The sequence below is a fragment of the Alligator mississippiensis genome, chromosome 3 (assembly GCF_030867095.1).
Source record: "Alligator mississippiensis isolate rAllMis1 chromosome 3, rAllMis1, whole genome shotgun sequence".
In the NCBI taxonomy this organism is placed as follows: Eukaryota; Metazoa; Chordata; order Crocodylia; family Alligatoridae; genus Alligator; species Alligator mississippiensis.
The window spans coordinates 73329627-73473805 of record NC_081826.1 but is presented as its reverse complement, the minus strand read 5'-3'; the positions used below and the strand labels follow the sequence as shown (position 1 = coordinate 73473805).

At 42.6% G+C, this 144179-nt stretch overlaps 1 protein-coding gene across 1 annotated transcript; it reads right to left on the bottom strand.

Annotated features, from left to right (window-relative positions):
- Positions 1-56783: 56783 nt before the first annotated feature.
- On the bottom strand, positions 56784-143977 carry ATP6V1H (ATPase H+ transporting V1 subunit H). Its single transcript, XM_006259937.3, has 14 exons — positions 143876-143977; positions 141888-142010; positions 132169-132271; positions 131090-131179; positions 127446-127559; positions 125257-125361; positions 122593-122646; positions 114561-114658; positions 112748-112940; positions 107809-107987; positions 106854-106979; positions 100755-100856; positions 89854-89967; positions 56784-57155 (listed from the first exon to the last, which is right to left on the bottom strand). The coding sequence occupies exons 2-14, from the start codon at positions 141989-141991 to the stop codon at positions 57095-57097; spliced, it is 1443 nt and encodes a 480-aa protein (XP_006259999.1). The 5' UTR covers positions 141992-142010; positions 143876-143977; the 3' UTR covers positions 56784-57094.
- Between the last annotated feature and the right edge of the window lie 202 nt (positions 143978-144179).

The window sequence follows — 144179 nt, the reverse complement described above, 5'->3', positions numbered from 1 at the left end:
GTTCGAGTAGCCAAGGTCTGGAACGGGCTCCCAAGGGAGGTGGTGCTCTCCCCTACCCTGGGGGTCTTCAAGAGGAGGTGCCAACATTTCCTGCCTCACAACCCTCTGTTGATTTCTAGTTCAACATTACTTGCATTTGAATTTTTAACTGAACTATGCTTTGTCCTTTGTTTGTTGCAAGATTGTTTTCAAGGTACAACAGGGAGAACATTTTAGTTTCTGTAAAATTTATAATCATCACTTCTTTTTCCTTTAGCAAAATTTTGACAGAAAATGCTGGGAGTCTCGTAAATACTCTAATCTTTCTGCCTACTCACCTCTCCGTCTAAAATCCTGAAGTCTGACAGCATAATCACACCTCAGCTGAATGAGATGTTGCTCTTCTCTGGGAAAATCCTTTCACACACAATTTATCCTGTTACATAACTATTTATCAACTCTTCTCAATGAGGGGCTTTAAATCTCTCTCTTAGGTTCAACTTTATTTCAACAAGAGAAAATCTCCAAATTTTAAGTAAGATTCCTTTTTAGCTGTCTATGAGAGGTAACCTCACATTACTCTCAGCTATGGTCCTTCCTGGGATCTCTTTGAATAATGCTACAGTGTTGCAAGTTGGTACCCTTGGAATGTGTTGTCAGTATAACGCAGTCATATTAACCAACTATATGATGGATGACAGGATTGAGTGCACAGTTAACAAATTAGCATATGACACAAAGTTGAATGAAGTTGAAGATACTCTGGAGAGTAGGATTAGGATTCAGAATGACCTTGTGCACCCATCTGATCTCATATAGGTGCTCTCTAGCAACCTTAGAGCGCACACCCTATTTCCGCCCACGGGGTGTGTCCCTGGGACCTGTGCATTGGGTCGCATTCATCTCCGAGGGAGGCCCTGACACTTGCCTGCCATGACTTGATCTTCTTTTCTTCAGTGGTGGGGCTCCTCCTCATGGATTCTTATACTGGATGCTGCCCTTAGCAGGTATTCTTGGGGCTCCACCTCCCCTACCCCCCAGCCATGCATCAGCCCTCAGGACAGCTGGATGATGGGTTGCTGGCCTGCCCCTTTGATGTTTTCACCTGCTCTCTTATCTCCTTGCCTGTCTCTTGGCTCCCCTTTACCCTGGATGATCGCAGGATGTGGGACCGTCCTTGTCACTGCGTCCACTCTCTCTCTGAGACATAGCAGTCTACTATGCTGCCTCAGCTCTCTCTCTTGATCTGGGTTCACTTGGAGGCTCCTTCCCTGGTCTGGGCTCTATGTGCCCTCTGAAACAACAAATAAAAGAAAAGAGAAGAAAGGAATAGTTGGGGTATGGGGCCTCAGCCCAACCCACTCGTGGATCCAGGGTCTGTGATCCCTTGATGCTGTCCTCCTTGGCCCAGCTGCCCTGCCGAGCCGGGTGGATACTTCTTTTATAATAGAGTGGGGAACCCTCCTGTGGGTCCCTGTCTGGACCCCTGCCAAGCTGCCAACACTGCCAATGTGCAGCCAGAGGAGGAGCTTCACCTTCTGGCTCCAGTGTTGTAGCCCCACTTCCATTTCCCCGCCGCTGGCTTTTAAATCAGCCGGGTGGTGGTTTTTGATGATGTCATCTGCTGGAGCTGTTCCCAGCTGACAATAAAAGTGGCTGATGAACCATGCCAGCAGTCCTTCTCAGCACAGCTCTGCCTCTCCTATAAAACGTAAGTGTGCCCTCTTTTCAGGGCTTTTCATTTCTTTCTTCGGGTGGGTCAGTCCTGCCTCGGGTCCGGCTGTGGGAGGGTGCTCCAGGACCTCCACTTGTCTACCCCCAGGACACCTTGATGAACTAAAAATATGGTCTGAAATTAATTAAATGAAAATTCACCAGAGATGAGTGCAAAATTCTGGAGTTGGGGGAAAAAAATCCAATGCACAAACTAAATTGGGGAACAAGCGTGTAGGCTGCAGTACTGCAGAAAAGACTGTGAGGTTACAGTGAATTGTAAACTGAATATGAGCCTACAGTGTACGCTTGCCAAAAGAAAAGCCAATAGCATACCTGACCACATAAATGGAACCATCACTTGCAAATCAAGGGACTTGATTCCTCCATTGTATTCAGCACTGGTGAGGTCTCTCCTGGAATACAGTTTTCCAGTGCTAGGCACCAAACTTCAAGACAGACAGACAGACAAACTGGAAAAAGTAAAGTGGAGAGTAACAAAAATTAGAGGTCCAGGAACCAAGATTGATGAGGGGAGGCTGAAAGAACTGGAATGGTTTAATTTGGAGAAGACTGAAATGGGGATTTGATAACAACCTTCAAGTATCTGCAGGGTGGTTATGAAGAAGATGGTGACAGACTATTCTTTGTGACCACAGGGAACAGGATAGGAAGTAAGCCTTTAACTGCAACAAGAGAAATTTAGGTTGGATATAAGGAAGAAATTTCTAAATACAAGGGTGGTTAAGCATTAGAACAGATGATCTGGAGAGGTTGTGGAACCTACATCCTTGGAAGTTTGTGTGAGCACATTAGGTGAATACTTGTCCAGAATGTTTAGGCAAGTATTATCCTGCCTTTAGCAGGGAATTGAACTAGCTGACATTTTGAGGTCCCTTCCAGCCCATTTTTCTAAGATTCTATAAAGGTACAAAGGTACCAACATGAAATTCAAGCTATGTAAAGAACATAACAGAACTGCTTGTATACAGAGTTTTAAAGTAAATGGACTACAAGAACAGGAAACAGCCCCCTTCATTCCTTAACTGTCTTCTGAAGTTAATAGAGCAAATTAGGCTCAGTTATAATAGTAAATTATGCAGTGCAAACGTTTCCACTGAGAAGTAAATGTAAACCATGACCTTCTCTGAACTATATAAAAAAGACTGTCCTCATTTTGTTTCCTAATATCTTTTTTTTTTCCTTAATCCACTCTCATTAATGAATATAATATTCAAGAATACTTGTCTTTTCCAAGACATTTGTGTTAGTTTCAGTCTAAACTAGCTGTCACTCAGTTAAGGATAGGACAACTCAGACACTAAGAAAAGAGATACAGAACCAAATCTTGTTCACTTCACACCTAAATGGACCTAAGGTAGAAAGGTGCATTGCTTGTGGAAATAAGGAACTGTTCCTATGAATACGCATCGCAGAGCAAATACGGATTTGAATTCAAACCTTCCTTTGTTCTGGAGAATGAACTGCTGAAATATTCAGTCCTTTATTTTGTTCCCCCATTCTGAACTTCTTTCATTATGAATTTAATTGCTTCCTTGCTTTCCATATGTGTCTTGTACACCTCCTGAGCAACTGCCAATATAAGCATTTTTATTCCCTCAAATATTTTGAATCCTTCACCAATACCCAGGAGAAAAGTTACTTAACCAAGCAGTTAAACAATAGAAGACCTTATTCTCTTTTGCCCTGTACTGCCTGTGGTCATGTAAACACTTGTTCAAAAACTAGTGTAAAACAGATGTGCTATGGAATCAATAACTACACAAGGCAGCAGGTGATTGAAAGTCAGATTCTTTAAATCTATGCCCCCAAATTTCACTTCTTCAGTCAGCTGTTTAGAACACTAATGATTTTATCATAACAACATTTTGGCTTTGTGGGTTTTGGGGTTTTTGTTTGTTTGTTTTTGATTTAATGGAAAATAGATGTTTTCATCCTAGTGAAGAGATGGTCAAGAATGGTAATCAAATTAAACTAAATTTCAGTGGAAAAGTATGCAAGTATATAAAAATGACATTAGCTTTTATTGACAGCTTCCATCACAGAATTATAAATAAAATACCAGGGATGATAATCAGGATATCAAGTTTTAAAACAATAGAAAGTACATTAGAAACAATAGAAAGTATATCAATGTGTGTGTATATATATCTCATATTTGTATTTATATAATTGAGTATATAATTTATAATTTATTACTTACATATATACATACACACACAGAATACATTAAAATATTTTGTAAATTTTTCTGATTTTCAATTCAGTGATTTCAAGTGAAATGTTATAACTTCATCAAAAATTGAAAAATGTTTCCTAAACGTTCATACATTTAAAATTATTCTTTTTGATTTATATTGCTCTCTCTTTACCAAGTTTTCCCTTCAATTTTTTGTTCATCACATCACTAAAATATAGGGGTCACACAACTGTATTTTCTATAAACATATTTATTTAGAAAATAATTTGTAAATAGCTTGTGATGTTAGCAAACCATTCAAATCTGTTAAATTAATACATCATTTCTGTATTTCCAGATAACAAAACATGCTAATGAATTAACAACTTCATAGCTGCAAAAACAAATGGTAGGTTTCATAGAAACCATTGAGAAAACCTAATTACTTTGTTCTTTGAATTACTGAAACATTCCACATCTACTAACATATACATATCAATGTTCTTTTGTTACAAGGTGCTTACATCACTGAAGTTTTAATTAAAATATTGGATATTTCCCAGATGATGATAATCTGTCAAGTTAATGAGTTCTAACACAATTATTTCTGACACCACAGAGACCTATTTGGTTTGATTTCTTCTACTAAATTTAGATTTAAACCAGAGGAAAGAATGCGACTTCCTGAAAGAAACAACGTTACTATCTTTCTGGAAAGGCATTTTTTGGATATATATTTACATAACTCATCTCAGAAGCAATATTAAGAAATTGCTGCAAAAAGTATAAAAGAAGCTGTGTTTCATTTCCAGAAGTTACAGTCAATGTACCAACAGTTTTCAGATATAACGTGTACATCTCTATACCTAAACTCTTTTTTTTTTTGTTAATTTTTTTTTGTTAATTTTGGGGGGTTGAGGTTTTTTTTTGTTTATTTTGGGGGGTTGTTTTTATTGTTTATTTTAATTTTTATAATTTTTATGCATCAGTATTGGACTACTCCCCCACTCATGTTTAACGCCCATGAGGTTAGACTTCAGAAATTCAAAACTTTATTTACAAACTTTGTAAAAAGGTTATTTATAAACTTTGTAAAAAATCTTTTCCCAAATATGCTCCTAAATGCTTCTGGGCCAATGTGTAGAGACTGCAGAAGTCCCATGGTACTTCCCTTGTACAGATACTGCTTAGAACTGCTATACAAGATCTAGGAAGAATATGCCACACCCCCATTTCAAGTTTTAATGGACAAGTTGACCTAGGCCTGGGATTGGCTGTGGAAGTCCCTGCAAACCATGTTGCTTTAGGCATTTGGGGCATTCATGGATTAGGAAGTGACTCAAGCAGGGCAACTGAAACTTAGAAAAGGCTTTTCAGGGAGGCGGAGGGTCCAAAATACACCATATCACTGACAGCTCAGAATCCTGGATGTGCCAAGGGTGGTTAAACCCCCTTCACCTAGGGTGTGGTTGTAAGTAGTGTTTCCTCTGGAGGTGTAGGAACAAATACATATTAGTTTCAGGACACTTTGATTACTCTTTCCCACCCTTCCCAATGACATGCACAAACCACTCTAATAAGGCAATACTATGACAATCTACAGCAATGGTTCTTGACCTCTTAACACTTGAGGCCTTCATGACTTTTGGGAATTGAGTGGTGCCCCATTAAAAAAATTAATTCATTATAGTGCTTACCTGCTTGAAGAGGGCCTGGGAAGGAAAAGGAGTAGCCACTGCCAGCAGAGAAGAGCCAGTGCTGGAATAAGTGGGGGGAAAGAAGAGGTGTGGCTGGAAGAGCATATACTTACCTCCTTATGGGACCCTCCACTTCTTCCCCTCATCTCCTCTTTCCAAATAGCAGCCTTCAAAGGCTCTCACAGCACCCTGGCTAAGAACCACTCATTTAGAGCAATCAGTCCTGCAAACATACCCATGAACATTTTTAACACATTGAAATCAATAGAACTATTTATTTGATTTCACTTCAGTGTTGTAGGATTAGAGGCCAAAGCTCTACCAGTCGTTTCAATAAAGAAACCAGCAAATTAGCGGCACAAATTTGTGCTGCTACTATTTTTTGCCATTACAAACATACACCCCTGCATGTGAGAATGTGTCCAAAGAGTTTAAGCATAGAGACATACAAACAACCGCCAGGTAGCATCTAGGTATACTTGAAGCTGTGTCGGTGCAGGTGATTAGATTAGATGACTTCCAGCCCTCCATTTCTATATTTCTATAACATAGGGCAAATATTGCATTTACTTGAATCCAAGACAAGGATTTTTCCCCATTCAACATGGGGGAAAAAGAATTTATATCTTAGGTTCAAGAACCAGGCCAAGACAAGCAGCTGCTATGGCTCCAGCTCTGGCTCTGGCCCTGACCCAGGAAAGATCTTAGGAGAATCTGCATGGTGCAGGGTGCAGAGCACAGGGGAGATTGCACAGCATGAAAGGGGGAAATTCAAAATGATCTTGGATTTGGGAAAATATAGTCATTATTGCATGAGAAGGGGAAAACAGAAAGTCTCTAATTCCAACAAGGAAACACCCAATTTCCATTTTTCATGCATACAAAAATCTGCTTTTTTCATAGCCTGATTTTGAAAGAGCACTAACAACCCTTTACTTTAATGGGAATGAATGGTGCACTGCTTATCACCTTTTAGCATCAAGAGCTCAATTAGTTCCTTGATTCTCAAAGGAGTGAATCATGGTAGCTGGATGCTCTGCAGTTGTGCCACAGAGAAACTTTGCTTCTAGTCTCACTGTCTCCTGGTCTCAAATTAGTAATAAGGGGAATACAAAACCAATGACAGAGAGAAGGTTAGATGCCTTTGAGGATCCAGGTCTGCTTCCCTAACTCTTAATGAGTCTGATGGTTCAGTAATGGCAAGCAGCTAGGTATCACTTATGTTAGAAGTGGAGGAGACTCAGTACCTCTCAGGAACAAACGCTGCTGTACATTGTCCTCTAAACCAGGAGCAGTGTACTCTAGTGCATACCCTGCTGACAATAACTGATCATGCATTACTGTCTGTTGATGATGTCTCTATAAGAAATAAAGTAAATGTGTTACAGAACCAACCTCAGTCTATATGAAATTCTGCAGGTCTTGCCAGCAGTATTTTCATGGAGATTCACATAAATTATAAATCCTCTTCATTCATCCACTAGCTTTTTAATTGTTTTAAGTACAGGAAAATCTTTTATTTAAATGCAAGTCCAAATCAATCACCATGAAGGAAACAAAGTCAGCTTTATCTTTGCTTTATCTGTTTTATCTTGGCAAATGTAGCCATAAGGGAATGGAGGAGAAAAAAAGTACAACAAACAAAGCAATAACAGACACAGGATGGATGGATTTGCCTTAAGATTAATGAACTAAGAGCAACAAACATCAGCTTTAAGACCAAATAATCCTCCTCTGTTTCTGCTGTGAAACCTTGCATGTCAGTGAATGGAAGCTTTATGGACAACTGCATTTCTGCTTGCAGAGTAGTAATTTCAAGCATGTGTTCTCGGGTAAGATTTTTGTTTCCTCATCTAACACAGCTAAAAGTTCTGTGCTGTTCTTAATAGACGTCTCCCAGGGCAAAAAATAGACACATTTTACATTTGTAACCCTCTCTCATAGTACGTACAGCTTGTGGTGGCAGTATTATCATGACAATTGCATCTTTGTTGACAAACTCGCACAGAATGAATTTTTATGTTGGTATTTAACACTCTAAGTTTTTAGTACAGGAGTGTATATAGTGTGAATCAAATCCTTCCTCAAGTTACATTTATGGAGTTAACTGATTTAAGATTTCAGAAATATTTACATATTTCTAACGATACTCTGAAATTTAGGCGGAAAAAAAAAATATTAAAAAGCTAGAAGTGAAGGGCAGACCTTAGACTTAAAGAGTAAATTAACTGCTCCAGCATCACTTGATGTAAATGAAGACAGAAATTGAACTATTATGTTCAGCATAGCAAATATGGTATACATCCAAAAAATACTTGACTTCTTATCTCTCTTGGTGCTTAAAAATGCCTATTGCTTTGATATCAGAAAATTTACTGCAGCATTTATCCCAGGCTACAAAAATGTGCTGCAGAATCTCAGCCTTTTTTCTCTCTCACAAACACACATACACTTCTCTAGCCTATATAAAATTGTAAATAAAACCTTGTAAAGGAGAACTGATAACTACAATTGGCTTTACTCAGGATTAGATCAGTTCTTAATAAATGTGAAATGTGTTTTTAATTCTGTTTTAATTTTTTTTTTTTAAGACTTCCATAAAAATATAAATTTCTATTTCTAAATTTCAGTCACAGGTTTATTTCTATCCAGGAAGTTTCTGGCAAAAGAAAACCACAGTTCAAAACTTACGTGCTCTGCATTTTAATTCAGCGATTATGACCTTTGGAAAAAAAAACAAAACATTCAAGCTGGTTTTCCTTTTAATAACATTTCAACAGCAAATATATTTTAATGCACAAAGGACCATCTTCAAAGTTCAAAAATCATGTTTGTTTAAGTGGGGGAAGGGGATTTAAGTTATAATAATAAGAAAAAAAACTGCATTTGATTCTCAGTGGTTTCAAGTATTTAATCCTGCTCTTGAATTTAGCACTTAAAGGTTCTGGTCCCACAGAGTGCTGAGCATCACCAGAGCCGATTCAGCATCTTGGTGAACTACAACTCGTGCCAAAGCCTGCTGAAATCAAAGGTATTTTTTTCCAAAAAAATTACTACAATTTCAATCAGACTGCTAACATCCACACTGGCAAATATTTTCTTCGCATCTTAAAAAAGATCTTTCCTAAGTTTTTAATACACATGAGTTTCATAACCCTCCTGGATATATCACCAATTAATGCAAGATAATCTGATTGCTATACCCCCAGCCATTTCATTGATACAAGCAATTTACAGCAGAGTGCTGTATTTTTCAATGGCTCAGTGCCAACTCTCCTTTCAATAGCATGGAAGAGAAGACCATCAGTGACTCGTGATTAGATCCAATATGATTATAAATACTCATTTGTGGATCAACTCCTGGTTTATGTGCATTGTTAGTCCTGCACTGAAAGTCACCTAGCCACAACACTGTGGAGAGGCTAACTGGTACTGTTGCATTGCACAGCAGTGCTATCCCACCTTCATAGATTCAACTACACTGCTTCTGATTCAGGACACAGCCTGTGCAGAGCTGCATGTTGTATTTGAAAGTACAACTGCCTGGCCTGGTAAGTTTGCCATGCCCAAGTTGTCCAATGACCTTGCTGATTGGATAACGAAAAATTTTAAACCAAACAATGATGGATAAATAGATAAGAATAGATGAGTATAACCAGTGCAAATTGTCAGACAAATAATCATTTGGGTTTATATTCTTCAAGCTTTTGGAGTTTGTAAGCATTGCCATTCAACGTTTAAGTATTCAGGTAAGACAGGACATGACTTTATAAACAAATCTTTGTCAATTTGTTAAACATTTTGCTATTTTCTTGTGCCTGAATGATTTTCTGGTGTCCTAATACCATGTCTATTCAGACTTAGAATTACTAGCTATCATCTACTGTTATGACATGCAGATCTGATCATTTAGCCAGCTCTCTATGCATAAATCCTTACTCCCACACAGAGCTTCATTCAAGTCAAAGCTCCCAGTTAAAGCCTTTGGTGCTCAGCTTCAGAGAAAGAAAGAACATCTGTGATCACACTTCTGCTTGTAAGATGTTTACCCTTTCTCCAACCTCAATTTATGGATCTAGGACACTGGAGGCATGTTTGCAACAGTAACCACATTGTCACCTTGAGCTGTTGTAGAATATGACAGCTGATCGCTAAACTGTATATATGAGCTCATGACATATGTACTTTGGCTTCTGTACTGGCTTACTATTGCTTTCTAACTGATGCTTTCAGTGTAAGCTTAACTCTTACACTGGAACTCAGGATCTATCCACACAAGAAGCAACTTCCCCTCATGTCACTGCAGAAAGTCTCTAGAGGTGCTTGAACCGAGGCCTCCTAAACTGAGAGAGAGGTGTTGGTCTAATGATCTGTATGGGTTCATGACAACAGCAACCAGTGAGTGAGAAAGACATGATACTTTTTATAAACAAATCATGGAGAACTACTTCAAACTAGAATGCTCAGCTTTCCTGGTTCCCAGAGGCCTGTCTCCCACAAACACGCTATCCATAGATTCATAGATGTTAGGGTCGGAAGGGACCTCAATAGATCATCGAGTCCGACCCCCTGCATAAGCAGGAAAGAGTGCTGGGTCTAGATGACCCCAGCTAGATATTCATCTAACCTCCTCTTGAAGACCCCCAGGGTAGGGGAGAGCACCACCTCCCTTGGGAGCCCGTTCCAGACCTTGGCTACTCGAACTGTGAAGAAGTTCTTCCTAATGTCCAGTCTAAATCTGCTCTCTGCTACCTTGTGGCCATTGTTTCTTGTAACCCCCGGGGGCGCCTTGGTGAATAAATACTCACCAATTCCCTTCTGTGCCCCCGTGATGAACTTATAGGCAGCCACAAGGTCGCCTCTCAACCTTCTCTTGCGGATGCTGAAAAGGTCCAGTTTCTCTAGTCTCTCCTCGTAGGGCTTGGTCTGCAGGCCCTTGACCATACGAGTGGCCCTTCTCTGGACCCTCTCCAGGTTATCCGCATCCTTCATGAAGCGTGGCGCCCAGAATTGCACGCAGTACTCCAACTGCGGTCTGACCAGCACCCTATAGAGGGGAAGTATCACCTCCCTGGACCTATTTGTCATGCATCTGCTGACGCACGATAAAGTGCCATTGGCTTTTCTGATGGCTTCGTCACACTGCCGGCTCATGTTCATCTTGGAGTCCACTAGGACTCCAAGATCCCTTTCCACCTCTGTGCCACCCAGCAGGTCATTCCCTAGGCTGTAGGTGTGCTGGACATTTTTCCTCCCTAGGTGCAGCACTTTGCATTTCTCCTTGTTGAACTGCATCCTGTTGTTTTCTGCCCACTTGTCCAACCTATCCAGGTCTGCCTGCAGCTGTTCCCTGCCCTCCGGCGTGTCCACTTCTCCCCATAGCTTTGTGTCATCTGCAAACTTGGACAGAGTACATTTCACTCCCTCGTCCAAGTCGCTGATGAAGACATTAAAGAGTATCAGTCCAAGGACCGAGCCCTGCGGGACCCCACTGCCCACACCCTTCCAGGTCGAGACCAACCCATCCACCACGACTCTTTGGGTGCGACCCTCTAGCCAATTCGCCACCCACCGGACTGTGCAGTCATCCACATCACAGCCTCTTAGCTTGTTCACCAGTATGGGGTGGGATACCGTATCGAAGGCCTTCCTGAAGTCTAAGTATACGACATCCACCCCTCCTCCTGTGTCCAGGCGTTTCGTAACCTGGTCATAGAAAGAGACTAGATTGGTCAGGCACGATCTGCCCGCCACAAACCCGTGCTGGTTTCCCCTCAGCATAATTTGCCCTGCCGAGCTCTCAAAAATGTGAGCCTTGATAATTTTTTCAAAGACTTTACCAAGGATGGAGGTGAGACTGATTGGCCTATAGTTGCCCGGGTCCTCCTTCCTCCCCTTTTTGAAAATGGGGACCACGTTAGCCCTTTTCCAGTCCTCCGGGACTTGGCCCGTGCGCCACGAGCGTTCGAATATTCCTGCCAGTGGCTCTGCAATGATGTCGGCCAGTGCCTTCAGCACCCTCGGATGGAGCCCATCCAGGCCTGCCCATGACGGATTGTCTCTAAATCCTAATCTTTAGGACGTGTGGGGGCAGATTGAGGCCCCAACGGTGAGGGAGGGAGGGAATGGGACTGGGGCTGGAGCAGGGGCAGGCACTGCATAGCTGGGATGGAGTACAAGATGGAGCCATGAGTGGCTCATTCGGGTGGGGGCACCGATGGAGGGGGCAGCTCTCACTGCTGCATGCACCCCAGGAGGGCATGGGGGGCATGTGTCCCCATTGAGTGCATGGGGCGAGGGTGGACTGGGGCCAGGGCAGCACTGGGCTCTTCCTGGCAGGGGCTGGGCCAGGCTGTGCTCAGTGCAGGCAGCGGCAGCAGTGGAAGGACAGCTATGGGGGGCGGGGGGGGGGCGCGGGAGCCATGCCAAAATTCACTGTAGCCCCCTTCCCAGCACCACAGCCTGGCCCAGCCTCCCACCAGGAAGAACCCGGTGCAGCCCCAGCCCACAGTGGCAGCCTGCCATTGCCCTACATGCAGATCCAGGGGCACATGCCTCCCTGCCCTCCCAGCATGCATGAAGCAGCAGGAGCCACACTCCCTCCATGCACCACCTGGATGAGCCACTCACAGCTCCATCCCGTGTCCCACCCCAGCTTTGCAGCGCCTGCCCCTGCCCCACTCCCTCCCTCACCACTAGGGCCTCGATCCGTACCCCTGCTGCCGCCTCTTCTCTCACAACAGACTTGCCAGCTGGATGTGGCTGCTCTTCATGCTGCTGGGCTGTTCCTGGCCACCTGCATCCTGTGCTGTGGCTGCATGTATGCACAGGGCATATATCAGTGACATTATCAGCCACATCAACCAAAAAAAGCCAATTACCGATACTGTCAATTTTCCATATATCAGTGCCAACCTGATACGGGACCAATATATCGGCGCACCTCTAGTAGAAATAAATGTCTGCATGCAGCCTTAAAGTGATTTTAAATGTGATAGAAGACCACTTTATACTGCCAGCAGGATGGAGAGGCTTCAATGTAAATAATCATCAAAATCTACAATCTCAGTGTGAAATCACTGCTATACTGAAGCCAACGAGAGTTTGGAGATTCAAACTGCTGTGTTTTCTAGGCTCAGATACAAATAGTTGGCATGCCTACTTTGAAGTAAAACACAGTCAAGGCATTTCACCAAGGCTGATTCTCAGTAACAAATGCAGCTGGGTTTTTATTATCCTACGAACAAATATTTCATAACTAGAAAAAATCTGTAGAATGTTTGCTTGTATTGTCATGAATTAGAGCAGTGACTAAAAAGCCTTTGTGCACTTGCTAGCAGAAATAGCAACAGGTCAAGGGTAAAACTGAAAAGCCATTCTTTTGAAAAGCTGACTTGTAAAACCACAGGATGCAAAAACTGAAGCTTTCAACTTTCTTCTCCATGTCACATTCTATTTGTATTAACTGCAGGCAATGGCTCTGCACCTCAAAAATGCATCAATCCTGGAGACAGTGGTATATGGAGCCAAAGCAAATAGCTACATGGGACTGCTCAGGCACTTGCTATTTTATGCAGGATTTATTTCAAAGGGTGCTGTTTCTCTGGTTGTGGAGCACTGCCAAATTCTGAGGTAGAACAAATGTTATGGTAGAACCCAAATAGTTTGCAAGTTTAGGATCCCTACATCTGTGAAAAGATGAGGGTTCTGGCAGTTTTGGGTTCTTTGGAGAAGGTGGCCCTTCAAAGCAAAAGCAACAAAAATAGCTGAGAAATTTGTCTTTAATTTGACAACCCACTGAAAATTAAGCAATTTGCAAACCAAGCTGATAGAAAGCACCCAGGATCATTCTATTGGAAAGGTTAGGGCAGCACATAATCATGCTCCCCAGTTCTAATGCAGATATGTTCAGACTTAAAAATAAGCAACATGTGCAAGACTATCGGCTACCATTCTTCATCTGTTTCTGAATTAATATCAGTTTCACCATGTATTCTATTACATAATCATGAGTTTGGACACCTTTCTGAGGAAGTCTTTTCCTCTAAGGGAAAGCTAGAAAATGAATACCCTCCCTCCCCTCATTCTCTTTCTAGCTAAATGTTTGTAACCAATATAACTTCTGACACTTGACACATTTGTAGGTAACAATTTGAACAAGCCATTGAAGTTTTTCAAAATCCTTTAAATTATGTTTCTTATTATGCATCATGTTAATCCCTTCCCAGAGAGATTGCTAGTAGCAGGAAGAGCATAAGGAGTAGTGCCAAGGTACCATCATAAACACTAACCAATAGCAATTATTCATAGTATACTCACAGCAGCTATAAGCATTAACCTGGGGAAATAAGATTTTGCCGACTACAACGGTAATTTTTTCTCCTTAACCTAGGCCTCATGTGAGTACCTCTTGCTTAAAACATTCTTTACCTTGTTACCTCAGAAGTTAGTTTTCAATGAAATGGCTAAATATTCAAAAGATTTATTCCAAGTAAAAGAATGTCCATATTTCCAAGTCCACTGCATCTGTACATCACAAACTAGAATAAAACTTATGGCACATGAAGATGTGTTTATAAATATGTTTATACAGACTATGCCATAGGTACAGCACATGAAGCAGATCCTCCACTGATATAAAACACAATAGCCACCTTACGTGACAACTGAGGGGGCCACAGGCTAAGAAAAGTCTGCCACCACGGCCACAGAATTGATCCAGCAGTGCAACAGCAACCTGAAGTCACCACTGCTCCCAAGTGTGACAGCTACCCAAGGCACCCAACCACATTGCTACATCTCTAATCTATTTGCAAAATAGAGATTTGGTACAGTAGCTCAAATACATTGTTTTATTTATCCCAAACCATTATGTATTCTGCTTCACAGTTATGAACTTTCAGTGGTCTGTAGCTGTACCCAGCTGTACATGTACCCAGCTGTGTGTGCCATTTGAATAGTAAACCTCCACAAAATAGCCAGTACAAAAATTACATATGGTCACTTTAAGATATGATACTATTTACCTGTTAATCATTTTCTGCTTTATTTATTCCACTTAAAAGCAAGACAAACAAGGAAAATCCCTCCCTCTATTCTATTGAACAGACACAAATCTGAAATAATTGTCTTGATATTTTCATTTCTTTGCATCTTTAATCTCACTTGTCTATATGTTTTTGCTGAGACTCTTAAATCAATCCATAAACATACATTTCATAGAAAAAATAAATTCTTGTTAAAATGATTTTGTGTTATGATAAATAAGCAGATAATTGCTCATTAAATATTTTAGGTATCAATATTCTACTACAATGGACACATCTCTAGACCTGATCTCGTGAAGAGACATGTTACATGTTCTACTTACACTCCAATCGCAGACTGTCTTCCAAGTGGAGAGAAATCAGCATTACAGGATCTGGGTCCATTTTAAAATGTCACTTACTTATGCATATGCACATACAGTCCTGGAATAGAGGACAATACAAACAGCATGCAGGCAATCCCTTCTTTTGAGAATCACAACCCACACAAGGGCCTTTTCCTAGGAATCCATCCCATTTCCAGAACTGCTTACGATATATGGTATAAATCAGAACTAAAACCTCCCCTCTTCCACAGATTCTCTCAAAGGCCTTTCAGAAAGAAGAGCTAACAAACATCTTGTTACATATTCCAGCTGTTCTGAGAAAACTGACCTGTGACGCTGCAAACCTTTGTTAATTATATCATTCCCAAGACAGTTAAATCTCTAGCAGGAATTTAAGTTCTCTTGGACCTGTTGCAAGATCCATTGTGACAAACAGTAATCTTGGAGTAGCAGAAGCATAGGATATTCATTTTAAAAACAGGAGTGCACTAAAAAGATACACTCCCTTTTTATTATGACTAAACAAACTAAGGAGTCTGTTTTTGTGGACAGAAGACACCACAAGAGCCTTTTCCTTATCTACATGAATCAGTATCTTGAAACATGATTGAAAGACTCACTCTACTCAATCTGAGGGAGAATTTAGTTTATTTGGTCTCTTTCTCTTTTTACTTGTGTATGAGGGCAATGGATCAATTAATCCTTGTGGTCTCAATACCAGGTTATCATCCCACAATCACCTTGCCTATCTCAAGAATCTCTGAAAAAATTATGAAGTCTGTCATGGGAGTTCTCCTATGAAAAACTAAAAACAAGTCACGTTCACAATAAGGCCTTAGTATAGGAACATCATTCCCTATATTTCTTTGCTTGTGAATAGCTGCACTGACTCCTGCACTCTCAAGTGCTTGAATTACCAGTCCCTTCACTGAAGCAATGTTTGATATACTTTTCAACTTGCTCTTCTTGGATTTATTTGATGCATTCGCAAAGGAAAAGGGTGAGCTTGCTGGGTGAATGACAGAAAGCTTTCAAATTTGTGCTTGGTTGTCAGGCCATGAACTATTGACTAAAAGTTCAGTGTGCTTTTATCACTTTTACTCTTTCCCTCAAACCAATCTCTACCGGGTTTTCCTTTCAGTTGGATTTACAGCTCATCACAAAGTGACTGATTGTTCTTTTCAGCCTGATGATGCAGGTAATATTTCTCAATCAGAATAAAGTCAACAGAAATAAGTTTTCCAATAAGAAGAAAAGTAATTGCATACCTTATTATCCAGTCTAATAAAGAATTACCCTTACTTTATTATTTAATTCCCCATGATTAACTTTAGTCTTTATTTCCAGTGTTATTGTTAGAATGTAGGCTAGTAACCAAAGTATGGTCAAGATAGACATCAATCTCATGAGACAATAAATTTGCGCCAAGTAAAGCATCAGTTCATTGAACATCTGCGAGTGTGGCTGTAGACTAAGTGACAGTCCCTTCCACACTTATCACATGAGAAGTTCACATCTAACAGTACTGAACATGGTGCATGGTTCTTCCTGAAGTTTCTTCTTCCCTTTGCATGTAGAGCAATTCTTTCCTCAAAAGTCTTCATTCCACACTTAATAAACTGCTATCAAACATTTTGATCCTCAGCAACTTTCTCCCAGTTGTTTGATTCATTCCTTCATTCATTGCCTTCATCTCTCTCTCTCTCTCACACACACAAACATCTTTGAAGGACAACCATGTGGTCTTCTTCCTGTAAAGATAAGAGATTCTTGAGCATATGACCATCATCCATCTCCTGCATATGATCAAGCCATTGAAACTGACACTATCCAAGAAGAAAATGGATGCCCCAAATGTTGGCACATCCCAGTACCTCAGCATAGGCAATTTTGTCCCACTAAGAAATTCCTAGAATGCAGCAATGGCAATGTAAGTGAAAGCTATTGAGGCAGTTTTCTTGAATAGAGTACATGGTCCAGAATTCACTGCCATACTGATGACGCAAGCACGATATACTTTGACCTCGTTTTAACAGTCATTTGTTGTTACTCAACACTCAATGGGTCAGCACGCTCATGATACCTGATGCTTTGCCAATACAGGTTATTAGGTCAGCATCAAGTGACAAGTTGTTGGTAACAATGCAGCCAAAGTATGTAAATTTACTTACAACATCCAGTAAGTTTTCACCTATTGTGATCAGCGGTAGGGGCAAGGACATAGACCTGCTTGACTCGGTTTCAGATCTCAAAAGCCTCAGCCATGGATCGATCGTAATTGACTGATCCCCGCATTGCAACAATGCAAGAGCAGATTATGCTGAGTTTTGGTGGATAGCCAATCTTTTCCAATAATTTGAAGAGGTCTTTTTTACTGATCAAGTAAAAGGCCTTAGTCCATTCAGTGAAGGTGATATCTTCATTGGCATGCATCTTTGAGAACTTTCCCATGCCAGAAGAATGTGTAGTATTTCTCTCTTAAGGAGCCATCCGAGGTCAAGTATGTTACTTGTAGTGCTGCAATGTCAATGTTCAGTCTATTTAATTCCATATCTATCATTACTGCTGTCTTACAAGGATCAGAGATATTCACAAGATCATCAGTTAGGTCAGTACACCCGGTCCTAACATTCCATGTTGAAATGTGAAGTATTGGTTTTCTCTTTTCCTTTTTGTCTGGTGCAGTGATGCTTTTTGAATTTGCTCTTAGCTCCAAGCACCTGCTAGGGCAGACAGAGCATGGCAGATCAGTACCTTACTGGCTGGGTAAGGTATTCCATCCAGGAAGAGCACACACCAACTGCAGAGACTTTCTCAGCCTGACGAAGGGTTTTTGAACCCGAAAGCTTGCTTAAAAATTGTTTGTCAACTATTTAGTTGGTCTAATAAAAGATATCAGATTCATCCAAAGAACCTTGTCTGCCTATGTCCTTAGACCAACACAGCTACAACCTACACCCCGGGCAGTACATAAGGAGTCACTGGGTTGCCCATGCATCGTTCTCCCCTTTTCAGAATTGCTAGTTTAATCAAAAGGAATGGTTGGTGCCAGCATGTTTGGAACCATGCCTGCAGGAAGTGCCAGAGCAAAGGAGATTATCTATTTGTCTATCTACTGGGGCTTCACTCCTGAATCGGCTGCTGACCAAGGTTAAAGACCCCAGTCTATCCTATAATGGAGTAGACCTCAGTGCCACAAGCTTTTCATAGATTCATACATGTTTTCCTCTGCCAGGCATAAGACTTGTGACAAAATAAACCAAAATAGTGGTATTTTCAGATATATGAATCTATTAGAGTTTAATGGATGAGTTAAAAGTTGAGGCCTTTATTCAACACATGCCTGAAAACATTACCAGGTTTTTCTAGACTTTGCACTCTGGCTGAATGAAAGCCACTGCATCATCATTACTTCATCTGTGAAGTCTATCCACAAAGCACCTCCTTAATAAACTGCTGGCACTGTGCATAAAATAAGGATAAAAATGGGGGTGGGGGTAGGAAATGGATCTTAAATAAAAGAATAATATTAGGCATTCTAGAGGGAAGGATTTTTGGAGGTGATATCTTTTATTGGACCTAGTCCATAGTTGAAATAGACATAGACAAACTTTCAAATGCAAAGCATCTTTGTTTCTGTGTATGAAACAAAAAGTAGAGAAGAAGGTATGTGAACAGACTAATGTCTGTGGATTGCTGTGCCTCGAAAATGGTGCACATATAGCATTGTCCAATGAACCTCAGCCAGATCTGACAGCTACTCGCAATCTTTTCTACAAAGTAATTTTATGTCAATGCTCCATACATTAAATATTTAAACAGCATACAGTAGTTAAAATACAGTTATTAGTCAATATTGCTTTTGTCATTTAAGCCAGCTGCTTTCCATTACAATAAGGAAATACATCCTGAAAACACAAGAAAAAAAGAAATTACTCTACCTAAAAGAAAAAACAAACATTTTGAAAGAAACAAAATTGATGAAGTCTATTCCCATGGTAACTGACAGTCACACACACAATGCAGCTGCCACATAAGAATAAAGCAAGTCACTTGCTGAAGAATGTAATCACTGAAAATAGCATAGGGATTCTGAGTCAATGCGACAGAGATTCAGCCTGGACTGCAGAACTTATCCAATATTCTTGCACTGCAGCCTCTGGCCACAAAATGGTGCCTATGTTCTTCCTCCATTTTGAGCTGCCATTAACCAATACCTATTCCCCTTTTTCAGGTTTCCCTTGCTTTATACTGTACATGCATTCCTGGAAAATGGCGCATTACTGGAATTCGCATGAAGGGAATCCACTTTACAATGTAACGAATAGAGATACGTTCCAATACCTTGACTGTACTGACCCCCAGACCCATTTCTACCACTTTTACAAGACAATTTTAGTGTACACCAACAGCAGACAGTACACACAAGCACAGGGCACTATCATAATGGGGATAGCAACTAGAGAAACTTGCATCACAGACAATGAGCAAGGAGCACAGATTGACACAGAAGACTATATTTTAGTGTGCGTCACTCCCACAATGCACTGCACAAAGCAGTTGACTGTGGGCTTCCACCACATCAATCGCATAAGAGTGAATTTACCTTGCATATAACAAATTTTTGGTATAAAAAAGGATCATTACATAAGAGTGAATTTGCACATACAGGACCCTCATAAAGCGAGGGAAATCTGTACAGCTCAGGGATTAGCCATAGAGCTGCAGTGTCTGAAACAAGTAGCAAACAAAGAGCTTCATCTTGGAAGATTCTTCTTTTTTTTTTTTTTAATCCTGCTCTTGTGATCATCCTCATTTGCAAACAGCAAGAGCCCACTAGGTTAACACTAGAAGCCAATATTTCTCTGGAGTATAGGAAAGGACAGTTCCTGAAAGCAACCTCTTGGGCTCCATTTTAGTAGAAATCTAAAATTACATTTGTGTGCCCAACTTAGGCTCTCACTTTATGCCTCCAATTCATCCTTTAGCCAGTTTGCTTTACTTTGCAGTAAGTTCAACTGCACAAAACAATTAAAGATATAAAAATAGGTTATTGCTGAGTACAAGACCAACCAATGCTTACCAAGTTATTTCCAAAAAAAAATAAGCATTTGATATAAAATTGAGGGAAGAATTCAGAGTCAGAATGCAAGAATCAGCTCTAGTTGAGCCTATCCTAAAATATGTGCATTATCTAGCAAATAACATGAAGCATAGGTCACAAATGTTCCAAGGAATCACTGGCGCACACGACAGCATTTAACAACTATAAGACAAGAAAGCAGTTGCTCAAATGTAATACACACATTTTAAAGCTGATCCCAGCTTTTCATAAAAATTAACAGTCAGGCTGGAGGCATCTCTATGTTGCCCTACAGCAGCATAGCCATGTGCTATGTCACTGTATGGCATGCTGCAGAGACATAACAATCACGTGGGTCAACATGTAATCAGCAGCTATGTTGCCATAGAAGCATGCTCCCCTATTTTTGTGCACCACTATAGCAATGTAGTGGCAAAATCTAACCATGCACATGGTGCAGGACAGGTGGTTACTTCCTAAAGGAAGTACTAAAGCACGGCACAATAGCAATGCTGCCATACGGTGATGTGTAGATATGCTTGCTGCGTCCAAAACTACTCTTCATACTAAACATATATAACAAACTTCTCATATTTAGGAGCAGCCAGAAAACTCCATCTTCTTTCCATTTCATTTGCAGGTTGATTTCTATTTACATAACCATTTTCTGACTATCCTGATCTGGGGTGAAGTTCCCCCAGACAGGTAGAAAGAGGTGCTATAAAAAGGTAGCAGACACCAACTATTTCTTCCACAAAATGACTTGAAAAAGAAGAAGCCAGAATTCCTCTCAATGCCATTTCACTGACAACTCCCACAGGTCACACAACAACCCTTTCACTAAGCCTGAGGGGACACCAGGATTAAAGACAAGCAAAATAATCACCATTCTTGCGATTTATTACTAAAACAAAACAGAACCTGCAAATCAATGGTTACTTTAGTTGCAATCTCATTATGTCCTTTGGGAGAGCTTTCAAAACTCATCTCTAAATAAGAGAGGATCTAAGCATCTTATTCTCTCCTATCAGTAGGGATACATGTCTTGTGAATCATAAACAATGAACAGTTTACAGGTGAGCAATGTATTTTCATTGAAAAATTAGAGACTACTGCCTCATTTCTCATGGATTACCTAATCAGTTTACGTAAGGATAGAGGTAAATCATCTTAATGAGCCCTTGAAAATTCAAGAAAACTTCATCTCAATTATTTCAGTAAATCACTCAAGTGTTAGTCTTGAGAAAACCATTAATTTACTTATTAAGACTCTTAAATGCAAATGAAACGTTAAAGCCTGCTGTTCAGGATTGCATGGTGCAAATAGATTTCATAGATGTTAAGGCTGGAAGGGACCTCAAAGATCACCAATTCTAACCCCCTGCCCCTGGGGCAGGAAGTCAGCTAGGGTCAAAGGATCCCAGCAAGAAAAACATCCAAACGTTTCTTGAATGAGTCCAGAGTACATGCCTGTACCACTTCTGGAGGAAGTCTATTCCAGGTCTTGGGGGCTTGGACCGCAAGACATTTTTTCTTGTATCCGGTCTAAAATGGTCTTGTAGGAGTTCGTGACCATTGGTCCTTGTTTTTCCTTGGGGCGCTCTGGTGAACAGATGTTCTACCAGGTCCTGATGTACACCCCTTATGTACTTATAAGCAGCCACCAACTCCCCCCTGAGCCTGCACTTTTCCAGACTGAAGAGTCCCATGGCCCTCAGCTTCTCTTCATAAGACCTATTCTCCTGCCCTCTGATCATATGTGTGGCTCTCCTCTAGAGTCTCTCAAGCTTCTTGACATGCTTCTTGAATTGCAGAGGCCAGAATTGGATGCAGTACTCGAGCTGCGGCCTCACCAAGGCCAAGTACAGCAGGGGAACGAAATCCTGAGATTTACTTGAGAAGCATCTACAGATGCAAGCCAGAGTTTGGTTTGCCTTACCAGCTGCAACATCGCATTGGTGGCTCATGTTCATCTTGTGTTAAATCATGACCCCCAAGTCTCTTTCAACAGTGGTGCTAGCAAGCATAGGGCTGCCAAGCCTATAGGTATGCTGCGGGTTCCCTTCCCCCCCCCCCAAGGTGTAATACCTTACATTTATTGGTATTGAACATCATCAGGTTTGTATCCACCCACTTACTAAGTTTATTCAAGTCAGCCTGGATCACTAGCCTGCCCACAGGTGTGGACGCTATGCCGCAAAATTTAGTGTCATCAGCGAACTTGGCCAGTGCTCTTCTGACACCAATGTACACATTGTTGATAAAGATGTTAAAGAGAACTGGTCCAAGGACAGAGCCTTGGGGGATGCCACAGGTCATGGCACGCCATAATGATTTGCTACCATCTATCACTACTCTCTGGGTCCGACCTCTAAGTCAGTTTCCCAGCCATTGGACTGTGGTGTAGCCAAGGCCACAGTTGGCCAATTTTTCCACAAGGAGGTCAAGGGACACCAAATCAAAGGCTTTTTTAAAGTCCAGGTATAGGACGTCAATCTCTTCTCCCTTGTCCAGGTGATATGTCATCTGGTCATAGAAGGAGATGAGATTGGTCAGGCAAAACCTAACTGTGACAACCCATGCTGGCTATCCCTCAGGATGCTGCCCTCAGCCAGCTTATCCAGAAGGGTCTCCTTGATAATTTTCTCCAAAATTTTACCGTTTTGGGAGGGGGGGAAGGGGGGGAGAGGGGTCAAGCTGATTGGCCTATAATTCCCAGGATCTACTTTTTGCCCTTTCTTGAAGGTGGGTACTACATTGTCCTTCCTCCAGTCTTCAGGTACTTCACCTGAGTGCCATGAATTTTTTAATATTTTTGCCAATGGTTGGGCTATGCCACCTGCCAGCTCCTTGAGTATCCTAGGGTATAATCTGTCAGGACCAGCTGACTTGAACGTGTTCAGCCTCTCAAGGTGATCCTTTACTAGATCAACACCAATATTGGGTATAAATACACCCTCACCCTGGCCATCCTGCATCTTACTAGGCAGGGTAGCCATTTCCTGGGTGTCAGTTATCAGCTGTCCTGCTTGGTTCAGCAGGGGTCCAATGTTACCCCCGCTTTTTTCCAACTCCCTACACATCTGAAAAGGACTTTTTGTTATCTTTGATATGTGAAGCCAGATGGAGCTTAGTTCCAGCCTTGGCTTTCCTGATCCGATCCCTGCAGGTATGGATCAGTGCTGAGAACTCCTCCTTCATGGTAATTCCAGCTTTCCATCCTTTATAAGTCTCTCTTTTGAGGTGTAGGAGGTCCTGAAGTTCCCTGCTGAGCTAAGGGGGCTGCTGTGCCCTTTTGCTACCGTTCCTCCAAGATGGGATGGCCATCCCTTATGCTGTCAGGAGCACTCCCTTGAGGAGCAACCACTCCTCTTGGACTCATTTTCCTGTCGAGTCATGGTCCCTTAGAGCCTCAACAACAAGCCTCCTAAACTTGTCAAAGTCAGCTTTCCTGAAGTTGAGGACTTCAGTATTACTGACTGACTTGACAGCTTTGCAGTGGATAGTAAAGGTGATCAGCTCGTGGTCACTATCACCCAGCTTTCCATTGATTCTTAGGTCACCAACTAGGTCATCCCCTTTGGCCAGTACCAGGTCCAGAAATGCTTTACCTCTTGTCAACCCATAGACTTCTCGAGTCAGGTAGAGCTCATCCACGCACACGAGGAAGCTTTGTGACTGATCGGATTTGGCTGAGTGCTTTTCCCATTAGATGTCTGGGTAGTTAAAGTCTCCCATGACAACCATGCACTGAGAACATGCAGCCTCAGCCAGTTCCCTGGCAAATTCCTGGTCCAGCTCTTATTTCCAATTAGGAGATCTGTAGTAGACTCCTGCCATGATGTCCCCTGTGCCACTTTCCACATGTATTTTAACCCAGAGGGACTCCAGTTGTCCTTCCTGGGTGTCAATGTCAATATCAATTTGCAGGGACATGTAGCTGTCCTTGACATAGAGAACTACACCCCCACCCCTTTTGTCTACACAATCTTGCCTGTACAGGGTATAGTTATCTATACCTGTTGCGCAGTCATAGGTGCAGTCCCTCACCAGGTCTTTGTTATCCCTATGAGGTTGTAACCATTTTTGTTTAACAGGAGGAATAAACAGTTCCTTCCGTTTATTCCCCAAGCTCCTGGCATTCATGTACATGCAGGCAAGTGTCCCATTAGAGGCTTTTGCCTTCCCCACAGATCGATCCAGGGCTAAAGTAGGGGTGGGTTCTCTTAAGTGCCTTAGCCTGCTGGATTTACAAAGGTTGCCCAGTGTGCTTGCAGTGTCAGTAATCCCCCCCACCCCCAAGCGGGCTTAGTTTAAAACCTGGTCGAGCAGGCCAGCCAGTCTGACTGAGAAGAGCCCCCTCCCCAGCAGAGTGAGGTAGAGGCCACCAAAGAGCGGACTATGATCACGGAAGCTGAAGTCTTCATGACACCAGCACTGCAGTCTTTGGTTGACTACCTCGACGCGTCTCTCCCTCCTCAGCCCATGACCCACAACCAGGAGGAGCGAGGAAAAGACCACCTGCACCCTCAACCCCCTAATCCCCGCTCCCAGATCCCTGTAGTCTCTCATGACCTGGCTGGGACTGCTCCGAGCCATGTCATTTGTACCCACATAGATAAGGAACATAGGGTAGTGGTCAGAGGGCTGGATAATCTTTGGTATCCTCTCTGCTATGTCCCAGATGCGGGCCCCCAGGAAGTATCAGACCTCCTGGGCTAGGGGGCTGGGGCAGCAGAATGCCCCCTCAGTCCCCCTCAGGCAGGAGTCTCCCATGATGACCATTGTGCATTTCATTTTATGGAGAGTAGAGGTGGGTGATCCTCCCTTGCCTGCAGGGGCTGGCATCTCTGCAGGTTCAACCGGGGGTGCAAGAAGTTCGCACCTGTTGCAAAGCCCCAGAGGGGAAGGGACCTTGGTGCAGCGGGACTTGGGGCCCTTGACCACCTTGGTCCAACCCCATGGCTGGATAGTATGGGAGATCCCCAAGTCCTCCCTTGCCTGGGAGGTGACCTTGGTCTATCCTCCACCTCCAGGGGGTGAAGGGCCTGGCAGTAGGAGTCTATCTCCCACTCACCATCTGTGATGGCATGCAGTCTCTGGACTGCGGCCTGGAGCTCCTCTATCTGGTGCCCCAGAGACTCCAAGGTGGAGCAAACCTCGCAAGGGGAGGTGGCCAGGCTTCCAGTCCCATGAGTCTGGAAACATGCCAGGCAGCCCCCGCAGCTGAGAGCCAGAGACTCCGTCTGGGTGGAGGCCTCTGAGGTGCCAGAGCAGGAGGCCTCAGACTTTGAGGGGACCCTTGGGGTGTGGCATGTGCCCATCCGCATCATGCTGCTGGTAGGCCAGCTACTGATGGGACTGCCTACCCTAGGGAGCTCACTGGCAGGGCTGCAGGCCCTCCTGCTCACCTTCCTACACAAACTCCTGCGCTAACTCATGCGCCAGGCCCAGAAGCACGCCTGTTTGTGCGGCCTGTTTGCAAGATTCCAGTTGCGCAGCTCCCTGGGGTGCTGGGTGAAGTAGGAGCTGGGGCAGGGCGAGACCCTCCTCGGCTCCAGTCAGCTGCCCCGCAGCCAGACTATGTCCCTCCCACCACGGGCCTCACTTACCTCTGGCTGTGCTGGGGGTTGGTGGGGTGCGCCGCAGTTGCTGGGGGGCCTGAGGGTGCGGAAGCACAATGGGCTTGCACCCGTGCATCTCACGCCACTCCTGGGGCCAAACTATTTAAAAAGAAAAAGCTGCTAATATGTCAAAATATATTAAATAATAATGTATTTAAAAATAAGTAATTTTTGTAAGTATTTTGTAAATACCACTATGTAACTGGTTCGGGTCCTGGGAGCAGTTATGCTCCAGCTCTGTGGGTACTTTCCCTTTTCTCTCACCTGCCATGTCATGATGTAACTAGTTAATCTGAAAAAAGGGAAGCTGCCCTAGAGTCCCAGAGTGAGCTCTTAACTGTCCATCGGCCAGCAGGTCCCTCCTGGACCATGCTGGTCCCAGTCCTGCCCCTCAAACACTTGGTGGGCCTGGCCTGCCCATGTCTTCCAGGGCACCTGTTGCCTTGAGGGCTATTTGTGTCCTCCTTCTGTCCCTACAGCCTTGCCCATGCCTCTCAGATATTACCAGTTATCACTTCAGGCCTCCTCAGGCCCCCAAGCCCTTGTTGGTGCTTCTGCCTTACCAGCTTTAGCCCCTTTTATCAGTCTGGGCCCCAGCCCTTGTCTTGCCCCTCTCAGGCAGTGGGCCCCTAGCCCCAGTCTCACCCCTCTTGGACTGTGGGCCCCTGGCCCTGGTCTCACTTTCTTGGTTCTGGCCCCTTGGCTCTGATTTTGCCTCCCTGGGCCCTTGGCCCCACAGGCTTTGTCCTTCTATGCTTTCTGCCTGCCTGATCTTGAACCCCAAACTCTAGCAGGGCCCCAAAACTGCATGTGTCCCTTGGGCACCAATGAGCACATAGTGAGCCCCTCAGGCACACACTATGACTTAAACAGCAAGCGCCCCTCAGGCTAAACCTTAGTACACCCTCAGGGTCCCATCTGTGCCCTCCTCACCACCCCTTATAGCTACTTCCTGTCCACTGGTATAAAGCTTAGCCCACTGGCTATAAATAAAATGCCCACACTGGGTCCTACTCCCTGCAAGCTGTAAGCCTTTTTACTTGCAGTCCCCAGGGCAGCTCAAGCATCAGGCAGTTTCTCTCCTGCAGCCATCCTGCTCAGGAGCTCTCCTTGCTGCTGTCTACAGGGCCAGACTGACTGCTCCGGCTTACGCCCTGGGTTTATATGCCTCTCAAGCTCTAGCCCTTCCAGTGAGGTACCTTGGCACAGCTGCCTCTCTTTCATTCTAAAGGACAACTTACAGCAGTGCCTTTGTGATTTCAGCAAGGCTCTGCTCTATCATCCTATTGCTAGGTAGTACCTTGAAGTAAATGAAAGATAATCTATGGAGCTTTAATGATCTGTCACTGAGGGTAATCTGCCACAGGTTAGCTTTTACTGATTTAGGTGCAAGATTGCATGCATGTAAGCAGTTATTTCAGAACAGCTATTACACTATAAATTTATCTCCTCATGTATCTTGTGGTAACTGGTTCTCATATCATCATTCTTAAATCTAATCTTTTGACAACGCTTTAGCAAATTCCATCTCAACGATGATGTGGAAAAGTCATGCCACAGAAGTGGTTCTGGGCTAGAACGTTCCTGCTTCTTGATGCAGTGCTGAAGTTTCTTTCTTCTTCTTGGCTGTCTTGTTGCTAAAGTGCTTGCTTCTGGAGACAAAATGATAGAATAAGCAGAAATGTGAGCTAAGGGTGTAAAAACGTATAAGACTGAGCTGGTCTAATACTGCATATAGGTTTAGGATTATAAATGTAAAAATGAAACATATGTAAGCAAGAAAAGTTATAGATGACAGTAATTTACATCCTTCTCCTTCCATAGGAAGTGAAAATGGAAAGAGCCACTTTAGTCGAACCTTGGTTAGATTCAAATATCTGCTGTCATCATTTCTCATTAGTTTAGCACTTCTGTGCTAGTCTTAGTAGCATCCTGGGTTCATGAAGATATCATCTGCTAATGCAAAAGGCAAAACAGTGGGAATACTTCAATGTTATAGTCTAATTACTTGCGTTTGTGGCAGGAAATTCTTAGAACATCTATAAAATAAGAGTTTGAAGTCTCAAAACTCAGTCTAGTTTTTGAGCTATCTTCTTAGTACCATCAATGTTTATAGGAATTGAAATTCTGAATCAAATTAGTTCAAACAATCATATTTCTTTAAAGTTGTCAACTAAAATAAAATAATTCTTATACAAACCCTTAAGACATAAATGGCCAAAGTTGATATTATCTTTTCACTTTTAAACTATCCTTAGAGATGTGGTTCTTAAATTTGAACTTGCTATGGAGTTCAAGTATTGCCAGATAACTGACTTCCTGGTTAATATAAATTTTTTCCTGTTCAAATGGATGTGTATATTAAAAACAATTATAGTATCAACTAACTTAATGTTTGTATATAAGACATTTCACTGTTCACAAGTATTGGGAACTTGTTCTAGGATGACCTGCAAAAGAAAAGGCTGTTCAAGTGGCTGAGTGACACACAATTGTTTTTTAAAATTATTAAAATGTATAGATCATAGATACATGGAGTGACAAAGATCACAAAACCTGCTTGTAGATATTGCATGATCCCAACTACAAGTTCAATTGGAACCAAAAGGAACGTTAAATCAGTGAGAACCATGCAATTTATTTTTCAAGTTACTAAAATGTATAATCTGGTAATATGAAGACTAACAGGCCAATTGTTGCTTTAATCCTAATTCAGAGATGCAACGCCAATGATTTTAGTTGCACAGGCTTCCTTGCCAGCCTTTATGGCACACAATAATTAAAATAAATAAACTAATCAACTAAATACAATAATGTTACTATTAAAAGAAAGGAAAGGGGAAAATGTAAAATAAACAACTAAACACTAGTCTCTTAGGTTACATTTTTTAAATTTTTATTTATTTATTTATTTATTTAACATCCATCTGTGGAATTTTTCCAGATAGAGATTCCACATTTTAGGATGACCCCATTTCTTGGGGTGCTCTCTATATAAAGGAAGAGCAAAGAGTATTATTTCTTAAATCCGTATTGAAGTCCTGTTTCAATGTATTATTATTAACTTTAATTAGACTTCTAGCTAATTATTATACAAAACATGAATCCCAACTAGCTAACAAGTATATAGATTTTTCAAAGCATAATATATATATATAAAAAAAAGGATACAGGATATTAAACCAAATTGAAGTTATGAATTTATAATACAGCATGTCTATAAACACATTTGGAATTAAAAACTAGTCATATATAAGAACATATTCATAACTTTGGTGCCTGTTATAGATGGACAAAAAGCAAAACTTCCTATGGAGTAGGAAATTCTGGGATAATGTTGTACCTACTTTGGTCCAGGAAATATGTATGAAATAGAATGAACTCTCAGAGAAAAGATATAAAGAACAGATACAAATACACACAGGAGAACACTTTTCACAGAACCACCATTCCCTTTTGACTTCATAGTCCTTGTAATTAAGGGAAATCTATGAAACCTTTTCATCTAAAACAGGGCCTGGAAACAAAAATTCAAAATCTTAGTGGACGTGACAAACTAAACAGGACATTAGGCAGACAAGGTTCTTTGAGTAATTCTGATATCTTGTATTACAGCAACTTAAATAGTTGGAAAAATTCTTCTTTGCAAGCTTTCGGGTACAGATACCCTTTGTAAGGCTGAGGAAGAGTCTGTAGTTGGTGTGTTATCTTCTCGGATGGACTAGTAAAGCAGCCAGAGGCCATGCAAGAAAGCCCGTCTGTTAAAATGTAAATTGAGGTAGTCAATGAGGTGAGAGAAAGGTGAGGGAGAAGGGGCAGGAAAAGGGGAATGAATGGATCATTACAATGAATCTACCTGTTACCTCAGCTAATGATCACTGCACACCATAGGTAATAAAGGAACTTTTTCCCCTTTTGGATGTTCTTGCTCTTCCATATAATTAGGTTTTCTATTCTACTACACTTCTTTTGTTTTAAAGCCACTCTTGGCTTCTACTTTACAGCTCTCCTCCCATTCCTTTAGATAGACAAACTGGATTAGAGAAGCATAATTTTTCATGTGGAAGAGCTCACTTTATCAGATAATGTTTAAACAGATTTTTCATTTACATGTGGAGTTATACCCATGCTACTATTTTAGCTCAAGTTGTTTGCACTTTTTTTTTAGAGCTGGTAAAGGGAAATTTGCATCTTGATGCTGGTCTAATCTCTTCTCTTCTCAAAAAAAAACAAAAAACTTTCCCTCTCAAAGATTTCCTAAAAAATTAGAAAATTAGCTTGCATATTTTACATAATAAGCAACCACAAGCACAATCTTATCACTTTTCATTTTCTAAGCATCATGTATATAAAATTATAAGCATCTCTAAAATCAGTAAAAGTTCAGGCAAATTTATAACAACTCCAGAATTATCAAAATAAAGAAAAAACATTTTTCTTTTGATATTGAGATCTATCCCCTGCAGCTTTAATTTAACATATGGCCATTCATCATTGTGTCTGGCTTCTCGAGCCTCAGCTGTGGATTTGTTAGAGTGAGGCAGTGCTGGTAAATAATTTTGCCTTGGGCATACTCACCTCTCTTTCATTTTTGCTTTCTACAAAAATTAGAACAATCAACATTTGCTCACACTGGGCTTGCAAATGTGTTGAGGCCATTGAGTATTTGCAGATAAAATATTTTTAAGGTGACAGCACTTCAGACAACTGGGACCGAGTACTCTACCCAGCACCTAGCAAGGCAGGCCCCCCCGCAGACTGTTGTAATATACATAACACGACCAAAGAAGATTCAACTTCAAATCAAATCAAATCAAATCAGCACTCCTTTCTTTTCTTGTGTCCTTGTGACAAGGTATTTAGCAGATTTTGTAGATTTCATTGGCATCAGACAGGCCCTGCAACAAGTGTTTCTTCTATGGCCTTGAACTTGTGACCTCTTGGACTGTCAACCATGTGCCCACACCAGTCCAGCCCCCTTCAAATCAGCATTGAAAGAACACATCTAGCAGCAACTTATTATTTCTAGAAATTACAATTTTGACAGCCTATGAGACAAGCAAAGATTAAAAGTTTCCGAAGTTCCCTAAACCTGTTTTTTTACTTCCTCTTGCTAAAAGACATCTTTCCCATTTCCTGCCTCCTCCCCCTTCCACAGGCATGCTCTCCCTGAAGACTTCCTCCGGCTTCCCCTCCCGCCAAATTATTATTTAAAATAAAAAAGTTATACTGTTTGTATTTCCTGATTGAAGGGAAAAGTGCCATGGGACACACAGGTCACCATACCTCAAACCAGCTATTTATCTTTAATTGTTCACACAAAGTATTTAGGAAAACTGGGATGAGCTAGCACTTTCATGTCTGAACTGAAAATCCTACAAAAAGTTTCAAGGCCTGAGTATTTCATAGGATAGTTTTTCACACTACTCTATTGGATAGCAGCTACTTCACATTATATTGACAATCAGATGCTCCTAAACTTAAAAAAAAAAAAAAAAAAAAAAATGTAACCTCATACAGACCATATCTGACTGAAAATAAAGGGCTACAAAATTGTTCACGTTGTCTTTGGAGTTTGCCAAATGGTGCACACAAATCAAGTCCAGAGTACAGGAAATTATCCCCAATTCCTGCAGACACAGACAATGGGTAAGATATTTCTGGATGGCTCAACAAATTACAGAATTGATAAAAAAGTTTCATTCTGTTGGTTGGCAAAAAATATTAATAATTATATCCAACATTAAATTAAATAATCTTCCCAGAGGCCTAATGGTCTTTCAGGCTGAACATACCAGTCACCTTCATCAGTAACACAGCTGGTGTTCTCTTGCTGCAGCCTGAAATTAAATTATGCTGGCTTGTGTTTGGAAATATTGGCTATTACAAATCAAATACAGTTAGCACACACCAAAGAATGGTTTTGCTAACACTAGATCAGATGAACAAGACAGGAGAGTGGGTGGATCCCAAACAGTTGCCTGCAATAAAAATCAACATTCTAATCCTTGAAACAACATTTCCATTCAAAATGAGAAAATGTGGCAAAGAAATTAAGACTGACTCATGGAGTATTAATTAATAATAAAAATGTGGAATAGCATGTCCGTAAACCACTGCTTCCTAATACCACAAGGGAAGAATCAGACTTTGATTGATGCACTGAGTTCCAAGTATTCCTTCATATTCTTTCCCCTTGGACACTGGTCAAAATAATTTACTATGGCAAGGTAAGGGGGTTGTTAGGAATCAGAATATTCAACAGTTTGTTGTGTCAGGAGACTATAGCAGTTATAGCAGAAAAGAAAATATCCAGGGGAGAATAACAAAAATAAGTTACTTTTTGATAGCAATGAAAAAAAAAAAGAAAAGAAAGGAAGAAACTGCTAACTGGGGAAAAGGTTTAAAACAACAGTAAAGATGGAATTTACTTGCCATATTAACTTCAATTGGCTTACCCTAATAGAGAACTGGAGAAATGCAGTGGTGAATCAGACCCAAGAAACTCAGAATGCTCACGTGCAAAGCAAGGGTTAACATAAGGTTTGTTTGTTTAAGTACATTAGGATACAAAGAAAAAGGAGTCCAAATCAAGATTAAAAAAGCAAAACAAAAAAAAAACCCACAAAAAAACCCACACAGACTCAATTCACATTAGGTGTACACTTCCAAACCAGAAGGTGGTCCACCTGCAGGAAATACAAACCAGGGCAGCAGAATGAAGCACAAGTTATTACTCAAATAGGAGAAGACCAAAATAGCCGAATAGGAGATGATGCATTTCCATTCCCTCTTTCTCAGCTAATGCATTTCCTGGGCGTGTTTACATGTGCAATTAAAGCGTAGCAATAAACTCTGACACATCCCCTGCACACTTCCCTCCAAAGAATAATTTAACTAGCTTACCAATTCAAGGTATCAATCCCATAAACCTCTCTAGAAAGATAGGATTATGTAGGGGCTAAGGTAATTGGTATTTAAAGAGAACATTTCTCAGTTAAGGCTCCAATTATGCGCAGTTTCTGTCAATGATTTGGAAAGAAACAAGTCTCTGTCTTCTACTACTTCCTTGTATCTTGGGGAATTAATGGGGGGGATCAATGGAAGCCCTAATTTGAAGGAACTGCTTTGCATTTCTAACTATGAGGTACTTGTGATAGTTCCAATGATAGGTGCTGGCAAATTATTTGTAAGTCTCATTCTGTCCTTGAACTTTGAAATATCCTGGATTTTCACCATTTTAATATTCTGAATTTTCACAATGTCAGCTCCTAGTGGGGTAATCTGGAGAAAGGAATCTCTCCTCCAAGAAGAATTTAGCAAAACAAAGGCTAAGTGGGGATAATTGTTCTGTATAAATGGAGGTGAGGGGTGAATACCAGAAATCTAGAAGGCAGTGCTGGCACAAGAACAAATCAGTATATGTTGACTATAACTAAACTGAAACTGGAAACTGAAAGGTTTCTAACACTCAGGGGAATGAAGTCCTGGGATAAAAAGAGTAGCAAGGGTGGAAATAGGGGAACATACCCAGGTTTTAGATGGAGTGTGATAAGCATGATGCCAATGAAAGGACTTGCTGACCCACAAGGTCCTTTCTAGGTGTATACTCTTCTTTATGATCCTGATGGTACAAGAGTTTGAACATTCCTGTTGAGAGCCCTGGGCCGTTACAGTGGACTAAGTGGGACCACACCTTAATTTCCTATTGGAAATTACCTTAGAGCACTTCCCTTGATCAAATCCTTCTTCTGTATGAATTTTTATTTAGTTAGCTTTAATAAATTCTAGTGTTCCACTTCAGCAATTTGATGCACAAAGTGTATGAAACCTTCCTTTTACATGAAGCCCCAGTTTAGTCAGCAGGTTCTGGCCACAGAGGTCATATTACTAGGTATGTGCTGAAGGGGAATAAAAAACCCCATAATTTTTCATGGAGTCCCTTTGTGTAATCCTGCTTCACCCCAACATCATGGCCAATGAGGTTACCAAGTGACACAATTATCTACACATTGCCTCTAACAGAAGGCTGAGCATTTTTAAGAAAATAAACAATGGATAAAATACATAGGCAAAACAAGGTTCTTTGGGTGAATCTGATAACTTTTATTAAACCAACTTAAATAGTTGGAAAACAATTTTAAAGCAAGCTTTCGGGTTCAAAAACCCTTCAACAAGCTGAGGAAGTTTTAGCAGTTGGTGTGTGCTCTTCCTGGATGGAAAGAAAGGTAAAGAAGCCAGAATGCTGGGCTGGGCTGCATACAAGACAGGTAGTCAGTGAAGATGTAGATTGAGGAGTCAATGGGTGAGAGGCAGGCCGGGTGGGGGAGGAAGAGAAGTGGGATGAATAGTGGAGAAGTATCTGGGGAGTCAGATGTCAGGCAGGTTGTAATATGTCATAAATCCAATGTTTGTATTTAGTCCATGATTTTTAGTATCCAGGAGCTTGATGAAGTGGAGTTCATAGGCTCATCTCTGGGAAGTGTTTTGTAAGTTTCCTTTGAGGATCAGGACAGAGATTGGAGAGAGAGTGGTTTTCTTGTGAGAAATGTAACCCCACCAGTAATTGGGTATTCCTGTCTTTGACAGATTTCCTGTGTGCCCTTCCCCCCCCCCCCCCACCCAGCCTGTCTCTTACCCATTGACTCCTCAATCTACATCTTCACTGACTGTCTGTCTTGTATGCATCCCAGCCCAGCCTCTGGCTTTTTTACTTTTCTTTCCATGTGGGAAGAGCACATGCCAACTTACTGAAACTTCCTCAGTCTGATGAAGGGTTTTTGAACCCGAAAGCTTGCTTAAAAATTGTTCTCCAACTATTTAAGTTGGTCTAATAAAAGATATCCGATTCACCCAAAGAACCTTGTCTGCCTATGTCCTTAGACGAACTCGGCTACAACTTACAACCCCTGTAACATAGATAAAATACATGTTATTTTTTCATCCTTTGCATCTGAAAAGGAGAACATCATACCTTTGGTGATCTCTAGAGGAGTTGCTCTTTTCTGCAGAGGGTACCGCTGATGATTCTGTAAGAAAAGGATACAAGTCCTGTTTCTGCAATAGTTTGGAATTAGAAAAAAACAAAACTTTCCACTTTTGGCTTAACTGTGCTCTTACTGATTTCACAAGAGTTTTCTCTTTGTCTTCATGGCCAATGAGAGCTTTTGAAAATTCCCCACTCTCAGAGCTGTAGGCAGGTTAACAATATAGGCATATTGTTTGGGGTACAAAAATAATCATACTGACAGTTTAATTAGGAGTCAAACATGCCAATGCCTGAGCTCCATTTGGCACTAAATGTATGAATGTTATGCTTATGTGAGGTGATGGACTGAACTGAAATCCAAACATTTAAATTAGAAGCAGCTGTAGCAACAATATAAGCTTTCTTTTGTTGCCATGTCACTGGGCCACAATCTCCATCTGAATGGCGCAAATCTCTGGAGCTGAGAAAGCTGTTAATTTTCCATAAGCATTCAGCCATGAGATGCCCTCCTAACACTGCAAGCAAAGGTGTCAAACATCAAAATATGTTTTATTTAGACAGATCTCCCTGTACACACTAATGCTTGTACTGGCACAACCAATGCAAAGAAACAGCTTGCTTTTCTTGCAGACCTGGCTCACACTTAAGCCTGGAGATAGAAAGTCACAGGTCTGTCAACAACTCCCTGAATTTCCCAATCTTCAAAGTACTTGTATTAGATTTTGCTTCTTCTACTGCCCACTACCTTAAGAATTTGGGATAGCTTAGATGAGCTAAGATGAGAAGAATTTTTTTCCTGAATTTTTTTTAACTACTTGATGAAACATGAAAGCAGTCAAGAAATAAGTTTATATGATGAGAAATATTTGTCAACAAAATAAAAGTTTCCAGTCCTGGTAAGGTGGTATGGATCCACCCAGCTGTGAGCTATGATAGGATCCACCATAAATTATTCTGGGCATGCGCTGTAACTTCACTCAGAACCGTCTGGATTCTGAGGCTTGTCAATGCTCAATATGTTTTCTAGAGCTACAGCTGGAAGAGAGAAAAAAAATTGATAGAAGCAACCAATTACTGCTATACAAACTATAAAAGCAGGGACATGGGAGGAAAACATAAGTCCACTCCCTTTCTCTTTTCATGCTCCCCCACCAAATTTCGGCAGGAGTAGGTGGAACAAGCAGATGTTTCGCCATCATCGCAGGAAAGAGTATTTAAGCTTTAACAAGGACCGTACTCAACATTCAATAGATTAGCGAGGCAACTGCTACAAGATAAAGGTTGATTATGTGTCTTGAGATTTTTAGGTAAAAAAGTAAAAAGAAGCATAGGATGATAGGAAAGTAGGACAGAAGGGGGATCATGAAGTCATCCAGTTCAGTCCTCTGCTCAATGTACAATTATCCCTGACTAAACCATCCCAGCCAAATGCTTCTAACCTGCTTTCAAAAACTTCAAGAATGGAGATTCCACAATTTCTCTAGGTATCTTATTCCAATACTTGACCACCCTCATAATCAGGAAGTTCCTTTTAATCTCTATCCTAAATTACCTTTGCTGCAACTTAAGTACATTACTCCTACTCCTGTCCTCTACGGTCATAGAGAAAAATTCATCTCCATCCTCTTTGTAATCTCCATTTAAGTATTTGAAGATTTACCAAATCCAATCCCTGTCAATCTTCTCTTCCCCAAATTAAATAACCCCACTTCTTTCAGGTTTTCCTCATTAATCATGCTTTCCAGGCCTATCACTTTTACCCCTTTCTGGACTGTTTCCAGTCTGTCCATATCTTTGTTCATGTGAGCAGCACAAAAGAGGACACAGACAGTACTCCAGATGAGTCCTCACAAGTGCCAAACAGAGCAGAATTATCATTTCCCTTGATTTGCAATTGATACTTCAGTAAATTCAACAGCATTTGGGGAGTTTTTTGTATGTTTGTTTTTTGCAACAAGACTGTATTGTTGGCTCATATTCAGTTAATGGTTTACTATAACCCTCAGGTCTCTCTCTGAAGTCCTGCAACCTAACCAGTCATTCCCCATGTGCATGCAATTATTCCATCCCAAGTGCAGGACTTCGTACTTCTTGAATTTAATCCGACTGATTGAGGACCATTTCTCTAGTCTATCCACTTCCAGGTCATTCTGGATCATAGCCCCAGCCACCATCATTTCTGCAACTCCATCCAACTTGATGTCATCTGCAAATTAGCTAAGCCTGCAGATCATCATGATAATCTATTTATGTATAAAAAACAAGTTCTACATTTTTCCCCCATAACTTAATAATTGCCCAGCTACTCCACTCCAGTATGATCAATTTACCTTGTCTTTATTATATGCCTATTGAAAACTTATTTGAAAGTTACACTATTTGTAAAATCTCTCCAGTGGAGATATTTGTAGCATCAGAGGGTCTCTTATGAAGCATGGTGTAAAAACAAAATAAATTATAGATCCGCCCCAATGATTTTACAGTCTAAACATAAATTAGCGGTAACTGGTATGGATAGAACTAGGAGGAAAGGGGTATGATATAGAAGGAACAAGGCTGCATATGGGCTAAATTAAATTCAGTCCTTCCTTCTATCTATCCTTCCTTGACTAAGCAATACAAGCCCAGACACTAATGAACCCCTGCCAAAGCATTTGCCTGATACTGTTAAAATAATTCTGACTTTGAAAGTAATTTATGCAGAAATGGTTTACACATTGATATATTTGAATATCTGAATAAATGGGAATGGACTGGAACAACAAAATTATATATGAAAAATGTTTTCATTTATAAACTGATTCTAAATTGGGATTATATTACAAATATTGCCTCAGTTCTTCCTTGGTGAGTAAGAAATCCAATGGGAACAGATCAAATTCTAGATATTGTACTGATGATAATGCAGGAGCTTTAGGTTTGTGATGCATGGCTATTCTGAATGCTAAATATTTCTATACCAGGCACCAGTGGAAGAATTCATGAAGATGAGCACATGGTGATAGACATGTGCAAGAAAGGCAAGGTTCTTTGGGTAGATATGATATCTTTTATTAGATCAAATTGTGCCTGACAGCTTGCAAAGAGCTTTTTTCCAACTACTCAGGTGATCTAATAAAAGATATCACATCTACCCAAATAACCTTGTCTGCCTATATCCTTAGACCAACACTGCTACAACCAAAAACCCTGTACAAGAAAGCACTTTTAAAAATCATCGTTTTCCAACATCTGTTTCTCAATCTGTCTACAAAAAATCTATCTGTTATCCAATACAGCCAGATATGACGGTTGAATTTTAAAATATTTTATTTGCCCTGGCTTATGGCTTAAGAACATTCATACTATAGATTGTCAGCTTTAACCAATATTAAATCATGATTTATCAAGTCTGCCTACAATGCTTCAGCAATGCAAGAGCCAAGATTTAAACTAGTGCACTACATTAGACAGTAATCTCACTGCCAATATGAAAAATATGTACCTTCAACTACAATTGCTACAGAAAGCACTGGCATAAATGAGAAAGTTTTCCATCTTGCCTAAGCATAGCAGGGCATAATTCCAGTATCTTGTTGTGTCCTAATTAGCAGTTATTTTAATTATGGCCCACAAAAACAGTGAGTTTTAGCATATATTTCTGTGCAGAAGTGAACAAAATCTTGCAAAAAAATTCAGGTTTTCCATAGTGAAAAAAAGATATTGCCAATATTAATAGGCTTTGTACACAAACCAATTATTTCAATGTTCTCACATATGGTAGATGGTCCAGCTGTCTCAGCATGGTTCAGTAATAGTTGATTTTGCATTTAAAGGATTTAAATCACTTTGGGTGTGTCTACCACTTCTACATTGCTACCAACAAGCATAAACCCTATACCTGCTCTTCTTCCATAGGCACCAAACTCAGAAAAGCCATGATGTGGCCTCCCCAAGGGTGTTCCCTACTACTGTTGTCTTGTTTTCTGTCTCTAGAACACTTAAAGTCTCAACAAGGAGTCTTCACTTCATTTCCAGAGTTGTTGGGTTTGGACTGGGATCACATTTCTTAGTGGTGCCATCAAGAATGCCATAGAAGCCACACAGACACTCACCTAGTGTACAACATTACAGTGCATCTTCCCCAAGTGCACAATATTTTGATTTAATATTTACTTGACCTTAGTTTTTGCCCAGTAGTGATGATGTGGGTAAAGAGCTAAAAGGGAAGACAACACATAGCATTGAAACTACTTTGGAGGACCAGAGAGAGGTTACTAGTGGAATGCCATAAGCATTATCTTTGTGAATCATTTATTCAATTATTTTTGTTAAAAGATCTTGGCCCAAAAGGAAGAAGTGTATCATGAACAAGGTCTATCAGCACAGAGTTAGAAGCATCATTTATTTAAAGGAGGCTCACTTTATCAAAGAAAAAATTGGATGGCTTACAACCGGAGTAACAATAATGGAATGAAATTCAAAAAAATACAAAATCCAATGCCATCTACTTCAGAAAGATCACTTCTGTTCAGCTGGAAATGAACAAGGAGGAGAAGGATCTGGATAGATTCGTTTTTAACAGGTTGACCAAGATACGCACCATGACAAGGCAAGATTAAATAGGATGGCTACGACAAGGCAAGACATTTTGTGAATGATATCTTTTATTGGACCAACTGCATGTTGGGTTAGACATAAACAAGCTTTCAAGTATCACGGTACCCTTCTCAGGCCTCCAAGTAAGAAGCAGAGAGCAAAGCTAAGTAGCAGATGTAACAAAAGCTTGTGTAAAACTCCACATTGCTCCAAGGGCCTTATGGCTATGGGCAAAGAAGACATGGGGGCATCTGAACCCCAAGCCTCCGGGCTTGGGCCTGCAAGTAGGATGCCCGCAAAAGGTTTTTGGAAACATCTGAAGCCCCAGGTGTGGGTGGAGGATGTTTGCTGGTAGTAGGGCCACTTATGGTTCTGGTCACTTGGATTTAGAATTAGTTTTGACCAATTTGGCCTTGGATATAGTTTAAATTTAAAAAACAGCATATAAGAGGAATAATCAGATAGTCAAAGAATAGGAAAGGTACATAAAAACCTGATAATGGAAGAATAAGGTTGTTCAAGATTGCATTCCATACAGGAATTTAACAACTACCACGCTTTAAACAAATTCTCTCTGGAATATTTTTACACTAACATCAGTTTTTTAGATACCACAATCTACATCTGGGAGGGCACCCTACAAACTGCTGAATACAGAAAAGCTATGGACCACCACCCTTATTTCCACAAAACCAGCAATCATCCCAAGCACACCAGAAGAGTGGAGATCTACAATCAGGCCTTCAAATACCTCCTCAGACCAGGTGCACTGAATACTTGCAACACCCATCTTGCCAGAATGAAAACTGCCTTTACCCAACAAGTTTTGCATTTCTTTACCCGACAAGGACACTCCAGCAAAGAAATAGATTATATCTTTGAAAGTTACCCAGATGCCCTGCCCCAGCCTACTACTATACAAGAGAAGAACCTCACTTAATAGACACCCTTAGTTGTCACCTACCAGTAAGTAAACCAGTAAGAAGGACCAAACATCTACAGTATATACTTTAAAAGAACCAGACCTTGAGAGAAATATTTCTAGTCCCCCTCTTGGCTCCTGGCCTTCAAAAAGCCCCCCCTCCAACTTTATCCAGCTCCTCATCAAAAGTAAACTTCCTGATGATCAAAAGGTACCTAGTGGAACCCAACTCTGTCTCAACAGTAAATGCCAGACCTGTCAACACATCTTCACTACCCACAACAAGCAACATTCCTCACAACAAAATCATCGGAATCCATGGATTACACGTCTATCCCAAAATGTGGTGTACCAGTGCACCAAATACCCTTACAGCAACTATGTGGGTGAAACCAGACAAAAACTCTGTACTAGAATGATCACCAAGAAAATATAAAGGACAGAGACTCTAGAACACAAGTAGAACATTTTTTTCCACAAGCAAAATCACTCCCTATATGACCTCACAGTGCTCATGCTCAGAGGAAATCTGCCAAACACCTTTGAAGGATAAGCATGGGAACAGAAATGCATTTGCTTATTGGACACTAAGTACCAGGGACTTAATATAGACAACAAATTTATGGTCTATTATAATCCACCTGACACTCACTAATTTCTGCCCTTTACAGATGATAAAGACCCTCATGAACAATCTTGTTCTTCCTTTATCAGGGTTTTACTGTCTTTTGGCTACCTGATCATTTCTCTTTTATGCTGTTTATGTACTTATGGAGTTTTATACTAGCTTTTCTTACATCTGCTCCTTATTTCTGCTATGTCTGCTTCTCTCCCAGAGGCCTAAGGAAGTGTCGTGATACTTGAAAGCTTGTCTGTCTAATCCCAACCATGTCATTGGTCCAATTAAAAAAAAAAATAACCCACAAGAATTTTTGCTTCTGATGCATTTCCTGGATCATCACAGGAACAACAGATCTTCAATGCTACCATGTCTGGACAGGTATTTCTAATGGGGAAAAATGAAATATCCATGTCATTGTAATTATTGAACCCTGGTAAAGCCTCCCCTGGCAGACTTTGCACAATTGTAGTTACCTGCATTCAATGAAAGATTAATTCAAACAGTGCATTGAAGGGCTACAAGAAACATGACAGAAATGAGTACTTATATAAAGAAACTAAGAGAAATGCATGTTTAACCTTTAAAAAAAAAAGGAAGAAGAGGGTACTACTGTTCTCTATATAAATAAATAGGTAAATGCTAGGAGGTGGGGGGGGGCAGGGGCGAGAAAGGAAGTCAGGGGCGGGGGGAAAAATTATTTATGATAAAGAACATTATTAACAAAAGAAAAAATGAGTTATTAACCAGCCAGAAATAGTAGGTTCTGAAAAAGCCTTCTAATAGGAGTAGTATGGACAAACTCTCAGTATTTCAAGGATGGAACTTGATCAGTTTTTTAAAGGGATTCTATGACATGTTGCCCATAATAAGATGACACTGGATTGGGTGACCCAGATGGTACTTTCCAATCCTAGTTTCCTTAGTAACAGAGATTATATATTAGGTAAAACTGACTTTAAAAGATAGATTAGATTTTCATATGCATATATTTTTATCATGCTACAGGGCTGTTCAGAAAAATCAAGTGTGAATCATATTTGATGTTTAGGGTTTTACCCTTGACTCTGAATTTCCTGTTTGTTTTCTTTTGTTGTTGTTAGGTTTTTTTAAGTATATAAAGAATAATCATATTAGTGGATTATAATAAGACATTTATTCACACTCTGCAAGTTAAACAATTGTCTGTTTGGCAACGTGATGATAACTTATACAACTATATATTTCTATTCATTACTAGAAAAAAAATTTCAAAAGAAAAGAACATCTTATATTTATTCTTAGAATGATGAATATCTGACTGTGCTTTGAGTGTCATGTGAGGACTATAAGATCTGATCAAAAGCCAAACTAGATCTGGTCATAGAGATGCTTTGATTTTGTTTTCCAAAAAAGAAAAAAAAAGAAAAAAAACCCCCAAAAAACCTCTTGTCTAGCAATGGCACTTCTTGGAAATGAACTGGATTATAAAATATTTCTGCTTCATCATAATCACTAAAATATTTTTCTGTTCACCCACAAGGTTGGCAGAATAAAAAAGTGAAGCTTATGTTCTAATATGAGTAAATACAGATTTCATCATATTTAATTTTGTTTTATCTTGGCAAACATAGATTAAATTACAAAGTGGGGGCAGGAAGGATGTGAACTTTGTTTGTATGAAGGTACACTTGTCGTCCTCATTCACAATGAAATATAGATTCAACCTAAAACAGAAAAAATAACCCTGATTTTCATGACAACTCCAGAGGAAGTTAAGTATCAAAATTAATTCATTACATGAAGTGACTGACACACAGTTAGGATTTCAATTACTTCCTTCTTCACAGGACAGAAACATAAATGTCTTAATTCATAAGGAGTTATCAAAGCCTTAAAATGTTCATGTTACTTTTATCCCAGGAACACATCTCCTTAAAGCACAATGTTTGCAAGGATTGAAAAAACAAGTCCATGAACATTTTACAGCAAGTTTCCATACAACATGCTTACCTTTACCTACACGGAAAGAAAAGTACTAAGCACACAAACTCATCAGATGTCAGGATCGACTCTTCAGGGCCTCTCTCATGAAACAGTTACCTCAAACAGTATTTGAAATCAATAATCATCTGTTTTTGCAGGGTCTTCTACCCTAAGACAGCGTAGATGCTAGAAAACAGAATGGTCCCTAGACTGTCTTTCGCAGCACCAGGCTTTAGTGATATAGATTCATAGATTCATAGATGTTAGGGTCGGAAGGGACCTCAGTAGATCATCAAGTCCGACCCCCTGCATAAGCAGGAAAGAGTGCTGGGTCTAGATGACCCCAGCTAGATACTCGTCTAACCTCCTCTTGAAGACCCCCAGGGTAGGGGAGAGCACCACCTCCCTTGGGAGCCCGTTCCAGACCTTGGCCACTCGAACTGTGAAGAAGTTCTTCCTAATGTGAGAAGTTCTTCCTAATGTAAGAAGTTCTTCCTAATATAGAGAGCCTTATTTGGCATATTGACAATCTGAAATGCTAGAGTGATTTCAATGAACACTTTAATATGAAAGTGTTTAATGCTCCTGTTAAAGCTCAGCATTGACCTGGCTTAAAAAGTAAAAGCCATGATTTCTACAAACAAACCCTTTTCCTTCATTTTTATACTTTAGATTTTTAAATTAATCAACCTCTACAAAATTGTGAGGCTGTGTCCCACAAGTTAATTACATGCAGTGTGAAAAAGAACACCTTGCTCCTAATAATTGTATTGTATGGCTCCTACCTAACTTACTACTGTGCGAAAAAGCAAAGGATATTTACTTTGTTCATACCATTCATTATTTTGTAGAACAGTCCTTCCCTCTCTGTCCTCCCCCACTCCCCAAACATACTTTTCCCTAGAAGCTGAAAAGTCCTAAGCTAGTCTTCCCTTTTGCAGAAGCTTATCCAGCCCCTGTTGATCATTGTAGCCCTTCCTACCCCTGCTATATATTTTTGGAGGTGAAAAGAACCAAAACTACACCAGTATTCAATGTGTGGTGATAGCTTAGAAATGGTGTTTAAAGATTTGTTTTTGGGATTGGCTTTATATATCTGCATTAGAATGGTTCAGGATGGGCAGCAGGGGTTAACTGATTTCTAAAAAGCCTAGGTCTCACATATACAGTTTCATACAGCCCTCGAAGTAGAAAGGCTGTCTAAAACAACAAGGTCAATAGATGCGCACACAGCCTGGGAAAGTGGGGGCATGTACCCCACTGTTCCATAACAAGAGATGAGGTTGCACCAGCTCGCAAAGCCAAAGAGGGGGGCCTAAAATTCTTGTTTTGGGAAGGGTGGACACAATGGGCTTGAAATGTGTTGACGACACAGGACGTAGACAGTGTGATGAACACAGACAGACCAATCAGTGATAGCCATGGATGAAGAGCCATCAGAGGTCATCAGGAGGGAAGGAGAATACAAAGGTCTAAGGACTTTGGAGCAGCAAAGGGTCCTCCACCTGAGTCCGAGTCCTCCCCATCCTTCTCCCTGAGAGGGATCCCCATCCCCTGGGAGTGGTCCCTGAGGCCACCATGGACAGAGGGCACATCACCAGCCTATCTCATCCACCCCACTGGAAGGGGAGTGTGGACTTCGGCATCCCACTTCCAGGCTGTACTGACATGCTGACATCTGACACCTAACAGAGAGAGCCTTAGAGTGAAGCCTGTGTCCTGTATAGGTGTATTAAAGGACAGGTCAGCTGGTCCTGAGCCCAGGGGCTACTACCAATTTGAGGCCCCCAGGATCCTCAATCAGCAGGGAAGCAAAAGCCGGGTTTTAAACTTGGCGCTGTTTGTCTCCCAACAGGTAGACAAAAATGGTGCCAAGTTTAAAATCCCGGCTTTCACATTTCCTTCCCTGCAGCTGGGAGCAAGGCCCCTCCATCAATAGGGATGTGGGGGCAGGGCTGGGACCAGGTTGGGCTGGCTGGTAGTGCCACAGGCACCATGCCTGGGGAAGGGCTGGGCCAGGAGTACTGCACTGCACCTCTGTAGGTAGGCGGTGGCACTGCAGGGGCAGGGCCTTGTGGGCTACAGGCCCCCAAAATTCACCTTAGCTCCCCGATAGCCACCCCTCCCAGCACGGCCACCTGCCCACAGAGGCACAGCACAGTGCGGTGCTCCCAGACTGACCCAGCCCAGCACTATGCACATGTGAGGCTGCACAGCCAGGCAGCAGCTCCCTGCAGGTCAGTGTAATAGAGGTCGGCCAGTGAGTGAGACTAAGCTGCAGGAGACTTGTGGTGCGAGGGGGTGGGGGGGTGCAAAGTGTGCTGCTGGGTGTGCATGTCTGTCTGTGTGCATGCGCCTGCAGCCATGCTTGAAGATAGGCTGCAGATACAGGTGGGTCTAGACAGACTAGCAAGTTGAGCTGATCAAAATTAAATGAAGTTCAACATCGAGAAATGTTAAGTGCTCCAGCTGGGGACAAAAAATCCTCTACATGCCTACATGATTAGCAATGCCAAACTGACCAGCACCACAAATGGAAGGGACCTGGAGGTAATAATAGACCACAGTATGAATACGAACCAGCAGTGTGACACTATAGCCAACAGGGCAAATAATACCCTGGCATGCATCAATTGATGCATCTCCAGCAAAACTAAGGAAGTGATTCTTCCACACTACCCGGCATTGGTGAGACTGCAGCTGGAGTACTGGATCCAGTACTGGGCACTGCACTTCAGCAAGGACATGGTAAAGCTTGAGAGTCCAGAGAAGGGCCACCTGTATGATCAGAGACTTGCATGGCAAGTCATATGAGGAAAGGCTGAGGGACCTGGGACTCTTCAGCCCAAAAAAGAAAAGGCTGAGAGGGGACTCGATAGCAGTTTACCGCTACATCAGGGGCATACAAAGGGCTCGATGATCAACTGTTCACCAGGGAACCTTTGGGGAAAACCAGGCATAACTGCCACAAAGTCTTGGAAGACCATTTCAGACTCAAAATTAGGAAAAACCTGTTCACAGCTAGGGTGTCTAGATTGTGAAATAGGCTTCCTCCAAAGGTGGTGCAATCATAGTATCATAGTACTTAGGGTTGGAAGGTACCTAAGCAGATTGTCAGGTCTGACCCCCTGCCGGTGCAGGAACCGGTGCCGGGATCATATCACCCCAGTCAAATCTCTGTCCCGCCTCCTCTTGAAGACCCCCAAGGTAGGAGAGAGTACCACCTCACTTGGGAGCCCATTCCAGAGCCTGGCAGCCCTAACTGTAAAGTAATGTCTACTGATGTCCAGCCTGAACTTTCGCTCTAACAATTTGTGGCTGTTATTCCTAGTAACCCTGGGTGGTGCCTGGAGGAACAGAGCTTCAGACAGCGGTCAGGGGGAAGCTGGAATTGTGCCCGGGCTCCTGGAACTGCTGCCCAGCTTGAGCCTCCAGGTTGTCCCACTGCCAGTTGTCCATCTCCGCAGGCCCACGTGCTCCGCCCGGTTGGCCGGGCTGAACAGGTTCAGGCCCTTTAGCCTCTCTTCGTACGGCCTAGCCTGCTGCCCCTTGACCATGCAAGTGGCCCTCCTTTGGACCCTCTCAAGGCTAGCCACATCCGTCTTGAAGTGCGGCACCCAGAACTGGATGCAGTACTCCAACTGCAGCCTGACCAATGCTGCAGAGAGGAGAAGGATCACCTCCCTGGGCCTGCCTGTGATGCATCTGTAGATGCACAAAGTACAGTTAGCCTTACTAACTGCTTCCTCACATTGGCAGCTCATGTTCATCCTGGAGTCAACAATGACTCCAAGATGCCTTTCTGCCACTGTGTTGACAAGAAGGGTGTTCCCCAGCTTATAGGTGTGTTGCTGGTTCCTTCTCCCTAGATGCAGCACCTTGCACTTATCTATGTTGAATTCCATCCTATTCTCATCCGCCCACCTCTGTAACCTGTCTAGATGTTGCTGGATCCTGTCCCTCCCCTCCAGCGTGTCCACCTCACCCCACAACTTGGTGTCGTCAGCGAATTTGGACACCGTGCATTCCACACCCGCATCCAGATTGCTGATAAAGATGTTGAACAGTAAAGGCCCCAGGATCATGTCAGTAGGTCATAGTGGGGCCTCTGGCACAGCTGTATGAGCCATGGGCCCTGGCAGTCCACCTTGTACTCACCATTATTGTAGAGCGAAATGTCCTTCTTTCTCCCCTGGTGAAGTCTCCGACCTGGCTTCTGCGCAAACACCGGCGAGTACAGAGGGTGTGTACTCCTACCCATGAACTGGCCTGCGAACTGCCTAGAAAATGCTCCTGTTGGCAGTCCCTATTCGCTGGCTCCCTGGTCACCTATTCTAGAAATCTTCAAGAGGAGAGTGGATGGTCAATTTGCTGGGGTCACCTGACTCCCAGTTGTCTTCCCTGCCTGATGCAGGGGGCTGGACCCGATGATCTCCTGAGATCCCATCCAGCCTCGCAATCTATACATTTCAGCGTATGTCTATGTGTGTGTCCATCTGTGTGTGTGTATGCATGTATGCACGCATGTATGAGCCTCCGTGTACCCATGTGTGCAAGTATCCATGTGCATTTGTGCACACATCCATGTGTTTATGCGTGCATATGTACATCTGTGTCTGTATGCGTTTGTTTCTGTGCATGCATCTGTGTATATGTGCATGCATATTCATGGCAGGGAGAGTGCGCCTGTGTGTCTATGTGCAGAGAGTGAGAGTAGAGTGTGGGCCTGTCTGTGTGCACACCTGTGTGTGTGTACCAGTGTTTGTGTGCATGTTTGGCCATAGTAGGGGAGAGGGATGCAGAGTAGGGAAAAGTAGTGGGCATATGTCCCCCTGCCTCCAGCCCAGCAGGGTCCACCCAGCCTCCCCTGTCAGCACCAGAAGGGGAAGGGGCCCCTCCCACCCCTGCAGCCCAGCTCCTGTTGGGAGAGGGCGCCTCCAATTTTGTGTTGTTTTCTCAGGTCCCCAGTACACCTTAATCAACCTCTGGCATCCTGGCCAGACATTTCTGGACTCTTATGACAGCCCTAGTATTGGTAGCTATAGAACTGCCTGTATTGTTTCTCCTCTGTTATCACTGTGTATGAATAAATTTGCCTATTATTCTATTATTGAATGGAAAGGTCATGGTCAATCTGAGGGTGGGTCCCCCACCCCTGGAACCAGGCATCGGGGTCCTAAATCCAGAGCTAACATGTGGGTGTACCACTGATTTATAGTGACATAATGAAAATTTTCAGTTTTGTATTCAGCTCCTGTTAATTCCTAATACCATATTTGCGTGTTTGATTGATGCTAAACACTGGACTGATGTTTTTAGAGAACTACTGACAGTAACTCCAAGATCTTTTCCTGAACAGTAATAGCTAAGGTAGAGCCTATCATGTATATGCATCTTGGGTTAGTTGGGAGGGAGGGTGGTAAGCAGTATATCCTGGGATGCTGGAGGACTGCAAATTGCTCATTTTTTTATCCCATGGAACAGACTGAAGTTACCCCAACTCAAGCTAGGTAGAATGGCCCAGGAGTTAACCCTTGCCTGAAATAGTATAATTTTGAGATGCCCAGAAGGCTTTTATGCCCTAGAATGCATCAAGAAGCTTTAACATGCAGGCATTCACATTTTAAGCACCCTTAGTATGTTCTAAGTGTAACATGTAACTTCAGCCTTAATGAACATGTAAATATATTTACCATTTTACTGAACATGGTTGAAGGTTTGGCCCAACTATTTAGCTGTAAATAAATATATATGGAATAGATATACAAATTTATACACTACAGCAAAATAAAATATCAGCCTGAGAGAGCAGCCTCAGTCAACAAGTTCAACAGATTAATAACAATTTTAAGCTCTATTTTTCAATCTGAAATTGAAAATGACCGTTTTGGAGCTACCATTGATTTTCCCACCTGGATTTGAAGGACCACAAGCTTTAGAATTTGCAGCATTGTTAGATTTTCTCACTGAAAAAAGAATCAGAGAGGGCAGTAAATCTGGAGTTTTTTGTATGATAGAAAATCGTCAAATAATAGAAAATTACAGTTGGAAGGGACCTCAGGAGTCCCTGTCACTTCCTTAGCTTCCTTGAAAGAATGTTGCGAGAGACCATGTCAAAAGCCTTGCTAAAGTCAAAGTATACCACATCCACTGCTCTTCCTGTATCCACAGAAGCAGTCACCTCATCATAGAAGGCAATCAGGTTGGTCAGGCATGACTTGACCTTGGTAAATCCATACTGACCGTTCTTAGAATCAAGGGGTGTTTGTACATGTGCTCCAGGAGGGGCCGGGGAGGGCGCTTTAATTAGAGTGGTTTCAAGAGCCGCTCTAAAGTGTCCAGAGCATCTCATGTATCAGCACCCCCATGCTTAAAAATGGCAGCAGGGGTGCTTTATCTAAAGTGGGTTGAACAATATGGGCACTATATTTGCCCTTTTCAAATCACCTGGGATCTCTTCCAATTGCTGAGTTTTCAAAGATAATGGCCAGTGGGTCTGCCATCACTTCTGCCAACTCCCTCAGCACCCTTGGGTGCATCACATCTGGCCCCATGGGCTTGTATGAATCCAGCTTTTCTAAATAGTCCCCAACCTGTGCTTTTGCCACTGTTAGCTGTTCACCTCCTTCCCAAACTGTTCCAAGAGGTACAGCAGCCTCGGAGCTGACCTTGCCTGTGAAAGCTAAGATAAAAAAAGGCATTGAGTACTTCAGCCTTGTACACATCATTTTTTACTAGGTTGCCTTCCCCACAATGGTAAGGAATCCACATTTGCCTCAATCTTCCTCTTGTTGCTGATATACTTCTAGAAACCTCTCTTATTACCCTTCACATCCCTTGCTTGCTGCAACTCCAACTGCGCTTTGGCCTTCCTGATTTCATCCCTGCATGCCCAAGCAATTCTCTTATACTCCTCCCTAGTTGTTTGTCCAAGTTGCCACTTCTTATAAGATTCCTTTTTGTGCTTTAGCTCACTGAAGGGTTTCCTGCCAAGCCAAGCTGGTCTTCTGTCATACTTGCTAGTCTTCCTGCACATCAGGATGGTTTGTTCTTGTGCCCTCAGTAAGGTTTCTTTAAAATACAACCAGCTGTCCTGAACTCCTTTCCATAGGATAGCTGGTTGTATTTTGAATTGAGAGGTTCTTTTTATTGCTCCTGTAGCTCTTCAAACCCTTTATTGGATTCTGAACTGGACAAGTGTAACCAATCTATTTAATATAGGTCATGGTTGTCACCAAAATTACTTCAATATCCTAAAGATCTACATAGTTACTCTGTAAATCAAGGGATAATGCACATACTATTTTTCCAGTCATTTTAACAATTTATCTAGAAAAGGAAACTATTTTCAATATGCTACACAAGATGTTGGCCTCTAAAAGTTGAGCCTAAAAACTATAAATTTGCTTTTAAAGATGTCCATATTGTTCCAACTGTAGTGACCACTAGGTTCAATAAACATACTGTCTATGCTAATCTTGGCAGCCATGGCATTTTTATTCCACCAAAGCCCTGTTAGCAAATAAATCCACCTAATGCTTCCTGTGCTGTTGCAATCAACCTATCAACCTCTCATAAGCTCTTTACTTTGTTCCTTTGTAAGCAGGTTATTGTGTTGTAACAAACAGGAACCACTTCTGAACTGATAAATCCAGGCTGTGATTGCACTTACATAAATTAAAACTTGGACAGGGGAGTATTCATTAGCTGTCCCATCCTATCCCTGCATGCGCATATGCAGCCCTCTCCCCCCGCCCTAAATTTATGATTACTAAGGTAAATACATTTCTGCTTTGTCATCCTCCTTTAGACTTTTAGCACTTGGGCTGGGGGGAGGGAGGAAAGGAGAAAGATTTTCAAACAAAACAGCAAAAAAAGGGATATGAGCTATGCAATCTTATGCTAAAAGAGAAGTGGTCAGCTGCAGCATGTGCACCATGGGAAGCCTGTGTGGAGCACTCAACAGCTCAGGGAGAGAACAGGCAGCACAGCAGTAGATAGAGCAGGAAACAAAGCAAAGAAACAAATTAGGCAGGGGAAGGGGATTGGAGTGGCATTCAAGGAGAGTACAGGGTTAATTTGTGGCCTGCTTGCCAAAAAATGTGCCCTGCCCCCTGTTGTTTAAGACATTGTTAGCTCAGCTTCCATTTTGAGCTACAGACAAAGAAGAGGCCTAGCTTACCTTGTCCTAACCAGCCCAGATCCTCGTGGGAGCCTGAGGAGGTCTCTGTCCACTTCTCTCAGCTGGACTTTCTTTGCTCAAGCTCACATGCTTCAAGCCTGCTCACTCCAATGTTTTCTCTTGGGATACTGGCCAAATTGCCCCCAAACCATAACTGAGAGCCAGGAGGCAAACCCTGATCACTCAGTCCTACTCTGCTCCCTCCTGTATTTTAAGACAGGTGTAAAAAATCTGTTATATAAACTTGAAATCTACTGAAGTTTAAAACATCCTTGAAAAAATGGAGACTTTTGAATTGGAAAACAATAAATCACTGCAGGAATAGCCATTGCTTTTGTCTTGTATATTTGTTTCAGTTTAATGTTGCTCTAAATTTTCAGTATGTCAGTTCTAAATAGACAATACAGATTAACTTCCTAAAAACCATAAACAGGATAAGCTCGATATTTTAAAACTGAGCAGAAGTCAGATAACAGCATCTCCTGTGATGTGGCTTCTTGTTGATCAGTTCTTGGACTGAGACCAGTATCACATTTCTCAGACAATATTGGCTTTTCAGTCCTGAACCAGCTCCTTCCTAGTCCTTTATCCCTATTCTTTTTAAGCCAGGTTTGCAGTGACACATTTGCAGTTTTGATGATCTGTTAAAACAGATTGATGCTACCAGAAGAACATGACACGGTAATATTGAAGCTTGTGAAACATTTATGTTGCTGTATTGGAAAAGTAAAATAAGGTTTACAGCTCATTCTGCAGCTAAAGTATCTTGCTTTATTGCACCTGGAACTTAAAATCCACTGATAAAGAGTGTATACCACCTGTACATTAGCAAGTTTTTTCTTAAGTCTGAAAATGGCTGCTTTCATTCTGTAATTATAGACTTTTAAAATTCACTAATGACCTTATAAAATGCCACATCAAATATAATCTGTTCAGTATGATATGCTTCAAACCACTTTCCAGGTCCCTAATTTGAGGTCCCACTTTACTTTATTAGATCCCTATTTGTTTATAATAAAATGTCATGGGGGGGGGGGAGCAGTCATGGATCACAGCTCCTTTAGACCAAGAATTATATTTGAAGAGGAGAAAAAAACCCCACACATGGAGAAGTGTTTCCTACCTTAGCTATCTTACAAGTATACTTCGTTAGATCTATTCATATACTTAAAAGTTACATGCTTCAGTGTTTGGCTAGATCAGAATTTCTGTTGCCAATAATGTACATATTGCAATATGTGCAAGTGTTTTGTGTCTTAGCTTTGTCTGTTCTTAAATTCCTTCTCTACTCCCTTTAAGTCTAACAGATATAAACTCTCATCACACATTCCACTTGAAGTCAAAGCTCCCTCAAATGTGTTCCCATATACTTTTCAGACATGAGTAGAGACACAGAAGTTCAGTGAAGATGCTTTAAGCAATTGAATTATGAAAGTGTTCTGAAATGAAAACTTCATGAAGACTGCTGATAAAGGCATACAAGATTGCATTACCTTTATTAGAAGAAAATTAAATCCCATTTTTCCTTGAAACAGTTTAAATGGAAAAAAAAACTTTAAAAAAAATTACAGAAATGTTGTAAGAGATGTTTGGTGATACAGTAGTTCAAATTCCTTCTGTTAAGCCATGCTTCACAAGTGTATTAGTCATGCCATCAATGTCAGTTAATTTTCTAACAATATTTAAGCCCTTACATTTTCAGAGTGCAAAAAAGGAAGCTGCTGACATATGCTACCATTCACAAAGCTCAACTTTGCCCACACTGCTGTCACACAGCATTGAGGTGCTCAATCTGCTGACATTTCATCTATTGGTCTCCCACTTACTGAGGTTTGAATAAATTTAGATATGAGCTGCAAATACAGATGGATGAATACAAAAATACTTGAAAAGTATTAGTAAAGCTTTGTAAAAAATTTCTGATAAAAGTTTTGTCAAAAATACTGATATGTGGAACCTGAAATGTTTCATGATATCTCAGATTTGATTATCTTGCACCTACCTCAATTTCAAGGTCAAGAGTGGAAGGATAGGTCCACTATGTTGATTGTCACAAAACAAGGGATCTAGGGGCTTCCTGAATCCAAAAAGATCCAAAAGAGTTGACCTCAGGACTTAAGTTTAGCCCCTTCCATGTAAAACCTTCCACATGCCCTGCAGTGACACCCGGAGCTTGAAAGCCCCAAGTATCCCAGCACAGTAATGGAGCTCTTTGGAGGTTTATACATGTGCTCGGGGAGGGGTGGGGGGGGGCGGCGGAGGAAGAGCCAATGTATAGGCACCCTCTAAGTCTAGGTTTCACTTCACAACAGACGGTCTAGCAGTCCAGGTTTCCAGGCTCCCCAGGCCCCCAAGCTGAAGGCTCCCTGTTGTAGAGGGGAGCCCCTGATATTCTTGGGATGGTTTTCCAGAGTCTACAGCAGGGGTGGGCAATTATTTCGGGTGGTGGGCCGTGTACTGAGTTTTGGCAAGCCATCGAGGGCTGCATGACAGGCAGCCAGAGGCAGATAACTATTTTTCTAAATTTTTTAGGGGCCCCGCATGCCGGATAGGATGGCTTGAGGGGGCCACATTTTGCCCACCCCTGGTCTACAGCCTAGAATAAAAATCACTATGCAGGCAACCCCAAGACAGTCATAGGATTTCCAGACTCTCAGTCTAGATTATCTACACCATAAAAGATATAGTGCAGATAGACACATTAGTTTCACCACTCCTAGAAGTTTTATTCATAGGGGACAGGAGATTGGAGGGGAGGTAATAAATGAATTCCAAGTATTTCAGTAAACACCAAGCAAAAAGATGAATAACTACACAGAATAATAGCAGCATGAACAATTTAGAGACTAGAACTTGTTTACATTTCACCAAAAATGAAGTCACAGAAATTTAAGACAAAGGATAACCCTCAAAAGACCATGAGGATCCGTATTCAAAAGAAGTGCTGCACTGCAAACTACTTGGTAAGTCTTAGCTGTAAAATAAACTGTGGTGGTTTGTGCAGTTGACAGCCACCTCATCTCCTCCCCTGACTTAAATTCAAGCCTGATGCTGTTTCCTTATCAAGCCAAATTGAAGTATATTTTTTCTATTAAGAGAGCATGAGGCAGCACTAACCAAATTTGTCTTCATTCCTTGGCATTTGAGGAAAACCTGTCACAATTCCTTTCCCCAATGTGCACAGCTGTGATCACAAGACCAACCATTACATTAGATTGGCATACACTTTCAGAAGGATTTTTCACATTCCACTTGCTGTTGAGACCTCTCCTCCCCTACAGAGAAACAGATCCCTACATCTACAGAAAGACAATGCAACTCTGTGCAAGTGTAAGCATCTGGCCAGATGTTGATGCCTTAATATCCAGGGAAAAGATAGTAGTGCAGCAATTACCAATAGAATCAGACCTGGGAGGAATATTTTAGACTTCTCAGACTGAGAAAATATACAGTGGCTTCCTGGTCTCTCCAAGAAAACTGCAGCACTAGTCAAAACTTTAACACGCCATGAAAACCCAAAACAGGTTATGCGCACCAGCAGATACTGGATTTCAAAAAAGGGGGAGAAGGAAATAGGGATTGATGCCGGACACTGGTCCAAGATAAGATATTACTGACAAGGTTAACCCTACCAAGGCTTTGCAGCCATTTTCTTTTTATATAAGCTAAAGATCGAGTCCTTAATTTGGCAGTGGGCATAGAGCCAAGGAAAAATTAACCTGCTTCTCACATCGCACCAGCCTGGTCACAGCTCTGCGCTGCCACACTACTGGGATGGAATCAAAAAGGGTGAGTGAGATCAGACTTCCATACAGTCTTAGATCTGCCCCTGGTTACATGTAGCTAATCTATAGCATAAAACCTGGGCAGTTCCTGGAGTTAACTCCCAGGTTCCTGTATGGAGGCCATGAACATTTTTATACCAATTCTGACATTTATTTCCACCCATGCTGAGCTTAATGTTGATATTTTAAATGCAACTAAGGCTTCTGAGCCAAATAATTTACTAAACTTTGCAAGTCAAATGTAGTATGTTATAGAATAGCATAAGAATTCTGCTATTAAGAGGCACTCTTCCTTGAAGTGACAGGGAAGCATTATTCCCATCTAACATGGAGAACAAGAGAAAAAACACTCCATGAAGTTCATTCCAGGGCAGTCAGGGTGGTGTTACATGTTACCTTTAAACCAGTGGTCACCAACCAGTGGATCTTGATCTACCAGTAGATCTTGGAACCTCTTGAGGTAGATCTTGGAGCCTCCTGAAGTCAATCTGAGGCTGGGGTGGGGGACTGAGTGCCTGCATCCATGCAAACGCATGCCCCACCCAAGCAGGGCAGTTCGTGAGGGAGGGAAGGGGTGGGGGCTAGATTCAAGGCCCCCGTGGTGAGGGGCAGTGCCGCAGAGGCAAGAGCAGGTGTAAGTTGATTGGGGCCCCAGCCGGGTGGCACTTACCTGCTGGGGAGGCATGCCCCCAATAAGTTTTTCCTCCCTCTGCCTTGATCTACCCCCCCTTCCCTCCCCACAAACTTACCTGATGGGCAAGGAAGAGGAGTGGCAGCAGCACACAACAAATCTTGGGTTGTTTTTAGATGCCAAAGGTGATCTACTTAAAAAGGTTGGAGACCACTGCTTTAAACCATTCTAAAAAAAAGTCACTTAAACAGGAGCACCTACATATTAAAAGGGTATAACTGTGCTAAGCATCTTAAAGGTATACTACTTCAGGTGGGGCTATCTTTCAACTGTTTTACATAACTCAAGATGGTTCTGCTAGCCTGTTCCACCCCTAAAGCAAACAATTTGCAGTCATGCAGCATTCCAGAATGCATGGCTCCCAGCCTCTCCATCCCAACAAATTTTCCACCCTCCTAAGCTCTACTGCCCAGTACCAAGCCAACATCCCCACTGCACCCAGCCCACATAACACCACACTGCTGATTCCAAGGACCCCAGGAGACCTGATTCAGGCCCCTAGGCTAGGGGCCAAGCACAAGGCCTTCCCATCAGTGGGCTAAGCTTTTGCTACACATCTGGGCAGCTCCCCCCTGGCCAGGTGAATGGGGAAGGTGGGGGGAGGGGGAGAGGGAGAAGAGGGGGCATTCCTGGGGAGCGTGGAAAAGAAGAGCTTCCTAGCAGCAAGCATGGCAAAAGCATAGAGCCAAGGCAGGCATACTTCTTCAGGCTCCATGCTATGGTCATGCAGTTAACTCCTGGCATCTTCACACTGGGAGTGGAGCTGCTGGGAGGCATGAGCATGGAGCCCAGGGTGGCATACTTCTCTAGACTTCATGCTTTTGCTGTGCTTAACCCCCAGGACTCTACTTCAAGAGGAAGGATAGACTCCTGGCCCCTGGGCAAGCCCCTGCTCACCAGGCCATCTAGCAGCAAGTCAGATGTGAAGATTAGAGATGTCAAAACCTTAACCTGTGACTGCTGTGACACTATTCTAACTTTGTCTAATGCTTTAAACATAAAACTGATGAAACTAATAGTAGTTTGGTCTTGCTAGATCATATAATACTGTAACAATGTGTGGAAAATCTTACTGCTGTATTTCTTGTGTGGCAATTTAAGAGCAGTTTCTGAATTGCATCTAAAAACAAAGTCCTGTACTATTAAAAGTAATAATAATATAAATTAGTGATTATTTGCAAACTTAATACCGTTTGATGCTGCAGGAAGTATTCTGAAGCTAATAAGAAATATTCTCCAAACTACCAAATGTCTTATAGCATGCAGCCTCAGATGACAGTTTTATGAATTGCTCTGCAGAGGAATACAGGGATTTACTCCTGTTTTACAGTGCTAGCCTTTTTGCAAGTGACTCAAGGAAATACAGAAAGAACCAAGATACAGTTTGTTCTGGAATGAATATCCTTTAATAAGCTTCTTGTGTTGAGAACAATAAATACATAAAGGCAAGACATATTTGCTGTATTTCTTCACATACATTCATAATATAGCAGGATGCCAACTGGTAGATTTTTCAGGAATAATTTAACAACTAATTAATTATCTAGGTTACAGCATTGGAGGGGAAACTGGAAAGTGTACACATTAGCAAGAAACAAACATTGTGACCGAAAACGTTTTCTTGGCATCAATTTAATGACACACATTCCAGGTGGACCCATGAAGAAGGAACTGCAGTGTACAGGCCAAAGTGCTTAGCTTCGTGCAGTAACTGTTGGAGGTTGTTCTGACTGTAACTGCTTCCCGAGATACTCCCTGCAAGAGACATAATAAACAAAAATCAGATTGTGAAAGGTTTCCCCATGGGGGGAAGCCTTAAGCATGGTAAAAAAGAAGCAGCAATGCCTTTATATTTGAGTCCTTTCAGATAAAGGGCCACAGCTATTGATTTTCACATGCTCAACTTTAGATACTCTGAAATGACCCCGAACTTCAAAAATATCCTGATTACCTGCTCTCTGAAAACAAACACTCTCTTCTAAAACATCCAAAAAGTCACCAACGTATCTGAAAAATTCTCTGAATCTTCATGAATCCATGACTACAATAAATTCTGCTTGTTGATGGTCACAAATATGGTTGAGGCATTTGAGAGATTTTGTGCCTCTCAGTGCATAACTCCTAGTAATGTGCAGACAGATGGTATAACACTTTTTAGCTGGCAAAGCCTCGTTTATTTAACACTGATCCAGAGCTGTTCTTGTCCAAATCACAAGCTCTCTCAATCCACTTAGATCTGACACATACTAAGATTATTTGTGTGTACAATAAATGTTAAAAATTGCCTAGAGAAAGATTTGCTTTAGTAGCATTTAGTTTTGCAGCAGTCCAGCCTAAACTTGGAGGAAAGTTAGGCGTGGTTTTTGTATTCCTAAAATGAAATAGCTTTGAGGATTCCATCCTTCCCACAAATGCTGCAATGTACTTTTCAGATTCACTTGCAAAGTAACAACTAAAGCTTCATTGACATGCATTGGAAAGAAGCAATCCAAATGTGTGACACCACATAGATTTATGAAGTGACACCAAAGGTCTAATCAAAAAGGTGCTGAGTACTATATTGCACTGGATTCAATGGGAGGTTCAGGGAGCTCAGCCCGTGATAGAAGCTGTATACAAATGATCTGGAAAAATTCTCCCAGGTTCGTTCTCCTGGTGGAGAAACTTACCCGCAGCCACCTGTACAGATATTAAAACACTGAGGCCCTGAAGAGTGGAGAGCTCGCAGTTGTGAAACTACACAACCGAGGAGGGGGCCTGTACACACACCTCAGCATGCTCTGCAGACTTCCTTAATCTGCCTGGTGACAGATGGCAACAGTTCAGAAGTCAGCCCTGACTGGCTGACCGAGACCACTCATTGTCAAGGCTGTGTTTTCCCACAGGACGATGTGAAGACTGTGGAGGGGGTGCACGCTGATCCCTACTGAAGCAGTCCAGCAAGCAACACGCTGTCTCTACAGGGGCAGGGAATGCCGAGAACTAAGTTCTCTTCTAAGAGAAGCCACAGCATATACAGACAGATGTTGTTCCAGAGTTTCTCCTGGAAGTGATTTAACCTTGATTGTTCCCAGGTTATTTTGGTCCTGAAGGGGCCATTTTTTCTCTGAGAAAAAGCCTGAACATCTGTACTCTTGTGGTATCTCTTGGGAGAGCAGCAACTTTCCCAGGAGAAACTGAATGTCTGTACAGAGCCAAAAACCAGACCTGAAGAAAGGGAGGTGGGGAAAATGGATTTCTAAAAACCAGCCTTTTTGCTATAGAAAATGTTCCAGTTCCATTCCTTTAGTTCCTTATTTGAAGCTGGATGAAAGTGTTATGAAGCAAAGGAAAAGTTTTCTACCATATGGAATATTTACCACCGTTTTCATTTTCATATTTGCATTTTGATGACATAAGCACAAAAATCTATAGTAGTTGAACAAAAGCCTCTAAAAATCGCAGCAAAGCTGCTTCAAGAGACACTATAAACAAAGCTGGTCTGACAGCATTCAGATAGCAATCTTGCCAACCATATTTCAAAACATTACCTACAGTCCGTTTTTATTACGCGTCTCTCATGTCTAGCATTACAAATGCTTCCAAAAAACCCCCCCAAAAATGGTTCTCAAAATTCTTAAGAACTAAGTAAGAGACTTCTCTTTTGGCTGGACATTCTGGCTAACCCAAAGCATGAAAAAAAAACAAAAAAACAAAAAACTTTCCATAGCTATCCTACAGTCCAGATGTCCTAGCAAGGGCACAGTCTCCAGAAGGAATACCAAAGATCATCTACCAAATCCTATGCAATGAGAACAATTCAATTCCAATTTGACACCTTACTATAAAAGACAATAGGTAAATTTGCTTTAAATTTTTTACAGTATATAAAGCTCAGTACCAATGCCATTTTCCACTCAACTGAATATTTCCTCCAAACTAGTCTTAAAAATCAAATAGGTCAGGGACCTGGGGTCAGAGAATATATAGTTTTCTGCCTTGAACAAGCTAGAGTACAAAATATTAGAGCACAAGGGTTTTTAACTGCTATAAAGAGTGCTTAAGGCAGTTTGCATTAAGGAAAATTAACTAGACCCCTGGCAACTAGACCCAGGGGCATGGACCAAGGTGGTCAAGGGCCCTAAGGCCCACCGCACCAAGGCCCCTGCCCCACCAGAGCCAAGCAACAGGTACGCACGCACCTCTTGCTGCTCCGGCAGAGCCTGCTGAGTTGCCGGCTCCCACAGGCAACATGGGCCCAACTGCAACTACCGCCCCTGCTCTCCAAGACAAAACATAAGGTGTTTGTTGTGGGAGACTCACTCCTGAGGGGGACTGAGAGGGCAATCTGCCACCCTGACCCCTTAGCCCGGGAAGTCTGCTGCTTCCCGGGGGCCCGCATCCGGGACATTGCAGAGAGGATCCCAAAGCTCCTCAAACCCACAGACCACTATCCCATGCTCCTTATTCACGTGGGAACCAATGACACAGCTCGGAGCGCTCCCAGCTGGGTCATGAGGCGCTACAGGGATTTGGGAGCAGGGCTAAAGGGTCTGGGGGCACAGGTGGTGTTCTCGTCGATCCTCCCAGTCTCAGGCTATGAGATGAGGAGGGAGAGGAGGAACCACGTGGTCAACCAAAGACTGCAGTGCTGGTATCATCAGGAAGGCTTTGGCTTTCATGACCACAGCCCGCTCTTTGGCGAGAAAGACAGCGAGCTGCTGGGAAGAGATGGCCTCCACCTCTCTCTCCTACGGAGGAGGCTCTTCTCAGCCAGACTGGCTGACCTGCTCCACCGGGCTTTAAACTAAGCCTGCTGGGGGTCGGGGGGACTACCGCCACTGCTGGCCCGCTGAGCAATCCTTGCAAATCCAGTGGGTCAAGGCACTTAAGGGAGCCCGCCCCTGCCCCAGCCCTGGTAAAATCTGTGGGCAAGGAAGGAGCCCCCCAGGGGACACTTGCCTGCCTGTACACAAATGCCAGGAGCTTGGGGAATAAGCAGGAGGAGCTCATCCTCCTGCTCAGTGCAAATAATTATGATGTCATAGGGACAACGGAGACCTGGTGGGACTCCACCCATGACTGGACCATGGAGATAGATGGCTATACCCTGTACAGGAGGGATCGTGTAGATACAAGGAGCGGGGGTGTAGCTCTCTATGTTAAGAAAAGCTACACGTCCCTGCAAGCCGATCTTGGCGACCAGGGTGGACGACTGGAGACCCTCTGGGTTAAAATCCGTGCGGAACACGGTACAGGGGACACAATGGTGGGAGTCTACTACAGACCTCCCACCCAAAGTCCTGAGCTTGACCAGGAGTTTGCCCGGGAACTGGCTGAGGCAGCACGCTCCAGGACCATGGTTGTCATGGGTGGACTTCAATTACCCGGACATCTCGTGGGAGGATCACTCAGCAAAATCTGAGCGGTCGCAAAGCTTCCTCTCGTGAGTGGATGATCTCTACCTGATTCAAGAAGTCTACGGGCCAACGAAAGGCAAAGCGCTGCTTGACCTGGTACTGGCTACTGGGGATGACCTAGTCAGCGACCTAGTGATCGATGGGAAGCTGGGTGACAACGACCACGAGCTGATCACCTTCACCATCTGCCGAAAAGCTGGCAAGTCAGTCAGCAACACGGAAGTCCTTGACTTCAGGAAAGCCAACTTTGACAAGCTCAGGAGGCTTGTCAGTGAGGCCCTAAGGGACCATGACCACATGGACAGGGGAGTTCAAGAAGAGTGGTTGCTCAAGGGAGCGATCCTCAATGCACAAACTAAGTCTATTCCATCTTGGAGGAAAGGCAGCAAGAGGGCACAGCAGCCCCCCTGGCTCTCCAGGGACCTAGCAGACTTCCTGAGGCTAAAAAGAAGAAAGGCCTACAAAGGATGGGAGTCACCTCCAAAGAGGATTATTCTGCACTGGTCTGGTCCTGTAGGGAGCATACCAGGAAAGCCAAGACTACAACTGAACTCCAACTAGCTTTGAGCATCAAGGACAATAAAAAGTCCTTTTTCAGATATGTGGGGAGCTGGAGGAAAAGCAGGGGCAATATTGGACCCCTGCTGAACCAGATGGGGCAACTGACAACTGACGCCCAGGAAAAAGCAAACCTATTAAATAGGTACTTTGCATCGGTCTTTCATCAGTCCCATGGGACGCCCATGCCCGCTATGGGACAGGGAAGTCCGGGTGAGGGTGATCCCCTACCCTCGTGAAGGAACATCTTGAGAAGCTGGATACCTTCAAGTCAGCCGGCCCTGACAATCTTCACCCCAGGGTACTCAAGGAGCTGGCGAGCATCATAGCCCAGCATCTAGCACGGATCTTTGAAAACTCTTGGTGCTCTGGTGTAGTGCCCGAAGACTGGAAGAAGGACAATGTGGTGCCTATCTTCAAGAAAGGGAGGAAAGTGGATCCGGCAAACTATAGGCCCATTAGCCTGACTTCTATCCTGGGGAAGATCTTAGAAAAGTTTATTAAAGAGGCCATCCTTAATGGACTGGCCAACGCCAACATCTTAAGGGATAGCCAGCATGGGTTTGTTGCGGGTAGGTCTTGCTTGACCAATCTCATTTCCTTTTACAACCAGGTGACCTATCACCTGGACAAGGGAGAAGAGATTGATGTCATATATCTTGACTTCAAAAAAGCCTTCGATCTGGTATCCCATGATCACCTCTTGGTGAAAATGGCCAATTGTTGCCTTGGGTCCACCACGATCCACTGGCTGGAAAATTGGCTCCGTGGGCAGACCCAGAGGGTAGTAATTGATGGAAGTCACTCATCATGGTGTCCTGTGACCAGTGGGGTCCCCCAAGGCTCTGTCCTTGGACCCATACTGTTCAACATCTTCATTAATGATGTGGACACTGGAGTCAGAAGCGGACTGGCCAAGTTCGCCGATGACACCAAACTTTGGGGCAAAGCATCCACACCAGAAGACAGGCGGGTGATCCAGGCTGACCTGGACAGGCTCAGCAAGTGGGCGGATGAGAATCTGATGGTGTTCAACGCCAATAAATGCAAGGTTCTCCACCTTGGGAAGAAAAACCCGCAGCATCCTTATAGGCTCGGCAGTGCTATGTTGGCTAGCACTGAGGAAGAAAGAGACTTGGGGGTCATCATTGACCACAAGATGAACATGAGCCTGCAATGCGATGCTGCAGCTAGTAAAGTGACCAAAACGCTGGCTTGCATCCATAGATGCTTCTCAAGCAAATCCCAGGACGTCATTCTCCCCTTGTACTCGGCCTTGATGAGGTCGCAGCTGGAGTACTGCGTCCAGTTTTGGGCTCCACAATTCAAAAAGGATGTGGAGAAGCTTGAGAGAGTCCAGAGAAGAGCCACGCGCATGATCAGAGGTCAGGGAAGCAGACCCTACGATGACAGGCTGAGAGCCCTGGGGCTCTTTAGCCTGGAAAAGCGCAGGCTCAGGGGTGATCTGATGGCCACCTATAAGTTTATCAGGGGTGACCACCAGTATCTGGGGGAACGTTTGTTCACCAGAGCGCCCCAAGGGATGACGACTAGGTCAAACGGTCATAAACTACTACAAGACCGTTTCAGGCTGGACATAAGGAAGAATTCCTTTACTTTCCGAGCCCCCAAGGTCTGGAACAGCCTGCCGCCGGAGGTGGTTCAAGCGCCTACATTGAACACCTTCAAGAGTAAACTGGATGCTTATCTTGCTGGGATCCTATGACCCCAGCTGACTTCCTGCCCTTTGGGCAGGGGGCTGGACTCGATGATCTTCCGAGGTCCCTTCCAGCCCTAATGTCTATGAAATCTATGCAACTGCAAGAGTTGGATATCAAATGCTTCTGGGGATTACAACTACTGCAGTGTATGGGCTACGCTGAGTAGACATCTTCCCCCTTCTGAGAAAAGAAGCTTCAATGATAACCAAACTTGGAATTAGCCAAAGTCCTATAATACTTCTGAGTTGTGCTGCAGAGAATGAGTAGTGAATACTGAAGTTTTCAAGTGCTTTCTTTAAAAACAAACAACCCCCCCCCCCCCGCCCATCTAAAATAGAGTCTTCCTTAGATCACTGATGCGTGCATGCAAGCAACGGTTCTGGGGAATGGGAAGTGTATTTGTTCCCAGGCAAGAGAAGAGATGGCTCATGTTTGCTGTGGCAATACTGTTCCCATTGCTTCAAAGGTAAGTTTTATTTAATAAGAATTACTCCCACTTTTAGAAATCACAGTAAATGATTAAATATTAAAAATCAACAAAAATCTGTCTTCTTTTAGTTTTGATATCTGATTTTTCTTAAAAAAAACCCAAAACCCTCAAAGCAGTGACAGTCAAGACCTCCATCCACCTGCCTTGCACCATCTTAGGCACATGGTCACGTCTCAGCAACCAGAGATCCAGAGCAGCGCCTTTCCATTTAAACATCTCATAAGGCAGCATCTTGTTCAAATTATATTAAGTAGCTTTGTTCCTTAGATGTCACAGGGAACTCTTCCCCACCCCCCCTCTGACAATCAAGGGGTTTGTTGTCATCTTTCTTCTTCGTCTTCAGTCAGCAAGGACCAATTAAGACAAGCAACTGCCCCTGGAGAACAGAACCGCTGATGCTTCTCTGATCTACCCTCAAGATGGCGTTTTGCAGACTGGAAGGAGCAGTACCCAAGGTTAACAGTAATGCTGGGTTGAACTCCTTAAAAATTGGTGTGGTTAAAAATCCACTCTTGATATGAAAGTTCCACATGATGGCCTTCATTGTTACCAAGAGGAGAGATTAGATTAATAGGTTATTCTTCAAAGTATTATGTATTTAGTCAGTTTTCCTCCCACACTTTCCTAGGTTAGGGAAGTCACTTTTTAGACATCTCCTTGTTCTCGCTCTGTTAATTATAAAGTGTATACTAAAGGACAACGTGATTTGAGTAAACTTTTTATATGATGACACTTTGTGTTAGGAGAATAGCACTGTAAAATAGCACTGTAAAACTTATGACCATTTTCACATATACAGCCAGAGGTTATGGTTGTTTCACTAACTTCTACTTTTTGTTAGAGATAAAATTAGACTAAGAGGTCCTTTGCTTCAAGAGCAAACTGTCTCAGATTATTTAGTGCCACTCTTTCAAATAAACATTTAAAGTGCTGTTTGTTCTACATAATAAGTGCTATACTGATGAAGAAATTATTCAACATGCTGCACTGCTAAAGTTTTTTTTTTTTGGGGGGGGGGAGGAGAAATAAATAACAGTCTAAAGTAATCAAAGATGGGAAAATCATTTTACAAAACATTCTATTTGAATGCCCCGCCCAGGCCCCTACTTGGCCCAGCCCCCCAGGGAGAGAGAGAGAGAGAGAGAGAGAGAGAGAGAGAGAGAGAGAAGGGGGGGTACTCACCAGCCCCCCTCCAGTAAGGCAGGGTCCCCCAAATCCTGGGCAGGGCCCCCGTATTTGCCTTAAGAGCAGCTTCCTCGACAGCAGGCCCACTGCGCATGCGCGTAGTTTAAAAGGGCCCGCCGACCGGGAAAAAGCCCAGTTAGACGCGGGAGCGGCGAGAGACGCGCGGGTGAAAGCTCGCTGCGCCCCCGCTCCCCCGAAGCCCCCCAGAAACCCTCCAGCAGCCGCGGAGCCCCCCGCTGACCCCCAGCGCAGCCGGGGTAAGCGGGGCCCGTGGAGAGAAGGGGCTAACCCCTTAGTGTGTGTGTGGGAGGCGGCAGCTGAGTGGAGCCGGGCCGGGTCAAGCCCCGCCCAGGCCCCTACTTCGCCCAGCCCCCCAGGGAGCCACACGACCGGAGCCGCGCGAACAGGATGCACAAACAGGAGCGCTTCTCTGCCGGCGCATGAGTTAGCGCGGAGTTCGCACGGGAGGGCGTGCGGGAGGGCGCCAGACCCTGCCTGCGCACCCCCCAGGGTAGACAGTCCCAGCTGTGGCCAGCCTCCCAGAGGCATGACACGGATGGGCACGCGCCGCACCCCGAGGGTCCCCTCGGGCTCCGCGGCCCCCCCCTCTGGCACCTCAGAGACGGCCACCCAGACGGAGCCCCTGGTTCCGGGCTCCACGCAGACGGAGCCCCTGGCTCTTGGCTGCGGGGGCTGCCTGTCCCTTTTTCAGGCTCTGGAACCTGGGAGCATGGCGACCTCCCCTTGCGGGGTCTGCTCCCTTTTGGGGTCTCTGGCACGCCAGCTGGAGGAGCTCCAGGCCACAGTCCACAGACTGCGTGCCATCAGGGACTGCGAGCAGGAGACAGACTCCTACTGCCAGGCCCTTCTCCCCCGGGAGGCAGAGGGTAGATCACAGTCTCCCTCCAGGCCAGAGGAGGACTCTGGGACCTCCTGCTGTGTCCAGCCAGGGGCATGGACCAAGGTGGTCAAGGGCCCTAAGGCCCGACGCACCAAGGCCCCACCCCCGCCACAACTGAGCAACAGGTATGCACCTCTTGCTGCCCCAGCAGAGCCTGCTGAGTTGCCGGCCCCCCACAGGCAACATGGGCCCAACTGCAACTCCCGCCCCTGCTCTCCCCAAGACAAAACGTAAGGTGTTTGTTGTGGGAGACTCCCTCCTGAGGGGGACGGAGGGGCCAATCTGCCACCCTGACCCCTTAGCCCGGCAAGTCTGCTGCTTCCCAGGGGCCCGCATCCGGGACATTGCGGAGAGGATCCCCAAGCTCCTCAAACCCACAGACCGCTATCCCATGCTCCTTATTCATGTGGGCACCAATGACACGGCTCGGAGCACTCCCAGCCAGGTCATGAGGCGCTACAGGGATTTGGGAGTGGGGCTTAAGGGTCTGGGGGCACAGGTGGTGTTCTCGTCGATCCTCCCAGTCTCAGGCTATGGGCTGAGAAGGGACAGGAGGATCTATGTGGTCAACCAAAGACTGCGGCGCTGGTGTCGTCAGGAAGGCTTTGGCTTTCATGACCACAGCCCGCTCTTTGGCGAGAGAGGCAGCGAGCTGCTGGAAAGAGATGGTCTCCACCTCTCTCCCCTAGGGAGGAGGCTCTTCTCAGCCAGACTGGCTGACCTGCTCCACCGGGCTTTAAACTAAGCCCGCTGGGGGACGGGGGCACGACCGCCACTGCTGGCCCGCTGAGCAAATCTTGCAAAGCCAGCGGATCATGGCACTCAAGGGAGCCCGCCCCAGCCCCAGCCCTGGTAAAATCTGTGGGCAAGGAAGGAGCCCCCCAGGGGACACTTGCCTGCCTGTACACAAATGCCAGGAGCTTGGGGAATAAGCAGGAGGAGCTCATCCTCCTGCTCAGTGCAAACAATTACGATGTCATAGGGATCACGGAGACCTGGTGGGACTCCACCCATGACTGGACCACGGGGATAGATGGCTATACCCTGTACAGGAGGGATCGTGTAGAGAAAAGGGGCGGGGGTGTAGCTCTCTATGTTAAGGAAAGCTACGCGTCCCTGCAACGGCTGGAGACCCTCTGGGTTAAAATCCGTGGGGAACACGGCACAGGGGACACAATGGTGGGAGTCTATTACAGACCTCCCACCCAAAGTCCTGAGCTAGACCAGGAGTTTGCCCAGGAACTGGCTGAGGCAGCTTGCTCCAGGACCATGGTTGTCATGGGTGACTTCAATTACCCAGACATCTCGTGGGAGGATCACTCAGCAAAATCTGAGCGGTCGCAGAGCTTCCTCTCGTGCGTGGATGACCTCTACCTGACTCAAGAAGTCTATGGGCCAACAAGAGGCAAAGCGCTGCTCGACCTGGTGCTGGCTACTGGGGAGGACCTAGTCGGCGACCTAGTGATCGATGGGAAGCTGGGTGACAGCGACCACGAGCTGATCATCTTCACCATCCGCCGAAAAGCTGGCAAGTCGGTCAGCAACACGCAAGTCCTTGACTTCAGGAAAGCCGACTTTGACAAGCTCAGGAGGCTTGTCAGTGAGGCCCTAAGGGACTGTGACCGCAGGGAGAGGGAAGTTCAAGAAGAGTGGTTGCTCCTCAAGGGAGCGATCCTCAATGCACAAACTAAGTCTATTCCATCTCGGAGGAAAGGCAGCAAGAGGGCACAGCAGCCCCCCTGGCTCTCCAGGGACCTAGCAGACCTCCTGAGGCTAAAAAGAAAGGCCTACAAAGGATGGAGGATGGGAGTCACCTCCAAGGAGGATTATTCTGCACTGGTCTGGTCCTGTAGGGAGCAGACCAGGAAAGCCAAGGCTGCAACTGAACTCCAGCTAGCTTTGAGCATCAAGGACAATAAAAAGTCCTTTTTCAGATACGTGGGGAGCCGGAGGAAAAGCAGGGGCAACGTTGGACCCCTGCTGAACCAGATGGGGCAACTGACAACTGACGCCCAGGAAAAAGCCAACCTATTAAATAGGTACTTTGCGTCGGTCTTTCATCAGCCCCATGGGACGCCCGTGCCTGCTACAGGGCCGGGAAGTCCGGGTGAGGGTGATCCCCTGCCCTCCATTAATGCTGACTTTGTGAAGGAACATCTTGAGAAGCTGGATACCTTCAAGTCAGCCGGCCCTGACAATCTTCACCCCAGGGTACTCAAGGAGCTGGCGAGCATCATAGCCCAGCCTCTAGCGCGGATCTTTGAAAACTCTTGGCGCTCTGGTGTAGTGCCCGAAGACTGGAAGAAGGCCAACGTGGTGCCTATCTTCAAGAAAGGGAGGAAAGTGGATCCGGCTAACTATAGGCCCATCAGCCTGACTTCTATCCCGGGGAAGATCTTAGAAAAGTTTATTAAGGAGGCCATCCTTAATGGACTGGCCAACGCCAACATCTTAAGGGATAGCCAGCACGGGTTTGTTGCGGGTAGGTCTTGCTTGACCAATCTCATTTCCTTCTACGACCAGGTGACCTATCACCTGGACAAGGGAGATGAGATTGATGTCATATATCTTGACTTCAAAAAAGCCTTCGATCTGGTGTCCCATTATCGTCTCTTGGAGAAACTGGCCAATTGTCGCCTTGGGTCCCCCACGATCCACTGGCTGGAAAATTGGCTCCGGGGTCGGACCCAGAGGGTAGTAATTGATGGAAGTCACTCATTGTGGTGTCCTGTGACCAGTGGGGTCCCCCAGGGCTCTGTCCTTGGACCCATACTGTTCAACATCTTCATTAACAATGTGGACACTGGAGTCAGAAGCGGACTGGCCAAGTTCGCCGATGACACCAAACTTTGGGGCAAAGCATCCACGCCAGAAGACAGGCGGGTGATCCAGGCTGACCTGGACAGGCTCAGCAAGTGGGCGGATGAGAATCTGATGGTGTTCAACACCGATAAATGCAAGGTTCTCCACCTTGGGAAGAAAAACCCGCAGCATCCTTATAGGCTCGGCAGTGCTATGTTGGCTAGCACTATGGAAGAAAGAGACTTGGGGGTCATCATTGACCACAAGATGAACATGAGCCTGCAATGCGATGCTGCGGCTAGTAAAGCGACCAAAACGCTGGCTTGCATCCATAGATGCTTCTCAAGCAAATCCCGGGACGTCATTCTCCCCCTGTACTCGGCCTTAGTGAGGCCGCAGCTGGAGTACTGAATCCAGTTTTGGGCTCCACAATTCAAAAAGGATGTGGAGAAGCTTGAGAGAGTCCAGAGAAGAGCCACGCGCATGATCAGGGGTCAGGGAAGCAGACCCTACGATGACAGGCTGAGAGCCCTGGGGCTCTTTACCCTGGAAAAGCGCAGGCTCAGGGGTGATCTGATGGCCACCTACAAGTTTATCAGGGGTGATCACCAGTATCTAGGGGAACGTTTGTTCACCAGAGCGCCCCAAGGGATGACGAGGACGAATGGTCACAAACTACTACAAGATCGTTTCAGGCTGGACATAAGGAAGAATTTCTTTACTGTCCGAGCCCCCAAGGTCTGGAACAGCCTGCCGTCGGAGGTTGTTCAAGCGCCTTCATTGAACACCTTCAAGATGAAACTGGATGCTTATCTTGCTGGGATCCTATAACCCCAGCTGACGTCCTGCCCTTTGGGCGGGGGGCTGGACTCGATGATCTTCCGAGGTTCCTTCCAGCACTAATGTCTATGAAATCTATGAAATGTACAATAGAGGCTGCAATTAGATAATAACATATGTTCATAGATTCATAGATGCTAGGGTCAGAAGGGACCTCAATAGATCATCGAGTCCAACCCCCTGCATAGGCAGGAGAGAGTGCTGGGTCTAGATGACCCCAGCTAGATGCATATCCGACCTCCTCTTGAAGACTCCCAGGGTAGGGGAGAGCACCACCTCCCCCTTGGGAGCCCATTCCAGACCTTGGCTACTCAAACTGTGAAGAAGTTCTTCCTAATGTCCAATCTAAATCTGCTCTCTGCTGCTTGTGGCCATTATTTTTTGTAATCCCCGGGGGCGTCTTGGTGAATAAAACCTTATCAATTCCCTTCTGTGCCCCCGTGATGAACTTATAGGCAGCCACAAGGTCGCCTCTCAACCTTCTCTTGCGGAGGCTGAAAAGGTCCAGGTTCTCTAGTCTCTTCTCATAGGGCTTGGCCTGCAAGCCCTTAACCATACGAGTGGCCCTTCTCTGGACCCTCTCCAGGTTATCCACATCCCTCTTGAAGTGCGGTGCCCAGAATTGCATGCAGTACTCCAACTGCAGTCTGACCAATGCCCGATAGAGGGGAAGTATCACCTCTTTGGATCTATTCGTCATGCATCTGCTGATGCACGATAAAGTGCCATTAGCTTTTCTGATGGCTTCGTCACACTGCCGACTCATGTTCATCTTGGAGTCCACTAGGTCATTTCCTAGGCAGTAGGTATGCTGGACATTTTTCCTCCCTAGGTGCAGCACTTTGCGTTTCTCCTTGTTGAACTGCGTTCTGTTGTTTTCTGCCCACTTGTCCAGCCTATCCAGGTCTGCTTGCAGCTGTTCCCTGCCCTCCGGCGTGTCCACATCTCCCCACAGTTTTGTGTCATCCTCAGACTTGGACAGAGTACACTTCACTCCCTCGTCCAAGTCGCTGATGAAGACATTGAAGAGCATCGGTCCAAGGACCGAGCCCTGCGGGACCCCACTGCCCACACCCTTCCAGGTCGAAACTGACCCATCCACCACAACTGGCTAGATTGGCTTGGCTAGAGGATTGGCTAGAGGGTGCGACCCTATAGCCAATTCGCCACCCACCAGACTGTGTAGTCATCCAAGTCACAGCCTCTTAACTTGTTCACCAGTATGGGGTGGGATACCGTATCAAAGGCCTTCCTGAAGTCTAAGTATATGACATCCACCCCTCCTCCTGTGTCCAGGTGTTTTGTAACCTGGTCATAAAAAGAGACTAGATTGGTCAGGCATGATCTGCCTGCTACGAACCCATGCTGGTTTCCCCTCAGCATAATTTGTCCTGCCGGGCTCTCGCAAATGTGAGCCTTGATAATTTTTTCAAAGACTTTGCCAAGGATGGAGGTGAGACTGACTGGCCTATAATTGCCCGGGTCCTCCTTCCTCCCCTTCTTGAAAATGGGGACCACATTGGCCCTTTTCCAGTCCTCCGGGACTTGGCCCATGCGCCACGAGCGTTCAAATATTCCCGCCAGTGGCTGTGCAATGATGTCAGCCAGTGCCCTTCAGTACCCACGGACGGAGCTCATCCTGGCCTGCCGACTTAAAGGCATCCAGTTCCTCCAAGTGACTCTGCACCATCTCAGGGTCTACGTATGGAAGTCTGGCATCCTGCTGCTGCCTCTCTACAATCCCAGTGAGAGACTTGTCTTGCCCCTCTCTTAGGAACACTGAGGCAAAGAACTCGTTGAGGAGTTCAGCCTTGTCCCCCCTGTCCGTCACCAATTGCTTCTGCCCATTTAGTAGGGGTCCTATTCCTCCCTGGGCCTTCCTTTTACTCCCTATATCTCTAAAAAACAATTTCTTGTTATCCTTTACTTGGGATGCCATCCTCAGCTCCATGGTAGCTTTGGCCCATCTAACTGCCTCCCTACAAGCACAAGCAGAGGAGGTATACTCCTATTTGGTCATCTCTCCCTGTTTCCACTTTTTGTGCGCCCCCCTTTTGGCCCTTAGGCTGCCCTGGATTTCTCTGGTCAGCCAAAGAAGCCTCCTGGCCCCTTTCCCTCTTTTTCCTCACATCGGGATCGTCTCCCTTTGTGCCCAAAGGATCCTTTCCTTAAGGCACAGCCACCCTTCCTGGGCTCCCATCACTTCAAAACTCTTACTCTGCAGTGCGTCCTTGACTAATTGCCTGAGTTCACTGAAATCAGCTTTCCTAAAGTCTAGCACTTTCACCCTACTAGTTACCTTACCCACTCGACGTTTTATGAAGAATTCTATTATTAGGTGATCACTGTCCCCCAGATGGCTACCGATCTGTAGGTCCCCTACCATGTCATCCCCTGTTGCCAATACCAGATCCAGTAAGGCATTCCCCCTAGTGGGACAGTGTACCTCCTGTGTCAGGTGGAGGTCCTGTATGCAGGATAGGAACCTGTGTGAACGGTGGGACTTTGCTGTCTGCGTCTCCCAGCCGATGTCTGGGTAGTTTAGGTCCCCCATGACTACCGCCTCCTTAGCTTTTATGGTCTCTGAGAGCTGCCTCAGGAGCCCCGAATCTCTTTCTTCCCCTTGGTGTGGGGGTCTGTAGCAGACCCCTACCACCAAATCCCTTTCTCCTTGCCCCCCATGTAACCTAACCCACAATCCTTCTACTTCCCCATCCTTCAATTCCATCTTGATGAGGGTCAATGTATATTGACCATTGACATAGAGCGCAACCCCTCCCCCTTTCTTCCCCATCCTGTCCTTTCTGTACAGCCTATAACCCTATGTTATTATCATGGGAGCTAGAAACTCCTGAACTGTTATACCAGCCTTGACCTTAGGCTAATATATTGTCCCCCTTTTAAACACACACACAGACCCCACCCAAGATACCAGAAAAAATTCTCCCTTATAGGGATGTAAGCATTAGTCAATACTTGGCACAAGAGAAGTTTTTGGCCAAAGAGACCAGGAGGCTACCAATATGGGAAGAAGAAAAACTCAATCTGTAATGCTGATCATCAGAAGATGACACAGGTGAAAGCATCTTTAAAAATCATTATCTTTCATGTTGTATACAGAAAAGTAGTGTCAAGCAAAAAGCTTACATCGACTTTATGTACAGAATTGGCTTGGGGGCATAGAGGTGGGAGTTGGGGAAGGAAACACTAAATGAGAAAAGGTGGCAGTCTGCACTGTTGGCAACTCAACAGATTTCCAGACAAACTAACTTCTTTCCTCTTCACTAGAGTTAGGCATCACTCCATACGCTAGTACCATCACGTCAGAGACTTGTGCTAGTGGGATTAGTAGGTTCCGGTCATTTGAAATAGTCACAGAATGATTTCATCAAGTCTTCCAAGTAGTTCTCATGTGCTGCTGTGGTTATGAGAAAAATCACATGAGTCCCATCCTGGAACAGTAGATTCAGTTCCTTCTTCCCATATTTGTGGGGGAGTGTGCTCCAATAAAGTCTCTAGAGAGCCAGGTGAACAAGCTCCAGGTGGAAGCAAGCAGGCTGGGCAGCATCACGGCTGTTGAACAGGAGATAGACAAGTTGAACAGCAAGGCTTTGCAGCAAAAGAATAAAGGACAAGATGATGGAGCGGGAGGACCTGAATGGAGCTGAGTAGAAGGTGGCTGCTTCAGACTCTAGGCCACGTGCTGCAAAGGAAACTTCTATAGTTCAGCTGTGCAACAGGACCCTTGCACCACTGGTGGAGGCAGGACTGGAGTCACTTGCTCCAGAGGAGGAAAGGAGGCATGCTCTTGTCCAGAAAAGGAAACATAGGGTGATGGTAGTGGGCGACTCACTCCTGAAGATGGAGGGTGCCATTTGCCAGCTGGATCCCTTTGCACTGGTCTGCTGCGTTCTAGGAGCCCATATCCAGAATGTGACAAAGAAGATCACCAAACTCATCTGGCCCTCCAACCACTACCCCATGCTGCTCACCCATGTAGGCACGAATAACATGGCCAGGAACAACCCTGGAAAGGTCATGAGTGACTATTGGGCTCTTGGGGCTGGGCTCAAGAGGTTTGGGGTGCAGGTGGTTCCCTTCCATCCTCCCAGTCAGGGGTCAGTGCCACTGGGGGGACAGCTGAATTGAGGAGGCCAACTGGAGTCTCTGGAGATGGTGCCATAGCAAGGGTTTTGGATTTTATGATCATGAAACACTGTTCCAGGATAGAGACTTGTTGGGAAGAGATGGTATCCACCACATGCCAAGGGGGAAGAAACCACTTTCTTCCACAATGGCTGACTTGCTGCAGAGGGCTTTAAACTAGGTACACTGGGGGAGGGGTTTGCAGTTGGGAATGCAAGCTGGGGGACAGCCAAGAAGGAAGGATGTAGAGAGGGCAGCCAGGGAGGTGTTGAGGGATGAAATTATGTCAAGGCAGCAGGGAATTGGGGGTTACCAACGTGGGACTTAAGCATCTATACACAAACACTACAAATATGGGGAATAAACAGGAAGAACTGGCACGCCTACTAGCAAATAGGGAATACGATCTCATCGGAATAATGGAGACCTGGTGGGACACCACGCACAACTGGGCTGTATGCACAAAGGGCTACAGGCTGCATAGAAGGTGTCACAACCCAAGGGTGTGATTTCGTGTGTCGCACACTTCGGCACTGCTAAATTATTTCCCACCACGAGGAGCTTTCTTTGCAAGGTGCATTTCTCAGTTCCAAAGAGAAAACCCCGGTGCAAAGGAGTTCCCGCCACCCGCATGCAAATTTGTTCCCCACTATTGGCCAGTTCTAAATTATTCCCACGTGGCGGCTAGTGATTGGCTTGCTAGCCGTATAAGAGGCTTGAGTGGTTTCCACCCAAGTTGGAGAACTCCAAGGAGAACCCCGCAAGGGAGGACTCCACAACCATCTGGAGGAGAAGGACTTCACGTCTCGTGAAGATCTCTAAGCGCTGCTGAGCCTATCGGACCCAGCGTGTACCTTAAGAAGGCTATAGGGGTCTGATCAACCTCTGGCCTCTCCCTGTCGCCGAACAATCCCTCGACGAACCCTTCCCTGCGCGCAAGTTCCACAAAGCCTAGCAAACTTCGTGTGAGTGTATCCAGAGCTCTTCTCTGAGTTGTTTTCTTCGGTTGACACGACGGGCTCGCGTTTTTAGAGCCTTCAGCCGGATTGGGCTAGAGTTCGCGAGTTTAGAACTCTTGTCTGCTTTTCTTCTTTCCCGTCTGTAACTGCAACTCAAGCAAGTTTTCCTGCCTGTACCACAACCATCTACGTTGTAAGTAAAATAATCTTTAATCAACCGCTACGCGTCCATGCCTAATTCTAGTCCGCCGTCCTGCATTCCCCGACCCACGTGCCAGGGCTGCTGGCCACAGCCCGCCGCGCGCCCCCAAGGGCCTCGGACCGCTCCCGGCCCACACAGAAGGGATCAAGTAAAGAAGAAGAGAGGAGGAATAGATCTTCATGTAAAGGAGCAGTATGCCTCCTCAGACACCCAAATGGGTTCAAGAGAAAGGTGACTCAAGATCCTGTGGGTCAAAATAGTGGGGGGGAAATGAGGAGAAGGGGACTTGATGGTAGGTGTCTACTACAGACTGCCACACCAGGAGGAGGAGCTGGATCTGGAATTTTCCAGACAACTGATGGAGGCTGCATGTTCAAGGGACATGGTCATCACGGGTGACCTCAGTTACCCTGACATCTGGGAGGACCATTTGGCCAGATCTCACTGGTCACGTAGGTTTCTGACCTGCATGGAAGTACTTTATTTAGTATAGAAGGTGAATGGGCTGACCGGGGGAAGGTATGGTTGGATCTGGTTCTAGCCAAAGGGGATGACCTGGTGGGAGACCTGAGGATTGAGCGTAATCTGGGAGATAGTGAATTCTGTCATCTCATGATCACTATCTGTTGTAGGGCAGGGAAGTCAGCCAGTAGGGCAGAGGTGCTCGGCTTCAGGAAGGTTGAATTCAATGAGCTTAGGAAATAATGGGAGAAAGCCTATGGGAAGAGGGACTGGAGGGGAAGGGAGTTCAGGAAGGGTGGTCATTCCTCAAAAGAGCAATCCTCAGAGCACAGAAAAGGTCCATTCCTGTAAGCAGGAAAGGTGGTAAAGAGGCCAGGAAGCCCTCTTGGCTTACCAAAGGAATCAAGGGGTGGTTAAAAAGAAAAAGGAGGCTTATGGACAGTGGAAATGAGGGGTAGTCACCAGAAGGAATACACAAGTATATCCTGTATTTGTAGACAGAAGATAAGGAAGGCAAAAGTAGCAACCAAAATCAAGGACAATAAGAAATCCTTCTTTAGGTATATAAGGAACAGGAAGAAAACCCAGGGAAGTGTGGAGCCCTTGCAGAATGGGACAGTATAGCTGGTAACAAACAGTTACGAGAGTCCATTTGTGAGAAACTGGTAGAAAACATGATGGTGAAGAATAGCCAACACGGTTTCATTGTGGGCAGGTCGTATCTGACCAACCTCGTCTCCTTCTATGTTCAAGTAACAAACCACTTAGATGTGGGAGATGTGGTTGATGTCATATACTTGGATTTTAAAAAGGCCTTTGATATGGTCTCCCATGACACCCTTATACAAAAAAAAAAAAAAACTTGAGGGGGATTGAGGGCTGGCAGAGTCCACGGTTAGGTGGGTTGGGTAGTGGCTAAGGGGTCAAACCCAGAGAGCATTAGTGGATGGGTCTATATCATCTTGGCGGGAGGTAGCCAGTGGTGACCCACAGGGTTCAGTTCTTGGTCCCGTGCTGTTCAACATCTTTAGCAACTATTTAGACTAGGATGTGGAAAGCATGCTGGCCATGCTTGCAGACAATACTAAGTTATGGGGAAAAGCAGTCAAGCTAGAGAATAGGATGCAGATCTGTAGCAGAAAGCCCCCTTTTCCTCTTGCCTGCATTTGCTCTTCCCTATTTCGATATGTTTCTCTTCTTCTACCTTTTCTTCCTTCCTCTTTCTTTCAATATAAGGTAAGGAATTGTGTTTTAAAGTTTGTATGTGTGTATTTTGTATCTCCCCTTGTATTTTGGTATTTTTATCTATTTGTGTGCCATGGCATTACTCTTGTAGCTTATATTTTATGCTCCTCACCTTTTAACTAAATGTGTTTAGTTTCAGAAGTTATACACTATAACAATGTTAACAAGGGCAGGAATCAAACTGCCACTTCCCTGTATCAGGCGGGCCCCTGAAAGAGCGAGTGAATCAGTGATTGAATGTGTAACAGTAGCAGGCAGCAATTAACACCTAGGAAAACCGCAGATCAACCAATGGAAGAAATCAATAGGAGACAATGTAGCAACCGGGAATTCTCTAAACTTCACTGTTCAAGGGCTAGAAGCTCTGGTCTGAGTTAATCAACGCCGGGGACCAACTTTTGGGCCGAATATCTCCAGATCGACTGCTCCCAGAGCCCTATTCAAAATTCATCAACAGACTCCCAAACCTGCACGTACATGCGGACGACCCCTGGGGCTGACCGATGCCATCCAGTAGCCACCGACAGGGAAGGCCCACGAGGGTCAACGACCCCTGGATTGGGCAAACCTGAAAACTGGGGAATCACCAAAGTCTGCCAAGGACAGATAAAAAGCAGCGAAAAGTGACCCTCAGCAGCGCCCTCTTGATCTCCAACTTGACCAGCACCCAACCTGTCCAGCGAGAAGGACCAGCCGGCGACCCCCTTCTGGAGGATAACACCACACTGAAAGAAGCCTCGACTGGCCATCGACGGCAAACTCCAGCACCTGTGGGATAGATATACCCGACTCTTGTAGCTCACTACTGTGTGCACGCGTGTGTGGGGAGGAGATGTCCTGGCCAGCACCATGGCTAAAAGGGACCTTGGGGGGTTGATCACAGGATGAACATGAGCCACTAGTGTGATGCTATAGTCAACAGAGCTAACAGCATACTGGGATGCATCATGAGCAGGGCTAAGGAAGTGATACTTCCTCTCTACTTGGTAAGACCCCAGCTGGAGTACTGTTTCCAGTTCTGAGCGCCACACTTCAAAAAAAGACATGGAGAATCTTGAAAGGGACCAAAGAAGGGCCACAAAAATGATTATGGGCCTTGGAGAATGAACCTTATGAGGAAAGAGTAAGGGATCTGAGACCGTTCAGCCTGGGGAACAGAAGACCAAGGAGAGACTTGGTGGCTGTCTATAAGTATGTAACGGATGAATATCAGGAGGTGGGAGGGAAAAAAAAAAAAAAAAATGTTCACTAGGGCACCCCAGGGGAGGACAAGAAGCAATGGCCATGAACTGTTAGAGAATGTTTTCAGGTTGGGTCCAAGGAATAACTTCTTCATGGTAAGGGTGACCAGAATCTGGAGGAGACTTCAAGGAGGTAGTGCAGTCTCCAACCTTGCAAGTCTTCAAGAAGAAACTGGAGAGACACCTTAGTGGGATCATTTGATTTCAGTAGTATTCCTGTCCAGAGCAGGAAGGTTGGACTTGATGATCTTTCAAGGTCCCTTCCAGCCCTTAATTTCTATGGTTCTGTGGTCTAAGCACTCAATACAGAAAATATTTTAAACTTATTGTTAATAACTGTTTCTTCTGGACTAGGACTAGATGCTATATAAATAGAGAAAATGGCCCTGGCCTCAGAAAACATATTCTTAAATTATAAAAAACAGGAGGATGCATATAATCAGATGGAGGAAGAGAAGACAACATACTAAATTTCTAACTGGCTGTATTCATTAGAAATAAACAGTGGGTTTTTTGTCACACTATGAACTGAGTGCTCCTGAAACATCTCAATACAAAAGTCACCATGATTTTAATGGAAAAAAACAAACAATTGTCAACATCATCACAAACTGACCAGAAAGGTTCATGGGGAATCATAAATGCTATCTTGTGTTTAGTTTCACTGATATGGTGTGTATGGTCTCAGAAAAAAGTTAATGTTATGCTGTATCCATTTACATTGCTGTTATAACTGTACAGATTATGTCACACTGTCTATGCATCTCTTCATGATTTTGATTAACCATAGTTAAACAAGGAACTGAGAGATGCATATTTAAAGATAACTTCCACTCCCAGACACAGGCAAAAGGAGACATTAATGGGTTGGGCACCCAAGGTATTGTCTACCTATAATGGGGAAAACAGACTGCACCATACCAAAAGCATCTGAGCTAAGCGACTCATGATCCAGAAAAATGCCAGGTGTTCTAAGAAGAATAGTTTTCTGAAAAATCTGGCAACTCATGAGGAATTGGGACAACGCTGGTGAGGGAGCCAGCTTGAAGATATTATAAAGGCTGTTTGTTAAGTGGTTAGGGTCTCTGAATCCCAGGTTTTGGAAGTCTCAAGTCCCCAGTGCTCAGGGCTGGTAGAATCAGAAGCAAGACTGATCTCTTAAAAAAAAAAAAAAATCACTGGCAGGATTCTCAGGGGGCTAAGATGTAGCCAGATGTGAAGGTAATGAACTTTACTTCTTTTTGTTCTTTCTGCAAATCTATGGTCAGGTTTTTTTTATCCAATTCTTTTCTCTTATATAATAAACCCTTTTGCTGTTTGACCCTGTATGATTTTGCTTATGGTGAACAGTGATTTCTGGATGCATCGTGTTCTAGCCTAGCCCATTCTACAGAAAAGGGGACTAACATTTCTCACAACCCATAGAGGAGACCATCTAGGGATGGCAGAGATTCCCCTGCTACATCTGTGAGGCCTGGTACAACGGCAGAGGAGCTGAGGCTTACAGAGATACAGAGTTATCCTTGGACAAACCCTGGTCTATTTCTTGGGACATGCAGTAGGACAGCGGCGAGAAGCCTCATGGATCTGGAGGCACCCCACAGACAGGTTTGTCACACAAAACACCTTCAGATACTCCTTTTACATTAAATTATCCTCATCACAAATAATGCATAAACTGTTTCAGACACTGAATTGATCTAAAATTCAGACAGAACTGAAGAAAAAGAAAAAGAAAATATTGAACTGACTAGGAATTGTATGAATGCATACAAACTGATAGTTGCAGACTTATTTGATGCTATCAAACTTAATTGCTTACAATACCACATTTTGTCATTTCATACTGGACTATCTCTGTATTAAGCTTTAACTGATCAGACCATAGTAAACCTTGAAAAGTCACAGCACCTTACTTCCTTAGTCCTGCATAATTTTTTACAAATTATTTAAAATAGTTCAGTCACTTTGCTTGCATGCATTTCCAATCCACCGTAAAAATTTAGCTGAACTTGTGCTAGCAATTTTCTCTTTCGTCATAAACGTTATTCATAGAGTAATAATGCACATGAGGTTTTTTGGGGGGGTTTTGGTTGTTTTTTTTTGGGGGGGGGGGGGAGGGTATCAGAACATTAACACTTCCTCCCAAGAGCTAAGAAAATTAAATATACATTTCTGCTTCAAACTTGATGCACATGTTGCATCTTCAAAGGATTGTTGCTCCATTTAGTAAGTTTTTGTTAAATCTGTTTTCACTTGGAAGACTGGTAAAGTCCAGGTCGGGTAGACTTTTTTGTAGTGAAGTCACTAAATGGTATGTGGTCTGTTGAGAAAAGCCCTGGCTCCCATCCAATGCTCATTCCATTCAATTGAATGTTTCCTCAGAATGCATTGCTTTTATATGCAAACTGCCAGACAGCTTGAATTGCAAATTTGAGATACTGTCTTTTTAATTACACGGGTACATAAACAAGGAGCCCAAGAAATCTAGCAGCCTGGAAAGCTTAGAAAACAGAAAATAAAACCACTCCTATTGGGTTTAAATCAGAATCTGAACTTAAGATTCTGAAAGGTCAAAGAGAATAGACAGTAATGAGTTTAACAGGATCCATCTGGGAAGTTGTACCCTAAAAATCAGAATCCAGAACCAAAATTCTCATGATCGCTCTAGTCAGGTTTGCCTACCCTTTAATGGAACAAAAACACATTTAGGGCAACAGAGCTGAAGTTATGAGTTGGGATCTTTTCCCCTCCTCTGCATTTCAACCCTTACCTCCAGTGTATTGCCTTTAAGAAAACCTGGCCTTCAACCTGCCAGCAAGCAGTGCAAACTACAAAATATTAAGAAACTATTGGGAGGCTGCTCTAAAGGTAAGTACACAGAATAAACTAACAAGAAACATATTTTAAAAGGCTATTACTGCCTCTAATTCATAGAATGTGGTCTGTCTTATAAATCTAACCTTCTTGCTTGTGACTATAACAACTGATTTGCTTGCAGCAATAAAACCGATGTTCTTATTTTAAGTGCCATAGAATATCACTTATAAGATCTATGAATCAGAGGATTGTGGCATCAACAACCTAGCTACACAGAATTATCTACAGAAAGTTGAAAAGCAATGGTACATCTCTGAGTAAACCCCTGGAATATTCTGAATTAAAATTAATTAACTGCAGGAAAGAAAAAGATACGAACAGAAGAATAGAGGAGTCAGTGAAGTAGGGAAGAAGAAAGTATTTGGTCTCAGAAATCAAACTGGAGCTACAGAGTCTTAGACACTGACTAGCTACCGGAACGTAACACAAATGCTACACGGTGGGCATGTCTACACAAGACATTTACTGCACACTTGACTAATTAACTGCACAGTAAGTGTCTTAGCACCTGCCAGCCCGGGACAGCTCTGACCCAATTCAATGTGCTGTGGAGGGGCTGGCTGGGGCACAGGGTGCTTCAGTGTGGGGGCTAGCCAGCAAGCAGTCCCCGCACTTAAGCACCCTCGTGCCTCAGCCAGAGTCTCCGCAGCACATGGAGCCTCCTCAGAGCAGGCTGACGACCCCCCGCCCCCGGGACCCCTTGCCAGCCCAAGCTGTTCCAATGGGGCTCCACATGCTTCACAAACTCCAGAGCAAGAAGCTCCGCAGTTTAGTCATGTGCATTTATTGCATGTGTAGACGGGACAAGTATATGCCTTACCACAAGCATTACTATGCACCATAAAATCAGCAGCAGAACATAAAACAACTCTTGTGAAACTGGTATACCTGGGGGCACGGAGGGGGTGGGAAGGGGGGAACAATGGGTCTAGTGGTTAAAGTATAAATCTACCATTTGGGAGAGACTAGTTCAACTCTGTGCTCTACCATGGTCTCACTTCACAACCCTGTGCACATCACGTAGGCCAGATTAAGAACAAAACAAAAAAGGAAGCAGACACTTAAAACCAAGCTTAAGTAGACTGCAGGCACTCAAGTCCAAAACAGCCATCCAAAAGAGGTCCCCACTAAGTACACACTCTGGTGTTCAAGTGTCTTCGGTATCTAACTGCCTTCCCCTTTTTGACCTGAAAGTTCTCTGGCACCCATCTGACATAAATGTTGCACATGCAAACTTCTGCAGTTTAAAGTCCTGTAAGAGTACCAATCCATTGGCATGCTCCAAGCATACCTCATCTTTACCAAGGGCATAAAACACAGCAGTCACACTTTAATCAATGATTAACAAAGGATGAGCACTTCCAGCATCTTCATCTCCCTGCAGCCATGTCTTAAACACCAAGGTGGTGTGCTCATTTAGTTCAAAAAGACTTTGCAGGTGTTACTCTCAGGAGTGGGCTATGGACTCTGGATCCCATGTGTACAAAAGGTAGGTTGGGAGTTGAGCTGACACCTGTATTTGCATTGGTTAGCTCTAGGCAGCTACCCATTCAGTTCCAGATCTTGAAAGCTAGCTTCTGAGGTGGCTATGTACTCTACAAGGAGTACAGGTGATTAATTATGGAGTCTGCATTCCACACATGACGCAGAGGTGTGCCAGTTCTACTTTATATCTGGCTCTGAACCACTGTATGCTTCAATTCCCTAACTAACTTCTTGGGCTTATTCCAAAATCTTTAAAGATTATGAAGCACTTACATACTATACTAACAGGCACAGGATAAACTACAAAGATGAAAGGAGCTATGAATCTTTGCAACAGGAACAAAATTACAATAGACTCAACACATTTTCTAAATGACAGCAACCATGAAAGAAACCAGCCTGAGCTGTAAGAAAAGAACAAATTGTTAGACTTTAAAGGTAAAAAATGCTGCAAGTGCTGTTAAGTACCTGCTAGGTGGGGGGAGAGGGGGAGGGGAAAATCAATTAGCACATTTTATGCACAGAAAATTTAAAAAAAAAAGATAGCAGGCTGAGAAAAATCATTGCATGAGTAAGCACAGGAAGGCCAGAACTTTGTCAAAAAGATTCTTGACCAAAGATGCTAAAAACATTAAAATCAGGATCCATCTTTAGATTGACTCTATCATTAAGCAGGGAAACTACAGATTAATACCAACTGAATCAAACAGTCACTCAATGCAAATATTAAAATCCTTATCATCACAAACATGAACATTCTTGGATTTAACATTCAGTTTTGCCTTTTACCATACCATAATGCCAGCTACTTGACAATGTGAGATCTCTCTCTTTTCATCTATCGTTTCCCTACATGGAGACATTGTCCAATTCTTCAATAAACAGATATGTTCTAAACTTATAGCTCCCTAGGGTAATATAAAACAAGCTATTCAGACAACAAAAAAACCCCCAATGATCTGCTATTAGTTTGGGGGGGGGGGGGGGGAAAGTGTGTGGAAATCACAATTTCATAGAAAGTTAGGGTTGGAAGGGACCTCAGAAGGTCATCTAGTCCAACCCCCTGCTCAAACCAGGACCATCCCAAACTAGATCATCCCAGCCAAGGCTTTGTCTAGCCAGGTCTTTAAAACCTCCAAGGATGGAGATTCTACAACCTCTCTGCATAACCTGTTCCAGTACTTTACTACCCACCTTGTTATATTTCCCTAATATCTAACCTAAACTACCCTTGCTGCAGCTTGAGACCATTGTTCCTTGTTCTGTTATCTACCACCACTGAGAATAGTCCATCCTCTTTCAAATCACCCTTCGGGTAGTTGAAGACTGCTATTAAATCCACCCCACCTCACTTGTCTCTTCACCAAACTAAACAAACCCAGTTCCCTCAGTCTCTCTGCAGAAGTCATCATGTGCTCCATCCCCCTAACCATTTTCATAGCCCTCCACTGGACTCTCTCCAATTTGTACAAATCTTTTCTGTAGTGGGGGGTCCAAAACTGGACACAGTACTCCAGATGTAGCCTCACCAGTATCAAAGAGGGGAATATGCTCTTACTAATGCAGCCCAGTATACTGTTAGCCATCTTCATGAGCGCACACTGTTGGGAAGCTCCTCTTTGAATACCATTCTAAGTAAATCTTTCACTGCGAGCTCCAAGTTATGACTAGCAATAACTATGTCTGCTTAGTAACAGCAGCAACATTGTTGCAAGTCATTTTAATTCTTTGTCTATGGCAGACTCTTATGATGAAATTTATAGCATAAAGTAATTTCAAACATCACCCAAATTGGTTCATGTCTTCTTATTAATTTATTTAGTGTAGGGTTTAACTTTGCTTTTTTAAAAACACACAAAAAAAATCATTTTCTTAGGGCCCCTCTACACACTCAGGTAAAAGGTGCAATGGGATCTAATGTGTGATCCACATAATTGTGCCTCCTGCCCAGGGAAAATGGCACCCTGTGTGAATTTGTATTTTGCTGCTCCCCCAGGGTCCTTTGTCCCTCCTCCCCAAAGTCAGCAGTGCTGCTGCAAGCAAGGGTAGTCAGTGGCAGAGTTTACCAGGAAGGCAGTCACCCACACTACCTGGCCTGGCTCCTCCTAAGTAGCAGCACGGCTTGCAGCAGGGGCAGCCTTCTTCCTGCTGACCCCCTCCTCCCACCCGATGAGGCTTACAGCAGCAGCAGTGTTCTTCCCACTGCCAGCCCCGCACCTCACAGGATTCACAGGGGAGGCAGCACTGGGAACACTGCCGCCACTGCAAGCCCCACCAGCTGCACAGCTGGGGCACAGGGGACCACATCTGGCCACATTCAATTAGTGGCATGATAAGAACAAGCTACAAAGTTATTAAACATTTTACATGGGATAACTTTGTAGTTTGCTTGTTTTATCATGCCATTAATTGTTTGAATGTATAGCTGGGTCACAATTTAAGGCATGATTGCCTGGTAAATCATGCCTTAAGTCTAATGTGTAGATGGGGCTTGAGCACGCTGAACAAAAAGCAAAAATTCTTTCGACATCTGAAAGCTTTACATTTGTATAGAATAATTCAGAAAGGTTGAAATAGATTATAACCGACTGAATTTTAATCAGATTTCTTATCAAGGAAAGTTTTAAAAAAATGTCACTAAATCAGAAGTGAAACCTCATCAGGAAAAAAAAAATCCTACTATGCTATCTGCAACTGAACAACTTTTCCTATTGTGCATGGAGCTTAAAAAAAAAGTTGTTAGCTTGAAAAAAAAAAAATGAACTCAACAGGATGTGGAATAACCATTTTGCAAATGAGGATTATGAATAAATTCTCCAGTAATATGAAAATAAGTTATAACAAGATGTCTAGGTTTTACAAGAGGAAGCATGTTCATGTACTGTGAAATTCTGTGGAATGTATGCAGAATACAAATTCCAAGCCCCACAAAAAACTGAATACAGTCTTGCAAGTGGAGAATAAAGTGCATTTAGCAAGGCAGAGATGCAACAGTGGCAGATCAAGAGTCCTTCTAAACAGTTGTTTTTTTGGTTTATTTGCCATTCTGTCTAGATATATCAACTATGATGTTTAAGAAGTTTAAGAGAGAGCTATCTATCTTCTTGAACGTTTCAATCATCTGACCTGCTTGTTAACTGGGTATTTTTTATGAAGTGGAATTACTGAAGAATGCTAGTACTTAGAGGTGTACGGATACATCGGTCTGATATCGGATCAGCACCGATATAAAGAAAATTGATTGTATAGTAAATCGGCCTGATGTGGCCAATAATTTGACTGACAAATGCTTGTTCATGTGCCCGAAGTCCAAGGGGAAGGAGGGAGGAGGTGGGGGAGAAGCAAGACAGATCAAGGCCTCCACAGGAAGGAAAGAAGGGGGGCTGGGGCACCCCAGACAGGGTGGGGCAAGTGTGGAACAGAGCCGTGGCTCGTCCAAGGGGCATAGGAGGGCTATCTGCATCAGCCCCTAAAATCTCTATCAATCTCTATCACCCCTACTACTAGTAGTCATGATGAAAATAAGCAGCTTACTAAATCAATAGTTTAATAATAATACAACCCACATAAGCAGTTTATTTCAACACCATTTACTCAATTTAAGCCTAAATGTGGTACTAGTAAAACAACTGAGTTGTTCACTACCATAAACAAATGTAAGCCATCAGGACTGCAAAGTTCTTAATGGTTGGCTAACCATCCTAAGATTTTGCACCTCCTATTTCCAAAAGGAAGTCCAATACAGAAAAAAAACTCTTAAAGACAGATGAGATTTGGCAAACAAAATCCATTCAGGAGGGAGAAGAAAAAAAGTATAGCAACTTGATCTTAGCCAAGAGGACAAAGCAGCAGTTGGCATTAAGCCCACAAAACAACAGCTTGCAACGGAGCATACTGTACATTACAAATGTGGGCGTTGTCAATATTTCTAGAAAGAGCTAGAAATTTAAGAAAAGAAAGTAGAAAAATAATTTTGCCTGAATGTGCATTTTGGAGTTTCGCATTAATATTGATACTGTACTTCAGGCTAGCTTCCTTGACTCCCATCACTTAGCAGGCTTTCACTTTGATTTGCATTCTCTCTCCTCTGCTGTGGAGCTGCTTTTACCTACTGATTGAGTTGTGTGCTGACAATTTACTTCAAGAGGCACTGTAGGTCAAAGCCCACACAAGAAATGTTTTTTCAGGTTATTTGCCAAACAAAAATGTAGGATCACATAGCATAGAGAAATGTACAGCACAAAGAAAACAAAGGGAGCTTTTTTTACCTTCTACAGTGGTGAGGGAACTTTTCCTACTTCCCTTACCCATTAGAAACTTACGTAGACAATAAAAGCACCCAGAGGACAGCTGTGTTTTCAGTACCCTAACTCTCATGAGCACAGATTATCTTCTGCAGATCTTAGAAAATTAATGCTGCTTCAAATTGTTACATCCCTCTTCAGAGTCAAAGGCCAGAGCTGAGCTGAAGAGATGGAGAGGCCAAGGGTGCCCTTTAAAGAGCACCTTGACAATGGCAGATTCCCAGGAATTGCAGCACCTGTCTTCGATCCCTGGAGCCTTTTTGGATCTTCCCAAACAGCAGTCCTGTTTATTGTGAAAGATAGCAGAGAATATATGTTGACTCAACAGCAAGTTTGCTCTCTCAGGCACACCTGAACAACAGGCTAGCATTTGAGCTGTACTTGGGTTAACATATTTCATTATGGATGATCTATGATGGGAATAAGGTACATATTCAAAACCTAACACCTAAAAAAAAAGTCTTAACTCAAGGAACAAAACAATGGCAATACCTCAATATATCCATTAGTGTAGTCTGCATATAGTTCTTGTATCTGAAAATATGAATGCACATTGCTTGATCTGCATCTGCCAACACAAATGAACAGTTTTACCTGTTCCCTGAATCATCATCTGTAAAGTGCTGCTCTGATTTTTTTCTATACCGCTCACACAGAAAGACACTGGCAATTGGCATTAGATTCTAGCTGCTAGTCTCTGCCCTTATGGTTGGAAAAAATTGTGACATTACTGGCACAGAAATTTGAACAGAAAGGTGGTCTCTAGAATACAGTAAAAGGAACAACGTGAAGGGACAGCATGGCAAAAGGGAATGTTCTGTGCTATACTATTCCCCACCTCCCAAAGATAGTTCTTCATCTCAAATACTGTCTGCACAGGCACTCTCTCATTTGAAATCACATTTACCATGTATTAAATAATACCAAAATTAGAACTCTAAAGAAATACCTTGACTATTTGTCTCCTCATTGCATAAGTCATTTAAAATACAAATCCAATTCAAAACTATCTTAAAATACAATTCAGCTGAAGTGACAGCCTACTGCCAATTTTTTCCATACATTTTACCTTTATGGAGAAAACTTGACAGCTTGATTTTCAGCTTTAAAACATTTCCTTCTTCATCTCAGCCTCTAAATAACAGCATTTCCAAGTTTGGTTAATCTGTAAATAATCTCAGTAGTTCATTTTCCAGCAAATGGCTTTTGGTCACCAGACGATATCACAAAGAGCAAAGAAGGGGATCTTGCCCACATTCAGTTTTCTTCAGCAACTTGGTAATTTAGGAATTACATTTGAGTACACTCCTACTTTACAAAAGATGGGCTAGCATATTTTATAATGGACAACTGATAACAGGAATGAGGCACACATTTAAAACCTAAACTCTAAAAATAGAGTCTTCAAGATGGGTCTTCTCTATCACTACCCTGCTGTATATGATTGTAGCCTAGCTGCAAATCTCACATACTTTAACAGAATGGCCAACTTCCAATTAAACAGTGCATAACATAGCAAAGTTGACTAATAATTAAATTATGAAGTGGAATGAAAGCATAAAAATACACATGCACACAAAACAAACTCACAGGTAATTTGTTCTACATCTGCATACACAGAGAAAATATATATCAATGTTCCTCTACTCGAGTCCTTCTAAACCACAGAGAATATTTCTTCCAATTTGTACAGTCAAATTTATAATCCCCTTGTAGGAAAGGATCATAGCATGTGATCAATCATTTGCAGGCAAAGAGGGATCACTGTGCATAACTTGCCTGAGGGCTAAAATCTGTAGTAAAAGGAGAAATTTCTTTGTACTGTAGAATTCTTGATCTTTTGATACCCACATTATTAGCTGTCACTAGAGCAATGCACAGTTCACTTGAAAATCTTTTGCTAGCATCTCTGTACATTGTTACAAACTCTGTCTCCATCTACACACTATTAACTGATCATTTTTTTAAATATACCCATGTTTGATCACATACACGCCCAATGCACTGTACTCAAAATACCAGTAGATTAAGCTGCATGTTTAAATTCAAAGTCATAAACGGTATTTGTTTTTTTCACAATACCCCTCTTCTATTATTCTACTGAACCATAACACCTAAGCTTCTATTTTTATTACACTCTCGTTACAAATGGTTTTGGTAATCTGTGTTTCAGTATGCAGGTTTTTGTAACTAGCTAGTAAATACAACATTTATTCAGATACACTTCAATCATGTTTATTTAGATGCAACTTCTCTATAATAATCTAAATCTGATTTTAAGGATTCTTCACATACATGATTTTAATGGTATTTACTGAAGTGAAAAGGCTTTTAGTTTTCACAATAAATAAAATAGTGAGTTACAACAAAACAGATGCAATCTGGAAGAAATACAGAGAATTAGAGAAGCAGTTATCCAGTTGTTTCAGCCACAAAAGGTTCCCAGCACTTGATAACCAGGCCTCAAAATCCTTGGCAACGAACCAAACAGCACAGTATCATTCTTTTTAATGCTTCTTAGATGCTATTTCTTAAATTATTGAAAAAGCCTTTGAATAAAACTCCAAACAAAATTAATCCAGCTATCAACCCTAACTAGTCAAGGACCACAAAACTGATAATGGAACCCACCACTCCAAACTGGCAGGGCAAGGCAGAAGCGTAGTACTAGCATTTAAGAATTTAAAAAGGAAAAAGAAAGTTATGTGCACACAGACGTGCAAATACCAACCCGTTTCAAGGACAGGCATCTATATTGTGACATTTAAGTCCTTTTCTCATGGTAAGCACTCCTATGCAAAATCTTGAATTTAAAAAAAAAAACCTTACTTTAAAGAATTCTTCCATCTTTCTGATAGACTGTTAGTGTAGGTTTGTTTATGAATAATTATACTGCAATTTATTTTTTGAGAGCGCAAGCATAAGCACAGGCAACACCACTTTGAAAGAAAAACGAAATATGTATATTCGGTAAAAGCGCTACCCAAATTTGGGACTGTCAGCTTACACAGCATTATTGTTAACACCACAGCTACATTCAGAGAAGTGAATTTTTTAAATCCATTCTAGTTGATGGATGCTTTGAAGCCAGCAGTTTTGCAACTGTTAGTTATGTTGTGTCAGTTGTAAAAAGCTATTAATGTTCCAGCATAATTGAGTGACTGGCATTTTATCTTTTGAAAATCAAGTTGCTCAATTCAATTGTCACAAAAACAAACGTGGAAAAAACCCAACTATTGTTTTGTTTATAGACTACATACAACCTCATTATAAATAAACACCCCCACTTTTGAAAATCCTTACCAAGCAGGAACACAAGGTCTTATGCTATGAACTGAGTAAATCCTATTATATTAAATATCCCATTTTAATGAAGTCTCAAGACCATGAATGCCCATTATAAGGAAGTTGTACAGTATACAGTGCCATTTTTGTATAATTTTAAAAATACCAGGGTCATCAAAATAAAAAAAAAACAAATTGCCCTCATTACCACACTAAAGTGTATCTATAAAAAAAAATATTTTAAAAAAGGAAGAAAAAGAAAATATTTTGGATTTGCTATCTAAAGTCTCACAAAATATGAGAACTATTAGCATATTAGTCCAATGTCTAAAGGAAATTTTCACATACCAGTTGTGAACCATCAACTTCTGCACAGCCAATAGTGCATTATAGCGAACCTGTTGGTCTTCATGATGCATGTGGTTCATTACTAGCTGTTTACCACCAAGTTGCTCTATCACTCTGAAAGACAGAAAAAGGGGCATGTCTTAGAATGTTTTGCAGTTACTTAAGGTCTCCAGTTAGCCATCTGATAAGCCCATGTACTTAATGCCACAGGAATTAAAAAGCAAGTTTCTCAATTATGCACACACATTTCTGTACAGCCTATAGTGCATTATAGCAAACCTGTTCGTTTTCATGATGCATGTGGCTCATTGCTAGCTCAAAATTAAAGCGTGCACGCACACGCGCACTGAAGATTCACTGCTGAGAAAACAACAAGGATTTTTGAGGCAGAATATGTGGCTAGATATAACCATAGTTATCATTGCTTCAACCTACCTCAATCTTTACTCTCAGCAATTATCAACTACTCCCAAATTGAGGAATTACAGACTACTCAGTACCTTTTCACACTAAGGTTCTGCTTTGCTAACTTTCCTTGTTTAGGCTTAATGCTCTCACCATCAGAAAGGAGGTGGACAACTCCTCCTGCTTTCCAAAGAGGGAGTATGGGGAGAAACTTGGACTCCTCAAAAAAATTTTTGAGGCTCATTCCCACACATCTTTGCTGTGCTGCTCTTAAATTCCACCAGGGATTTGACTCTCAGATAGCAGAAGACTGTCACTCATCTTATCTTTGCCCCAGGCCCATCCTCAAAGAACTTGATCAGCCAAATCAATGAAGTGGAACAGACCTATCTTGCTGCTCACCTTGTAAATTTTTAACCATTCATGAAATAGTCTCATGCCAAAAGCTCTCCATAAAACCACTGGTTCTCAACCTTTATAGATTTGAGGTGCCTCTCCATAAGGTTTTTTAATATCTGACAGCACGCCAGTTAAAAACCACTTTTGCACTGCCTCATCTTACCTCAGTGCTTCTCAACCACAGTTGTGCTGTCACTGCTGTGGCGAGGTCAAACTGCCCCATGTACCTTGTGTGGAGCCAGACTGGAAAGGGCAGGAATGTATGCTTCCACCTGCATTAGGGTTATTGATAAATCTAAAGCAGGCAGGAGCATGTGTTTGTCCCATACACCCTGGTTTCTGGAAGGTGTGTGCAGGTCAGATCAGAACAGATCAGGAAAGGCTGTGGTAAGAGCATGTGCTTGTTTCTTAGTCTGGCTCTACATGAGACACACTGGTTGCAGAGGTAGTAGTGGTGAGTGGTGACACTTGTGCCATGGTACCCCCTGAAAAGCTTTCATAGTATCCCAGTGTGGTGGGCATGTTTGTTATTACTTTGAAATGAAATAGTTTTCTGATAGCATGCTGTTAGGTTAACAATAATTTAAATTATTAAGAAGTATCAGCTTTACAGCTGAATATAAGGCATGACCTGTGGCCTAGCAATACTGCTGACCACAAGGCAGGATAATAACTAAGCCAACCATTTATTTATGTTAAGTAATCATTTTAACTGTGTTAACCATTTTCTGAGTAAAATACAGCAAGTGAATTTGTATAAGTCTGTGTGCTATAAACCAGATACATCAAGGAACAAGATAAGACAAAGAAGCCATTGTTCTAAGTACAGTGATTGTGTCCTTAAGAAGTATCTACCACTGTGCAAGTTCTTGCCAACGTATCGTAATGTTACTGTTACTTAACTTTTAGCTTTTAGAAAGTGCTAGTTCAGCTTAATAGAAATATGCTGTTATAAAGATTTGTAAAGCACCGCCCAAGTATTGCTTTTGTTAACGCTGTAGTCTTGCCTTGTAAAAAGTATAAAAGAACGCCCCACCCTTGGGGGGGGGGGGACATTTTGCCTCTTTGCTGGCTTAATAGTCATTGCTCGAGCAAATAAACTGCAGTAAAACTTTACCCGCGTTGCCTGGTTTCTATGCAGCTAGACAACGATCTCCAGGGAGTTTTCTCCCACCACACCAGGGTGACACAGCACTCTAGTTTGGAAGCCACTGCCATAAATAAATCTCAAACTTACGAACTCCTGTTAGTACTGAAAAAACCCAGACCATTCCCAACTAATAGCTGCTGCAAGATCTGCTCCATGAATTCTACTGTCCTTCAACATAAAGGTATGCTACTACCATGAATTAGAAGGGAAGAGTTGTCCTTTGAAAAAGGAAATGTGCCTTTGCAAGATAAAATATCTGGCTGGTGGCTAGCTCTCCCCTCTTCAGAAAAGACACTTTAAATCTTTTAGCACACTTATACACTTCTGAGAATGACAATCAGTGCAACTATTCACGTCCACTTCCATTACTTCAAAACATCGATTATGGTACTGAGAGCCTGATGACTGGTACAAGTATCTTTTCTGTTATTGGGTTAACCAATGCCGTCATAAATATTAAATAAAATACTAAATGTTAAATAGCAAGTTAGGTGGTCTTATATGCTGTTGGATTTTTGGGGGTTTTTTTTGCAACCTTGAGTAAATAACATTCTCTCTAGTGGTTTCAGTCCTGCTACATAAAGATAGAAAGCCAAAGCCATTGGCAGCTGTAGAAATAAATTTGAGAAGGATGGTCTGCCCTGGAGCTCACAGAACCTTCTTACTTCAGGTTTTCTAAATACTTTAAAACATTAAATGTTTCTCATTTTGCCTTTTTCCTCTGGAACACTCACTTTCAAATCATGTTCCATGGAACATTGGGGTTCCATGACAAGGCATCAGGGGTTCCACAAAGAGACTGGGGGTAATGGCATGTTCGGTCAGCTGGCTCCATGTCATCTTGCAGGACCCACAGAGCCAAGAGTTTCTACTGCAATAGAATTTACATAAAAGGGGTCAGTGACTTTAGGAACCTGGAAAGCCACTGCTCTAGGTGATATACATATGAAGTGCAAATCAGAGGGAAAAAAACCACTCCTAGGCATTTGAGACATTTGCTAGAGATCCCGATATGAGAGAGGAAAACTTACTTATCAAAAGTAAGAATTCAGCAATAGTAGTTTGAGCTATATTAATAGTGCTGATTTCAATGACTGACTAATTCAAGCGCTCAACCTCGAGACCATTTTCTTGGGAAATCTAACAGGGAAGATTTTTTAAATGTTTATTGCAAAGTTTTACAACTGCCATCTCTTTGCAAGGCCAGAGGTGCATTTAAACAGATAAATAAAATGAAGTATAGCTCTTCTGGCATTTCTTTTTAGATGCATGCAATTCTACCATATTTACTGCCTAATGCTATTGATTTTCATTTACTAATTTATCTTGCTCTAGAATTTGAAGTCCACTGTATAGGTCAGTATTCAGGGATCAGTATTCTTAAGGCTTCCAAATTTCTAAGTCTACCAGAATGCATCTGGATAATCAGGTTGGCATTGCATCAGTTTAACTGACTGCAGATATAGAAAATATTACATTAAACTGCAACAGGAAGATGCATTTCTTTACTGTACTTAAGATGTTAGGGACAAGAGTATTCATTAGCCACAGGCAGTGTATTTTATTTCTGTAGCTTGCTAATATCTATAACACAGGAGTTAGCATGTCCTGTAGGGTACAGTCTTATCTATCATTTAGTGTAATGAGCTGCTGGGATAATGACTTCCATATGCTGATGACACTCATGTCACTGTCTCCTGTCACTAGGTGTCACAGTATTGCTCTAAAGGATCCAATTAATACCAATTTGTACCTGGTGCTGTACAAGCATGCATGAGAGTTTACCAACAGATCCAGGTTATGCAAGTCAAAATGTCTAACAAGTAGCAGGCTTTTGAAAGCTAGGAGACATGTTTTTAACCCAGGTAAATTAAAAATATTTCCTATAGTTTGAAAGATTGTGCAACAATTACTCCTAACACCTACTGAAGTACCTTACTGTCCCCAAAGGCATTGTACATTTTGTAATTTTTTTGTTCCAATAAAATTTGATCTCACTGGACACTAACAACCACCGATTGGTGGCATTATGGCTCATACTAGGGACTTACCAAATATGGCAGTCTCCCATGAAATTGCCGAGTCCCTGTGAAAAAGCAAGGGGAACCAGCTGTTCAAAGAGTTAGCAAAGAGCCAGCAAAAAGCTGTCTCCCTAGAAGGGCAAGATGAGGGGGAAGGGAGCAAAGAGAAAGAAGGAAAAAAAAAAAAAGGCAGACTGCCCATCTCCTGAAGCAGGGCAGGGGAGAAGGAGAAGGGAAGAGAGAGGCAGGAAAAATTCCCCATCTTGTTTCCAGAAGGGGAGGGGGGAAGAGGGGAACCAGGGAAAAGCCTGCCAATTGGTATTTTTTTTAATTCATTGTGTCTCTTGCTTTGTCACCTGGACAGAAGGGAAGAGGTGGATGTCATATATCTGGACTTTGACCTGGTCTCCCATGATGTTCTCATGGAAAAATTGGGCAACTGCAGCCTCAACTACTCCACAGTCTGATGGCTGGGGAACTGACTCCAAGGTCACACCTGGAGAGTAGTAGTTGAAGGAACCGAATCAATATGGCACTTGGTGACTAGTGGCGTCCCCCAAGGCTCTATTCTTGGGGGACCTCTTTAATGTCTCCATAAAGAATCTGTACGCTGGTGTCAACAAGGGGATTGACCAAGCTTGCTGACAACACCAAACTTTGGGGAAGTGTCTCCACGCTTGAGGATAGGCTGGTGATCCAGGCCTACCTAGACAGGCTTGCAAGGTGGGCAGATGAAAACCTGATGGCATTCAATAAGGAGAAATGCAAGGTGCTCCACCTCGGGAATAAAAACCCGCATCACACTTAGACTTGCCAATGCTATGCTTGCTAGCACCATGACCGAAAGGGACTTGGGGGTCACGAGTGATCACAAAATGAATATGAGCCACCAAAGCGATACTGCAGCTGGCAAAGTGAACAAAACTCTAGCTTGCATCTACCAATGCATCTTGAGCAAGACCCAGGATGTCATCCTCCTGCTGTACTCAGCCTTGGTGAGGCCATAGCTGAAGTACTGCATCCAATTCTGGGCTCCACAATTCAGGATGGACATGGAGAAGCTTAAAAGAGTCCAGAGGAGAGCCATGGATATGATCAGAGGGCGGAGCAGGCCTTATGAAGAGAGCTGTGAGCTATGGGACTCTTCAGCCTGGAAAAGTGCAGGCTCAGGGGCGATTTGGTGGCAGCCTATAAAGTATATAAGCAGTGTGCATCAGGATCTGGGGTTCCACCTGATCACCAGAGCACCCCAGGGGATGACAAGGTCCAACGGTCACAAACTCTTGCAAGACCGTTTTAGGTTGGACATAAGGAAAACATACTTTACTGCCCAAGCCCCCCAAGGTCTGGAACAGACCCCCACCCCCCTGCCCCAGAGATGGTGCAAACACCTACTCTGGACACTTTCAAGAAACATTTGGACATTTATTTTGCTGGGATCCTTTGACCCTAGCTAACTTCTTGCCCCTTGGGCAGGGGGCCAGACCTGATGATCTTACAAGGTCCCTTCCAGCCCTAATGTCTATGAAATCTATGAAGTTTTAGCCAGGTGGTTAGTTTTACACTTCAGTTGGGTAGGGGAACTGTTTAATTACCATACTTAAACTGTTTGTTTACTCAGTAATTAAAATCCCCCTCTGCTCCTTGAAGAGGGTGATAATTACTGAATTAACAAGCCAAGCAGCTCCAGCTCTGGCTTTCAATCTATGCTTGCAAGGGGTGGGACATGCAGTACACCTAAGCCAGAGGCTTGAGGGGCCCATTTTGCTCTGGCCTTCAAAATGGTGGCTCCAGCCATAACACTACCATGAAACAGGGGCCTCAGCCATGTTCCAGCCATGTAATCAGCTGCTGGGGCCCGTGAATTTGCCAGGTCCCCACTCATTACAGTCTATCTGCTACCTCTGCTGGTCTCCCAGCACTTTTCAGGTTATGATCCTTTGCCCTTTTGAATGGTTTTGTTCTTCTACATCATTAGGTTATATATTCTACCACACCTGTCTCTTTTTGAAGCTACCCCTGATAACCTATTTGTGCTCCTGCTTTATAGCCTTCCTCCATTCTTTTAAACCAGGAGTGACCAACCCACAGCAGCTGCAATTGGCATGGGTCATTTCTGTGTGTGGCACAGCAGATCACAGCTGGGAACAGAGCAGCAGATAGGGCAGGGAGTACAGGGAAAAAGGGACTGAAATAGCACTCAGCTTGTCTAACTTCTGTCCCAGCTATACAGTTAGTCGAATAATAGATATCACAAAAAACAAACCCCTGCAAAAAGGAAAAATGATAGGAAATACCTAAGCAGTAAGTGTTCCTAAACACCACAACGACAAAAACACTCCATCCCTACTACATACCTTTCTAGATTGTTGTACTTTCACTGACACAAAGTTAAGGGTGTAAATAAATGCACAAGATGTTCATGTTAGTGCGCCACTATATGTTCACTGTCACCCAATCAGCATGCTCCTCTTCAACTTCACAACTCGGGGAGGGGGGGGGTGAAGAGATCAACCCCCACCCCAGTTTCCTCTTATCCCCCTGGCCTTTGATTCAACTCCCATTCCTGTACTACTCAAATTCACTTCCTCACCCAAAAATATCAGCTTCCTTTTATCCAGTGAATCCACACCTTCTAATAAAGCCATCAGGAACTCCTCCAATAGATATTCCACTCTCTTTTCATGCCCTCTCTTCCCCACACCTCCATTTCTTGCTGCATGAAGAGATGGAAGGAAACAACTACCCACACTACACAAAGCAGTGGCATTTCAACCATTCTTTCAATGCAATATTTTGACCACTTAATGCTTTGAAGAAGTTTGAGGAGAAGGAACATCATATAAAATGAATGGTCAGTTTATGAGGTATACATTTTTATTACATCTCTCAGGTCTTGAAAGAACAGTTAAGTGCCAGGTCCTGAAAAATATAAAAAGTACACAAACTTCAGTTTTATAAACTCCTAACAGCAAATAAGCAGTGTACGATCAGTCTGTTTTACTGCAAATTTCCTATTTAAACTTTAGTAATTTGAGGAAAAAAAAAAAACTTGCATTGGTATCAGATTCATAGATTGCAAAGCTAGAAGGGACCTCAGAAGATCACCAGGTCCAGCCCCCTGCATCAAGCAGGAAAGATAACCGGGGCTCAGGTGACCCCAGCAAGGTGACTGTCCAGTCTCCTCTTAAACATTTCCAGGGTAGGTGGTTGCACCACCTCTGGAGGGAGTTTATTCTAGTCTGTGACACCCTGACTGTGAAGTTTTTCCTAATATTGAGCCTGAATCGGTCTTCCAGGAGTTTGTGGCCATTACTTATGGTTTTCCCGTTGGTTAAACTGATGAACAGTTGATCACTGAGCCCTTGATGTACTCCCATAGTGTAGTGGTAAGCTGCTACAAGGTCCCCTCTCAGCCTTCTTTTCATCAAGCTGAAGAGTCCCAGATCCATCAGCCTTTCCTCATATGGCTTGCCATGTAAGACTCTGATCATACAGGTGGCTCTTCTTTGGACTCTCTCAAGCTTGTCCACATCCTTGTTGAAGTGTGGTGCCCAGAACTGGACGCAGTGCTCCAGCTGTGGTCTCACCAGTGCTGAGCAGAGCAGAAGAATCACCTTCTTGGTTTTGCTGGAGATGCATTGATTGATTGACGCATACCAGGGTATTATTTGCCATACTGGCTACAGCATTGCACTGCCAGCTCATATTCATATGGTGGTCTATTATTACCCCCAGGTCCCTTTCATTCATGGTGCTAGCACTATAGGGTTTGAAGGGACTTCCAAGATCACCTAGTCCAGTCCTCTGCACAAATGCTGTATGTGCTGTTCCTATATAAATGCAGAGAAATGCCTAGGCAGCTCTTGAAAACCTCCAATGAAGAATCCATGACTTCCCAAGGCAGCTTTTCTACTGTCTGGCTGTTCTGATGGCAGGGAATTTCCACCCCTCCTCCCCACTCATAGATGCAATCTAAATCCACATTGTGCAGCTTTGCTTTGTGCCCTGGCCTCTATGGAAACCATTTTTATGGCAGACTTTCAACTATCGGAAAGCAAACCACTATTCCCATTTAACTGTCACCAAACAAAACATTCTTGGGTTCCCTCAAGCTTCCATTATGTAATAAATGCCATGAAATACAATAAACTTGCTCCATTATAGGGCTTTGGTTTAAAAAACCAAGTTGTGAGGAAATAAAAAAAGAGCTGGAGAAGGGAACACCCCACTCAAACAGTGTTTCACAGACATGAAAGCCCATAAATACAAGAGCTTTGACAAAAGCTAAAAGTTTGTGTTTCTTACCAATAAAGCTAAAAGTTCCAGGTAATAATGGCAATGCAGCTAAGAATTTAAGTAGTCTGAAAATAGTGTTAGGGTTCCTATGGCAACTATAACCTGACCTACTTTTGCATGCACAGTTTGCTATTACTGTAGTTGCTTTCATATATGAAGTACAATTTGAGAAGTAGCAGCTACCAAAGACAACACACTTTGTATTACCTTGCTTACAAGTCTATTAGTATTTCAGATACTGGTTTGTCATAGTCCCTTTCCTACAGGATTCCTTCTCCCTCAACTTCTGCTTCCTACTTTCTAGCTCGTACCCATGTAAAGGAATTGAGCGAACTGGTAAGTCATACACAGCTTGAGCCAGGGATGATCACTGGCATTCACTGTGAGCCAGGAAAAATTCTTCAGTACAGTTCCATATATTTTAAAGAAACTTTTCCTAAATGTATACTAGCTCAGGATCTGGATAAACAGCATTTAAAATTTACAAGGCAATTCAAGCCAGTTAAATTGGTATAGTATTCCTAAATAACCACCAAACAAAACTGCTATTTGGTTTAATGAACATCTCTTAGGCAAATAGAAGGGATTATAAATAGCCAGGATATGAATCCCAAGCCTCTGCTGTATGCAACAGATAACTGGAAAGCTTTTAGTTTCTAAATAATCAGCCGTTACTCGTTACAGACTTGGAGGATGATTCTGTAAAAGTTCTGAGACAATAACTTTGCACAACTGATTTTTTCCCCAAAAATGGATGAGCTGTTATTCTTCTGAACCACTGAAAAGAATCCAGTGCCAAAGGATTCAGTACAAGTGTGAAATATCAATAATTCTGAACCAAGTGTGAAAACAATGAAATAACTATATGTTAAAATATAAAAGTTACTGGTAAGAAATGGGTCATTAAGTTATATGTTGTACTTTAGCAATTTATCTCAAAGTCCTACTTTTTCTGAAGTCCAGTAAAATAAAGGCTTGTTATCCCCATAACCAACAAACAACCAACCAACTGCCAATGGCCAACTAACTTGAGCAGGGAAAAGCTTCCTAGTTGGTCCTTTGTAACAGAGTTGGCCTGTTTAGTCTTCTATCCCTATAAGAGACCTATGAATGCAGCAGTCAAATTAAATGTGAGAGTATTATGCAAACTTGTTTGAAACTGGCTGGAATGTTTTTTTCTTCACTGCACCTGGTACCGTTCAGGGTAAGAACCATGCTGAAATCATCAAGAGAATACAGCTTTGGTTTGCAGGGTGTGACAGCTACAGAATGGAGCTGAAAGCTACTGGGTTATGACAACAAGTCTATTAAGGATCCTGCTTTAAACTGTCCTTGGTCCGGTAGTGTTACATGCTAAATATACACTCTTGTCTATTTTGAGGCAATGTTAATAATCTTTGATGTTCTCCATCTTCAGATATACATGGTCAGAAAGTTTTTTTGCATTACGTACAAGCTAATCAACTGCTCAACACAAGTAGTCTGTTGGCCATATCTGATTTTTATTACTGGACATAATTTTGCAGTAATTGTACAAGAACTGTCAATTATCCATCATTACTGCACTGGCAGCAATCAGTTGCAGGACACCAATCTAGATGAAGCACTGACCCATACAAGAAATCATTGTGCCATTTCCTAGAAATCATTTCCATTTCCTCATTTAAGCCTTAGAGAACTAATAATAGATGATCACTTCTTACCTATAGAAGTTAACACACATACACACCCACCCACATCTCAAAGATAAAGACCAAAAGTACACCAAGATAATTAGAAATGGCTAAATTAGATGTTGATTTGTGTACATGTTATGCACACACATACATATGGCTTTGATAACAGAGCTTCTCACTTTAATTTGTGAAAAATCTACATAGGACTAACCAAGAGAGACTGCAATGTTCTGAGACTGCAGCAATGTTTAACACATACAATTGTACTTCACGTAGAACTGCATGGTCTGTTAACAAAAATCTCTCACGATATTTCTGTTAACCAACCACTGCAATATTAAACAGTTTTGTTTGCTCAGTATGCAGCACAACAGTTTGTCAGCCTTCATAATCTGACAGATATTTACATTTTTACCTGTGTTTTTTATTGCTACCTTTTACAGGAACTGTAGTACTAGAGGAGATTGTTATCAGAGAAGTCACCACAGGAATTCTCAAGAGAAACAAAGTAAACCTCAAAGAAATTTAATGATTTTAGACAGATTTAATTTGTATGGAAAATACTGCCCGTTACTTCTGCAACAAAAAAACTCTTATCTCCAAGATTAGGTGACAAATATGGGATTTGTAACATAATTCTGGTAAAGCTTTAAATGCACAGAAAGTCCGTCTCTGAAATGACTGTATCAATGAAATGCCTGAATTGTTTTAATGTGTACTTCAGGCTATATTTTCCAATATTAAAAGCTATTTTGCCAAAACAAAAATCAAACAGCTACTGATATTTGCTCACCCTTCATACGTTCCCGAAATGGGTTACCTGCAACGCTTGTTTTCATTACACCACCCATATAAGAGGTTAGGGGGATATTGTGCCATCTTGACATTATCCATCTTGCCAAAACCACCCCTGCACTCAAAACACACCCAAAAAGCCACTCTTTTCCTTACCGTTTCCCTCGAGGATAGTGTCGTACATACTCTCCCACATCATGAGCAGCTACAGCTAAGACTTGTGGATCATCAGAAACCTCCAAAAGTTTTGTCAGGATTCTGTAAAAGAATGTTAAACAGTTACTTTGAACTAGAATAATAGAAATATTAGAATCATATTAGAATCATAGGAAGTTAGGTTTGGGAAGGGACCTCAGGAGGTCATTTAGCCCAACCCCCTGCTCAAAGCAGGACCATCCCCAACTAAATCATCCCAGCCAAAGCTTTGTCTAGCTGGGTCTTAGAAACCTCCAAGGATAGGGATTCCACACCTCTCTGGGTAGCCTGTTCCAGTGCTTTACTAGCATCCTCATGAGAAAGGTTTCCCCAATTTGTAAAAAACTTTCCTTGCTGCAACTTGAAAAGATTGCTTCTCATCATCTGCCACCACTGAGAACAGAATAATCTTGCTCCATCATCTTGGGAACCAGCCTGCAAGTAGTTGAAGGCTGCCATTAAATTCCCCCCTCCCAAGTCTTCTCTTCACCTAACTAAACAAGCCCAGTTCCCTCAGTCTCTCCTCAAAAGTAATGTGCTCCAGCCCCCTAACCATTTTCATAGCCCTCCACTGGACTCACTCCAATTTGTCTGCAACCTTTCTGTAGTGGGGGACCCAAATCTGGACATAGTACTCCAGATGTGGCTTCACCAATGCCAAATAGAAAGGAAAAAATCATTCCCCCTGATCTGCTGCCAATGCTCCTATTAATGCAGTCCAGTATGCCGTTAGCCTTCTTTGCAACAAGGACATACTGCTGGCTCATCTGCAGCTTCTTATCCACTCCAACCCTCATGTCCTTTTCTGTAGAGATGCTACTTAGCCAGCCAGCCCCCAAACTATACCAGTGTACATGGGATTGTTCTGCTCTAAGTGCAGGACTTGGACTTCTCCTTATTGAACCTTCTTTTGGTCCAATCCTCTAATGTATTAAGATCCCCTTGAATCCTAGCCCTATCCTCCAGCATATTTATCTCCCCAGCTTGGTATCATCTGCAAACTTGCTGAGGATACACTGTATGACATCTTCCAGGTCACTGATGAAAATATTGAACAAAGCCAGCCCCAGGACCAATGCCTGAGACACTCCACTTGATTCCAGCTGCCAACTAGGCATAGAGCCATTGACTGGTACCCTTAATGCCAATGATCCAGACAGTTTTCTATCCACCTTGCAGTCCATTCATCCAACCCATACTTCCTTAGCTTGCTTGCAAGAAATGTTGTGGGAGACTGAATCAAAAGCCTTACTAAAAAGTTAAAGTATATCACATCCACTGCTCTCCCCACATCCAGAGTCAACTCATCACAGAAGACAATCAGGTTCATCAGGTGTGTCTTGCCTTTGGTGAATCCATGCTGATTGTTCCCAAGTACATTCTTCTCCAAGTGCTTAGAAGTGGATTTCTTGAGGACCCGTTTCATGGTTTTTCCAAGGACTGAGGTGAGGCTGACTGGTCTGTAGTTCCCCAGATCCTCCTCCTCCTTTCTTTTCTTAAAGATGGGTACTATATTTGCCCTTTTCCAAACATCTGGGACCTCTCCCAAAATTCCACGAGTTTTCAAAAGATAACGGCCAGCAGCTCCACAATCACATCCACCAACTTGTGCAGCCTTCTCAGGTGCATCATTGTCCAGTCTCATGGACTTATTCATGTACAGCTTTTCTAAATAGTCCCTACCATGATCTTTTGCCACTGTTGGTGGCTCACCGGCTCCACAGACTTTGCTGCCAAGTACAGTAGTACGGGAGTTTACCCTGCTGGAAGGTCAAGGTGAAAGATATTGGATACTTTGGCCTTTTCCTCATCATCTGCCACTAGGCTGTCTACCTCTTTCAGTAATGGACCCACATTTTCTCTTATCTTCCTATTGTTGCTGATATCCTTGTAGAAACATTTCTTGTTACCCTTCACATCCCTTGCTAGCTGCAACAGCAGTTATACTTTGGCCTTCCTTATTTCATCCCTGCATGCCCAAACAATATTGTTATAGTCCTCCCTAATCATTTGTTCAAAGTTCCCACTTCTTGTAAGCTTCCTTTTTGTGTTTTAGCTCACTGAAGAGTTCCCTGCTAAGCCAAGTTGGTCTTCTGTCATACTTGCTATTCTTCCTGCACACTGGGATGGCTCATTCTTGTGCCCTCCATAAGGTTTCTTTAAAATACAAGCCTCTCTCATGGACTCTTTTCCCCCCTCAGACTGGCCTCCCAGGGGATCCTGCCCTAAGTGAATCAAAGCCTGCTTTTCTGATACCCAGGGTCCATATTAGGATAGAACATGATTTAAGAGGAAGTCATAACGCTTCAGGAAGGGACTTGCACAGACCTAAAGAAGGATATATTGCATTCAAAAGCTTGTCTAGGTCTATCCTAGCTATGCAGTTGGTCCAATAAAAGATATCGCCCACAGAATCCTTGCACTGTACAGTAAAGCTAGGATTCCACTAAAACATACTGCACAGTCAATCAATTGAACAGCGGTGGTAAAAATACTGTATACTCTAGGCAAAACAAGTTTCAACAGTAATTGCCTGAAGTGGTACCACCTGCCCCAGGATATCTATACAAAATACTGCCTGTGCCACTTATTTGCAGGACCTACAATGAAATCTTGAATTCAAGTCCAGATGTATTAGCTAAAGACTACAAACGTTTCAAGCAGTGTAAGAAGAAAACCACAGAAGCTGAAGGTATGAAAGCCCATGCTGGTCCTTCTAGGCCCATTCAATACCAGTGTGCTGTTTGCAAGGTTCCTGTGACCTCTGCTTTCAGAAATAATGCTTATCACTACAAGAAAACTATTTGGAAACCCCAGAATCAACCATTAGGCATGCTGCTGACATGCCAAAATGGTTACATCAAGATTGTAATGCTATGTGGGCACAATAAATTGTCCTCAACCAGCCTTCTATGCACTCTGTAGCTGCCTTACTGTGGTTTCATTGTCACTACAGATCCTACATTAAGCAAAGAACAAAATTTTAACAAAACTAGTAGTAATACAAAGATGAAAAGAACTAAAAGGCATGTCAACAGCAGAGAATTAAGGACTTAAAAAAAATCCCCCCCAAAAAACAAAAAGTGTAAAACTACACAAATGTTTAGGTTTTTATTAGAGTTTAAGTTTCAGACACCATTACAGGCAAAGACACAAGCATCCTTTTCCTCATCAACTGTATTTCAGCAATTAATTCTGCTTCTCTTCAGACTGCCATTATGAATTAACTAAATCAGAATTAGGAAGTTTGAAGCCTCAAAACTTCAATAGGCAAAATTATAAAATAAAGCCATCTGAAAGACAATTCACCAGGAAACATTTACTAGCACAACCACTCACTAAACAACAAGAAACAAAAGACAACATACGTGCAGAGTTCATTGGTTGATTTTTAGTTTAAGGAGGGGAATATGGTGACAAAGATTAGGTTGGGAAATTAAATGCATCTCTGCTCAATTAAATACTGAAAAGCCATGTACCTGACTTCATAGATAACAAGTTAATTAATGGCAATAAAAAGGCAAGTTAAAAAAAAGGGGGCTTGAACAATTTTACTTGGAGGCTTTTCCATCCCCCACCCAGCCAAGCACAGAAGCCTAAAAAGGGGAGGAAAAAAAAAAAAAGGCTAACGAACTGATTTTGGTTTCTCTCAATACTTCTAAACCAGAATCAGGAAATTTGAACGTGAGACAGGATACTAATTAAAGGCTGTAAGACTATAGGATTAAGTACTCAGCCCAATTTTATTAGTGTTACAACTTCACAAAATAGGAGAAAGAACATACAGCTAGACTATCAACAAAGTAACTCAAGAGGCCCAGAACAATGGTAAGAAGGAAACTGATCTGGCATCAATGCAAGAGACAGGAAAAGGCTAACCAATACCTTATGCAGCTTAATATAAAAGAAACTGTCAAGGTAAAAAAAAATAAATTAAACCCTTCAAACCCAAAAGGAAGAGACAGTAAACAAAATGCCCCCTTTAAAAAAAGAGCAAATGATGTTTGCAAAGAATAAAGTATGTACATAACTAAAGGGAGAGATTTAGTCATAGTTACTGAAGTATCTAATAACGACTGGTTCCAGTAGCAAGAATATAATGTAGAAATTGTACCAAAAAAAGTATTCTAAGGTTCCGTCCCTATTTACATGTCTACATAATGTATACAATTAATAATTGCCTAGCATAGACAGAAACTTGGTTTGGTTTTGTGAGGATTACAAGGGAGGCAGCAATTTAAGCCCCGTCTCCCTTCCCCTGCCAATACATCCCAATTCCAAAACACTAATTAAAAATGAATGACAAAGGATGAGCACCTCAATGTATAAAATTTATGAGTAGCATAAGCATCAGGAAGTGCAGAATGTCTTAGAGTACGTAATTAAATCTGTTTTACAGATAAAACCAAGGGATAGCTAAATCCTATTTACAGTCTTCTACAACTTAGAGGTAGGGAAAGAAATTATAAAAGCAAGAACTCCGTAGTACTTCACAGACTATCTACATATAAACAAAGCTGGCAATATCTGGAATGTGACAAAACTCATGTTTCTGCTGTAATGAAAACCTTTTTTCTGTTATAAGTGAAATTATCCTAACTCACTCCTGAAAATGAATCAAAACCGTCCAGTGCCAGAAGCCTGTCCACTACTGAGACCAAACCTGCTGACTGGACTTTATAGATCCTGTGGTATATACAAAAGACCTCTTTCCCTCTTGCATAGCCAATGTTTTGTACCTCAAAACCTGATCAGGCTCATACTATAACTTCTACTGTAGCACCATACTTATCTATCCTCATATGTAATTGCCTGACTTACACCATGCTGACATGCAAAGATGGGGAAAAAACACATTTATGGTGTGCATAAACAAATGCTAAAAGGCAGCAGCTGGTAACTAATTGTTATGTGTGAAATGAATTGTTCTCAGCTCAGTGTAGCAAAACCACTCCCCCTCAGTCTGTTCACATAACAATCAGAAGCTACCAGTTGGTGTCCTTCTGAAAATGCTCTAGGCATTTGTGTTTACACCTTTAGGGCATAAACAAGCATTTGTGGGATCTGGTTTAGGTTTAGACAGCTTCCTTTAAACTGCCTAAATCTAAACTAGAAGTGGCACAGGCAGCCCATAAGAGACTTGGGGGGGGGGGGGGGGTGGAAGGGGAGGGGAAGCCATAAGGAACAGCATGGCTCTGGGGCTAATGGCTGGGCTTTCGCAGCCCCGTGTGTGAACACGTGCAGGAATTCACTAGACCAGGTTAATCCATGTCAAATCTAAAATTAATTCAGCTCCTGGGGTAAAATAACTTAGATCAGGCATGCCATTTTTTGGGCTATTTAAGCCCTGCGAACACCTGGATTCCCAGAAATTTAGATAGACTTAAACTTTGTTGATCTAAACATTAACCTTTTAGATACTACTTTATCAGTGGTCAAGGATACAGTCAAAATGACCTACTAGGCATCCCAGAGCACCCAAAACCATCCAAATCCCAATAGTCTCCAAAGTTTCTGAAAGGCTGCAAATAAGTATTCAACTACAGAAGGAACAACAAATTCCAATTTCACATCATGCCTGTCAAAAATGGCAGAAAAAAAAAATCACCATCTGAGGCACTAGATGCCAATTCAGATCTTGAATAAAGAGTTCAGTACATTAAGATAAAGTGAAACCCAACCAAAAAAGCTAAAATAATTTAGAATATTGATAGCCGAGTAAACTAACGCATAGTAATGTCATTCTTTGGAACTGTATTAGTTTGCATCCTGCACTTTTTAATTCAATAGAGTTTAAAAAGTTCAATTTGATTGCAGCCTTGCATATTTTTAATTTTTAAAACTAAACAATTACTAAGACGCAAGTAATTCTAATTTTGAACGAGTGCTTTCTACACATTTTCAAGTTGTAATACATTCTGACCTTTGCTCTTCCTTTGCTAAGGAATTTCAAAATTCAGCATCAGATTCTGTAAAATAAGTACCTAACACACTCAGATTAAATTTGAAGAATATGAAAATCTAAAACAAAAATCAGAAAGAAAAAAAAAGAGAACTTACTTCAGAAGTTCATAATTCTTTTCATTTAATCTCACAGCATTCTCTCGCCAAAATTTCTCAGATTTGTGTACAGGGCTCCATTCCAGTCTTCCTGATTTCAGCTCAGAACTGTATTCATCAAATGAGCTGAAAGATGTCCAAAGTGAAATATAAAATATAATATATTAGGTTCCCAGAAGTGGGCTTTACACAGTATACCGAATATGGGTCAGTATTAGGGACCAGTTCTTCGCAAACCTGTATCTAAAAAATCTTATTTGAATAACTTGATTAAAAACAGAAGAACTTCCTTTTACAATGTTTAAGTGGAAGGGAGGCTGTCTTAAAGTTCTGACGTCTTAAATTACAGAGATTAGTAACATATTTCCTCACGTTAATATTCACTTTTACATGAAACCATGTTTTAAGCTTACCAATATTTAAAAAAAAAAAAAAATTGTTCTTCCAAAATACATCTTACACATTACTCTATTTTATTCAAAGAGAGCCCATTACTGTCACCTGTTGAGAGATCTCAATTGCTCCGCCTATTTGCTACTGTTGGTTAGATTAGTGTAAAAATATATAATTCATTTGACCAAAGATCATGGCCCTAATTTATAATTTGCACTATGATTTGACTCTCTGCATCAAGTGTAGCACAGATAAAATGACTTAGCAGTACAACTCATATTAATCTGGTTTTCCAATAAAAACAAATCATGCAGAGACATCCTTGCCCCTTGCATATACTAGTTTGATATCATGTGGTAAGCAGATACAATTCTGAATGGAAATCCTTCCCATTAAATCATCAGTTGGGGAACACATGGACAGAAGCAGAGTTGCTTTTTCTTCTATTCAGATGTATATAGAAATCCAGACACCTGGATCCTCCATATGCTCTTAGCAAAACACATTGAACAAAACACTAGCTGGTTGTTTTTTTCTTTACAGTTCATACAGTAAAATATACCTAAGATCCTGAACACTCTCGCCAAGTTTGTCCAGCAGAAACTTGATATCCTCACTGATGTCTTCGTCATCATATTTTTGCTGATCTAAGTTCTCTAGTTGCTTCAGAACTTTGCACTGGATCATAGCAAGAGCATATTCCTGGCGAGTCTCTCTTTCAGTAGATTTTTCCAAAAGATTCTAGAGATAAGGTTATTATGTCAATTCAAGGTTTAAAATTTATTTTGTCATTTCATTTTTATAAGACTTATAACTTTATAAAATTCCACTTTTACAAAGAACTTTTGAATCCAGAAGAGTTAAGTTACTAAACAGGAGCGGCACTGTTATTTCAATAAATAGAAGTCCTTATTCATAAGGGAAAGTTATAGGGTAGTAAGCTACAGTGCGAACTTACAGCTATCCTACATAAACTGGAAATGGAATAAGCTACCTCATGCTTACTGCATACTAAGACTGTCTACTGCCGAGTAGTACATAGCAGCCAATGAAGTATCATACCCTCGTTCATTCCAGAGTAACTGTCCTGTTGAAACAAGCCCTATAATTGACTAAATTTCCTGTAACAAGGGTGGGCAACTGAGGCACCAGCCAGAAGCACCCACTTAGAGGGCACAAAAGCAACAACCACCACTGTTGCCAGACAACCACAATGCCTTTGCTGCCCAGAGCATTTGTTGCCCAGAGCATCCGATTGTTGCAGCTCTGCTGAATTTCATATCTATCTTTTTATGGGAATATCTTAAGGTGAATTAGAACTTTGCCAAAAAGGTTGGTCATTCAGTTATGGTGACGATTCAAAAAAGCTTGATTTAGAAGGGCAGTATTGAGAGCCCAGAAGAATATACTGGTGCCAGATTTCAGAAGTATGTTAATAAAAAGTAAATGTGTAAAAAGCATACCCAACAGCACCTAGAGTTATCAGTTCTGATTTGGCAGAGGCTACCCCAAAACAGTAGTAAAGTAAACGCCATGGTATACACTATGTTTAACATTAGGTGACCTTTGTTGACAAATTGCTTTCATGATTTGCAACATCCAAAGAGAACAAGGAAAACAAATCAGCTATTTGTGACCAGTTTAAGAGCATAAAATACTACAGATAAACCCCAACTCTTCCCCATGAACACGGCCTATCAATCTAATCTTCTGTGCAAGCTTTTCAAAACTAACATGTCCCACAATGCAACGATCACATCTAAATCTAACATCAGTTTCTTCAGTTTTAGCATATTCCAATAGAATTTTCAGTTCAAACCAGCATCTGTTAGTAAGAAGAGTGCTGGGTATGCACACAGCACAGAGGTCAATTATTTCATTGGCTTTCAATTTGTTACCTCTCTAGTCAATTTAATCATGTTCAAAATTATATGATCCAAATTGGAGCTATTCACTTGCATTCTCTGCAAAACCTGAAAACACTTGTTTTTTTGTTTTTTTTTTTATATACACACACACACACATATACATATATACACACACACACACACACACACACACACACACTAAACCTCAATGAGCAGAAGTCATGTTAAATATATTTAAATCTCAATTTTTTAACCAAAGTAAGTAATTACATGGACAGAAAACAAATGAGACCACTAATTTAAAGGTATCTCTACTGCCTCACTTCATGTGACCATTACAGGGCTCTTCAGAAGGCAGGGTAGATATGCACCAGCTAAATAAGATATATAGAGCATAAGCTTTTGTGAATTTGAACTTACTTCATCAGAAGCTGTGAAAGGGCAAACGCAGAGCAGATCTTAACAGACCGAGTGATTTGGCTCTTCAAACGTCATAGGTAAAACATAACAAAGAGGCATTTCCTCCAAGTACAAATGTAGTGTTCTTTAAAATGCTTCTCAGGTTCTATTACTGCCTTCAACAGTTGTATACAAACTGACTGGCCAAGTGGATGAAAAGATAGTCATTTCACTCCATTACCCCTTATCTTAATTACCAAGATATTGGAAAAGCAAATGAGATTGAACAGTCACCCAAAAGTGCTAGAAACTGCTTGGAGGATACTACAGCTAAGCTGTAGTGTAGCAATTTTGTATTCTGACATAGAAAGAAACCCACAATTTCTGAGACTCAGAAGGCAGAAGGTAATTTGGGTGAAAGTGACTGTAAAATGATAGAACTGCAAACCCTTTAAAAAACAAGGGAGGAAGATGACAATAGTGAAATAAAGACAATAGATTTTAAAAAAAAAATCCTTCTTGGGTGACGCCACCGCTATTTTTTTTTTTTTTTTTAAAGGAAAAAATGGAATTCAGAAAGACAGCAATACACCAGAAAGTAGACTACACACTGAATAAGTTAATGTGATGCTGCTGCTGCAAATAAATTCAGTTCCCATTCTAGGTATCATATAGGAGTGTCTTAAGATCCAGGAGGCAATTATTCTACTCTACTTGGTACTATGTAAAAACTGGGCAGTCCAGACAGCAGCAGTAGCAGCAACAAATCATGTTTTGAAAACATGACTTAAGGAAGAAATGCTGAAATCAATCAAGAATGTTGAGTGTAGTGTAGAGACAAGACAGAACTGACATGGGACAATATACCAGTCTTGCAATTTTCAAGAAAAGAGCAAGTGTTTCCCTGGCACCCAGAGGTAGGACAATAGTGAAGTAGTTTAATTTGCATTAAGGAAAATTTAGTTTAGACATTAGGAAAATGCTTTTAATTAAGGATAGTTAGGATTTATAGAACAGGCTATCTACAGGGGTTATAGAATCCAACCGTTAGGAAAGGGAGATGAAGGGACAGGGTAAGAAAAATCAGGTACATTTGTCAATAAAGGTCTAGAGTCAGTAGGGGCTGACCTTTTGGGGCAGAGAAAGGGGATCAGAAAGGAACCGAGAGGGTGTGAAGCTAATTTGTGACGTGCCTGACAACCTCCCCATATGCCTTTTGCTTTCTGCCCCGTGTTCCCAGCCTGATCTCCTGCTTGGCTTTCTGCCCCATCTCCTCCCTGATCTGCCATGTGCCACATACAGAGGCTGCTTGTGCCATTTGTAGCAATTGTGCTGCAAGTTGGCTACTCCTGGTCTGAGTATACTTAATCATGCCTCAGTACAGGGATTGGTTATATGGTCTTCAGGTTCCTTCCAGCTCTCCACTTTTGTAATTTTCAAAAACCCTGCAGTGTCAGCATGGAGTCTGACCACATGGCTGATGAGCTAAAACAGAATTCTGAAAAACTGGGGAGGCTACTTGCAATAGTGTATTTATTTTTAGTCTGAGATGTACCACCAGATCTGCTAGAGCAGAGGTTTTCAATTTAAGGAATGTACTCCTTCTGGTGGCGGTGGCTGGACACAGAACAGGGAGGGGGGGGGGAGCCTGCACACAGCGGCAGCAGTGCGGGGTGGTAGATGGAGGAGGCAGCCGCCACATGCAAGCTCCTCTCTCTCCCCACCACATCCTACGAGGTCAGCAGAGGGGAGCTGTTGCCCTTGCCCCTCTCTTCCCTCAGCCCTGCTCCTGGGAGGTAACAGCACAGGGTGGTGGTGCTCTGTCCCTGCCCACCCATGCATTTACATGTACCCCCAGAGGTACATGTGCCCCTGGTTGATAACCCGTACTAAAGCATCAGTTCCCACACTGTGGGTCAGGAGTGATGGGTCATGCTGAGGAAAAGTTTGGGAAGCACTGTGCTGGAGGCATCTGAAGATTTTTGGACTGGTGGTTAAATTTCACTGACATAGCAATTCTGAGCAACATCCAGATTTGTAAAGAGAAGACAATGCATGAATTGGCCAAAAATTAAGCCCTGTTACTTCAATACATAATGATCTGGTATTTTGGAGTATTAAACCAAGCTAAACTTTGATTTAAGCAACTTGTTTAAAACTCTGCCCCTTCCCATTTGAAAAAGAGTAGAGGAAGAGGAGGTTATTTCTTGAAGAAGCCAATGGTGTGGAACAGGTCCAGAAAAGTTGATGACAGGAGCCACAGATGTCAGAACTTCTTTTTTGATGTTATACATTAAACAATATGTATACTAACTTTAGCCACCACACTGCCCCTGCCCCACCACACTCCCAGGGAAGGCAGGACCAACCACATGTGTCACAACCCAAGCTGCCCTCCAGCATGGGCCAGGAGGGGCTGAGGGACCCTCCAGGGGCTGGACAGAATCCCTTGGTGGGCGAGACCCAGCCCACAGGCCGTATTTTGCCCACCCTTGTGTTAAAAACTTTATAAAGCCAGCAGACCCCCCTCCCCCAATCCACAGCAGCTCACCAAAGCTCCTTACATGGCCCTTCAGCCCAAATAACTGTCCACCCCTGTTCCAACGGTATCTATCATTACTAAAATTGTCTGCCCCTCAAAAACCCATTTCATGCAACCCTGAAAAAGTTTTAATTGATAAAAATAGATTTTAAAAAATCTAAAGCAATGCTTACAAATAAACATTGATTTTATCTATCAAAATTAAGTAGTAAGTTGCATTCTGCAAATTCTAAGAATGATGTACAAGCATATAATGTCCCCCTTTCCCAAACCTAGATACCAAAGCAAAACTTTGTGAGCTACCACAACATAACAAGCTCAATGGTGAGCTATGTAAATAAAAGTTTATGGACAATTTGCATTATTCCAGGAATCAAAAATACTAGTATTTGGACTTGAAAATTGCATGCATAAGAGTTCTTTCTGCAATTCCTGCATTACTGTTAAAAAAAAAAAAAAAAATCTTAAATAGTTCTGCTGGCAGAAAGTTAACAGAACGAAAAGCTACCAATATTCATATTGGGACCTACCACTCCTATTGCAAGAAGCTGCAGAAAGATATATGCTTGTCACTCTACAAAGCAAGCATACATTACCCCCAGTTTTTTAAAAGGAAAATGGAGAGGAAGCATGTCAATTATGGTCTACAGGAACAGTTGTGCTTCATTCAAAAACAAGTTAGTTATGCTTACACGAAATGCTGCAAGGATGATTCTAGTTACTTTCTCTTTGACAGATTCCTGAAGAATATCAGACAGGACTGGAACAATATTGTATCGACGCAGATATTCACACATTTGAGGACTGAATGCCAGCAGCCACACACAGAAAATCATCTGATACTGAAGTTGAAAGCCACATTTATTACTCAGGACTCCCATGATACTGAAAAAATAAGCACATATGAGTGTATGCTTTTTTTAAAAATGGCTAAGTACCCTGTAAGAAAAAAAAAAATATTATAGGTTTAAGACCAGTGAATAGTAAAAAGAACTTTTTGGCAAAAGCTAGAGTTACACATATATAGCAGATTTATTTCACAATACCCTATGGGAATATTTGTGAAGTGCTAAGATAACCAGAGAATGTAAGTACCCATACTGAAATTTAAATTTGAGCATTATAGTTACAAAGCACATCTTCCAAATATGGACAGATGCCGCACTTTCTTTGCCTTCAAACTCAACAGAAGTGTAGGCCATTCCATGCTTTAAAAAGCACATCCAAGTAACTAACTTTATTACTTACTATTTTTGGCAAAACATGCAATTTACTCTACCTGGAGAAAAAGAGTAAGACTACTTTCTTTCTTCTTCTAGTTTAATCTTTGAATGAGAGTTTGAATTCAAATATTTACAAAATATAAACTAAACTTCTATTCCTGTGCAAGTCCTAAAAAGCAAAGCTGGACAAAAAAAATTTCTAAAAAGGAAAGTTTTCAGCTGGAAAAAGCCAATTCAATGGCAGCTACACATTTCTCAGACATACACCAATTATCAAAATTTCCACAAATTAAGACACTTCATTTCAACAGAGCCAAAGTGCTTGGCTTCAGCTCTCTCCTTTAGATACAGGTTATCAATGCATACTCTATACTAACTGCAACCAACTGAAGTGACCTTATCAAAATGTAAGCATTCCACTATGATATTTCAATATGGCTAAAACAAAAGTAATTTTGAATTTTTATTTCACAAAAAAAAGTTATATTTGTTCCAGTGTGGGAAGGACAAGTTCAAAATGTCAGTTTTCCAGTTTAAAAGGGACACCGAGTTACAAACTTTGCTCTATTAAGTAGTTTATTATAAACATTTATATATAGCCAAGTGCATGTGTGTGTGCATAATATATGTGCATTTCTGTCCAGCTCTACATGGTAGGACTTGCACATGAATACACACACACCCCGTTTTTTTGTTGTAACACTTGTGTGCGCGTGCACATATACACACATGCTACTTGTTAGAAGCTTGTTACTGGCACTGCTTGAATTTAAAGATATTTTTTTCTCTACAAAGACCTGGGCAAGGTTTAGAACAGTCTACTAACTACCTTTTTACATTTAAAAAAAATGCAACTATAATTCCAAAATGTACATTATTTCCTACATTCCATCGTCACCAATATTTGATATTTCTTCTAGATTCCAAATGGATTAAAGTTTCTACAAGATCATCAAAAAAATTCCATTTTCCAGTACCCTATGCTAACACAATATAGTACATAACAATCCCTATATATCTTGCTCCAAACTCTAAAAATACCTATGAACACCTTTAAGATATTTATAGAAGTCTTTTCTGAAGAGTCAAATACTTACAAGCTCTCAAAAAATCCACATTTGCCTTCACACATTTATTTGATCCTCAATACAGTTTCCTTGCTAACAAATACTAAGTGGCTATTTTGTAAAAATTAGACCCAAAGAGGTCAGCCAGAGAAGAGAGTCATTTGGGGGTTCAAATGAGTCTTACTGATATGTAAATATTTCTACATAATACTCACCAGTTTACACCATCTGCTTCTACCCATGCAAAGCGATATTCATTGACCCTGAGCATCAGCTGCAAGCATCCAGCAACACACTGTACGTACTGGGAACTCTTAAGCAGAAACAACAATTAAAGCCTTATGGTAGAATGAGAAAGAAACACAACTTTGAAACTAGGAAATTCAGCAGACCAGGCTAAATTACAATTCTTTATATTTTTCTGCATGCTAGTTTTCATAATTTCAAAAGTTATAGGTTCATCTCCGCAGAAAGTTAAGCAAAAATGATTAGGGGGAAGAGAGACCTTCAAGCAGATTGTATATCCATTTAAAAAATAAATAAACAAGCTAAACTCATACAATGGAGTGCTCATAATTTGATCTAAACCAGTAGAAAAGGATGCATGTAGAACTGCACTTGTAAGCATGACTGGATTTGCTTAATGCAAATGTGCAACCTCCACTAAAAAGATGACAGATACTCACACACGTAGAACAATAAATAGCAAATGTCTTCTGTGTTGTATATTAGGGATGTAAATATTGTTTAAAAAAAGTATTCCTTTAACCTCCTCTAATTATATTGGTTAAACTGTTATATTCATTAAACACTCCTGGCTAGCAGGTACAGAGCCCCAGACTGGTGCCTGCCCTGCCACAAGGGAGGGGCTGCAGATGCCTGCCCGAAGCAGCGTGGGGAGCCAGTGAGCTGAGCACAGACCTGTTTGGACACGGCTGCTTCTGGAGCCACTGCCTAGGGCCTTTGATGGAGATAATCCTGCCTGACAACACAGCCCATGTAAAAAGCTACAGATGGCAGCAGCAAGCGTCTTTCCCAGCCCACTGCAGCCACCAGCATGCTGGGAGGAAAGGAGCAGTCTAGCTTTGGGTACTAGTCCTCTCCCTCCCTTCTTCCTGAGGCACCATGTCACTTCCCTTCCCTGCTGGACTGCACCCTGCATTCTACCTTAAGTGGTAAAGCATTACCAGTATAAATATATTTATCGTTTAAACGTTTAATCTTTCACATTCTTATTTTATAAACTTTCAAAATCTGTTATGAAAATACTTGCAAACCTGAGTAAGAAATCCCTTGTGACCTTTCACATGATCTAACTGAATTGCCATTTCAGAGGGCCATCTTCAACATTTCTCCTATTAAATCAAGGTGGCTCCTAAAAGGCAAAGTACTAACAAGCTTCTTAATCTCCATGAGCAATTAGAGTCTCTGCCTGCTGATTATTTCAGCAACATATTGTGTTATGCATTTAACTTAAAGCTCAGATTCCTAAATCTAAAGGCTGACTTTTCATTTTCTCCTGGAAAAAAAAAACAAGTGTTCTGTCCACACAAACAAAAACTAGAAACATTGATTGGGAAGCCTAGAATAAGTCTTCCAATCTACTGTGGAGAGGAACAGAGTTCTCTCTTCCATTAACAAGGACTCCATTGCAGAAGTCAAAAGCCTTCTCCAACTGAAGCAACCTTCAGATGTGGCTGAAGAACTATTTTCCCCAATGCCCACGAAGGAAAGAATGGCAGATTATCGACAACTTCCCATCCAATATGCTACTGGATTGGCAGCAATAGCAGAACAACTGCAAGAAAAAAAAGAGAAAAAAAAACCTCTTCAAGTTACTCTCTGGCCAGGAATTCAGAAAAAATTGGCCATCTTCAAATGATCATATAGCATTTGTTTCTAAAGTCTTCAAAGGTCTTATCCCCATCTTTCCAATACACAAGTCAGTTTTTTTAAAGCTTGTTTGTGTATGTAGTAAGTGGCTCTCTTTTTGAAAGTGCAGAAAAGAAAAAAAAAAAAAAAAAACATTCCTAAAGGGTACGAACACTAATTTACTTTTATTCTTAGCTCTTTCATGGCATCTCTTCGTATCCTCAGATATAAGTTCAAAACCTAAAGGGAGTGATCAGTCATGCCACCTCAACATGCAAAAGAATTACAGAAAAGCAGAAGTCACACAACACACAGCTTTGAGGCCGAAACAGTACTAGTCCAACCGTAAAATCTGTTTCAGGGACTAGTTAAATGCTTATAAACAAATGTAGTATTTTCCAGACACCTGAAAAAGGCAACACACATGGCAAGCAACAACCCCAACCTTCATATGTCAGAAATCTAAATAGACACGTAAAGGGTAGGCTGAAAAAAGGGTAGAAGAGTTTTGCATAACACTTTCATTTTCAAGTACATGTGTGACAGGGGATCTCCCGGGGCCAAACTCTGTGGCCCGCCCATCTGTCACCGTGACAGGGGCCTCCTCAGGGCTGAGCTCTTCATGGCCCGCCCGCCCACCTGTCTCTGGGCAACCGCCCACTTATTTCGCCCGCCACGCCTTTGATGATAATTGATTCATATATCGATGTCAATTAAGCGGGAGGCTGCCCATTGTAGTGCCCCGATGCCAGGGGCGCTCTGCAGCTCCGACCTCCCCTAATACCGCAGCCCAAGCCTCGCAGATGGCATCATGGTGTTCTCCTAGTCACCGGCCCCATACTGGGCCCCAGAATTGTCCTAACAGGACCCCTCTCTGATCCTTCCTATCAGGCGGCCACTCTGCCTTCATCCGAGCTACCTAGCCTCCCTGAAGCTATATTCCCCTCTCGGGTGTGGTTCCCCCAGGACCTTCGGGCATTTGCCCTGGCCCACCTCCAGGCCAGTCGGGGCCCCAGGCCCCCGGCTCTTGGGCGTCCCTTGCGGTGGGCCCCTGGTCCTTTTGACCCTCTCTGGTCCTGGCTCCAGCATAGGCCAGTCGAGGGTACTATCCCCTTCGGGCTGGGTCTCTAGCCCCTCTCTCATCCTCAGGCCTCACTGTGCCACTACTCCCCATCCTCTCGGGGGCAACCGCAGCACCACGCCCATATCGCTCCCACTCTCGGGGTCCGCCCTCTCTGGGCCCCTCACAACACTGGCCCATCTAGGCCCCCCAACAAACACATGGGTAACCCACCTGGTGGTGGTGGGAGCTACGGGTTAAGGCACCCCGACCCGCCTTTCACCGGGGTGATCACTGGCCTGGTATTTCCTGGGGGCTCCTGCGCCACTGAGAGCCCCACCAGACCACCCACTCCCAACAGGGTGAAGTTTCAGGTCATGCCCAGGACCAGGAGCCTCCTACCAACCCCTTGCAGCTCCCCCTTACCTCTGGGTCGTTCACAGCAGCCCTACAGCCAGGCTATGTTGCTGCCTGCCTCCTGCAGCCAAACTGCCTTGTTTATATAAGCAGCCTAAGCCTCAAAATGGCTGCCCTAATCAGGCACCTGGAGGCTGCCAGCTCCAGGTCCTTAAGGTGGCAGAGACACCCTGTGGTCTGCCACAACATGTTTTACTGTTATAGCCATTTTATTAAACACATTTAAACAGGCTTACTTCTATATGGCATGAGAACAAAGTGCACTGTTTAAGAATTAGAAGAACTCCATCCACTAAGTCAGCAAGGCCAACCTCTTCAACAGGAATGCCACAAATTAGCCTCACACCCTCTGCAAGTGCCACTCTGGACAGGGGAAAGGTGTCTATCTGCTGCCCTGCTTTCAGCTCCCTGCCCTATCTGCAGCTGTACTCCCTTGCTCCCTCGCCCGATCTGCTGTACACATGGGCTGCCCATGCCACAAGTTGGCCACTCATGCAGTAAACTGTTCTTTGCCTGGCTTAATAATAGCCAAAACACTTTTGGAAAGTGAATCAGTCATGGATAGGGGCCCCTAAGGAGGTAAGATTATGCAAACAGCATAAGAACTGCTTAACACCATACTGGAGGCAGAGATGCAGATTGCGAATGCATACTGTAAACCAAAAAAAAAAAAAAATGGAAAGCAGACCAAAGGAAAGCTGGCATGGTGTAATCCAGGGGTTTACAACCTTTTTTAACAAGTGTACCCCTTCAGTCTCAAAGTTTCAGCTCACATACCCCTTTATATATTTTTCTTGTTTTTGGGGGGTGGGGGGACAAATCAAGGCCCCCCACAGTGAGGGAGGGAACAGGAATGGTAATGGGGCTGGGGCAGGCGCTGCATAGGCAGAGGGAGAAAAAATTATTGGGTTGGGGGGAGGGGGCGAGTATGCACATGCACACGCACCCCCCCCTCCCCAAGCAGGTAAGTCTGTGGGGGAAGGGGAGGGGAAAGGGCCATGGGGAAGGCTGATAGATGCCTCTGCAGTGAGGGAGAGAGTGGGGCAAAGGCAGGAGCTGGGGTGAGTGGTGTGCTGCTGCTAGACCTCACCATGGTGGCCATAGCAGTGTGATGCTCCCTCCCACACTGGGTCCTGCCCACTGGGCTGCATAAGTGACTCCTGCCCAGAGCTAGTCAGCCCAGCTGCAGCCCTATGCCCCGCTGCGAGCACAGAAACCTCAGAGATATCCCCTTTACCCGCTCCACCCCCCCGCCCCCTCCCGGACACGTTCCCTGTGTCCATACACCCACCCCCTTCCTCACACGCTGGTGGGCAGTGGGTTGGGAGGGAGGAGCAAGTTTACACAAGATGAACAAACAGAAATAATTTCCCAGGAGTTTGGTATCTCATACATATATATGATGCATACTGCGAACTAAAAAAGGAAAGCAAACCAAAAGAAAGCTGACACGGTTTAATGCAGGGGTTTCAACCTTTTTAACAAGTCTACTGCTTTGGTCTCAAAGTTTCAGCTCATGTACCCCTTTGTATTTTTTTCTTGTTTTTAAAGGGGAAGAGGGGGTAGATCGAGGCCCCCATCATTTAGCATTTTCTTATTAATACCCATATTAAGTCAATGAAGCTAAATGAATCAACTAAATTAACTTAAAAGATTCTGTAATTACCAGAACGATAAACTGCACTGACTGCAGTTTAAAGTAAGTTTGCAGTGTACATCTGTGTGCCTCATTTTGGGAATCTTTGTTGCTGTTGTGACCAGAATAATTTTCATCTCTCCCAAATTCTAAGCTACCTTCACTCATTTGCCAGAAAAGTACTCTTTAGACCTTTGGAAGATAGTTCCAAATATTTTTGTTTCCTGGTGCCATCAACTGGTAACATCATGTAATACGGCTTTGATTCAAAATATTTTGTTACCTGACATCAAAAGATCTTTGCAGTCAAAACATCTCTACTATTGAACCTGGTGCAGTTAAACCATTATTCATGTATCTACTGCCAATTCAGCCATGTTTATTCCTCCAAAATGAAATACTGATTTTAAAATAATTAAATTGTATAATTACATCCTTATATCACAAGAAAGTTTCCTGAAAAACTATGGTTTTAGAATTTCACAGTTTTGAAAACTGCAGATTCATTTTCATGAAAATGTATCATTTCAGCTACAAACAGTGTTTAAATAATTTTAAATAGCATCTGAAACAATTCATGTGTGTCTAAACACAATTTAGAAAAGCAGATAAACTTTGGGGGGGAGGGAAAAAAAAGGGAAAAGGCAAGATTCAGAATTGAAATATTGATGGTTGATGCTTCAAAGGATCATGAAAGACATACTGTAAATAAGATTGGCTTGCTTTGCAACTACAAACCACCATTTTTTTAAATCTATAATTTAAGCTTTTCTTTAAGAACTTTCCAATTTCATATCAGAAGTTTTAAATATAAAGTTTTCCTGACAGCCACAGAATTCATCTTCACACAGATTTAAAAAAGGTGTATAATGCCTTTAAAAAGGTCATAAGCAATAGGGCTTTATTATAATGGGGAAATTAACTGCAGTTCTTCTCATCTATAAGTGATACATCTCTTTAAGACTATAATGAGAGCAGTGGACTATCCACAGTCCTTAAACATTTTTCTTCAAGAGTCGTTGTAGCTTAGTGTGGCAGTGGATCTCAATCTTTTTTAGACTCCAGGCCTGCGTCCAGACAAGCAAGCACGTGCCTGTTGTGGCGTATCAAAGCAGTTTGAGATGGCACAGGAGGCATGTTAGGAATTTAAAAAAAAAAAAAAAATAATAAAGAAAAAAAGTGTTCCACAAATATGCAGGGGAAATCCCAGTATCAAAGGAAAAAAAAAAAAGCCAGAAAAAAGTGGCACAGGGCACACTTCTGGAGCATGCTCTGAAACAATCAGAGACTCTGTCCTCAAAGATGATGCTCTAGCATGCGGCCAGATCAGCTCTATGCCTGCCATGTGGCCCCTGCTACTCCCAGCATGCTGAGGCAGCGTGCTAGAGCAAACAGAAGCAGGGCAGAAGCAGACCCAGGGTCTGTTCCAGTTAAGCACAGATGTGTGGGTGCAGGGGACTGTGGATGGGAGGACAATGTGGGAGAGGTGGGTCCGCTGCCCGCCTCCCTCCACAGCACACAGCCCCCTGCAGCAGCAGGCTGTCAGGGCACTCGTAGCCTGCTGCTGACAGAGCCCCCCAGCAGCATGTGGCACCACCTGAGATACAGAGGCTCCACATGGTGCACAGAGCAGCCTGACTTGTGTGCCTTCAAACAGGACCAGACCAGCTCTTGCTGCCACCCAGGGCTCCTGACACCACAGGCAAAAGCTGTGTGTCATCAGGCTGGGCTGGCTCCTGCCTCATGGTGTGCAGGGCACATGGAGGCAGGACCTGGCCCAACCCAATGGCACATGGCTCCCATCTGCAGTGCCAGGAGCCACCAGTGCCGGGCTCAGAGCCTTCCTACAGCAGCCTGGAAGGAAGCTGTCCTGAAAGGGAAGGGGCTTGCCCAGCCCAGTCCTGGAACAGCATGAGAATTGCTGGGTGTGGAAATAAGTTTAATCAGGTCTCTTACTTGACTAAAAGAGAGAGAAAGAGGAGAGAAAAAGATGCTGATGCTATGTGTTTTAAAATGTTCTAAGATAAGGAAAAGCCTTCATGCCTTGTTTTGTCTGTGTGCAGATGTTAACCGCCTCCTTTCTAGGAACCAGAACCTGATAGCTGTTCCCAAAACACAATGCGTTTGCTGAAAAAATACACTGTCCACATGTGACAAACAAATGATCAACTTCTTCCTGTTTCTTCAAGGGTGCTCTGTCTGAACCATGCATCTTTTCTCACTGTCTAAAGTATAAATACACTTGTAAACTTATAGAGTTCAGAGTTCCTTTGAGAACCCTCCTTGTGATCACTTGTATAGCTCTAAATAAACCAAGATGGCTCTGTCAATTCTGATACAACCAGAACGCAAAGTTTGATTTCTTCCACAAGGGGCTTAGCCACAGGTACAGGGGAGCAGAACAGCAAGGGCTGGCACTGCTCAGAGCCACAAAGCAGCAAGTGGGACAGCTACAGCTAGACTCATGTCCTGGTGCTGGGAAGGAGCTACTGCCAGGGGGGAGCTAGTGGGGGACAGGCAGGGGCTGCAGGTCAGGAGTGAAGGGCAAAGGCAGGGCACTGGCATCCCAATGCTGCTTGGTGTCCCAGATTCTGGTGAGCAAAAGGGACAAGGGAAGCTCCAATTTTTCTATGATAAAAAACAAAAAGCAGATGCCAAAGTGTATGGATATTTAGAATTCATTTTATTATGGTGATAGAGGCACTGGTAGGCTTCCAAGTTGCTTTAAAATTGTAAATATAATCATAATTCTATTATATAATATAGCTGCTTCTCTCTCTCTCTGTATGTAGATATGGTATGTATGTATAGTGGTGTTTCATTTTAAAATTGCAGAACATGGATTTTCCTGAGTGAATTTGTTTGTTTTTTAAAATAAGAGAATTTGCAGTTTTTAAATAGGGAACACCAGGATCCCTGCTGGTGAGGCAAGTGGCAGGACCCAAGTAGAGGAGCCTATCCAGAGGCAGCTGAAAGGCAGAAAAGGGATTCTATACATGGAAAATTATGGGGCAAAATATTAATATTTTCCATGTATACTGTCTAACTATTCAGGAGGGTGAGGAGGTCGCCTTTGATTCAGGTAAACAAAGTGGTATAAAAATAAGATCCCAAATAAAACAATTTAAGTTGTAAATACAGAAACAAGATTAACCCCTTTCTTCAGCCACCTCAAAACATAGTTTTTAGGATTTGGGGCCTGTTTAAACCTGACAGTGATGCAGAATCCTAGTTAATTTACAAATTCCAAACAAATACTTACATCACTTGTGGAGACTGCTCCTGTTTCCATGGCACCGCCAGTACCACGTAGTTTCTAGTCCAAAACAGAAAATTAGCTTTTTAAAAAAAACATTGCTACTGAATACATTTGAGAGCCAGAATTATCCCCAACTCTTGTAGGATAATTCCTATAATTAATATTGTAATTTCAGAATGTATACACTGTACAGACAGAAGTATGCTGGGAAGATTTTTTTAAATGTGACAGAGCTATATATGACTAGGCCATTTCCTAATGAAAAAAATTTACTTTATGTGATTAGAATGAATGTAACAGCAACTCCCTAACAGATATCCTCTTGCATACAACCCCATATTTTGGATTAATTCTGTTGGCATAAGGGCAGTTACACAAAAATCATATAATACATATTGTTAGCATTACAATAGTGTTAAAGAGGTGCATTCAAGTAGGTATTCTCATCTAAGTATTGGAACTCAGCACCTCTCAGTATTAGTTTTCAGGTGGATAGGGAGGGAACAATGCAACTTTGCCTTGGATAAATGAATTTCAGTTAGATCATAAAAAACATCAGAAAGCAGAAGCAAAAAACTCATCAGCACAAAAAAAAACGAAGCGTGACATTAGTGGCAGTGAAATACAATATTATCAAGTTGACATAATTTATGAAGTTTCTTCTGTACAGTGAAAAAAATCACTTTCGAGGTATTATAAAAATGTAAACTTAAAAGGAATACACATATACTTTTAAAATTACTGCTACTATGTTGTTTCTATATCTTCTTCAAAGTATGCGAAGGATTTTTAAAGCAGTTAAAAGTTCCAAGTTCCAAAGGAACAGCTTTGTTAAATTAAAAACAAAAAACAACATACCATGAAATTCAAAAACATTTTTAAAACCTTAAGATCCTTGCTTATAAATGAAGAGGAATAAAGGTATTATATTTCCCCAATGTATTTGAAGATTCTTTGAATAAACCGTGTCCCAAAACCTACTTAACTGAGGCTCCACCCTCTTCAGAATGTAAGTCTCACTCCAATGACCATAACAAATGCCAAATGCCATTTTTAAAGGAAAGTAACACAGGCACACTTAAAGACAAGAACACTACATTTTTCGTCTGTGGGTCAAGCTTTGGCTGGGATGATATAATTGGCGATGTTTCTGTTTTGAGCAGGGGGGTGGACTAGAGGAGCTCCTGAGGATCCTTCCAACCTTAATTTTCCATGATTCTAAGACAGTGAGTCATTCATAATGTACTAGAATTATTGCCAACATGCCAATAATTCTCAATTATATCAAGATTTGTTTCTGAGATTCCCTGAAATGCCACTGCATTTCTAGAAAGAGACAAGAAATAGGTGTATGGTACTCGTTTGCTGCCAGCAAACACAGAGTTGAAGTCAAAGCATGATTTTTCTCCTCCCAAGTGCCAGGCCTCCAAAACAAAAATGTAGTTGGGGGGGAGGGGGAGGAGGGGAAGGAAAAAACAAAAACAAACAAACAAAGCCCAGTTTCCCCTCAGTCACCAGGGACTGCAACTCAACAAAAATATAGAACATATTGTAGCTTGTCCTCCTGTAGCTACATCAGTCAAGAATTCTAATGCCAGGAAGTCAATCACCTTAATAATGAAGGCTGAATAAAAACATGCTTCTCTCTCTCTCAAAATACCCTCCTTTTTCTAGCATAACATGATTTTAATATCCCTTCAAAAGACGGTCTGCTACATAAGGAAATGATTTTGTTTGTGCGAAGTGTATGCACCCTTCCCAACAACTGCTAGGGTCAGCTTATGCCTTCCCCTAGAAAAAACTAACTTAAAGGGGCATGTAGCATAAATAAAATAAAGCAGAGACCCTTTAAACAACATAGCCTAATTTTGGTCACTAAATGCGTGCTCAAACAGAAATGTCTTGTAGCACTTCTGGAAGACGTTCAGGCTTGGTCTCTGGCTTATGTCAAGAGGCAAAGAGTTCAAGAACTTAGGAGCGACTGCTGAAAAATGACCTCCCATGCTTTTTCTCCAAATGGACTTGGCAAACTGATGACATTGCAGGAGGTTGCTCTTGGCAAACACTAGGGGTGGCAATGAGTTTAAGATGACAATACATTCTATATGTAGGTCCCAGGCTGTTTAGGACTTATAGATTAACACTAGCATTCCAAATTGCGTGTAGAAAAGTTACTGAGAGCCAATACAGTCTCTGGAAGCCTCGAGTTATGCTCTCCTGGTGAACCACCCCCATTAGAAGGCAGGTACCTCATTCTGCAGCCACCTCTGAACGGTTTTCAATAGCATAACAGTATTCAAGCCTACCAATGTCTCCTCATTCCACATCTCCATACAGCCCAGCAGCTTCATATACATAGAGCAGGAGACGAGACAAGCCCCTGGAGGACACCACTGAAAAGCTCCCAAGGAGATTATGAGCCCTTGCCCATTACTGTCCTCTGGGACTTCCCTGCTAGAAAACTTTGAACTAAATTGATTCCATTCTTTAAATTATTCAAGAGAAATGCCTCCACTGAAGTCCAAAGGGGTTTTTCTCCCTCCTCGCCTTACATTTCTGTTTGTACAACTATTCATTTACACTTGTATACCCTTGTAAAAAGATTTTAAAAATTAGTTAAGAAAGGCTGAATTTATTTTAAGAGGTTTTTTGTTTTTTTTTTTTTACCTGTGAACTAAATTGACTTTTAATCCAGTTGAAGTAGTAATTCAAATCACTGCCTTCCATCAGTTCTCTTCCCCAGGCAGCCAGTTTTGCAATAATTCTTGCTGCCTGAAAAAGAACACAGGAAACAGAACTTCAAATTGATAAAGAAATTTTGAGCAGATAAAGGAAATCTGTGCAGATAAATGGATCCTATAATAATAGCATATGTTCTAGAAACTGACTTTAGAGAAAGCTGCTGTTTTAGTCCGTTTAAAGCATACATTTTCAGAAAGCAATTGCTCTCCTGACTTCACCAACTTAAGTAGCAATATCTGATGAACCATGGTGACAGAGGGGGTGCAAGAACATCATGGAAACAAGTAGAGTAGCAGAAGTGAATCCACAAGCCACAGTTCAAGCAATAGCCTGCAACTGACATCTTGAGGAGACAGTTATCAGTTAAAGAACCTATTCCAATTGGGTATATAATACTTGCATCCCAGTATGTCTAGTTCCATGCTGTTGTACCCAAAATTCTTCCAATATCCAAGCTAACTCACTTAAAGCTATCTCAGATGCATCAATACTATACTGCAATTCACAATACAGACATACACATACTTTCAAGGCCATCTCTGCAGAAAGCCAGTTAAAATCCTGCAGCAACAGCTCTGCACTCTCCAGCACTTATCATAAATTCTGATAACATTTTGATCAAACTCATGATCAATTCTGATCACTTTATGAAAACCCAAACTTCTCAAACAATGTAAGTCAAGAGTAAAATCAATGCAGCAGCCTGTTTATGTCCAATATTATATTGCCCCTAAATTCCATGCATATTAAAGACTTAACAATGGACTATTTTTAAAAATTGAAATTAATAAATTGGGGGGCAAGCTGATCACTTATAATCTGGCAAAATGTTCAGCTGGACCTTTGATGCACAGCAAATTCTTTTTTTGCATAAGGAGAAATTGACTTGATAACAACTATTAACAGCAAACTGACTAATGGTGTAGAAATTCACACTAGGTTTTTCAAGCTGCCATGCCAAACTGATTGGAAAGTTGAGAGTTTATGTTGAGTTATCTGAAGGCTCAGAAAAGGCAACATTTCACAATTTTACACTGGCAGAATGTGTGTCTAGGCAGGGAGCTGCTCTGGGGCCAGGAGCTCATGGTGGTGAGATCCGCTGCCTGCACCGTCTGCCCTGACTCCAGACTACACTGTCACTGCCGCAAGATCCTGGCCCCGGCCCTGGCACAGCTCCCTGCCCAGCCACGGTCCCTGCCAGTGCTGCTGGAGCCAGTCTCCATGGAAACCCTGGCCATGTGCTGTCATGGCCTAGCCGCTGTTGGGGTCTCCATGAAAGCCAGCCGCAGCGACGCAGGTTGGGGCTGCTGGGAAATGAGAGTCCAGGCACCACTTTGCCCATCTCTGAAGTAATGGATCCTATAGTAATAGTGTTGCAAAGTATAAGAGACTTGGTATATATATGAAGTACTTCACCAGTTACAGCACTGCTAACAGAGAATTGTTCTTAAAGAACTGTTGAGAATTCCTTTGCAAGCAGTTTTGTTTAGAAGTCATTTTTTATCTGAATACCATGTTAAGGCCCCAAAGTAACGGATGCTGTTCAAATTTTCAACAGACATGGTCCTTTCCCTACAAAACAATTTAATTTGAAACAAAGCACAAAATGTTAGAACTAGTGAAGCAACATGGAAGACAAAATCCTTCACAGAAAAAAAAGTCAACTAATTCCAAAAGGTGTGCAACGTAGAGTCTAATGCTTGTCAAATGTCATACAAAGTCTAAATACAACAGTCTACTAGGTCTGGTTATTATAACCTTAATAAACCCCTCCTACACACAACACATACCTACTACTGGGGAGATATCCATATCAAAAGTAATGATCCAAAAAAAAAAAAAAAGTTAGTTTCATAAAAGACTTATTAATTCACAAGAAAAAAGACAAGCTATACAAGGTACTGACACAGACTTCAAAACAAAACTAAAATCAGGAAATATGCATTTTAGAACAAGTGGCCATTCAAAATTTGTTCTGCAAATACTCTAGCTTAGAAAAGAAAACCCTTTCCAGAAGCTTCAGTTTAATAATTCATCTACAAGCTCCCAGGGAAAAAAAAAAAAGTTAAAATCTTGCCCCACAATGTTAGGAATTTAATATATTTAAAGCTTACCATATGCACAGTGAAAAGATCTTGGCGGTTCAACATTGGCAGGAAATAAGACCATGCAGTGTTCTTACCACGTTTTGCGTAGTCAAAGAAAATACTAACGCGCTGATGATTTTCCTGCAAAGGGGAAGTAGGGGGAAGCTTGTAAATATCAACTCAAGATCTCATGGTATTTTTTCATTACATTGCCTTATGTCCTCCGAGGGTACTTATCATATGCCCTGTAAATTCTCTCATTTCAATTACTATCATTTTCTTTTTTGCTCAAGGGAAAAGCACTGCATTTATTCATATACCATACACCTTCCTGCCCACCTCCTCCCTTCCCCCACCTCCAAAAGGAGTGGTGGAAAATTAAAAGGATGAGTCTTGAAAAAAAATTTCTGCAGGAACTCGTGCTACCTGGAGCTGGGGCAGGATTCCTCTCCTTAACTTCACTTCCCATTCCCCTGCTGTGCAGCCAAAAATTACTGGTTTCACCTTCTCACACCTGCTGGTCAATTAAGGCTTTTACAGTGCTGGTCTGCATACAATTCAGATGCAGCTGAGAGAGGGTTCACCTTATAGCTGTTGCAGTAGGAATGCCACCCACAGGGCATCAGCCTCACCCACCGCTGTCCCAGGACCTTGCAACTCTAATTTATTCTACAAGATACAAATTTATCCTGGCTTCAGCAAGTAAGATTCTGCCTGCTCCCCAGTCCTGTTTTTTTCCTTCCTTCCCAAAACAAGGCGTCTTATTCACAGGCATGTTTATAAATCAGGGTAAATACCCTCTTGGCTCCATCAGAATGACAGATTACAGATTAGTCAAAACCCACATTTTCAGAGGAACCATAAGCCTACATCCACTGGAGATTGATCTTTAAGCATAATTTTTTTTTCTCCAAATTATTTCTTGCAGACATACAAGACACTTGTATACATTGGTGCAAAAAAGCAACATGCATTTTCAAGTGTTTCCATATGCATTAAAGTATTCTAAATGGCCCAGAAAAAACTGCTCTGGAAGGTTACAATTGCCACACTTAATCAGATACAGGTTTCCAAGCACAGCTGTACAATGCCAAGTACAAGTTGGTATGGGTATACATAGATTTTAGAAAGTGCATCAACCCATAGTTAAAATTGAAATCACAACTCTCTTTCATGAGGCATTTAATTTAACTTTACAATTAAAGCAGATGGCCACCAAAATGTAACCAACGCAGAATTAAATCTCAACAATCATTTTAGTTCAGGTTTGTTAAATGTAATAATTCAGATTAAATGTAAATAATATACAATTTGCAATAGTTACTCATTTCCTAATAACCAATAGGTAGCTATGAGAGTTGCTCATTCAAAATAGCTTTCAATGGAAAAAAACCAAGAGGTAATTAAATATTGTATATTTTAATTCTTCCATTCAAAATAGAGAATGAACATTAGAATGCAAAGTCTTGAATATCATTGATACTAGTCTGCAGTGTTCACTGATGTTTGCCTCTCAATGCTCTTCCTGTCTCTTCTAGGGCTTGTTTTAATTAATTCTTTCTATCAGCAGATGACCAGAAGGAAGGGAAAGCAAAAGCAAGGGAGAGAAAACACACATGAAAGAGACGCAAGGGAATAATGGAGTAAAGTTCAAGAAGCACTAAAAGGATGAAGGGACATGAAGACTAGAAAAATATCAAGGGAGTCGTGGAAAAAAATCCCTCTAGGACTCTAGCAGAAAAGAGCATCAGTGTCTATCAAGGGATAACTAGAAGCTTTAAAACAAGGCTTTTATGATACACCCTAGTAAGCATGCCAGCATTATGCAGTGCTCCCTGGACACGTGTACACATGCTATTAATGCACTGTCAGCTTACTGAGCAGTAAAGTACTGCACAGTAAGCTTTCCCTGGGAGCATGTCTACTCATCTGCCTGTCAGAAACAAATTTGCTCCTGACATGAGAAGTTCAGTGCATAGCAAATCCTGCCCTGCTCCACCCCACTACAGCATGCAGGGGGAGCTCCAGGTGCCAGCCTGGGGCTGGCAGGGGGCACTGGGGTCAGGCCTGGGAACTGGGGAACAGGGGAAGCAGTCCCACCTTTGGGGCAGCTACCTCCCAGGCCTACACCCCTGGCCCAGGCAGCTGCCTCCTGCCTGGCCCCTGCTTCGAGATCTCAGAGTGGGGGCCGGGATACTGTTGCCTGCCCCAGGCAGCTGCCTGCTGCCCAGTCACTGTCTGATCAGCCAACTGAAGCAGGGGCTAGGCACCAGGCTGATGCCTGAAGCAGGGGACAGAGTTTCCCTACCTACTGCTGCCTGAGCTGACCAGGAAGAATTTGCTCCTGGTCAGCTGTCTACGCATGTACCACTATGCAGTAGTTACTGTGAGGCAACTCTACTACTTGTATTTACAGGTAGTAGCCAACCGCACAGTAAATTAATTTACTACACAGTAAAGTGCTGCATGTATAGATAGTGACATTTTACCAAGTAGTAGATTAGTCTACTGCGCAGTAAAGCATCTCATGTAGCTGCACCCCCTGTCTAACATCTTTTCTCTTTCTGCATATCTATTCCCTTCCACCCCCAAGATTAATGAAATTAGCACCAGTAAAAATAAAAGAGTACAACGATGTGGGTATCAAAAAGGGAGCCAGCCATGACCCGCAAAGTTAGATTAGATGTATATGTCAAAAGAGAAGATTACCCCTTCCCTTTATTTAGAGTGAAGGGAAAGAAGCGAATTTTAGCAACAAGGTTAATCTGCTTCTTGCCTCTGACCCTAAATAAAGGAAAGAGGTAATTTTAGTAACAAGGTTAATGGAAGAGAGGTATTAGTGGAATAATAAAAATGTTATTGGGCTTTAAGATACTCAGCCAGCTAAGAAGCTTACTCTTCTACTTGTTAAAGTCTATTTTGAAAGGAATGGCTAGAATACAATAAATCCTGGGATAAAAAAAGAAAAAGAGGGGAACAGATTCTATTAGGTGCTGTCAAGAACAGAAGTTAAACACACTATAAAGGATTTTTTTTCTTTATTCTCCTTCAGGTATGCTTCAATCCAGTGCAACCCTAAATTATAGTGAATAAAAGTCATTTCTATTTTAAAATCCATCCTTTTATTTAAGAACTTGGAAAAAAATACGATCAGTTTAGTGATCATTAACAAGTTGACTGAAAAAAAAAAAAAAAACCACTTGAAATTAAAAATATTAAAGTAGTTTACATCTGTGCTAAGAAATTTTAAGAAAAATAAATCCAGTGAGCTAAAAAGGAAGGGCTAAATTTGTACTACCAAATGATCAATTGTTGGTGGCATCCTCTTACCTAATCTTTCACCCTGGGTGTGGAAAAGCTATGATCAAATCCTTCCTCTGCCTGAGAGTACCTGAAGGCTAAAGTTCCCTCCCCGCTATAATGTAAGGTATTTATGGAAGGATCCATCTCACCTGTGACCATTTTCAGACAGTAATAATAATGCTTAATGATTACAGAATAAGTAACAGGTCACCTGTACAGCCAGTCTGGCATTTCCTAACTTCTGAGTGTTTGCAGTTTAAACATATGTTATTCAATGCAACATGACACACAGACAGATCTTAATTAGATGAAAAGATATTCAAATATCAAAAAGGAAGACTTAAATATGAAATAGATTATTGACCTACTTGCAGCACATCATCAACCATAGTCAGAATATACTGAACTGTCTGTTCCTTGGAAATATGAGTCATCAAATTTATGAATGTTTTAGCACACTAGAAAAATAAAAGAAACATATTAGAAATTGTTTTCATTCTCTTTTATATAATATGCAAAAATCTAATTAATTCACATTTTGATCTTACATAAGTGTTAAGCAACTCAGGTCCTTCTTCAACAATATAAAATGACGGCATTTGAGATTGCATTAAAATATAATCAAGTATTTCTACCACATTGAACACTACCATTTCTAAATGATTGGTTTATGGTCTTCAAATGAGATAGTGAGCGATCACTAATACAAAAATCAGCAAGGTACACCATCATAAGATTAGAGGGAGTTATACTTTCTCCTTCAGAGGACTTTTGGGAGGGTGAAGAGGGAGGGGAGATAACAAACGAAAAGATGATCTACAAAATATGGGCAAGGTATAGGCGAGTTAGGTGCTGCAGGAAATGCCAATTCATCTTTGACCAATGGTACATAACTTGGCTGCTGTAGGTGTTTCTAAACTGGACAGATAGCCACAAGGACCTCAGGAAAGTATCTCATTCCAATTGCTTTCTGCCAACAATACAACTTTCTCTCATGATTGCAGCAGCACAACTTATGCACAGCTCAAGCTAGTTTCACGCAAGCATCTGAGATGGAAGGGAGCATAGAAAGATTCACAAGAACTTACTACTTCCCTTTAAAACAAATAAGGTAGAACCTAAAGTGAAGGAGCATACAAATTATGTTGTATGGCTTGTATAAGGTATGATCTCACAGCTATCCTGTCACTCTAAACAATGCTATTATGTCATTCAAGAGCATAACAAGTGGTGAAGTTCACCACTTCATTCAAGCAAACTGCATTTAAAAATATATTTTTCTTAGAGTTCTGATAAAATAATGTCCAAGTTACACTTGCCAAACCAGGATTTTTAATAGGGCCTTAAATGTTTCTGTTAAAACTTGCTTAATAGCAAAACACTTTCAAATACCAAATTAATGTTGGCAGAATTTTCCTCAAGAAAACATTAACGAAAGCTGAATTACCTGGTTCCCTTCAGTTTGCAGTAGTTCTTGTTTTTCTTCTGGGCTTCTCTTCTGTTCAAATCTCTGAATAAATTCACAGTCTTCACCTGAAATCATCTGTCCTCTAAAAAGCAAAGCACAAAGTTGTAAGGAATTTTTCTGAATTATTTATTTCAGGCAATATTCCCTTTCCTCTTACTGTGTGTCCCTATAAGGATTCCTATTCTCCCAAGAGCCTCATGAGCAAAGAAATAAAAACGTAGAATGGGGAAAAGTATTTAAAAAGCACACTTCTATCACTTCAGTCATCTTCAGACTACCTCCATCCCCTGGAAAAATAAGGAATCACTAAAATAAACAGTACTGACCATATGCATGCATATCTAGTACACATTGAAAACTGAAGTCATAACACAAAAATAGTACAACTCTACAACTCCGGGTTTTTAAAAACAGGAAGTAAAATGCTCATTAGCTAGTCTATCAAAGTACTTGATTTGGGCATTAAAACACATATTAAGCAAAAATAGAAACACATAGAATTTCTGCTTTCCAAATTAGATTGTGTTTACTTTTCAAAATTAACACACACCAGCATTTTAACCATCAATCTGGAGAGGGGAAAGACTTGAGCTAGTGTATTCCATGGTTGTACCCTTTAGCCATGCAACTCTGTACTCGACTGCTTCAGGTAAAAATTAAGCAACTGTAGAAGATACATAAGATCATTAAAAGAAAAATAAATACTCTTTCAATTTAACAAGCTGCTGTCTTCCGAGTTGAATCTTTTTTTTCTCATTATGCAGAAGACGCTCCCACAACTGCTAATGAACAAGCAAGACAGTAGGAACAACAATTATCTAGATCAGTGGTCCGAATGAGCGCTGCAGGGCTGGTCCACAGACCCAACTGGGCCCACAGACTCCCTATTCTTACCCCTCCCCTCCAGCATACGAGATCTGGCACCTGTTCCCCACAGGTGTTAGTTTGGGACCCATGTTGCATGTGGTATGGATCCCAGAGCAGCCAGAAAGAGCATCGCATAGGGCAGAGTCCAACTTGTAGAACAGATCCTAAACTGAGGTACCTCAAGACACACAGTGCCTGCCCCAGCTGGACTGCACCACATGCAGCACCCACTTTGGAAACCATGTTGCACACTGTGCCCATACCAGGCAGTCCAGGACCTGCACTGCACACGGCACTGACAGGTGCTGTGTGCAGCACATGTTTTGGACTGAATGGAGGAGACTGTCATGACCCAAAGGTCTGATTTTTTTGTGTGTGTGCTTCGGCACTAAGAATTATCCCCGTGGGTTTACAACTTCGTTGCACGGAGGAGTTCTGCTGCGCAGAGAACCCGCGTGCAGGGAAGTGTTCCCGCCACTTTGCAGCAATCTTTGCAGGGTGGATTTCCTTTGCAGCACAGAAATGCATGGTGCAAAGGTTTCCCGCTCGTCCTATGCAAATTTGTGCCCCGCAATTGGCTAGTTCTAAATTATTCACACGTGGCGGCTGGCGATTGGCCTGCTAGCCGTATAAGAGGCTTGAGCAGTTTCTGCCCAAGCCGAAGAGGACTCCGCATCCATCTCGTGGGGACTCTGGGCGTGCGCGGCAGGGTAATAGAAACCCTGTGTGTCACTCAGAGGAGTTTGGCGGCCTGATCCACCGCCTACCTCTTCCCGTCTTCCAACGGAGCCTACTATAAGACGTAACGACAAGTTTAATGCGCGCTTGTCCTGGACATCCGGAGTTTGTCTGCGTGGAGCCTAGCAACCTCCACGTGATTGTTCGTGTTTTGTCTGCGTGGAGCCTTGCAACCTCCACGTGTGTTCGTGTTTTTTGTTGTAACCGCAACTCAAGCAAGTTCTCAGCCTACACCACGACCATCTCGGTGTAAGTAAAACAAATCTTAAAAATCAACCGTTACGTGTCTGTGCCTAATTCTAGCTCAGTGCCCGCCCTCTCCGATCCGGCCTGCCCGGGCTGCTGGCCACAGCCCGCGTGCAGAGCGACGTAAGCGACCCGGGGTCAGACCCGGCGCACACAGAGACAACATACAGAACAGTCCCAGATCAGCTGGTATGGCCATTGTGTGCAGTACATGTCCTGGAGTGGATGCCACATGCATCTCCAGCCAGGGTAAGCACTGCCTGTAGCAGAGCACCTGCTCCAGCCAGTCCAGAATCACACACCTGGTATTCTGGCCACCTTGCAATCTGCCCAACTCTCCTGTGCAACACAGACCTGGAGTGGCTAGGACAGGTGCTGCTGCATGCATCCTGGGCTCTGCCCGTATGCCTGATGGGGTGCGTGTCTGCTTCCACTCGGGAGCAGCACCAAGGAGCTAGATCCAACGTGGAGAGGGGAGGTGGTGGAATGTTTCCATGGTGGAATGTTTGCAGCATTTTTTACTCTTCTTATGTTTCCACTGAGTCAGAGGCGTTTTCCACCTACCACAGCTAAACAGAATGGCTTCTCTTAGTTAATCTTTTCCAGAAGTGATTCACTTATTTTCAGGTGGTCCATGACTAAGGGTTCAGTTAGAACTCTGTTATTGTCTTACAGTACATTAAAGCCCAGTAATCCTTGCAATCTGCATACCTAGATTTGGCCTGCTGAATAAACTGGATAGTACCTGCAATGGTCTATTCCATGCTTTCCACCCGCCCCTTTTCAATTGGATACTTTTGTGATACTTCACCACTTTCTTTTACATTACAAATGTAACTAGGCTGTTGTACCATAGATGGTATGATAGCACAGTACTTAACAGTGAGCATTAAGAGACTGTTTCATGGAATAACTGAGAAAGAAACTGCAATGCATTTTTACTGGTTCTATGGTATCTCATTAATACTATTTTGAACAATCCAAACATCTATCCCTCATTTCTAGAAGAATTTATTGAGGCTTATTAATTTAGGAGTCTTAAGGCTTATACCAAAACTAAGCTGGTTGGGGTCTGTAATGAAATATGGCTTTTATATTTTTATAGGATACATATGCATAAAAGACCTACTTTGGTAGGAGAATTATTTCTCCTCAAATTAGACCACATAAGTCTCCAGATGGGGCCATTCCGTCACCTGAGAGCGAGGAGTTTTCCCAAGGTTTTGGTGCTGTAATTTTTGGTCCATACACTGGTATCGGCACCATTTCTCATCAGGCACAGAAACAACTCATAGCTACTAGAGTTACGTTTTGTGAAGCTAACTATTATTGATACGGCTAAGATGCTACCTTCTGACAAGAGGGAGGTTATTTTTATCACACAGCTCACAGATTTTGTGCAGCCAGGCAAAACTAACAGACCTGTATATCTGCAGCCAGTCAAGCGATTGATTATATTACTCCCACACACTAACGGCCTCCCAAAAGGAACTGTGGAGGCAAAAGTCTGTAACTAGTTTTGAAATAGGAGTCTGAGCTGGTTTTAATAGGACTTATGATGCAACTGTTAAGAAACAATACAGAACTGGCTTCAGTGACCTGGTCTTAAAAGGGTTAGCTCACTTCCTATCAACGTTGCCCAGGCCTAGACATTAGAAGTAAACCTAAAACGCACCCTTCCCTGCTTTTTAGGCTATTTAACGAGTACTATTTTACTACTATCTTGCATCTTCTTTGAAGACAAGCCCTTGATTTTAACACGTCTGAGAAAGTTCGAAAAAACCTTATTTATTGTATTTTCTCACATACAAAATACACCCCAAAAATATGCAGCTTGTTTTTGAAAGGCAGAATGAAGGGAGGCAGGGGGAAGACTTTTCCCCAAGTTATGGCTGCATAGAGCAAAGACAGAGCCAAATCTTCAACTTAAGTGTTCCTTCTCTTCCTGCTTAACTAAAAGCTGAAACTACACCTGCTTCTGAAGGCTGCTTTTCATGAGTGGATCTATGATTTACAAAGAGATAAAGAGTCTCTAAGGGTGTAAAATAGGAGGAAAGAGACCTGAAGCAGTTGGCAGACAGCAAAATTGCCTAAGAATGGCTAGTTTCATTAGTGGAATATCAAGACTATTAAAAAGGTAAGGCAATTGTTAACACTTGTAGAGTGAAGAAAAATAAACTATTAATTGACTCCCTCACCTGGCTGAATACTAACAACATAGATGCTGCACTGGGGAGCAGAAATCAAAGCAAGGTCCTTCTATCCCAAACAGAAAGTCAGCTTCTCCACTTATCACATGCACCCCAATTTTGGGGGAACAAATCTTGGGGAAACAGGTATGTGTTGTATGCAGAAAAATAAAGCATTTCAAACCCATTTAAAAAAGTCTGCCAACTGTCAAGGTAAAAAAAGAAACTTTCAAAACAAGCTCTGATCTAACATTGAAGCTCAGGGGAACCAACAGTTGAGGCTGACATCTCCCAAAGAAAGTACTGAAATTTAATAATTGTTTGTTTATAAATGTCAATTTGAGGAGCGGTTTCTTAACTAGCACAGGGCTACACAAAAGAAAAATGTCTGACAGCTTGATAAACAAGCCATTAATATTTCAGCAGGGATCTTGGGGATTCCAATAATAACTTTTCTAGCATCAAATAAGCCACTTTCCAATAACTTCATTTAAAAATTAAATTAACAAATTACAGAATATTCATGACAGGTTCTCATGAATTATCAGTTCAAAGGTGTGGGGGGTGGGGAGAAACCAACGGAGTTCAAAGGGAAAAAATGAAAAGAAAAAAAAATCCATTCCTTTTGGTAACCAGCAGTTCAAGTTTTACAATCTTACTAATACGTGGACTTCTCATTTCCTAATGATAAAGGATTTCTGTAACCACAACCACCATTTCATCACAAGGTCTTTTGCAACTCACTTTTAACCAAGACAACTATAACCAATGAGTTTTCTTGCGATTAAGAATGCTGCTCATTAGCAACAGTACATATTTTTTCAATATTTCATATATGCCGGGCAACCACATGCACTTTGAAGTTTACCAAATAGTTCAAAAATCAAAGAAATAAAACAAACGTAAACTATTATGTTCAGACAGACACGGCATACATCTTTGAAAGTTTGTTACATCATTTAGTTAGTTTCCCCCTGTAAAGTTGCAGAGTAACGTTAGCTTGGCTTTAAGGGGCAGCAGACTGAGTGACTTATATTAATCTTACTGAAGTGCTGCCTCCTAACCTACGGAACAAAACTTTTTCATTCACAGCCCAAAGACAGTCATTATTAATATGTCCTTATTATCACCACAGGACTCAAGACAACTGCTACTTAAGAGAGAGCAATAATCAATACAAAGCATTTGAAACTTGTAATTTAGAAACCTCTTGGTCAGTCAAGCTGATACAGAGATTTGCGATTCATTTTGCTGTTCATTATGCATTTCTTCCAACCATATAGTTCCTCTTTTACTCATTTGACACAGCTACAAGAAACCTGGTTTTCTTGTACCTGAACACATCTACCAGGATCAGACTGATCAATATTAGATGTTTCCAAATGTCATTAATAGTATCATTGCATAATTGTTTTATTAGAACATGTCAAGGTGCAACTATTTATTGCATGCCTAGGAAATATTAATACCTATTGGGTTTCTTGGCCTTTTGGCTAAGATCAAGTGTAGTCTTATTAAGCCTATTGGGATACAGAGCTGATCTGATTAGTAATTATAAAATGGAAGGCTGCACTGTTAAACAGAAGGAATGGCTTCTGCAAGCCTGGACCTGCACAGAAATTCTACCAAGCAAAAAAAAAAAAAAAAAAAAATACAACAAAACAACCCATGCACACTTTTAAAATATTTTTTAAAGTATTCAGAGAGGCAAGGAGTTCTTAGGAATACCTTTTATTGATCCAACTGCATAGTCAGGATATATTTAATCAAGTTTTTGAATACAAGACATTATTGAAGAATAATACAGTATTTTCTTTGAAGACATTTTTCAGAAAGCTGGTGATTCAAAAAAAAAAAAATTAATTTTTTAAAAATTATAAAAAGACTGCATCCTTTTATAATCCAAATTCACATCTCCAGGAATGCAAGTGTAAACTTTACATCACTCAAGTGATTTACAAACAGCTTACTCTGCCTTCCAGGGGTCTCTGAGATTCGTCAAATCTCTCAAGTAAATGAAGTATTTTTATATGCTTACATCTTATTATACTGCAGTTTTCTAAGTGTGTAACTTGGAGTTTGAAGAGAAGATGCCATTCCACTGGAAGAATGAATTGCCATTTTTCATAATCTTAGAAAATGAATCCTGGCCTCCTTCAACTCATTTTTTACACTACAGAAGCACTTCTGGCAGTCAAACCTAAGTGTACATACTACCTAAAGATAGTTTTTCTTCTCTTTGTTAAGCTGCTCACCCTAGTTAAGAGTAAAATAGACATTTTGATCAAAAGAAAAAAAAAAAAACACATTTTATTTCCAAACTATTGAGTTCAATAGCAAATGTAGAATGCCTTTCCAATTTTGACAAATTTACAGTAAAATATTGTCTTTTACTCAATATGCTATATGCTGATATTAGTATAATGCTATAATATGTTAGCGTAGTGGAAAATTCCGCTTACATATAATTGAGACAGGATAAACAATACACCTAGTAATGTTTAGTTTAAACTGACTCTGTACTGGAAAACTCAAGACCTTAATACTAGTATGCACTAGAATATGACATAACAATAAACACAAACTATTCACCTGCAGCACTGAAGGTTAAAGATGGCAGAGGTGAACTTGGAAGGACTTTGTCCTCAAAGTCAGGTAATCATTGTATTAAACATAATTTTAAAACAGCTTCTATATAAAAAACTCTGTAAACAGCATAAAGCCAAATTGTTAAAAGGTACTTAGTTGCCTAATTCCTATTGATATGAATGTCTAAGTAACTTCAAAAATCTGGCTCAAGAGTGTGTAAACACTTGCACAACTTAAAAAAAAAAAAACAACCCAACACTATGTGCTATCCCCAACCTTGGGCAAAACATTAAGTACTTGAAATGAGAAAGGCTTCCATTTTGTGGGTATATCCCTACAGTCTACCAGCACACAGATAACCAGCTCAGGCAGTCATTCTCTAAATAAATCAAGACCAAACCTACATAAAGCAACTTAGATCACTTTGGACTACATCCAGAAATGCATTTAAAAAAAAAATCAAGTGTTGTTTCTGGAAAGAAACATTGTTGTACTACTAGGAAAATATCAACAACTAGACAGCTGCATTCTGCATTAGCTGAATGCTGTTCTTAACTGGTTCCCAACAGCTGCTGAATCTAATATAATGTAGAAATAACCAAGACCGATACAAAATAATTGATCAGAATCTCTCACTTCTCCAGCAGCAACTAAGATCTCCAAATGCTAGATTATATATAACAGAAAAACAGGTGGTCAAGGGGTCAGACTCCTCCTGTCATCTTTTCACAATGTTCCCCTCTCTTCCTAGCAAAGCATCCATCTGACCTGCAGGTTCTCCAATTAAGTACCTCACATCTAAGATGCAATCACAAAAATGCAGGAAGATGGCATTATAATCAGTGCAATAAGATGAGAACCAAATGTCACCACTATATTTAGGCTGCAATGCATCTTCCACAATAGCATCACAAGCCTTGATCAGAAGCACAATAGGCAAAAACTTGTAACCTACAAAGGAAAGCTAATGAGCAAAGATCCTGGTTTTCCCTGATTAAAAAATAAATAAATAAATAAATTGCAGATTCTCTGATAAAAACCCCAACGTCTGTGATTAAAATGAAAGGCCTCTCACTCCTCCCACAACCCTCTGCCCCTTCTGGTGCCCTTCACTGCCCCCACAGCCCCTGGCCCTGCCAGGGCCCCTCATCCCCCACCCACAGCCCCCTGCTGCTGCCTGCCATGGGCCCAGGCAGGGGTGAGGCAAGCTCCCCACCACTGCACAGATCTGTGCATAAGACAGGAGCGGGCATGAGCTCCCGCCCTGCTGCCCAGGCCTACTGGCTAACAGCAGGGCAGCACAGGGAGGCTGATTGCCACTGCAAGCTCTGCGCTGCCCTGGCAACATGTCCCCTGCACATGTAGCAGCAGTGAAGGGCACAACCCCACACCGCTGCTGCTGCTGCTGCACGCACAGGGAATGTGTTGCCAGGGCAGCACAGAGCTCACAGCAGCAAGCAGCTTCCCTGCAGCGCTGGGCTGCACCCACTGGGCTGTGGAGGTACCAAGGGGGGGCAGTAGGTTCGAAGCTCAAGCTGGCAGCAGGCAGCCCGTGCCCACGCTCTCCCTGCACACAGGTCTGGGGTGAATGGGTCCCTCCTGCCTTCCTGGGAGTGCATGCAGTGGTGGGGAGAGGCCTCACCCCCCCCCCCACCCCAGACGAGCTGCCCACAGCCCTGACCCACAGCCCTGAACGCTGAGGCGTTGCAGTCGCACATTGCAGCCCTGGGCCCCAGGCCTTATGCACTGCCCAGCTGGGCAACAGCCCCAGCCTCAGCCCTGCTCAACTCCCTCCTTCCCTTCCTATGGGGGCCTCAATCCCACCCCCCCACTCACCTGCAGGAGCTGCTCTCCCGGCTGCCTAGTGGCCATGTGCATATACATACATATGGCACCCCCTGCCTGACCGCCTTCTTCCCACTCCCTCCCAGCCCCTTGCAGGCTGGAACTCCGCCAACTTGCAGACAGCTCTTTGAAACACTGCAAAATCCGCAGGTTTCTCCATTAAAATAAGAAATCCGCGTTTTCCTCTGGTAAAGGGGAAAATCCACATTTTTCCATGAGAAATGGAAAACCCGGATCCCTGCTAATGTGTAAACAACTAGGCTCCATCTTTCTGAGAGGTCTTAAAGTGACTGAAACCAAACTCCACCTGTCCTTCTCTCTCTCACTCTCACTCAAACTTTAACCAGCACCAGAAAGATATAATCCCGCTCATTAAGCCTAACAGAATTGAGAGTACAGACAGCACTATAGAGCAAATTTGTCTTGCATTTTGGTTTGGAATAACTTATAGCAAATATTGGAACCATTCCCTTTGCTAAGATTAATGAAACTTCTCTCCATGCATGCTATCAGCTTGACTGACCTTTGGGCCTTATTTCAATAAGCAGCTGAAAGCTGCTCTAACAACCTCTCAAAACTCTATGAGAAAAAGTTATCAAACATTCAGAAAATATCATATTTGTCTCTGCCCAAATGACACAGGGAACCAAAACACTGGTATTATGGCCCCATTTCCTCAGCATAGGCCCTCACTCCCAACCCACAACCCCATCCACTGGTGTTGCGATCCCATTTGGAGTCATGACTCACAATTTGGGAACCACCGATATAAACATAACTTATTTTATTTGTAGGCTGGAGTAATATATACCAGCAAAAGCACAAATTTGTTGGTAGTAAGCTGAATCCACACTAGGCTCACTTTGCTCATATGGAATACCTAGACTAGCTAAGGCCTTCTAGTATAGATATGACCTAAATTCTCCTATAACACCATGCTTTTTCTGGGGAAACACTGTTCCACTCGCAAGAAAAGACACTGATAGCAAAACACCTTTTTCCAAAGTACCACACAGTACTTAATTTAAGAAATGGAGTTCTCCTTCTTGCAGCAAGCCTGTAGGAGACTTGCTCAACCATTTCCAGTTACTGGAGCTTTTTTCCAGTTACTCTCATAGCAGCATGACAGAATGACACTTCTCACATTACACATCATAAATTAACTCTACAAGCCAGCAGAAAATACAGCTGACCATCAATGATTCAAGGTCAGTTTATACTTACTGGAGATATAACTGCCAGTTTACTTTGTTTGCCCGAACTTCAGCTGCTTTGGCAGCAATAACGTTTGTTGGGACAGCAGCATCCACAGCACCTCTGATATCCATTTTGATCACTTTTTAAAATCTGTTCAGAAAAAGAGAATATGAGATATCGGATACAAGTTCATACAGAACATACTATATGACCAAGATATTTAAAGATAAATAGTTTTAGGTGCACAGCTTTAGGAGACACTTTAAAATACACCCAATTTTAGTGAGCAGCTGCCCTCCATCTTTCTGAAAAGAAAAAAAAGCTCAGTGTGGCATCTCAATTTTGGCACCCAATAAAAAGGCCCAAGTAAGAATCATGCTTTACTTTTAAGTTTCAGTTGTTGATGTATGTGAAAGATACTCTTCTCAATCATGACAGAGGACTTGAAAAAAGGACACATACAGAACATGAAGTGTGAAAAAACAGAGCTATACACATGTCCATTTCAAGTGAAGTGGATTTGACAGTCTTCAACTCTGTCTTTAAAAAGAGTGAAAAAGTTGAGGCTTGTTAAAGAATTCTCCCCCCTTTTGTGATTGAGAGCTTTAAAAAGAAATGCATTCATCCACAGCTACGAGTTTTCTAACATGATTTTCCTACACCAGCACAAGTCAGCAGGTTAGTATGTTTTTTCATAAGCTTTTCCAAGCACTGGAGAATCCAGACATCAGAAAGGTAAGTCGCATAGGGTGGATAATTAGGCATAGCTTTCGCAACATGAAAAAAATAAAAGAACTAAGCAATTACAATTCAAAGCCATAACAGCCATGCTTCTGTGTTTATTCCACAACATCCCCAAGCAGAAAATATTTATGAAGCAACAAGGTTTCTCCCCCTTTGTTTAAGCATTACAAAAGCAAAGCATGAAGAAAAAAAGAGACTGGACTCTGTGAACCTCCCCCATTCTATTTAAAGACCTGTTCTCTGTTCTGTTTCCTATATTCAAGTCTAAAGTACATCAGTAAAGAACTGATAGCCACATTAAAGAACTGATTCCCAAACACGGCATTAAGACTTATCAGAATAAGCTTCATTTGAGGTGCGCCTCTACAGCTGAAGGTAAAAGATACCCAGTTGTTCTGAACACGCTCATGCTGGAACCAGGCACTGGGCATACGAGTGCACAATAAGGCCCACTAACGAGGCCACACCGCTTCCAGCTTCCTCACTGGTGCACGCAGAGGCAATGCAAGATCTCTCTGCATGGGCCTGCCCCACACTCTCTCAGCACCCTCTTGGACAAAGTAGGCTGTTGCCCATGAAAGCTTATGCCTCTCTGAACCAATTCGCCACCGAAGGTGCCACCTGCGGGACAGCTGGGAGACACTATTGGAACGGAGGCGGTTCCCACCTTTCCAAGCACAGAACGAGCCCTGAAGCAAGGGTGTCAAACACATGGCCCACGGGCCAGACTCAGCCCACAGCACCTTCCCATGGGGCCTACGGGGCTACTGGAGAGCAGCCGAAGTTGGACCCTGGTGGGAACGCACCCCACTCCCGTGCCACCCGCCTAGCTGGACCCCACGTCACTGCCACCGAGACACCTCGTGCCCTGACCCCGAGCAAACGTGACACCCTGGCCCCAAGGCAGCGGGGGCGCTGCCAGGAGCGGAACCGGGCGCACACCCGATCCCCGCGTCGCAGCCCGTCCTCACCCGCCCCGGGGGCGAGCGCAGCGCCCAGAGGCCGTCGGGGAGCAGCCGGCGGCCGCCAACCCCTTCCGTCCCCGCTCCAGCGACTCCCACCCGCGGGGCCAGCCCTGCCGCTGATGCCAAACCCCGAGCGGACCCGCAGCGGCCCGGGGTCCGGCAGCAGCAGAAGCCGTGCGGGCCAGAACCGGACCCGGCCGCCTCCCGACACATCCTCCCCGCCTCCCTGCGGCTCCGGAGTGAAGGTGAAACACCCACCGGCCGCTGCAGCCCGCCCCAACGGCTCCCCCCGGCGGCCCCTCTTACCCCTCGGCGGCAGGAGGAAGCTGGCAGGACCCGCACGCCGGGGCAGCACTGACGGCGCGGGTCATGTGACAGCGCGCAGCTGACAACCAAGCCTGACGGCGGCCGGCGAAGCCCAGTCCGCGCCGGGGCTGTGGGAGAACGCGGAGCGCGGGGCGGGGCTGTGCCTGGCTGTGCCCCGCCCCCAGCGTTCCAGGCCCGGCTCCTACTTGATGCTGAACCCTGCGTGCAAGGGGAAACACGTGTTTTCTGAGGGGAAATGAGCCGGAAGTCAAACCAGCATCGCGTCCCTGCACCGATCCACACA

Excerpts from the sequence above, each read along its gene's own strand:
- ATP6V1H (XM_006259937.3), bottom strand. The coding sequence starts at position 141,991 with ATGGATATCAGAGGTGCTGTGGATGCTGCTGTCCCAACAAACGTTATT. Across the intron at positions 127,560-131,089 it reads TGGTTGATGATGTGCTGCAA|GAAAATCATCAGCGCGTTAG; the intron begins GTAGGTCAATAA and ends TCCCCTTTGCAG. Across the intron at positions 125,362-127,445 it reads ATCTTTTCACTGTGCATATG|GCAGCAAGAATTATTGCAAA; the intron begins GTAAGCTTTAAA and ends GTTCTTTTTCAG.